Source organism: Saccostrea echinata, unplaced genomic scaffold, assembly GCF_033153115.1.
Source record: "Saccostrea echinata isolate AGI-Se365-2 ecotype Australia unplaced genomic scaffold, CSIRO_AGI_Sech_v1 ptg000022l, whole genome shotgun sequence".
Lineage (NCBI taxonomy): Eukaryota > Metazoa > Mollusca > Bivalvia > Ostreida > Ostreidae > Saccostrea > Saccostrea echinata.
Window position 1 is genome coordinate 11422118 of NW_026889771.1, and position 121460 is coordinate 11543577.

Sequence of the window (121460 nt, forward strand, 5' to 3'; positions counted from 1 at the left end):
CACTTGCATTTCATATCAAGTGAGAAGTTTAAATTAAAAAAAAAGAAGCTTGTTGCTTACCACTTCCGGCAAGGTTGGCTGCTGCATATAGCTGGGAAATGGACTATTCTTCATCAGTTGATCGGTCTTGGTCTTCCTTCCTTTTTTCCTCTTCTGAGCCCCTGAAAATATACAACTGACACAAGATTAGTAGAAGTTCAAAACAATGAAACAAATCACACAAATTCAAGTAAAAATTATCATTACAACAAAATTAGTTGAAAAATCAGTTAGCAAACAATGACAGTTAAGTCAGGGAGAGGAATGTGGGGTAAGGGCAGGATGCTGGTTAGTTATGTTAGTGTAGGGAGGGGGTAGGAGAAAGAAGAGAGAGAAGGAAAAAAAATAAAAAAATACTTCCATATAAGCTTCCATGACTGTTGATGTGGCTCCTGGTGATGTTCCTTCTGAACTGCCTCAGCATCTCTGCATCCTGTCAATTGAAGGTCAAGAGGTCAAAGAATGATACAACCAACATCAATTGGCATGCAAAAGCTCAGGAAAGGATGCAAAGCTCAGGAAAGGATGCAAGAAGTCCGAATCTTACCGTGCATTCTGCTTCATGTCTGCAGTTGAATGGGAGAGGGACTTTTCCTCACTTCAGGATGTTGGCTGGCCTTGATCCTACTTCCTTGTTCCTCTTCTGAGCCCCTGAAAATATACAACTGACACAAGATTAGTAGAAGTTCAAAACAATGAAACAAATCACACAAATTCAAGTAAAAATTATCATTACAACAAAATTAGTTGAAAAATCAGTTAGCAAACAATGACAGTTAGGCCAGGAACAGGAATGTGGGGTAAGGGCAGGATGCTGGTTAGTTATGTTAGTGTAGGGAGGGGGTAGGAGAAAGAAGAGAGAGAAGGAAAAAAAAAATCAAAAATACTTCCATATAAGCTTCCATGACTGTTGATGTGGCTCCTGGTGATGTTCCTTCTGAACTGCCTCAGCATCTCTGCATCCTGTCAATTGAAGGTCAAGAGGTCAAAGAATGATACAACCAACATCAATTGGCAAGCAAAATATCAGGAAAGGATGCAAGAAGTAAAATCGGAAACTAACCGTGCTTGCTACTCATGTCTGCAGTTGAATGGGAGAGGGACTACTCCTCACTTCAAGATCCTGGCGAGCCAACACATTCTTCTGCTAACAAAGAAAACACAGAGACATCAAAGAAGGAACACTTGCATTTCATATCAAGTGAGAAGTTTAAATTAAAAAAAAAGAAGCTTGTTGCTTACCACTTCCGGCAAGGTTGGCTGCTGCATATAGCTGGGAAATGGACTATTCTTCATCAGTTGATCGGTCTTGGTCTTCCTTCCTTTTTTCCTCTTCTGAGCCCCTGAAAATATACAACTGACACAAGATTAGTAGAAGTTCAAAACAATGAAACAAATCACACAAATTCAAGTAAAAATTATCATTACAACAAAATTAGTTGAAAAATCAGTTAGCAAACAATGACAGTTAGGTCAGGAACAGGAATGTGGGGTAAGGGCAGGATGCTGGTTAGTTATGTTAGTGTAGGGAGGGGGGTAGGAGAAAGAAGAGAGAGAAGGGAAAAAAAAATCAAAAATACTTCCATATAAGCTTCCATGGCTGTTGATGTGGCTCCTGGTGATGTTCCTTCTGAACTGCCTCAGCATCTCTGCATCCTGTCAATTGAAGGTCAAGAGGTCAAAGAATGATACAACCAACATCAATTGGCAAGCAAAATATCAGGAAAGGATGCAAGAAGTCCGAATCTTACCGTGCATTCTGCTTCATGTCTGCAGTTGAATGGGAGAGGGACTTTTCCTCACTTCAGGATGTTGGCTGGCCTTGATCCTACTTCCTTGTTCCTCTTCTGAGCCCCTGAAAATATACAACTGACACAAGATTAGTAGAAGTTCAAAACAATGAAACAAATCACACAAATTCAAGTAAAAATTATCATTACAACAAAATTAGTTGAAAAATCCGTTAGCAAACAATGACAGTTAGGTCAGGAACAGGAATGTGGGGTAAGGGCAGGATGCTGGTTAGTTATGTTAGTGTAGGGAGGGGGTAGGAGAAAGAAGAGAGAGAAGGAAAAAAAATCAAAAATACTTCCATATAAGCTTCCATGGCTGTTGATGTGGCTCCTGGTGATGTTCCTTCTGAACTGCCTCAGCATCTCTGCATCCTGTCAATTGAAGGTCAAGAGGTCAAGGCCTGATACAGCCAACATCAATTGGCATGCAAAAGCTCTGGAAAGGATGCAAGAAGTCCGAATCTTACCGTGCATTCTGCTTCATGTCTGCAGTTGAATGGGAGAGGGACTTTTCCTCACTTCAGGATGTTGGCTGGCCTTGATCCTACTTCCTTGTTCCTCTTCTGAGCCCCTGAAAATATACAACTGACACAAGATTAGTAGAAGTTCAAAACAATGAAACAAATCACACAAATTCAAGTAAAAATTATCATTACAACAAAATTAGTTGAAAAATCAGTTAGCAAACAATGACAGTTAAGTCAGGGAGAGGAATGTGGGGTAAGGGCAGGATGCTGGTTAGTTATGTTAGTGTAGGGAGGGGGTAGGAGAAAGAAGAGAGAGAAGGAAAAAAAAATAAAAAAATACTTCCATATAAGCTTCCATGACTGTTGATGTGGCTCCTGGTGATGTTCCTTCTGAACTGCCTCAGCATCTCTGCATCCTGTCAATTGAAGGTCAAGAGGTCAAAGAATGATACAACCAACATCAATTGGCATGCAAAAGCTCAGGAAAGGATGCAAAGCTCAGGAAAGGATGCAAGAAGTCCGAATCTTACCGTGCATTCTGCTTCATGTCTGCAGTTGAATGGGAGAGGGACTTTTCCTCACTTCAGGATGTTGGCTGGCCTTGATCCTACTTCCTTGTTCCTCTTCTGAGCCCCTGAAAATATACAACTGACACAAGATTAGTAGAAGTTCAAAACAATGAAACAAATCACACAAATTCAAGTAAAAATTATCATTACAACAAAATTAGTTGAAAAATCAGTTAGCAAACAATGACAGTTAGGTCAGGAACAGGAATGTGGGGTAAGGGCAGGATGCTGGTTAGTTATGTTAGTGTAGTGAGGGGGTAGGAGAAAGAAGAGAGAGAAGGAAAAAAAAAATCAAAAATACTTCCATATAAGCTTCCATGACTGTTGATGTGGCTCCTGGTGATGTTCCTTCTGAACTGCCTCAGCATCTCTGCATCCTGTCAATTGAAGGTCAAGAGGTCAAAGAATGATACAACCAACATCAATTGGCAAGCAAAATATCAGGAAAGGATGCAAGAAGTAAAATCGGAAACTAACCGTGCTTGCTACTCATGTCTGCAGTTGAATGGGAGAGGGACTACTCCTCACTTCAAGATCCTGGCGAGCCAACACATTCTTCTGCTAACAAAGAAAACACAGAGACATCAAAGAAGGAACACTTGCATTTCATATCAAGTGAGAAGTTTAAATTAAAAAAAAAGAAGCTTGTTGCTTACCACTTCCGGCAAGGTTGGCTGCTGCATATAGCTGGGAAATGGACTATTCTTCATCAGTTGATCGGTCTTGGTCTTCCTTCCTTTTTTCCTCTTCTGAGCCCCTGAAAATATACAACTGACACAAGATTAGTAGAAGTTCAAAACAATGAAACAAATCACACAAATTCAAGTAAAAATTATCATTACAACAAAATTAGTTGAAAAATCAGTTAGCAAACAATGACAGTTAGGTCAGGAACAGGAATGTGGGGTAAGGGCAGGATGCTGGTTAGTTATGTTAGTGTAGGGAGGGGGTAGGAGAAAGAAGAGAGAGAAGGAAAAAAAAATCAAAAATACTTCCATATAAGCTTCCATGACTGTTGATGTGGCTCCTGGTGATGTTCCTTCTGAACTGCCTCAGTATCTCTGCATCCTGTCAATTGAAGGTCAAGAGGTCAAAGAATGATACAACCAACATCAATTGGCAAGCAAAATATCAGGAAAGGATGCAAGAAGTAAAATCGGAAACTAACCGTGCTTGCTACTCATGTCTGCAGTTGAATGGGAGAGGGACTACTCCTCACTTCAAGATCCTGGCGAGCCAACACATTCTTCTGCTAACAAAGAAAACACAGAGACATCAAAGAAGGAACACTTGCATTTCATATCAAGTGAGAAGTTTAAATTAAAAAAAAAGAAGCTTGTTGCTTACCACTTCCGGCAAGGTTGGCTGCTGCATATAGCTGGGAAATGGACTATTCTTCATCAGTTGATCGGTCTTGGTCTTCCTTCCTTTTTTCCTCTTCTGAGCCCCTGAAAATATACAACTGACACAAGATTAGTAGAAATTCAAAACAATGAAACAAATCACACAAATTCAAGTAAAAATTATCATTACAACAAAATTAGTTGAAAAATCAGTTAGCAAACAATGACAGTTAGGTCAGGAACAGGAATGTGGGGTAAGGGCAGGATGCTGGTTAGTTATGTTAGTGTAGGGAGGGGGGTAGGAGAAAGAAGAGAGAGAAGGGAAAAAAAATCAAAAATACTTCCATATAAGCTTCCATGACTGTTGATGTGGCTCCTGGTGATGTTCCTTCTGAACTGCCTCAGCATCTCTGCATCCTGTCAATTGAAGGTCAAGAGGTCAAGGCCTGATACAGCCAACATCAATCGGCATGCAAAAGCTCAGGAAAGGATGCAAGAAGTCCGAATCTTACCGTGCATTCTGCTTCATGTCTGCAGTTGAATGGGAGAGGGACTTTTCCTCACTTCAGGATGTTGGCTGGCCTTGATCCTACTTCCTTGTTCCTCTTCTGAGCCCCTGAAAATATACAACTGACACAAGATTAGTAGAAGTTCAAAACAATGAAACAAATCACACAAATTCAAGTAAAAATTATCATTACAACAAAATTAGTTGAAAAATCCGTTAGCAAACAATGACAGTTAAGTCAGGGAGAGGAATGTGGGGTAAGGGCAGGATGCTGGTTAGTTATGTTAGTGTAGGGAGGGGGTAGGAGAAAGAAGAGAGAGAAGGAAAAAAAAATAAAAAAATACTTCCATATAAGCTTCCATGACTGTTGATGTGGCTCCTGGTGATGTTCCTTCTGAACTGCCTCAGCATCTCTGCATCCTGTCAATTGAAGGTCAAGAGGTCAAAGAATGATACAACCAACATCAATTGGCATGCAAAAGCTCAGGAAAGGATGCAAAGCTCAGGAAAGGATGCAAGAAGTCCGAATCTTACCGTGCATTCTGCTTCATGTCTGCAGTTGAATGGGAGAGGGACTTTTCCTCACTTCAGGATGTTGGCTGGCCTTGATCCTACTTCCTTGTTCCTCTTCTGAGCCCCTGAAAATATACAACTGACACAAGATTAGTAGAAGTTCAAAACAATGAAACAAATCACACAAATTCAAGTAAAAATTATCATTACAACAAAATTAGTTGAAAAATCAGTTAGCAAACAATGACAGTTAGGCCAGGAACAGGAATGTGGGGTAAGGGCAGGATGCTGGTTAGTTATGTTAGTGTAGGGAGGGGGTAGGAGAAAGAAGAGAGAGAAGGAAAAAAAAAATCAAAAATACTTCCATATAAGCTTCCATGACTGTTGATGTGGCTCCTGGTGATGTTCCTTCTGAACTGCCTCAGCATCTCTGCATCCTGTCAATTGAAGGTCAAGAGGTCAAAGAATGATACAACCAACATCAATTGGCAAGCAAAATATCAGGAAAGGATGCAAGAAGTAAAATCGGAAACTAACCGTGCTTGCTACTCATGTCTGCAGTTGAATGGGAGAGGGACTACTCCTCACTTCAAGATCCTGGCGAGCCAACACATTCTTCTGCTAACAAAGAAAACACAGAGACATCAAAGAAGGAACACTTGCATTTCATATCAAGTGAGAAGTTTAAATTAAAAAAAAAGAAGCTTGTTGCTTACCACTTCCGGCAAGGTTGGCTGCTGCATATAGCTGGGAAATGGACTATTCTTCATCAGTTGATCGGTCTTGGTCTTCCTTCCTTTTTTCCTCTTCTGAGCCCCTGAAAATATACAACTGACACAAGATTAGTAGAAGTTCAAAACAATGAAACAAATCACACAAATTCAAGTAAAAATTATCATTACAACAAAATTAGTTGAAAAATCAGTTAGCAAACAATGACAGTTAGGTCAGGAACAGGAATGTGGGGTAAGGGCAGGATGCTGGTTAGTTATGTTAGTGTAGGGAGGGGGTAGGAGAAAGAAGAGAGAGAAGGAAAAAAAATCAAAAATACTTCCATATAAGCTTCCATGGCTGTTGATGTGGCTCCTGGTGATGTTCCTTCTGAACTGCCTCAGCATCTCTGCATCCTGTCAATTGAAGGTCAAGAGGTCAAGGCCTGATACAACCAACATCAATTGGCAAGCAAAATATCAGGAAAGGATGCAAGAAGTCCGAATCTTACCGTGCATTCTGCTTCATGTCTGCAGTTGAATGGGAGAGGGACTTTTCCTCACTTCAGGATGTTGGCTGGCCTTGATCCTACTTCCTTGTTCCTCTTCTGAGCCCCTGAAAATATACAACTGACACAAGATTAGTAGAAGTTCAAAACAATGAAACAAATCACACAAATTCAAGTAAAAATTATCATTACAACAAAATTAGTTGAAAAATCAGTTAGCAAACAATGACAGTTAGGTCAGGAACAGGAATGTGGGGTAAGGGCAGGATGCTGGTTAGTTATGTTAGTGTAGGGAGGGGGTAGGAGAAAGAAGAGAGAGAAGGAAAAAAAAATAAAAAAATACTTCCATATAAGCTTCCATGACTGTTGATGTGGCTCCTGGTGATGTTCCTTCTGAACTGCCTCAGCATCTCTGCATCCTGTCAATTGAAGGTCAAGAGGTCAAAGAATGATACAACCAACATCAATTGGCATGCAAAAGCTCAGGAAAGGATGCAAAGCTCAGGAAAGGATGCAAGAAGTCCGAATCTTACCGTGCATTCTGCTTCATGTCTGCAGTTGAATGGGAGAGGGACTTTTCCTCACTTCAGGATGTTGGCTGGCCTTGATCCTACTTCCTTGTTCCTCTTCTGAGCCCCTGAAAATATACAACTGACACAAGATTAGTAGAAGTTCAAAACAATGAAACAAATCACACAAATTCAAGTAAAAATTATCATTACAACAAAATTAGTTGAAAAATCAGTTAGCAAACAATGACAGTTAGGTCAGGAACAGGAATGTGGGGTAAGGGCAGGATGCTGGTTAGTTATGTTAGTGTAGGGAGGGGGTAGGAGAAAGAAGAGAGAGAAGGAAAAAAAAATCAAAAATACTTCCATATAAGCTTCCATGACTGTTGATGTGGCTCCTGGTGATGTTCCTTCTGAACTGCCTCAGCATCTCTGCATCCTGTCAATTGAAGGTCAAGAGGTCAAAGAATGATACAACCAACATCAATTGGCAAGCAAAATATCAGGAAAGGATGCAAGAAGTAAAATCGGAAACTAACCGTGCTTGCTACTCATGTCTGCAGTTGAATGGGAGAGGGACTACTCCTCACTTCAAGATCCTGGCGAGCCAACACATTCTTCTGCTAACAAAGAAAACACAGAGACATCAAAGAAGGAACACTTGCATTTCATATCAAGTGAGAAGTTTAAATTAAAAAAAAAGAAGCTTGTTGCTTACCACTTCCGGCAAGGTTGGCTGCTGCATATAGCTGGGAAATGGACTATTCTTCATCAGTTGATCGGTCTTGGTCTTCCTTCCTTTTTTCCTCTTCTGAGCCCCTGAAAATATACAACTGACACAAGATTAGTAGAAGTTCAAAACAATAAAACAAATCACACAAATTCAAGTAAAAATTATCATTACAACAAAATTAGTTGAAAAATCAGTTAGCAAACAATGACAGTTAGGTCAGGAACAGGAATGTGGGGTAAGGGCAGGATGCTGGTTAGTTATGTTAGTGTAGGGAGGGGGGTAGGAGAAAGAAGAGAGAGAAGGAAAAAAAATCAAAAATACTTCCATATAAGCTTCCATGACTGTTGATGTGGCTCCTGGTGATGTTCCTTCTGAACTGCCTCAGCATCTCTGCATCCTGTCAATTGAAGGTCAAGAGGTCAAGGCCTGATACAGCCAACATCAATCGGCATGCAAAAGCTCAGGAAAGGATGCAAGAAGTCCGAATCTTACCGTGCATTCTGCTTCATGTCTGCAGTTGAATGGGAGAGGGACTTTTCCTCACTTCAGGATGTTGGCTGGCCTTGATCCTACTTCCTTGTTCCTCTTCTGAGCCCCTGAAAATATACAACTGACACAAGATTAGTAGAAGTTCAAAACAATGAAACAAATCACACAAATTCAAGTAAAAATTATCATTACAACAAAATTAGTTGAAAAATCAGTTAGCAAACAATGACAGTTAAGTCAGGGAGAGGAATGTGGGGTAAGGGCAGGATGCTGGTTAGTTATGTTAGTGTAGGGAGGGGGTAGGAGAAAGAAGAGAGAGAAGGAAAAAAAAATAAAAAAATACTTCCATATAAGCTTCCATGACTGTTGATGTGGCTCCTGGTGATGTTCCTTCTGAACTGCCTCAGCATCTCTGCATCCTGTCAATTGAAGGTCAAGAGGTCAAAGAATGATACAACCAACATCAATTGGCATGCAAAAGCTCAGGAAAGGATGCAAAGCTCAGGAAAGGATGCAAGAAGTCCGAATCTTACCGTGCATTCTGCTTCATGTCTGCAGTTGAATGGGAGAGGGACTTTTCCTCACTTCAGGATGTTGGCTGGCCTTGATCCTACTTCCTTGTTCCTCTTCTGAGCCCCTGAAAATATACAACTGACACAAGATTAGTAGAAGTTCAAAACAATGAAACAAATCACACAAATTCAAGTAAAAATTATCATTACAACAAAATTAGTTGAAAAATCAGTTAGCAAACAATGACAGTTAGGTCAGGAACAGGAATGTGGGGTAAGGGCAGGATGCTGGTTAGTTATGTTAGTGTAGGGAGGGGGGTAGGAGAAAGAAGAGAGAGAAGGGAAAAAAAATCAAAAATACTTCCATATAAGCTTCCATGACTGTTGATGTGGCTCCTGGTGATGTTCCTTCTGAACTGCCTCAGCATCTCTGCATCCTGTCAATTGAAGGTCAAGAGGTCAAGGCCTGATACAGCCAACATCAATTGGCATGCAAAAGCTCAGGAAAGGATGCAAGAAGTCCGAATCTTACCGTGCATTCTGCTTCATGTCTGCAGTTGAATGGGAGAGGGACTTTTCCTCACTTCAGGATGTTGGCTGGCCTTGATCCTACTTCCTTGTTTCTCTTCTGAGCCCCTGAAAATATACAACTGACACAAGATTAGTAGAAGTTCAAAACAATGAAACAAATCACACAAATTCAAGTAAAAATTATCATTACAACAAAATTAGTTGAAAAATCAGTTAGCAAACAATGACAGTTAAGTCAGGGAGAGGAATGTGGGGTAAGGGCAGGATGCTGGTTAGTTATGTTAGTGTAGGGAGGGGGTAGGAGAAAGAAGAGAGAGAAGGAAAAAAAATAAAAAAATACTTCCATATAAGCTTCCATGACTGTTGATGTGGCTCCTGGTGATGTTCCTTCTGAACTGCCTCAGCATCTCTGCATCCTGTCAATTGAAGGTCAAGAGGTCAAAGAATGATACAACCAACATCAATTGGCATGCAAAAGCTCAGGAAAGGATGCAAAGCTCAGGAAAGGATGCAAGAAGTCCGAATCTTACCGTGCATTCTGCTTCATGTCTGCAGTTGAATGGGAGAGGGACTTTTCCTCACTTCAGGATGTTGGCTGGCCTTGATCCTACTTCCTTGTTCCTCTTCTGAGCCCCTGAAAATATACAACTGACACAAGATTAGTAGAAGTTCAAAACAATGAAACAAATCACACAAATTCAAGTAAAAATTATCATTACAACAAAATTAGTTGAAAAATCAGTTAGCAAACAATGACAGTTAGGCCAGGAACAGGAATGTGGGGTAAGGGCAGGATGCTGGTTAGTTATGTTAGTGTAGGGAGGGGGTAGGAGAAAGAAGAGAGAGAAGGAAAAAAAAATCAAAAATACTTCCATATAAGCTTCCATGACTGTTGATGTGGCTCCTGGTGATGTTCCTTCTGAACTGCCTCAGCATCTCTGCATCCTGTCAATTGAAGGTCAAGAGGTCAAAGAATGATACAACCAACATCAATTGGCAAGCAAAATATCAGGAAAGGATGCAAGAAGTAAAATCGGAAACTAACCGTGCTTGCTACTCATGTCTGCAGTTGAATGGGAGAGGGACTACTCCTCACTTCAAGATCCTGGCGAGCCAACACATTCTTCTGCTAACAAAGAAAACACAGAGACATCAAAGAAGGAACACTTGCATTTCATATCAAGTGAGAAGTTTAAATTAAAAAAAAAGAAGCTTGTTGCTTACCACTTCCGGCAAGGTTGGCTGCTGCATATAGCTGGGAAATGGACTATTCTTCATCAGTTGATTGGTCTTGGTCTTCCTTCCTTTTTTCCTCTTCTGAGCCCCTGAAAATATACAACTGACACAAGATTAGTAGAAGTTCAAAACAATGAAACAAATCACACAAATTCAAGTAAAAATTATCATTACAACAAAATTAGTTGAAAAATCAGTTAGCAAACAATGACAGTTAGGTCAGGAACAGGAATGTGGGGTAAGGGCAGGATGCTGGTTAGTTATGTTAGTGTAGGGAGGGGGGTAGGAGAAAGAAGAGAGAGAAGGGAAAAAAAAATCAAAAATACTTCCATATAAGCTTCCATGGCTGTTGATGTGGCTCCTGGTGATGTTCCTTCTGAACTGCCTCAGCATCTCTGCATCCTGTCAATTGAAGGTCAAGAGGTCAAAGAATGATACAACCAACATCAATTGGCAAGCAAAATATCAGGAAAGGATGCAAGAAGTCCGAATCTTACCGTGCATTCTGCTTCATGTCTGCAGTTGAATGTGAGAGGGACTTTTCCTCACTTCAGGATGTTGGCTGGCCTTGATCCTACTTCCTTGTTTCTCTTCTGAGCCCCTGAAAATATACAACTGACACAAGATTAGTAGAAGTTCAAAACAATGAAACAAATCACACAAATTCAAGTAAAAATTATCATTACAACAAAATTAGTTGAAAAATCAGTTAGCAAACAATGACAGTTAAGTCAGGGAGAGGAATGTGGGGTAAGGGCAGGATGCTGGTTAGTTATGTTAGTGTAGGGAGGGGGTAGGAGAAAGAAGAGAGAGAAGGAAAAAAAAATAAAAAAATACTTCCATATAAGCTTCCATGACTGTTGATGTGGCTCCTGGTGATGTTCCTTCTGAACTGCCTCAGCATCTCTGCATCCTGTCAATTGAAGGTCAAGAGGTCAAAGAATGATACAACCAACATCAATTGGCAAGCAAAATATCAGGAAAGGATGCAAGAAGTCCGAATCTTACCGTGCATTCTGCTTCATGTCTGCAGTTGAATGGGAGAGGGACTTTTCCTCACTTCAGGATGTTGGCTGGCCTTGATCCTACTTCCTTGTTCCTCTTCTGAGCCCCTGAAAATATACAACTGACACAAGATTAGTAGAAGTTCAAAACAATGAAACAAATCACACAAATTCAAGTAAAAATTATCATTACAACAAAATTAGTTGAAAAATCCGTTAGCAAACAATGACAGTTAGGTCAGGAACAGGAATGTGGGGTAAGGGCAGGATGCTGGTTAGTTATGTTAGTGTAGGGAGGGGGTAGGAGAAAGAAGAGAGAGAAGGAAAAAAAATCAAAAATACTTCCATATAAGCTTCCATGGCTGTTGATGTGGCTACTGGTGATGTTCCTTCTGAACTGCCTCAGCATCTCTGCATCCTGTCAATTGAAGGTCAAGAGGTCAAGGCCTGATACAACCAACATCAATTGGCATGCAAAAGCTCTGGAAAGGATGCAAGAAGTCCAAATCTTACCGTGCATTCTGCTTCATGTCTGCAGTTGAATGGGAGAGGGACTTTTCCTCACTTCAGGATGTTGGCTGGCCTTGATCCTACTTCCTTGTTCCTCTTCTGAGCCCCTGAAAATATACAACTGACACAAGATTAGTAGAAGTTCAAAACAATGAAACAAATCACACAAATTCAAGTAAAAATTATCATTACAACAAAATTAGTTGAAAAATCAGTTAGCAAACAATGACAGTTAAGTCAGGGAGAGGAATGTGGGGTAAGGGCAGGATGCTGGTTAGTTATGTTAGTGTAGGGAGGGGGTAGGAGAAAGAAGAGAGAGAAGGAAAAAAAAATAAAAAAATACTTCCATATAAGCTTCCATGACTGTTGATGTGGCTCCTGGTGATGTTCCTTCTGAACTGCCTCAGCATCTCTGCATCCTGTCAATTGAAGGTCAAGAGGTCAAAGAATGATACAACCAACATCAATTGGCATGCAAAAGCTCAGGAAAGGATGCAAAGCTCAGGAAAGGATGCAAGAAGTCCGAATCTTACCGTGCATTCTGCTTCATGTCTGCAGTTGAATGGGAGAGGGACTTTTCCTCACTTCAGGATGTTGGCTGGCCTTGATCCTACTTCCTTGTTCCTCTTCTGAGCCCCTGAAAATATACAACTGACACAAGATTAGTAGAAGTTCAAAACAATGAAACAAATCACACAAATTCAAGTAAAAATTATCATTACAACAAAATTAGTTGAAAAATCAGTTAGCAAACAATGACAGTTAGGCCAGGAACAGGAATGTGGGGTAAGGGCAGGATGTTGGTTAGTTATGTTAGTGTAGGGAGGGGGTAGGAGAAAGAAGAGAGAGAAGGAAAAAAAAAATCAAAAATACTTCCATATAAGCTTCCATGACTGTTGATGTGGCTCCTGGTGATGTTCCTTCTGAACTGCCTCAGCATCTCTGCATCCTGTCAATTGAAGGTCAAGAGGTCAAAGAATGATACAACCAACATCAATTGGCAAGCAAAATATCAGGAAAGGATGCAAGAAGTAAAATCGGAAACTAACCGTGCTTGCTACTCATGTCTGCAGTTGAATGGGAGAGGGACTACTCCTCACTTCAAGATCCTGGCGAGCCAACACATTCTTCTGCTAACAAAGAAAACACAGAGACATCAAAGAAGGAACACTTGCATTTCATATCAAGTGAGAAGTTTAAATTAAAAAAAAAGAAGCTTGTTGCTTACCACTTCCGGCAAGGTTGGCTGCTGCATATAGCTGGGAAATGGACTATTCTTCATCAGTTGATCGGTCTTGGTCTTCCTTCCTTTTTTCCTCTTCTGAGCCCCTGAAAATATACAACTGACACAAGATTAGTAGAAGTTCAAAACAATGAAACAAATCACACAAATTCAAGTAAAAATTATCATTACAACAAAATTAGTTGAAAAATCAGTTAGCAAACAATGACAGTTAGGTCAGGAACAGGAATGTGGGGTAAGGGCAGGATGCTGGTTAGTTATGTTAGTGTAGGGAGGGGGGTAGGAGAAAGAAGAGAGAGAAGGGAAAAAAAAATCAAAAATACTTCCATATAAGCTTCCATGACTGTTGATGTGGCTCCTGGTGATGTTCCTTCTGAACTGCCTCAGTATCTCTGCATCCTGTCAATTGAAGGTCAAGAGGTCAAAGAATGATACAACCAACATCAATTGGCAAGCAAAATATCAGGAAAGGATGCAAGAAGTAAAATCAGAAACTAACCGTGCTTGCTACTCATGTCTGCAGTTGAATGGGAGAGGGACTACTCCTCACTTCAAGATCCTGGCGAGCCAACACATTCTTCTGCTAACAAAGAAAACACAGAGACATCAAAGAAGGAACACTTGCATTTCATATCAAGTGAGAAGTTTAAATTAAAAAAAAAGAAGCTTGTTGCTTACCACTTCCGGCAAGGTTGGCTGCTGCATATAGCTGGGAAATGGACTATTCTTCATCAGTTGATCGGTCTTGGTCTTCCTTCCTTTTTTCCTCTTCTGAGCCCCTGAAAATATACAACTGACACAAGATTAGTAGAAATTCAAAACAATGAAACAAATCACACAAATTCAAGTAAAAATTATCATTACAACAAAATTAGTTGAAAAATCAGTTAGCAAATAATAACAGTTAAGTCAGGAACAGGAATGCAGGGTAAGGGCAGGATGCTGGTTAGTTATGTTAGTGTAGGAAGGGGGTAGGAGAAAGAAGAGAGAGAAGGAAAAAAAAATAAAAAAATACTTCCATATAAGCTTCCATGGCTGTTGATGTGGCTCCTGGTGATGTTCCTTCTGAACTGCCTCAGCATCTCTGCATCCTGTCAATTGAAGGTCAAGAGGTCAAAGAATGATACAACCAACATCAATTGGCAAGCAAAATATCAGGAAAGGATGCAAGAAGTCCGAATCTTACCGTGCATTCTGCTTCATGTCTGCAGTTGAATGGGAGAGGGACTTTTCCTCACTTCAGGATGTTGGCTGGCCTTGATCCTACTTCCTTGTTCCTCTTCTGAGCCCCTGAAAATATACAACTGACACAAGATTAGTAGAAGTTCAAAACAATGAAACAAATCACACAAATTCAAGTAAAAATTATCATTACAACAAAATTAGTTGAAAAATCAGTTAGCAAACAATGACAGTTAAGTCAGGGAGAGGAATGTGGGGTAAGGGCAGGATGCTGGTTAGTTATGTTAGTGTAGGGAGGGGGTAGGAGAAAGAAGAGAGAGAAGGAAAAAAAAATAAAAAAATACTTCCATATAAGCTTCCATGACTGTTGATGTGGCTCCTGGTGATGTTCCTTCTGAACTGCCTCAGCATCTCTGCATCCTGTCAATTGAAGGTCAAGAGGTCAAAGAATGATACAACCAACATCAATTGGCATGCAAAAGCTCAGGAAAGGATGCAAAGCTCAGGAAAGGATGCAAGAAGTCCGAATCTTACTGTGCATTCTGCTTCATGTCTGCAGTTGAATGGGAGAGGGACTTTTCCTCACTTCAGGATGTTGGCTGGCCTTGATCCTACTTCCTTGTTCCTCTTCTGAGCCCCTGAAAATATACAACTGACACAAGATTAGTAGAAGTTCAAAACAATGTAACAAATCACACAAATTCAAGTAAAAATTATCATTACAACAAAATTAGTTGAAAAATCAGTTAGCAAACAATGACAGTTAGGCCAGGAACAGGAATGTGGGGTAAGGGCAGGATGCTGGTTAGTTATGTTAGTGTAGGGAGGGGGTAGGAGAAAGAAGAGAGAGAAGGAAAAAAAAAATCAAAAATACTTCCATATAAGCTTCCATGACTGTTGATGTGGCTCCTGGTGATGTTCCTTCTGAACTGCCTCAGCATCTCTGCATCCTGTCAATTGAAGGTCAAGAGGTCAAAGAATGATACAACCAACATCAATTGGCAAGCAAAATATCAGGAAAGGATGCAAGAAGTAAAATCGGAAACTAACCGTGCTTGCTACTCATGTCTGCAGTTGAATGGGAGAGGGACTACTCCTCACTTCAAGATCCTGGCGAGCCAACACATTCTTCTGCTAACAAAGAAAACACAGAGACATCAAAGAAGGAACACTTGCATTTCATATCAAGTGAGAAGTTTAAATTAAAAAAAAAGAAGCTTGTTGCTTACCACTTCCGGCAAGGTTGGCTGCTGCATATAGCTGGGAAATGGACTATTCTTCATCAGTTGATCGGTCTTGGTCTTCCTTCCTTTTTTCCTCTTCTGAGCCCCTGAAAATATACAACTGACACAAGATTAGTAGAAGTTCAAAACAATGAAACAAATCACACAAATTCAAGTAAAAATTATCATTACAACAAAATTAGTTGAAAAATCCGTTAGCAAACAATGACAGTTAGGTCAGGAACAGGAATGTGGGGTAAGGGCAGGATGCTGGTTAGTTATGTTAGTGTAGGGAGGGGGGTAGGAGAAAGAAGAGAGAGAAGGGAAAAAAAAATCAAAAATACTTCCATATAAGCTTCCATGACTGTTGATGTGGCTCCTGGTGATGTTCCTTCTGAACTGCCTCAGTATCTCTGCATCCTGTCAATTGAAGGTCAAGAGGTCAAAGAATGATACAACCAACATCAATTGGCAAGCAAAATATCAGGAAAGGATGCAAGAAGTAAAATCGGAAACTAACCGTGCTTGCTACTCATGTCTGCAGTTGAATGGGAGAGGGACTACTCCTCACTTCAAGATCCTGGCGAGCCAACACATTCTTCTGCTAACAAAGAAAACACAGAGACATCAAAGAAGGAACACTTGCATTTCATATCAAGTGAGAAGTTTAAATTAAAAAAAAAGAAGCTTGTTGCTTACCACTTCCGGCAAGGTTGGCTGCTGCATATAGCTGGGAAACGGACTATTCTTCATCAGTTGATCGGTCTTGGTCTTCCTTCCTTTTTTCCTCTTCTGAGCCCCTGAAAATATACAACTGACACAAGATTAGTAGAAATTCAAAACAATGAAACAAATCACACAAATTCAAGTAAAAATTATCATTACAACAAAATTAGTTGAAAAATCAGTTAGCAAATAATAACAGTTAAGTCAGGAACAGGAATGCAGGGTAAGGGCAGGATGCTGGTTAGTTATGTTAGTGTAGGAAGGGGGTAGGAGAAAGAAGAGAGAGAAGGAAAAAAAATCAAAAATACTTCCATATAAGCTTCCATGGCTGTTGATGTGGCTCCTGGTGATGTTCCTTCTGAACTGCCTCAGCATCTCTGCATCCTGTCAATTGAAGGTCAAGAGGTCAAAGAATGATACAACCAACGTCAATTGGCAAGCAAAATATCAGGAAAGGATGCAAGAAGTCCGAATCTTACCGTGCATTCTGCTTCATGTCTGCAGTTGAATGGGAGAGGGACTTTTCCTCACTTCAGGATGTTGGCTGGCCTTGATCCTACTTCCTTGTTCCTCTTCTGAGCCCCTGAAAATATACAACTGACACAAGATTAGTAGAAGTTCAAAACAATGAAACAAATCACACAAATTCAAGTAAAAATTATCATTACAACAAAATTAGTTGAAAAATCAGTTAGCAAACAATGACAGTTAGGTCAGGAACAGGAATGTGGGGTAAGGGCAGGATGCTGGTTAGTTATGTTAGTGTAGGGAGGGGGTAGGAGAAAGAAGAGAGAGAAGGAAAAAAAATCAAAAATACTTCCATATAAGCTTCCATGGCTGTTGATGTGGCTCCTGGTGATGTTCCTTCTGAACTGCCTCAGCATCTCTGCATCCTGTCAATTGAAGGTCAAGAGGTCAAGGCCTGATACAGCCAACATCAATTGGCATGCAAAAGCTCAGGAAAGGATGCAAGAAGTTCGAATCTTACCGTGCATTCTGCTTCATGTCTGCAGTTGAATGGGAGAGGGACTTTTCCTCACTTCAGGATGTTGGCTGGCCTTGATCCTACTTCCTTGTTCCTCTTCTGAGCCCCTGAAAATATACAACTGACACAAGATTAGTAGAAGTTCAAAACAATGAAACAAATCACACAAATTCAAGTAAAAATTATCATTACAACAAAATTAGTTGAAAAATCAGTTAGCAAACAATGACAGTTAAGTCAGGGAGAGGAATGTGGGGTAAGGGCAGGATGCTGGTTAGTTATGTTAGTGTAGGGAGGGGGTAGGAGAAAGAAGAGAGAGAAGGAAAAAAAAATAAAAAAATACTTCCATATAAGCTTCCATGACTGTTGATGTGGCTCCTGGTGATGTTCCTTCTGAACTGCCTCAGCATCTCTGCATCCTGTCAATTGAAGGTCAAGAGGTCAAAGAATGATACAACCAACATCAATTGGCATGCAAAAGCTCAGGAAAGGATGCAAAGCTCAGGAAAGGATGCAAGAAGTCCAAATCTTACCGTGCATTCTGCTTCATGTCTGCAGTTGAATGGGAGAGGGACTTTTCCTCACTTCAGGATGTTGGCTGGCCTTGATCCTACTTCCTTGTTCCTCTTCTGAGCCCCTGAAAATATACAACTGACACAAGATTAGTAGAAGTTCAAAACAATGAAACAAATCACACAAATTCAAGTAAAAATTATCATTACAACAAAATTAGTTGAAAAATCAGTTAGCAAACAATGACAGTTAGGCCAGGAACAGGAATGTGGGGTAAGGGCAGGATGCTGGTTAGTTATGTTAGTGTAGGGAGGGGGTAGGAGAAAGAAGAGAGAGAAGGAAAAAAAAAATCAAAAATACTTCCATATAAGCTTCCATGACTGTTGATGTGGCTCCTGGTGATGTTCCTTCTGAACTGCCTCAGCATCTCTGCATCCTGTCAATTGAAGGTCAAGAGGTCAAAGAATGATACAACCAACATCAATTGGCAAGCAAAATATCAGGAAAGGATGCAAGAAGTAAAATCGGAAACTAACCGTGCTTGCTACTCATGTCTGCAGTTGAATGGGAGAGGGACTACTCCTCACTTCAAGATCCTGGCGAGCCAACACATTCTTCTGCTAACAAAGAAAACACAGAGACATCAAAGAAGGAACACTTGCATTTCATATCAAGTGAGAAGTTTAAATTAAAAAAAAAGAAGCTTGTTGCTTACCACTTCCGGCAAGGTTGGCTGCTGCATATAGCTGGGAAATGGACTATTCTTCATCAGTTGATCGGTCTTGGTCTTCCTTCCTTTTTTCCTCTTCTGAGCCCCTGAAAATATACAACTGACACAAGATTAGTAGAAGTTCAAAACAATGAAACAAATCACACAAATTCAAGTAAAAATTATCATTACAACAAAATTAGTTGAAAAATCAGTTAGCAAACAATGACAGTTAGGTCAGGAACAGGAATGTGGGGTAAGGGCAGGATGCTGGTTAGTTATGTTAGTGTAGGGAGGGGGGTAGGAGAAAGAAGAGAGAGAAGGGAAAAAAAATCAAAAATACTTCCATATAAGCTTCCATGACTGTTGATGTGGCTCCTGGTGATGTTCCTTCTGAACTGCCTCAGCATCTCTGCATCCTGTCAATTGAAGGTCAAGAGGTCAAAGAATGATACAACCAACATCAATTGGCAAGCAAAATATCAGGAAAGGATGCAAGAAGTAAAATCGGAAACTAACCGTGCTTGCTACTCATGTCTGTAGTTGAATGGGAGAGGGACTACTCCTCACTTCAAGATCCTGGCGAGCCAACACATTCTTCTGCTAACAAAGAAAACACAGAGACATCAAAGAAGGAACACTTGCATTTCATATCAAGTGAGAAGTTTAAATTAAAAAAAAAGAAGCTTGTTGCTTACCACTTCCGGCAAGGTTGGCTGCTGCATATAGCTGGGAAATGGACTATTCTTCATCAGTTGATCGGTCTTGGTCTTCCTTCCTTTTTTCCTCTTCTGAGCCCCTGAAAATATACAACTGACACAAGATTAGTAGAAATTCAAAACAATGAAACAAATCACACAAATTCAAGTAAAAATTATCATTACAACAAAATTAGTTGAAAAATCAGTTAGCAAATAATAACAGTTAAGTCAGGAACAGGAATGCAGGGTAAGGGCAGGATGCTGGTTAGTTATGTTAGTGTAGGGAGGGGGTAGGAGAAAGAAGAGAGAGAAGGAAAAAAAATCAAAAATACTTCCATATAAGCTTCCATGGCTGTTGATGTGGCTCCTGGTGATGTTCCTTCTGAACTGCCTCAGCATCTCTGCATCCTGTCAATTGAAGGTCAAGAGGTCAAGGCCTGATACAGCCAACATCAAGTGGCATGCAAAAGCTCTGGAAAGGATGCAAGAAGTCCGAATCTTACCGTGCATTCTGCTTCATGTCTGCAGTTGAATGGGAGAGGGACTTTTCCTCACTTCAGGATGTTGGCTGGCCTTGATCCTACTTCCTTGTTCCTCTTCTGAGCCCCTGAAAATATACAACTGACACAAGATTAGTAGAAGTTCAAAACAATGAAACAAATCACACAAATTCAAGTAAAAATTATCATTACAACAAAATTAGTTGAAAAATCAGTTAGCAAACAATGACAGTTAAGTCAGGGAGAGGAATGTGGGGTAAGGGCAGGATGCTGGTTAGTTATGTTAGTGTAGGGAGGGGGTAGGAGAAAGAAGAGAGAGAAGGAAAAAAAAATAAAAAAATACTTCCATATAAGCTTCCATGACTGTTGATGTGGCTCCTGGTGATGTTCCTTCTGAACTGCCTCAGCATCTCTGCATCCTGTCAATTGAAGGTCAAGAGGTCAAAGAATGATACAACCAACATCAATTGGCATGCAAAAGCTCAGGAAAGGATGCAAAGCTCAGGAAAGGATGCAAGAAGTCCGAATCTTACCGTGCATTCTGCTTCATGTCTGCAGTTGAATGGGAGAGGGACTTTTCCTCACTTCAGGATGTTGGCTGGCCTTGATCCTACTTCCTTGTTCCTCTTCTGAGCCCCTGAAAATATACAACTGACACAAGATTAGTAGAAGTTCAAAACAATGAAACAAATCACACAAATTCAAGTAAAAATTATCATTACAACAAAATTAGTTGAAAAATCAGTTAGCAAACAATGACAGTTAGGTCAGGAACAGGAATGTGGGGTAAGGGCAGGATGCTGGTTAGTTATGTTAGTGTAGGGAGGGGGTAGGAGAAAGAAGAGAGAGAAGGAAAAAAAAAATCAAAAATACTTCCATATAAGCTTCCATGACTGTTGATGTGGCTCCTGGTGATGTTCCTTCTGAACTGCCTCAGCATCTCTGCATCCTGTCAATTGAAGGTCAAGAGGTCAAAGAATGATACAACCAACATCAATTGGCAAGCAAAATATCAGGAAAGGATGCAAGAAGTAAAATCGGAAACTAACCGTGCTTGCTACTCATGTCTGCAGTTGAATGGGAGAGGGACTACTCCTCACTTCAAGATCCTGGCGAGCCAACACATTCTTCTGCTAACAAAGAAAACACAGAGACATCAAAGAAGGAACACTTGCATTTCATATCAAGTGAGAAGTTTAAATTAAAAAAAAAGAAGCTTGTTGCTTACCACTTCCGGCAAGGTTGGCTGCTGCATATAGCTGGGAAATGGACTATTCTTCATCAGTTGATCGGTCTTGGTCTTCCTTCCTTTTTTCCTCTTCTGAGCCCCTGAAAATATACAACTGACACAAGATTAGTAGAAGTTCAAAACAATGAAACAAATCACACAAATTCAAGTAAAAATTATCATTACAACAAAATTAGTTGAAAAATCAGTTAGCAAACAATGACAGTTAGGTCAGGAACAGGAATGTGGGGTAAGGGCAGGATGCTGGTTAGTTATGTTAGTGTAGGGAGGGGGTAGGAGAAAGAAGAGAGAGAAGGAAAAAAAAATCAAAAATACTTCCATATAAGCTTCCATGACTGTTGATGTGGCTCCTGGTGATGTTCCTTCTGAACTGCCTCAGTATCTCTGCATCCTGTCAATTGAAGGTCAAGAGGTCAAAGAATGATACAACCAACATCAATTGGCAAGCAAAATATCAGGAAAGGATGCAAGAAGTAAAATCGGAAACTAACCGTGCTTGCTACTCATGTCTGCAGTTGAATGGGAGAGGGACTACTCCTCACTTCAAGATCCTGGCGAGCCAACACATTCTTCTGCTAACAAAGAAAACACAGAGACATCAAAGAAGGAACACTTGCATTTCATATCAAGTGAGAAGTTTAAATTAAAAAAAAAGAAGCTTGTTGCTTACCACTTCCGGCAAGGTTGGCTGCTGCATATAGCTGGGAAATGGACTATTCTTCATCAGTTGATCGGTCTTGGTCTTCCTTCCTTTTTTCCTCTTCTGAGCCCCTGAAAATATACAACTGACACAAGATTAGTAGAAATTCAAAACAATGAAACAAATCACACAAATTCAAGTAAAAATTATCATTACAACAAAATTAGTTGAAAAATCAGTTAGCAAATAATAACAGTTAAGTCAGGAACAGGAATGCAGGGTAAGGGCAGGATGCTGGTTAGTTATGTTAGTGTAGGGAGGGGGTAGGAGAAAGAAGAGAGAGAAGGAAAAAAAATCAAAAATACTTCCATATAAGCTTCCATGGCTGTTGATGTGGCTCCTGGTGATGTTCCTTCTGAACTGCCTCAGCATCTCTGCATCCTGTCAATTGAAGGTCAAGAGGTCAAGGCCTGATACAGCCAACATCAATTGGCATGCAAAAGCTCAGGAAAGGATGCAAGAAGTCCGAATCTTACCGTGCATTCTGCTTCATGTCTGCAGTTGAATGGGAGAGGGACTTTTCCTCACTTCAGGATGTTTGCTGGCCTTGATCCTACTTCCTTGTTCCTCTTCTGAGCCCCTGAAAATATACAACTGACACAAGATTAGTAGAAGTTCAAAACAATGAAACAAATCACACAAATTCAAGTAAAAATTATCATTACAACAAAATTAGTTGAAAAATCAGTTAGCAAACAATGACAGTTAAGTCAGGGAGAGGAATGTGGGGTAAGGGCAGGATGCTGGTTAGTTATGTTAGTGTAGGGAGGGGGTAGGAGAAAGAAGAGAGAGAAGGAAAAAAAAATAAAAAAATACTTCCATATAAGCTTCCATGACTGTTGATGTGGCTCCTGGTGATGTTCCTTCTGAACTGCCTCAGCATCTCTGCATCCTGTCAATTGAAGGTCAAGAGGTCAAAGAATGATACAACCAACATCAATTGGCATGCAAAAGCTCAGGAAAGGATGCAAAGCTCAGGAAAGGATGCAAGAAGTCCGAATCTTACCGTGCATTCTGCTTCATGTCTGCAGTTGAATGGGAGAGGGACTTTTCCTCACTTCAGGATGTTGGCTGGCCTTGATCCTACTTCCTTGTTCCTCTTCTGAGCCCCTGAAAATATACAACTGACACAAGATTAGTAGAAGTTCAAAACAATGAAACAAATCACACAAATTCAAGTAAAAATTATCATTACAACAAAATTAGTTGAAAAATCAGTTAGCAAACAATGACAGTTAGGTCAGGAACAGGAATGTGGGGTAAGGGCAGGATGCTGGTTAGTTATGTTAGTGTAGGGAGGGGGTAGGAGAGAGAAGAGAGAGAAGGAAAAAAAAATCAAAAATACTTCCATATAAGCTTCCATGACTGTTGATGTGGCTCCTGGTGATGTTCCTTCTGAACTGCCTCAGCATCTCTGCATCCTGTCAATTGAAGGTCAAGAGGTCAAAGAATGATACAACCAACATCAATTGGCAAGCAAAATATCAGGAAAGGATGCAAGAAGTAAAATCGGAAACTAACCGTGCTTGCTACTCATGTCTGCAGTTGAATGGGAGAGGGACTACTCCTCACTTCAAGATCCTGGCGAGCCAACACATTCTTCTGCTAACAAAGAAAACACAGAGACATCAAAGAAGGAACACTTGCATTTCATATCAAGTGAGAAGTTTAAATTAAAAAAAAAGAAGCTTGTTGCTTACCATTTCCGGCAAGGTTGGCTGCTGCATATAGCTGGGAAATGGGCTATTCTTCATCAGTTGATTGGTCTTGGTCTTCCTTCCTTTTTTCCTCTTCTGAGCCCCTGAAAATATACAACTGACACAAGATTAGTAGAAGTTCAAAACAATAAAACAAATCACACAAATTCAAGTAAAAATTATCATTACAACAAAATTAGTTGAAAAATCAGTTAGCAAACAATGACAGTTAGGTCAGGAACAGGAATGTGGGGTAAGGGCAGGATGCTGGTTAGTTATGTTAGTGTAGGGAGGGGGGTAGGAGAAAGAAGAGAGAGAAGGGAAAAAAAATCAAAAATACTTCCATATAAGCTTCCATGACTGTTGATGTGGCTCCTGGTGATGTTCCTTCTGAACTGCCTCAGCATCTCTGCATCCTGTCAATTGAAGGTCAAGAGGTCAAGGCCTGATACAGCCAACATCAATTGGCATGCAAAAGCTCAGGAAAGGATGCAAGAAGTCCAAATCTTACCGTGCATTCTGCTTCATGTCTGCAGTTGAATGGGAGAGGGACTTTTCCTCACTTCAGGATGTTGGCTGGCCTTGATCCTACTTCCTTGTTCCTCTTCTGAGCCCCTGAAAATATACAACTGACACAAGATTAGTAGAAGTTCAAAACAATGAAACAAATCACACAAATTCAAATAAAAATTATCATTACAACAAAATTAGTTGAAAAATCAGTTAGCAAACAATGACAGTTAAGTCAGGGAGAGGAATGTGGGGTAAGGGCAGGATGCTGGTTAGTTATGTTAGTGTAGGGAGGGGGTAGGAGAAAGAAGAGAGAGAAGGAAAAAAAAATTAAAAAATACTTCCATATAAGCTTCCATGACTGTTGATGTGGCTCCTGGTGATGTTCCTTCTGAACTGCCTCAGCATCTCTGCATCCTGTCAATTGAAGGTCAAGAGGTCAAAGAATGATACAACCAACATCAATTGGCATGCAAAAGCTCAGGAAAGGATGCAAAGCTCAGGAAAGGATGCAAGAAGTCCGAATCTTACCGTGCATTCTGCTTCATGTCTGCAGTTGAATGGGAGAGGGACTTTTCCTCACTTCAGGATGTTGGCTGGCCTTGATCCTACTTCCTTGTTCCTCTTCTGAGCCCCTGAAAATATACAACTGACACAAGATTAGTAGAAGTTCAAAACAATGAAACAAATCACACAAATTCAAGTAAAAATTATCATTACAACAAAATTAGTTGAAAAATCAGTTAGCAAACAATGACAGTTAGGTCAGGAACAGGAATGTGGGGTAAGGGCAGGATGCTGGTTAGTTATGTTAGTGTAGGGAGGGGGTAGGAGAAAGAAGAGAGAGAAGGAAAAAAAATCAAAAATACTTCCATATAAGCTTCCATGGCTGTTGATGTGGCTCCTGGTGATGTTCCTTCTGAACTGCCTCAGCATCTCTGCATCCTGTCAATTGAAGGTCAAGAGGTCAAGGCCTGATACAGCCAACATCAATTGGCATGCAAAAGCTCAGGAAAGGATGCAAGAAGTTCGAATCTTACCGTGCATTCTGCTTCATGTCTGCAGTTGAATGGGAGAGGGACTTTTCCTCACTTCAGGATGTTGGCTGGCCTTGATCCTACTTCCTTGTTCCTCTTCTGAGCCCCTGAAAATATACAACTGACACAAGATTGGTAGAAGTTCAAAACAATGAAACAAATCACACAAATTCAAGTAAAAATTATCATTACAACAAAATTAGTTGAAAAATCAGTTAGCAAACAATGACAGTTAAGTCAGGGAGAGGAATGTGGGGTAAGGGCAGGATGCTGATTAGTTATGTTAGTGTAGGGAGGGGGTAGGAGAAAGAAGAGAGAGAAGGAAAAAAAAAAAAAAAATATTTCCATATAAGCTTCCATGACTGTTGATGTGGCTCCTGGTGATGTTCCTTCTGAACTGCCTCAGCATCTCTGCATCCTGTCAATTGAAGGTCAAGAGGTCAAAGAATGATACAACCAACATCAATTGGCATGCAAAAGCTCAGGAAAGGATGCAAAGCTCAGGAAAGGATGCAAGAAGTCTGAATCTTACCGTGCATTCTGCTTCATGTCTGCAGTTGAATGGGAGAGGGACTTTTCCTCACTTCAGGATGTTGGCTGGCCTTGATCCTACTTCCTTGTTCCTCTTCTGAGCCCCTGAAAATATACAACTGACACAAGATTAGTAGAAGTTCAAAACAATGAAACAAATCACACAAATTCAAGTAAAAATTATCATTACAACAAAATTAGTTGAAAAATCAGTTAGCAAACAATGACAGTTAGGTCAGGAACAGGAATGTGGGGTAAGGGCAGGATGCTGGTTAGTTATGTTAGTGTAGGGAGGGGGTAGGAGAAAGAAGAGAGAGAAGGAAAAAAAAATCAAAAATACTTCCATATAAGCTTCCATGACTGTTGATGTGGCTCCTGGTGATGTTCCTTCTGAACTGCCTCAGCATCTCTGCATCCTGTCAATTGAAGGTCAAGAGGTCAAAGAATGATACAACCAACATCAATTGGCAAGCAAAATATCAGGAAAGGATGCAAGAAGTAAAATCGGAAACTAACCGTGCTTGCTACTCATGTCTGCAGTTGAATGGGAGAGGGACTACTCCTCACTTCAAGATCCTGGCGAGCCAACACATTCTTCTGCTAACAAAGAAAACACAGAGACATCAAAGAAGGAACACTTGCATTTCATATCAAGTGAGAAGTTTAAATTAAAAAAAAAGAAGCTTGTTGCTTACCACTTCCGGCAAGGTTGGCTGCTGCATATAGCTGGGAAATGGACTATTCTTCATCAGTTGATCGGTCTTGGTCTTCTTTCCTTTTTTCCTCTTCTGAGCCCCTGAAAATATACAACTGACACAAGATTAGTAGAAGTTCAAAACAATAAAACAAATCACACAAATTCAAGTAAAAATTATCATTACAACAAAATTAGTTGAAAAATCAGTTAGCAAACAATGACAGTTAGGTCAGGAACAGGAATGTGGGGTAAGGGCAGGATGCTGGTTAGTTATGTTAGTGTAGGGAGGGGGGTAGGAGAAAGAAGAGAGAGAAGGGAAAAAAAATCAAAAATACTTCCATATAAGCTTCCATGACTGTTGATGTGGCTCCTGGTGATGTTCCTTCTGAACTGCCTCAGCATCTCTGCATCCTGTCAATTGAAGGTCAAGAGGTCAAGGCCTGATACAGCCAACATCAATCGGCATGCAAAAGCTCAGGAAAGGATGCAAGAAGTCCGAATCTTACCGTGCATTCTGCTTCATGTCTGCAGTTGAATGGGAGAGGGACTTTTCCTCACTTCAGGATGTTGGCTGGCCTTGATCCTACTTCCTTGTTCCTCTTCTGAGCCCCTGAAAATATACAACTGACACAAGATTAGTAGAAGTTCAAAACAATGAAACAAATCACACAAATTCAAGTAAAAATTATCATTACAACAAAATTAGTTGAAAAATCAGTTAGCAAACAATGACAGTTAGGCCAGGAACAGGAATGTGGGGTAAGGGCAGGATGCTGGTTAGTTATGTTAGTGTAGGGAGGGGGTAGGAGAAAGAAGAGAGAGAAGGAAAAAAAAAATCAAAAATACTTCCATATAAGCTTCCATGACTGTTGATGTGGCTCCTGGTGATGTTCCTTCTGAACTGCCTCAGCATCTCTGCATCCTGTCAATTGAAGGTCAAGAGGTCAAAGAATGATACAACCAACATCAATTGGCAAGCAAATATCAGGAAAGGATGCAAGAAGTAAAATCGGAAACTAACCGTGCTTGCTACTCATGTCTGCAGTTGAATGGGAGAGGGACTACTCCTCACTTCAAGATCCTGGCGAGCCAACACATTCTTCTGCTAACAAAGAAAACACAGAGACATCAAAGAAGGAACACTTGCATTTCATATCAAGTGAGAAGTTTAAATTAAAAAAAAGAAGCTTGTTGCTTACCACTTCCGGCAAGGTTGGCTGCTGCATATAGCTGGGAAATGGACTATTCTTCATCAGTTGATTGGTCTTGGTCTTCCTTCCTTTTTTCCTCTTCTGAGCCCCTGAAAATATACAACTGACACAAGATTAGTAGAAGTTCAAAACAATGAAACAAATCACACAAATTCAAGTAAAAATTATCATTACAACAAAATTAGTTGAAAAATCAGTTAGCAAACAATGACAGTTAGGTCAGGAACAGGAATGTGGGGTAAGGGCAGGATGCTGGTTAGTTATGTTAGTGTAGGGAGGGGGGTAGGAGAAAGAAGAGAGAGAAGGGAAAAAAAATCAAAAATACTTCCATATAAGCTTCCATGACTGTTGATGTGGCTCCTGGTGATGTTCCTTCTGAACTGCCTCAGCATCTCTGCATCCTGTCAATTGAAGGTCAAGAGGTCAAGGCCTGATACAGCCAACATCAATTGGCATGCAAAAGCTCAGGAAAGGATGCAAGAAGTCCGAATCTTACCGTGCATTCTGCTTCATGTCTGCAGTTGAATGGGAGAGGGACTTTTCCTCACTTCAGGATGTTGGCTGGCCTTGATCCTACTTCCTTGTTCCTCTTCTGAGCCCCTGAAAATATACAACTGACACAAGATTAGTAGAAGTTCAAAACAATGAAACAAATCACACAAATTCAAGTAAAAATTATCATTACAACAAAATTAGTTGAAAAATCAGTTAGCAAACAATGACAGTTAAGTCAGGGAGAGGAATGTGGGGTAAGGGCAGGATGCTGGTTAGTTATGTTAGTGTAGGGAGGGGGTAGGAGAAAGAAGAGAGAGAAGGAAAAAAAAATTAAAAAATACTTCCATATAAGCTTCCATGACTGTTGATGTGGCTCCTGGTGATGTTCCTTCTGAACTGCCTCAGCATCTCTGCATCCTGTCAATTGAAGGTCAAGAGGTCAAAGAATGATACAACCAACATCAATTGGCATGCAAAAGCTCAGGAAAGGATGCAAAGCTCAGGAAAGGATGCAAGAAGTCCGAATCTTACCGTGCATTCTGCTTCATGTCTGCAGTTGAATGGGAGAGGGACTTTTCCTCACTTCAGGATGTTGGCTGGCCTTGATCCTACTTCCTTGTTCCTCTTCTGAGCCCCTGAAAATATACAACTGACACAAGATTAGTAGAAGTTCAAAACAATGAAACAAATCACACAAATTCAAGTAAAAATTATCATTACAACAAAATTAGTTGAAAAATCAGTTAGCAAACAATGACAGTTAGGTCAGGAACAGGAATGTGGGGTAAGGGCAGGATGCTGGTTAGTTATGTTAGTGTAGGGAGGGGGGTAGGAGAAAGAAGAGAGAGAAGGGAAAAAAAATCAAAAATACTTCCATATAAGCTTCCATGACTGTTGATGTGGCTCCTGGTGATGTTCCTTCTGAACTGCCTCAGCATCTCTGCATCCTGTCAATTGAAGGTCAAGAGGTCAAGGCCTGATACAGCCAACATCAATCGGCATGCAAAAGCTCAGGAAAGGATGCAAGAAGTCCGAATCTTACCGTGCATTCTGCTTCATGTCTGCAGTTGAATGGGAGAGGGACTTTTCCTCACTTCAGGATGTTGGCTGGCCTTGATCCTACTTCCTTGTTCCTCTTCTGAGCCCCTGAAAATATACAACTGACACAAGATTAGTAGAAGTTCAAAACAATGAAACAAATCACACAAATTCAAGTAAAAATTATCATTACAACAAAATTAGTTGAAAAATCAGTTAGCAAACAATGACAGTTAAGTCAGGGAGAGGAATGTGGGGTAAGGGCAGGATGCTGGTTAGTTATGTTAGTGTAGGGAGGGGGTAGGAGAAAGAAGAGAGAGAAGGAAAAAAAAATAAAAAAATACTTCCATATAAGCTTCCATGACTGTTGATGTGGCTCCTGGTGATGTTCCTTCTGAACTGCCTCAGCATCTCTGCATCCTGTCAATTGAAGGTCAAGAGGTCAAAGAATGATACAACCAACATCAATTGGCATGCAAAAGCTCAGGAAAGGATGCAAAGCTCAGGAAAGGATGCAAGAAGTCCGAATCTTACCGTGCATTCTGCTTCATGTCTGCAGTTGAATGGGAGAGGGACTTTTCCTCACTTCAGGATGTTGGCTGGCCTTGATCCTACTTCCTTGTTCCTCTTCTGAGCCCCTGAAAATATACAACTGACACAAGATTAGTAGAAGTTCAAAACAATGAAACAAATCACACAAATTCAAGTAAAAATTATCATTACAACAAAATTAGTTGAAAAATCAGTTAGCAAACAATGACAGTTAGGCCAGGAACAGGAATGTGGGGTAAGGGCAGGATGCTGGTTAGTTATGTTAGTGTAGGGAGGGGGTAGGAGAAAGAAGAGAGAGAAGGAAAAAAAAATCAAAAATACTTCCATATAAGCTTCCATGACTGTTGATGTGGCTCCTGGTGATGTTCCTTCTGAACTGCCTCAGCATCTCTGCATCCTGTCAATTGAAGGTCAAGAGGTCAAAGAATGATACAACCAACATCAATTGGCAAGCAAAATATCAGGAAAGGATGCAAGAAGTAAAATCGGAAACTAACCGTGCTTGCTACTCATGTCTGCAGTTGAATGGGAGAGGGACTACTCCTCACTTCAAGATCCTGGCGAGCCAACACATTCTTCTGCTAACAAAGAAAACACAGAGACATCAAAGAAGGAACACTTGCATTTCATATCAAGTGAGAAGTTTAAATTAAAAAAAAAGAAGCTTGTTGCTTACCACTTCCGGCAAGGTTGGCTGCTGCATATAGCTGGGAAATGGACTATTCTTCATCAGTTGATCGGTCTTGGTCTTCCTTCCTTTTTTCCTCTTCTGAGCCCCTGAAAATATACAACTGACACAAGATTAGTAGAAGTTCAAAACAATGAAACAAATCACACAAATTCAAGTAAAAATTATCATTACAACAAAATTAGTTGAAAAATCAGTTAGCAAACAATGACAGTTAGGTCAGGAACAGGAATGTGGGGTAAGGGCAGGATGCTGGTTAGTTATGTTAGTGTAGGGAGGGGGGTAGGAGAAAGAAGAGAGAGAAGGGAAAAAAAAATCAAAAATACTTCCATATAAGCTTCCATGACTGTTGATGTGGCTCCTGGTGATGTTCCTTCTGAACTGCCTCAGCATCTCTGCATCCTGTCAATTGAAGGTCAAGAGGTCAAAGAATGATACAACCAACATCAATTGGCAAGCAAAATATCAGGAAAGGATGCAAGAAGTAAAATCGGAAACTAACCGTGCTTGCTACTCATGTCTGCAGTTGAATGGGAGAGGGACTACTCCTCACTTCAAGATCCTGGCGAGCCAACACATTCTTCTGCTAACAAAGAAAACACAGAGACATCAAAGAAGGAACACTTGCATTTCATATCAAGTGAGAAGTTTAAATTAAAAAAAAAGAAGCTTGTTGCTTACCACTTCCGGCAAGGTTGGCTGCTGCATATAGCTGGGAAATGGACTATTCTTCATCAGTTGATTGGTCTTGGTCTTCCTTCCTTTTTTCCTCTTCTGAGCCCCTGAAAATATACAACTGACACAAGATTAGTAGAAGTTCAAAACAATGAAACAAATCACACAAATTCAAGTAAAAATTATCATTACAACAAAATTAGTTGAAAAATCAGTTAGCAAACAATGACAGTTAGGTCAGGAACAGGAATGTGGGGTAAGGGCAGGATGCTGGTTAGTTATGTTAGTGTAGGGAGGGGGGTAGGAGAAAGAAGAGAGAGAAGGGAAAAAAAATCAAAAATACTTCCATATAAGCTTCCATGACTGTTGATGTGGCTCCTGGTGATGTTCCTTCTGAACTGCCTCAGCATCTCTGCATCCTGTCAATTGAAGGTCAAGAGGTCAAAGAATGATACAACCAACATCAATTGGCAAGCAAAATATCAGGAAAGGATGCAAGAAGTAAAATCGGAAACTAACCGTGCTTGCTACTCATGTCTGTAGTTGAATGGGAGAGGGACTACTCCTCACTTCAAGATCCTGGCGAGCCAACACATTCTTCTGCTAACAAAGAAAACACAGAGACATCAAAGAAGGAACACTTGCATTTCATATCAAGTGAGAAGTTTAAATTAAAAAAAAAGAAGCTTGTTGCTTACCACTTCCGGCAAGGTTGGCTGCTGCATATAGCTGGGAAATGGACTATTCTTCATCAGTTGATCGGTCTTGGTCTTCCTTCCTTTTTTCCTCTTCTGAGCCCCTGAAAATATACAACTGACACAAGATTAGTAGAAATTCAAAACAATGAAACAAATCACACAAATTCAAGTAAAAATTATCATTACAACAAAATTAGTTGAAAAATCAGTTAGCAAATAATAACAGTTAAGTCAGGAACAGGAATGCAGGGTAAGGGCAGGATGCTGGTTAGTTATGTTAGTGTAGGGAGGGGGTAGGAGAAAGAAGAGAGAGAAGGAAAAAAAATCAAAAATACTTCCATATAAGCTTCCATGGCTGTTGATGTGGCTCCTGGTGATGTTCCTTCTGAACTGCCTCAGCATCTCTGCATCCTGTCAATTGAAGGTCAAGAGGTCAAGGCCTGATACAGCCAACATCAATTGGCATGCAAAAGCTCAGGAAAGGATGCAAGAAGTCCGAATCTTACCGTGCATTCTGCTTCATGTCTGCAGTTGAATGGGAGAGGGACTTTTCCTCACTTCAGGATGTTGGCTGGCCTTGATCCTACTTCCTTGTTCCTCTTCTGAGCCCCTGAAAATATACAACTGACACAAGATTAGTAGAAGTTCAAAACAATGAAACAAATCACACAAATTCAAGTAAAAATTATCATTACAACAAAATTAGTTGAAAAATCAGTTAGCAAACAATGACAGTTAGGCCAGGAACAGGAATGTGGGGTAAGGGCAGGATGCTGGTTAGTTATGTTAGTGTAGGGAGGGGGTAGGAGAAAGAAGAGAGAGAAGGAAAAAAAAATCAAAAATACTTCCATATAAGCTTCCATGACTGTTGATGTGGCTCCTGGTGATGTTCCTTCTGAACTGCCTCAGCATCTCTGCATCCTGTCAATTGAAGGTCAAGAGGTCAAAGAATGATACAACCAACATCAATTGGCATGCAAAAGCTCAGGAAAGGATGCAAAGCTCAGGAAAGGATGCAAGAAGTCCGAATCTTACCGTGCATTCTGCTTCATGTCTGCAGTTGAATGGGAGAGGGACTTTTCCTCACTTCAGGATGTTGGCTGGCCTTGATCCTACTTCCTTGTTCCTCTTCTGAGCCCCTGAAAATATACAACTGACACAAGATTAGTAGAAGTTCAAAACAATGAAACAAATCACACAAATTCAAGTAAAAATTATCATTACAACAAAATTAGTTGAAAAATCAGTTAGCAAACAATGACAGTTAGGCCAGGAACAGGAATGTGGGGTAAGGGCAGGATGCTGGTTAGTTATGTTAGTGTAGGGAGGGGGTAGGAGAAAGAAGAGAGAGAAGGAAAAAAAAATCAAAAATACTTCCATATAAGCTTCCATGACTGTTGATGTGGCTCCTGGTGATGTTCCTTCTGAACTGCCTCAGCATCTCTGCATCCTGTCAATTGAAGGTCAAGAGGTCAAAGAATGATACAACCAACATCAATTGGCAAGCAAAATATCAGGAAAGGATGCAAGAAGTAAAATCGGAAACTAACCGTGCTTGCTACTCATGTCTGCAGTTGAATGGGAGAGGGACTACTCCTCACTTCAAGATCCTGGCGAGCCAACACATTCTTCTGCTAACAAAGAAAACACAGAGACATCAAAGAAGGAACACTTGCATTTCATATCAAGTGAGAAGTTTAAATTAAAAAAAAAGAAGCTTGTTGCTTACCACTTCCGGCAAGGTTGGCTGCTGCATATAGCTGGGAAATGGACTATTCTTCATCAGTTGATCGGTCTTGGTCTTCCTTCCTTTTTTCCTCTTCTGAGCCCCTGAAAATATACAACTGACACAAGATTAGTAGAAGTTCAAAACAATGAAACAAATCACACAAATTCAAGTAAAAATTATCATTACAACAAAATTAGTTGAAAAATCAGTTAGCAAACAATGACAGTTAGGTCAGGAACAGGAATGTGGGGTAAGGGCAGGATGCTGGTTAGTTATGTTAGTGTAGGGAGGGGGGTAGGAGAAAGAAGAGAGAGAAGGGAAAAAAAAATCAAAAATACTTCCATATAAGCTTCCATGACTGTTGATGTGGCTCCTGGTGATGTTCCTTCTGAACTGCCTCAGCATCTCTGCATCCTGTCAATTGAAGGTCAAGAGGTCAAAGAATGATACAACCAACATCAATTGGCAAGCAAAATATCAGGAAAGGATGCAAGAAGTAAAATCGGAAACTAACCGTGCTTGCTACTCATGTCTGCAGTTGAATGGGAGAGGGACTACTCCTCACTTCAAGATCCTGGCGAGCCAACACATTCTTCTGCTAACAAAGAAAACACAGAGACATCAAAGAAGGAACACTTGCATTTCATATCAAGTGAGAAGTTTAAATTAAAAAAAAAGAAGCTTGTTGCTTACCACTTCCGGCAAGGTTGGCTGCTGCATATAGCTGGGAAATGGACTATTCTTCATCAGTTGATTGGTCTTGGTCTTCCTTCCTTTTTTCCTCTTCTGAGCCCCTGAAAATATACAACTGACACAAGATTAGTAGAAGTTCAAAACAATGAAACAAATCACACAAATTCAAGTAAAAATTATCATTACAACAAAATTAGTTGAAAAATCAGTTAGCAAACAATGACAGTTAGGTCAGGAACAGGAATGTGGGGTAAGGGCAGGATGCTGGTTAGTTATGTTAGTGTAGGGAGGGGGGTAGGAGAAAGAAGAGAGAGAAGGGAAAAAAAATCAAAAATACTTCCATATAAGCTTCCATGACTGTTGATGTGGCTCCTGGTGATGTTCCTTCTGAACTGCCTCAGCATCTCTGCATCCTGTCAATTGAAGGTCAAGAGGTCAAAGAATGATACAACCAACATCAATTGGCAAGCAAAATATCAGGAAAGGATGCAAGAAGTAAAATCGGAAACTAACCGTGCTTGCTACTCATGTCTGTAGTTGAATGGGAGAGGGACTACTCCTCACTTCAAGATCCTGGCGAGCCAACACATTCTTCTGCTAACAAAGAAAACACAGAGACATCAAAGAAGGAACACTTGCATTTCATATCAAGTGAGAAGTTTAAATTAAAAAAAAAGAAGCTTGTTGCTTACCACTTCCGGCAAGGTTGGCTGCTGCATATAGCTGGGAAATGGACTATTCTTCATCAGTTGATCGGTCTTGGTCTTCCTTCCTTTTTTCCTCTTCTGAGCCCCTGAAAATATACAACTGACACAAGATTAGTAGAAATTCAAAACAATGAAACAAATCACACAAATTCAAGTAAAAATTATCATTACAACAAAATTAGTTGAAAAATCAGTTAGCAAATAATAACAGTTAAGTCAGGAACAGGAATGCAGGGTAAGGGCAGGATGCTGGTTAGTTATGTTAGTGTAGGGAGGGGGTAGGAGAAAGAAGAGAGAGAAGGAAAAAAAATCAAAAATACTTCCATATAAGCTTCCATGGCTGTTGATGTGGCTCCTGGTGATGTTCCTTCTGAACTGCCTCAGCATCTCTGCATCCTGTCAATTGAAGGTCAAGAGGTCAAGGCCTGATACAGCCAACATCAATTGGCATGCAAAAGCTCAGGAAAGGATGCAAGAAGTCCGAATCTTACCGTGCATTCTGCTTCATGTCTGCAGTTGAATGGGAGAGGGACTTTTCCTCACTTCAGGATGTTGGCTGGCCTTGATCCTACTTCCTTGTTCCTCTTCTGAGCCCCTGAAAATATACAACTGACACAAGATTAGTAGAAGTTCAAAACAATGAAACAAATCACACAAATTCAAGTAAAAATTATCATTACAACAAAATTAGTTGAAAAATCAGTTAGCAAACAATGACAGTTAGGCCAGGAACAGGAATGTGGGGTAAGGGCAGGATGCTGGTTAGTTATGTTAGTGTAGGGAGGGGGTAGGAGAAAGAAGAGAGAGAAGGAAAAAAAAATCAAAAATACTTCCATATAAGCTTCCATGACTGTTGATGTGGCTCCTGGTGATGTTCCTTCTGAACTGCCTCAGCATCTCTGCATCCTGTCAATTGAAGGTCAAGAGGTCAAAGAATGATACAACCAACATCAATTGGCAAGCAAAATATCAGGAAAGGATGCAAGAAGTAAAATCGGAAACTAACCGTGCTTGCTACTCATGTCTGCAGTTGAATGGGAGAGGGACTACTCCTCACTTCAAGATCCTGGCGAGCCAACACATTCTTCTGCTAACAAAGAAAACACAGAGACATCAAAGAAGGAACACTTGCATTTCATATCAAGTGAGAAGTTTAAATTAAAAAAAAAGAAGCTTGTTGCTTACCACTTCCGGCAAGGTTGGCTGCTGCATATAGCTGGGAAATGGACTATTCTTCATCAGTTGATCGGTCTTGGTCTTCCTTCCTTTTTTCCTCTTCTGAGCCCCTGAAAATATACAACTGACACAAGATTAGTAGAAGTTCAAAACAATGAAACAAATCACACAAATTCAAGTAAAAATTATCATTACAACAAAATTAGTTGAAAAATCAGTTAGCAAACAATGACAGTTAAGTCAGGGAGAGGAATGTGGGGTAAGGGCAGGATGCTGGTTAGTTATGTTAGTGTAGGGAGGGGGTAGGAGAAAGAAGAGAGAGAAGGAAAAAAATATCAAAAATACTTCCATATAAGCTTCCATGACTGTTGATGTGGCTCCTGGTGATGTTCCTTCTGAACTGCCTCAGCATCTCTGCATCCTGTCAATTGAAGGTCAAGAGGTCAAAGAATGATACAACCAACATCAATTGGCAAGCAAAATATCAGGAAATATAAAAAAAAATAGAAAAAAAAAAGTTATTTGTATATTCCATCGGCATCGAAAGCAAGTTTTTTGACTTGCCTAGATGGCCGAGCGGTCTAGAGAGCTGTTCGTGTACTGCTAGGAGAAAGTTTCCGTAGGTCGAGAGTTCAACCCCAGGTTGTTGCTTAAGTGCATATCCTTATAAAAGTGAAATGCTTTGTGCTTTCTATATTACTATTTCTTCATTTAGGGCAGATATGTTAGTTTAAGTGTATTTTTGTTTTTGTAAAATGTACTTTATAATAAAATTAATTCATTAAAATGTGTATCAGTAACGATCCTCTTATAAAACTTATGTCAAAATATCTGTATCTCACTCCCATTCTCACTGACTGTGTAGTGTAGGATAGCGCCGTGAGGATTTCATCAGCATCGAAAGCAAGTTTTTTTACTTGCCTAGATGGCTGAGCATTCTAGCACACTGTTCCTGTACTGCTAGGAGACAGATTCCGTAGGTCGAGAGTTCAACCCTGGGTTGGGGCCGAAGTGGGCATCCTTATAAAAGTAATTTCTCTGTGCTTTCTATATTACTATTTCTTCACTAAGGGCAGTTATGTTAGTTTAAGAGTTGTTGTAAAATGTGTTATATATATATATGAATGAATATATAAATGTATATATATATCTATCTATCTATCTATCTATCTATCTATCTATATATATATATATATGTTTGTGTATTTGTCCAACAGGTATGAGAGTGGGAGAGAGAGGTTTTGCAATTATATAAATAAAAAAAAATGTTGGGAAAGTTGAATAGCTCTCATCAGTATGTATCAGAATATATTGGTTTGATAAAAATATCTTTAATGGGTTTTTTTTTCTGAAACTGAGCTAACATACATTTTATATGTGAGGTCAAGGTCAAAGGAAAGGTCAAGGTCAAAAAATGTTGATGCAGTTGAATAACTCTCATCTATATGTATCAGCATATGAATTTGATAAAAATAACTTGAAATGTTTCTTTGAAATTGAGCTAATTGCGAAGTGTGATGGAAGGACAGAAGTTGGATATGACAAGTACTATCTGGGCCATATTCATGGTGAGGCATAAAAATATTAATGATACAGACACAGCTGTGTGTTTAACTTGTTCAAAAACTCAGTTTCTTGTTCAAGGGAAATGTATAAACAAAGCATGATCTGTCAATTTTTTTTCACTGCATCATTTTATTTTACCTGTGTCTTGGTAAATTTCTCTGCAACTGTAATTGCTTCTGTTTCCAGTGATTCTGTGTCTAAAAGAAATGGTTAAAATGCATACTGCATATCAGTGCTGATTTATCATAACTTACATAAATTTATGCAAGTTAAATGCCTAGCTATACAATTTTCTTTTACAGAAAAACATGTTTCCGCCCTTGAAAAGAATATCCATGGCCAATATTTTGTGACGATTACAACCTGTCCTTAAATCAGTACAAGAGGCCAAGGGTGTCTGTCACAGAGTATCAAGAGTTTCTCATAATTTGACTAACTAATCCCACCCTGGAACTCATCAGGACAGCTGAGCTTCAGTTAACCCTGGGGTCTGAAGAGTTTTACAACTTTGGTAGAGGATTAGCTCCTCATTATAATTATACAATTTATTTGTTTATCTTCTAAGTTTCCATAATGAAGATGGGCCTGAACCCTGAACCCAGAGGCAGTGAATTTTAGAGTACAGTATTGGTAAAGGATAGGTATATTTATGCAAACAATTTAAACAGGTCTAGGGGGCTCCATTTTTAGAGGATAGCCAAAATTCAAAATAGCAGACAAATTATCTCCATGTATGGAAAATTGAAATGCATTGTGGTATAGCTTATCCTATGATTTTATAGTATAACGAAGGTAATTTTCAAACTTCTTGGATTACCTTTAGTGGAAAAGTGCATGCACCCTAATAATAAACCCTATCCTCAAAATACGAAGGTGCCTTGACCTGTCAAATGCTTCATGTCAAAGTGAACAAAATATTTTTTAAAAGGCCTACCCCCCATCCCCCCCCCTCCCCCCAGTAATACACGCTTTCCATACTGGTGAATGACCACCTTAAGCCCACGCTGAAGCCAAAAGCATTGGCTTTGTCATTTTGGTAGCAGAACTAAGGCCAAACAAAAAAATATGCATGGTTCCGGTTACACTTCCAAAAAAATTAGGGTAGGTAGGTAGGGAATTTTTTTTAATTTAATTTTTTTTTTTTTTTTAACAAAATGATTTTCTTAATTTTTCTAAATAATACCTATCACTGCTTTGCAAATGGCATTTAGATGTGGTGTGATAATATACTAGTCAATATTGGTAGGGGACATCTCAGGCTAGCTTGCTTTGGATTTAACACTATTAAACACTTGCACAATGTTTTGCAACGAGCCCGTCATTGCTGAAACTAAAACTTAAACTTAAACCATTGATGGAAATCGGGGAAAATTCCAGAAAAAATATGAAAATTGCCAAAAAAAAAGTTTAGGGTCGGGGGTATAAAATACGGAAGGTCGGGTAACCGGAACCACACATATTTTTTTATTTGGCCTAAGCGCAATTATAATCATGCCAACAGTTTGACTGCTTGGTTTCCAGCAGAAAAAATACTTTGCATTTCGTTAGCCTCACCATGGACCTGGTTTCTCTACCCTTGTGTCGTTAAATTAACAATTTCTGCATGGCCGTAGGAACCGGGGGCACGGGGGGGGCCGTGCCCCCCCCCCCAATAATTTTGCCGATATATAGTTTACTATAGAAAATAATTTTGCCGATATATAGTTTACTATAGAAAACATAGATATTATATGATTGTGCCCCCTCAATATAAATGTCTGATGACCTTTTTTTTTTTTTTTTTGCTTGTCAAGGAAATTTTGGTAGTTGATAGTGCCCCCTCAACTGCTGTGCCCCCCCCCTCCCCCCCCAAACTGAAATTGCTTCCTACGGGCCTGTTCTGTAAACACTGGTAAAGGATTCACTGCATAATATAACCATACCAACAAATTTCCATTTTGAAGTCAAGCGGTAAAGAAGATTATTGAATATTTTCGATATATAACATTATATGCATTTTCACTACATGTACAATAGACTAATCTATTTTTGTTACCCGATTCACCAGTTGGCGCTAAGCAGTCTTTTCCACGGCTTAAAAATACTTTGTCTAAAACACTATCAATTCATGCACCTGATTCCAAAATATTTTTTCATAGAAGGCTTTTTCAGGAAATTCAACAAGCTCCTCCGATCGAATTTGCTGTTCGCGCCACATGCCAGAATTTTAAACTCATAATTTCGATCCCGATGCAAATTAGACGGAATATAAACAAATAAAAATATTAATTCCTTTGCCCCTCCAATTATAGACAATTTCTGCAATTAACCTAGAATATGTTCTGCCTCTAAACAGGATCCAAAAATCCATGCCTCAAGTCCATCTTGCAATATAAGGGCCGTCACTAAGTTTCTCTGTTTCTGAGAGGGGTGCGGGGAGTATTAGAGCTAGACTTTTTTTTTTAATGGGTACCATTTTGATGGATTCTGGTGCATTTTTAGCCATTTTTTTCGCATTTCAAATTAATGAAATCAAGCAGCATACATTAAAACAGAAAATTGATTAGTTTGTTTAGTCTCAAAAATCGATTTTTTTCCCCTAAAAGGATCAGATTGTTAACTTAACTAATTCGCAAGTATTATTTAAACGTTTACCTTAATGTTTGTTTATCTGGAGGCTCCCGTAAAGCATTTTCCATATAAAATTGTAGATAAATTATTCTGCAGCGTTAAGTTGCTTGGTATTATTTGTTAAGTGCTGCTTTGTGAATTCAGTAGTGAATAATGGTCATAGACCAAACTCACGTGATTTAAGTACTATTCATTATCTACTGTGGTCATTAGAGTGTAAAATAGTAAAATAAAGAGTACACAAACAAATCTTTTGTTTTATAGTGAATTTCAACTGAGATTCAGGATTACTTTCGTATTATTATGTTTAATTTTTCGGCATTTACACGGTAGTACTATACGTAAACGAATCTCGCAGGTATTTTAATAAATTACTTTAAAATACACTAAAAAATTACAAAATTATGGAATTCCATATACGACAGCTAGATACATATACGACAAAAACTTGTTTCAATGCAAAGAAAAGTTCATTAGTATTAAGTACTAATTTTAAAAACCAGTGACAAAAAGTTAATTGCTCTTATTTACAACTCCTTTCATAAGGGGGTACAAAATGTCATCTTTTGAAGACAGGCTGAAAACATCACCATTTTCAAATACTCATGAAAATGAAATGGATAAATGACTCTTAAATCTCACCGTATGTTTTAACTTATGTAAAATTTAACATATGAGATTGATAAAGTGGTAAAGTACATTTTTTTAATTTTTGATCTCATTTAAAATTGGTAATAAAATGACTATTTTCATGTTTTTAATCTTTAAACACGTGCCCCGTCCCCCCCCCCCCCCCCCCGTGAGACAACAAAACCTTTGGAATGAATAAAAACTGAAAAAAAGGATCTGTTGTTTCGCGGGGGAAGATGTTTTGAAAATAAAGTTCCATTTTCCGTTAATTTCTATAGTGAAATATTTTCTCAAATTAAAGATCTATATCTCTTTATTTTCCCAAATAAGTTATGTTTTACATACATGGATCTAGAGGGGGGGGGGGGTCGTTGGGAGGGGGGGTCCGGACCACGCCCTGGAATTTGTAGAGTTATTTAATGTATAGACCTATACTAAACCAACTAAAAGTGACCTTGGACCCCCGCCCCCCCCCCCCCCTAGAAAACGCGGATCCGTGTTAAGTTGATATGAAAAGTCATAGATAATATGAAGCATAAGATGTTAACAACCCCCCCCCCCCCCCGCCGAAATAGGTTTTTCACGTATAGGAAAGGAGTTTACGTTTTTGTTTTTGTTGTTTTGTTGTTTTTTTTTTTTGGTCAAGAAATTTCTGGGTTGGATTTTTTTTTACTGGGGTGGGCCCCTCCTGTAAAAAAATCCTAGATCCGCGCCTGGTTTTATGAAAATTCACATAAATATCAATATAAATGTGAAAATTTATTCAAATATGTGTGGCAGTTGGCAGTAAGCAGTGAGCAGTTGGCAGTAAGCAGTTGGCAGTAAGCAGTGAGCAGTTGGCAGTAAGCAGTTGGCTGTCGTATATGGAATTCCATACAAAATTTTTAAAGTTATTAAATTTTAAATTTTGAATTTGTAAAATTTCACGCTCACCCTTGGAAACATATTCACATTTTGGAATATTATTTCAAATGTCCTCTACATGTGCAATTAGTTTTTGGAATTTTCATTTTTCACCCGGGAAGTGGGCGGGTGGTTTGCGGATCAAAATACGACATTTTTTCCCCTGAACTCCTCTTACATTTTTCGCAGTAGCCCATTCATTTTTTGGAATATGTGGTGTCTGTGGATGTGCACTAAGGATTAAACATTTTCATTTTGACACTTGGGGGGGGGGGAGGGAGGGGGTAAAACAAATTGCGATTTTTTTCTACAAAAACCTTGATCCCTATACTCCTCCTCTTTCGTAGTAGCCCATTCATAATTTGAAATAAGTATTGATGACAAGTTCGAAGCGAGGTAAAATTAACAAATTTTAGGACTCTTGAACATTTATCATCAGAGATTCCACCCAACCCTCGATTGTTCAAATATATACAACCATTACTTTCTCTTAACATAAAAAATGATCATATGGAGCAGGACAAAATGATTTCCATTTCTAATTCTAGAAGGATGGGTTCTTCCCGTGGAGTAATCAATGTAGCGACAAGTATATTGATACCTTTTTGAGGCAGGTCATATTGTGATCAATTCAAGTTTCGGGGGGGTTGGGGGGGGGGGGGTTGATTGACCTCCAGGGATTATGACCTACATACCATTTAATTAAGATGGATCGACCCTCTGATAAGAGAGATAATTTTCCAAGTAAAAAAAAGTACTAATAGTGCTCATGGTTTACTTTATCAGAGTTTAATCATCGAGACCTTTGAGTATTCATTTCGAGTAAACCCAACATAATATCATAACATCATATTATGATGGAAACATCCTTTGCCTATATTTTTTTCAAATTCTTTTATATTTGACAAAAACATTTAAATCCAGTTTTAAAACCTTTAAAATTGAATAAGTTCTATCTTTTTTTTTTAAATATAACTCTTGCTAAAAGATGTATTGTTTTCTCACAACCACATATAAAATTGTGATATTCTGACGTATAGGATGCAGTGCTTTATTATGTTTTCTAATATGAATTTAGTAGGTATGACACTTAATTTTATTTTCATATATTTGACATATTTTTAATTTTATTTTGTGATAATAAATTATTACTCTTCCTACTGTCTGTGTTAAAATTTCTTCATATTGTGATCTGACATAAGGGCAAGGATCAGCTATTTGTAAATAATAACGACCGTCACTTTTGGAATTGAAATTAAGAACAATATATATTTGTTGCAATTCAGAAAGTTGTATTTACACTTCTGTAATATAACAGAAAAAGAATAAACAATTTAATCTTTTTATCTTAAGAAATATAATTAATATTACCGATTTTGTGTAAAATTGTCCAACTTTTGCGCATGCTTATAAGAGATTTTCCAACCTGTGTGCCAAAAATGCAATTAAAAAAAAATTAAATACTTTTTTATATACATGTAAAACTAAGGGAAATATGTACAAAGTCGAGGCGCTTCGTCCGTTAGACGCTCGCGAAGCTGACTGGTCAGTCGGATTTATGCCTTTTCTCATTTATTTTTATTTTTTTCAAATGAAAAAATTGCCTACTCCTGTGAACACAGGTGAACTACACCACCCTCCCCTACGGAATTCATATAGTTTTTGGAGTTTGAGCGAAGGCATGAAAATAAATAATCTGATTAGACCAATACCCCCTCCCCAATTTGTTTTCTGAATGTAAATTTTTACTTTTGTATTAGTATCATTGAAAGCCCGACTGGTTCCCCCTCCCGTCTTTTTTTTTTTTTTGGATCCAGTATCCTATGCTCATGGACCATAACCCCCCCCCCCCCCTCCCCCCTCTTCCGTCCACCCCCTAAAAGGAGTTTGAAGTTTTGCAGAATTCTCATCTTTTTTGGCTTGTCAAAGTTTTTTTTCAAGTTAATTGTCATTTTTCCCCCTTCCTGCCCTACTCCCTCACTTCGATGCAACATGCTAGACATTTAATTTTTTCCCTTAAAATAGATTTAGAAATTCCAAATTAAAATAACCGGCTATGCTTATTTTATACGTGCTTTTCTAGTGACTTCGACAAATGTCAACAATCAACAACAGTTAACAGTCAAGAACACTTCATGGCATATGCTTTGCTTGACGAGTTTGTGTCATTTATATGTAATAATTAAAATCATATAAAAAATCAATTAATGCCGTTTTTTCAGTCAATAGGATGATTTAGTCACCCTTAGAGTGCGATATTCACTTCGCCCCAGGTGAATATTGTTATCCTCGGTTGGCTAAATTATCGTATGAAAAAAAGAGCAATAATTGTATAATATATAGTACAATTTATGAATTTCAGGGACATTGATATAAATCTCATGTAGAGTAAAATCAGTAAAGCCCCCGATTAAAAAACCTGTGCTTTAATCCCATTTGAGAGACTTTTATTTCAGCTGAGCGACATATTGAGACTTATCCATTGATTATACTTATGTATTGGCAAAATTATTGGAAGGGGGAGACACGCCCCCGTGTCTTCTTGGTACCTACGCACAACACTGATTAGAAGTCAGCGTCAAAGATTTTCCTGCGAATAATACAGAGTTAACGTTCATACTTTAACCTAGGTGACGCATCACAATGGAATGACGTCATAATAGACTTCTTGTCTCTTGCTTCACAAGACATAATTTGTGGTAGGTAGAAAATAAAATAATGAAATGCTTTAGATGTTAGAATCATTATAGCAAGAATATTTATTTAAATGTGGAACTCATTAACATTGTTGTTGTTTTCCAGAAATAGAGAGGCTGTATAAGAAATCTATCATTCGGAATCACGAATTCCAGTTGACATAAAAAGTGTCAAGAATTGAATCAGAATTGGATCAATCGTACATTGTGAACCCAAATACTTGTAAGTATACGCACATGGTTATCAATAGTCATTAACTTTCACTTATGAAATTTAAAAAGTATAAAATCAGATCAAGTTTTCCTTTTGCTCTCTCTCTCTCAAATATGTCATACTTTTATTTAAGTCGAGCGAAAGCTAGAAGTAAACATAATGGACGATAATCCAGGAAAGTCGCCACAGGAGAATGGAGAGGTAAAGTATTGAACTATAAGATATTTTCAATGTGTGCAAATAAATAAATAGACCAATAACTTCTAGGAAAATGTATGCAAACGAATGTTGAACGAAAAACTTATAGCAGAAATTTTGAACAAGTACGAAAGAGATATTTACAAATTTGCAGAATAGAAAGATCTTCATAGATCATATTAGTGAAAGATATAGATAATTAAAAAAATCATTTGTTTTTTTTTTTTTTAAACTTATTAGATCAGCACTCTTTGGAAAGGGGGGGGGGTAGATATTCAGATTTCGGACCGTGTCTTCATTTTTTATTTTATTTAACAGGACCTCTTCCTTTGGAATGTTGTTTATAGGTCTTTCGAAATTATTGCAAACTTTTCTCGCTTTACTCATTATACATTGTATATATATATATAATTATAATACATGTACATGTATAATCTTTAAGAAAACAGTGGAAGTCGCTGCTGAAAAAGAAATGGTGAGTTTGAATTTCTAGTATTACCATAAATTACATGCGTGTATATTTCATAAATAAAATTCATGAATCCAGATTCTGAATGTTTAATAAATTGAAAGTTAAAGTCTACAATTATAAAATTATGATGAAATCCGCACGAATTAGTTTTTTATCTATGGAATGAGGTAATAGTGTACCGTTTTCTAGGCTTCCACGAGCGGATCCAGCGTTTTTAGAGATGCTCTAGAGGTGTTGACAGACGAAGAGAGCGGTACTGATTACCAGGAGTGTCAGCAGGGGGTACAAAATTAAGTTATTTGTTTCCGTAGTTTTTGTTTTGTATTGTCATTTAATTTGTGCGAAATTAAACAAAAATGTACCTTTAATAATGGAGTAAAAAACTAAAATACATGAACAATATACAGTTTATATTTATTTAACCACAGTAAGTCCATGGCCCAAATTTCGGAATGGAGAGACCAAACTACGTCACGAGTATCTTTGAATAATAATTTCATTTTCACCAACAACATACGTTTATTTTCTGTTTCAGTCAAGCACGGCTGTTCTTGACCCCGTTCAGGACCAGAGCCAGGACATGGTGTTAGCAGAGGTAAGACACAAAAATAAGGATTTAAATTTAAGACATGAATTTAATTCTTAAAAATACATGAAATGCAACGCTTCACGCCATATTAACGCACTTCATGAAATATGCCGGCGTGAAGCACAGGCGCTAGGGGACGGGACCCCCCCTTCATTCCTTACCCCTAGGGTTCTCCGACTTCTTTATACTATATATTTTTCTACGACACATTCACAAAGTATTACAATTGAACATCCAAAATATGACCTAAAACTAACCTTTTATCAAAATTCACACTCTGATACAAAAAGAGAACTCTTTTATATCATTTATACAAAATAGTCGGAGTACCCTTGAGGCATGGAACGGGGGGGGGGGGGGGGGCAAGCACCTGTGGTTTGAAGCGTCGTGGTTCATGCACGAATTTTCGAAAACTTAATTCATTTTCTAAATATATGTTCAAAAATATACTAGGGGCAGAATTCTTTGTTCTTTTGGCTGTTTTTGTGTGTGTTTTTTTCCTTTTAAAAAAGGCATGCTCTCAGCACACCATTTGTTGCATTTATACTTCAGACACGAAGGATGTCCTACATTTGTATTGAAAATACTTGGGATGAGAAACTGGATTTGCAGGTACATGTACATGTATATACCTCCTCGCCCAAAAAATACTGGTAATTGCACATTTAAAAAAAGAAAGTTAACATTGTTACACCGTGTATCTACCAGATTTCTTTAGAATTATTCTCTGTCCGTCATAGATTTGAAAGTTTATTTTAATTTTTGCCATTGTCTAAGGCCAAAAAGATGAGCCTGACAGCCATACAGAATGCCTTCTCGTCAGCTGCCGAGATGAGCAGAAGTGATGGAGAAATGGCCCAGGTAAAAAAGAGCAGAACATTTTTTTTTCAATCGTATATCCACTTTTATTACTCTACTGATTTTTTAAGAATTTCACTTTTACATGATAGATGCATTAATTTCATGTTTTCTATTGTAGTCAGTCAGTGCGTTGAAGAAACGGGAGCTAACATATGTTTCCGAAAGTAACAAAACAAAACAAATCAAATCAAAAGCGACGAAAAAAGAAAACAAAATATTTTTTGTCCCCGTAATCGAAGATTCGAAGGCATATAGTTTTTGTTCTGTCCGTCAGTCTGTCTCTTTATCCACAAAAACTTTTAACTTTGCCCAAATTAACTTCTGATTGGTTGGAGCTAGGGCTTTCATATTTGACATATGTATTCCTTGTGACAAGATCTTTCTTTAGGTATCAACATATCTGACCTCTTGACCCTGACCTTAGAGTGTGACTTACTTTTTCAAAATCTTACTAAACAGTAACCTTCGGCATAACTTTCGAACGGTTGATGCTAGGGCTTTTATACTTCACATGTGTATTCCTTGTGGTAAGACCTTCCCTTGGTCAAATATGTTTGACTTTTTGACCTTGACCTTGGATTTTGACCTACTTTTGAAAAACTTTAAACTTGGCCATAACTTTTGAATGGTTGATGCAAGGCTTTCGTAGTTCAAATCAGTATGTATTCCTTGTGACAAGACCAACAATTTTGACCTTGGAGTTTGACCTACTTTTGTAAAAACTTCAACCTTGGCCATAACTTTTGAACCCTTGGTGCTGGGGATTTCACATTATTATATTTCACATTTGTATTCTTTGTGACACTACTCTTTTTTTTAAAGAACCAATATTGTTGACCCCATGGCCTTGAGCTTGGAGTTTTACCTACTTTTGAAGAACTTTAACCTTGACCATAATTTCTGAATGGTTGTTGCAGTAGATTTCACTTCTCACAGGTGTTTCCTTTTGACAAGACCTTTCTTTGGGCACTAACATTTGTGATCTCATGACCTTGACCTTAGAGTTTGATTTGCATTTGACTTTTTTACTTTTGTAAAAACTTCAACCTTGGCCATAACTTTTGAACCCTTGGTACTGGGGATTTCACATTATTATATTTCACATTTGTATTCTTTGTGACACTACTCTTCTTTTTAAAGAACCAATGTTGTTGACCCCATGGCCTTGAGCTTGGAGTTTTACCTACTTTTGAAGAACTTTAACCTTGACCATAATTTCTGAATGGTTGTTGCAGTAGATTTCACTTTTCACAGGTGTTTCCTTTTGACAAGACCTTTCTTTGGGCACTAACATTTGTGATCTCATGACCTTGACCTTAGAGTTTGATTTGCATTTGAAAAACTTTAACCATTGACCATGAGATATCACACAGGGCATCAGTGTTTCACAGACACATCTTGGTTTTTTAACTTGTTTGCATATTTTGCATTGAAAAAATAAAAAAAAAAGCAAGAATATTCATTGGATTATTTCAAAGCTATTGCTTTTATGATCTGATTGCACTTCTTTAGATACTCTTTGTTGTATAGAACCTGTATAAAATTTACTGTAATTTTTTTGTATTTAATACCGGTATCGTAGTGAATTCAAAAGTTACAATTTGACAACACTAATTAGTCTTACATGATTTTACTGATATGTTAACATATTTTTATGATACTGTTTTAGACAAGCAGCAGTGCTAGCCCTGCTGTACATATTGCCTTATCCAAGACAATGGAGATGGAGGTATGTAATAAACAATCAATATTCTACTTGAAATATTTATTTCAGAATTCATTTTATTTTTTTTTTATCTTTCCTTATTTGTTTGTCACAGGCCAGGAAGATGTCTACGACTGCCCTGCAGAAGGCTTTTTCGGCGGCTGCCAGTGATAACCAGAAGAAAATTGTTGAGGTGAGAATTTCTCATGATGTTTGGTCAGACTCACATGGAAAATATGTACCATGTTTTCTTTTCATCAGATAAAAAACAAACAAACAAACAATTATCTGTAAGGTGTTTGTTTCAATCAGATTGGACTTCAAACACGTATTTTCTTTTTTTTCAGCCCAGACAGGGTGTTTTCAGGAGGATTATTTCCAGTTTAACTTCTTGCTGTGGGAGGAGGAATCGTTGAATTTAAATGACTTGTTAATTTTTAATTAAATGTACATACTGTATATTGTTTAATTAATAATTAAAAAAAATACAAAATCTTATTTCTTGTTACATGATAATATCAGTACTTCCTTTCCTAGGCACTTCCTTCTTTATGTGATAAAAGCAAGAAATTTAAAACAAGACATTGTGGGTCATTAAGGGCTATAAAGGTTGTCGTAATTAGTATCTATACATTGGAGACTGAAGGTCCCTTTTCTAAAAATTAAAATCAGCAGCAAGATATACAAGAAACATAAATTGTTCAATGAATTACTAGTAGCTTTAATGGCATCCTCTGAGCTAGTCTGAATATTGGGTTTCATCCAATGCATCATCTGACAAAGACTTGATGATCCTTGACTGAGCACAGTGTGAAGACAAACTGATGGACAGGACATGTCACACAATAATGATCCATCAAAAGACAAACTATAAAATGTACAGGGACAAACTCGGATATCAACAATATACATGAGCTTTCTTTGAAAAATGTGCACATGGCTACATAATTTTTTTTTTGAGCTCACATTATAGATCTCTATAATGGCTCCTAGCTTTGACAACCTCAGCTTGCACACCTACAAACATTCATCAAAGAGGCCAACTTGTGCAAGAGATAGCCATATAGTATTTTGGCTCTAAATTTCATGTCTTAGAAGATCTGCACTTCCTCAAAATCAAGAGACTTTTCATGTCTCAAAAAAAAGAAAGAATCAATTTCAACACTTTATTAAGATATTTCACAATACACAGTTAAACTGGTCTACAAATCTGTGATATTTGGCACACATTTTGATGTGGCACCTTGCAAGCAAAACAGGAATTCTGAATTCTGCAAAGATTGCAACAGTTCTACATTTTAAGAAAATACAACTAATAAAGAAGTTAATTTTCTATTGGACTGGCACTATTTGAACACTAGTGGATGTCCTGAACATGTATTTTCTCAAAACCTATTTATTCTTTTTTTTACCCAATTTTTTCTAAATTCATTCATTTTCAGCCAGCTGAATCAATCAATAAACAGTCACCATATTACACTGCTTAACATCTCACGTACACAAATTTCCTCAATTCCCTGATAAGAAATCATATATTCAAATCAGTACCCTAAAAATTTTTGCATGAAAAATCTTAATACTGATTTACAGTAAGCATTTGCCTGAAATAAAATTTTAAAATATGCGGCCTCCTTTCCAATGACTTGCTGCTCCAAAATTAATGAATGCTAGATTACAAGTAGTACACTAAATTAAATCCTGCATAAAAACAGAATGATCTAAATGGTAAACTGACTTAATTCATTCCATGAATCAAGATTTCCAATTAATGTTGTTTTCATCTAGACAATGAGTATTTCTCTTGCATAAGCAAGAGAGCATGTTCAAAATAAATTTTAACATAATGGACACCTGAAATTCGTAATCAATACAACATCTTGGTTACATGAATGCTTTCTTAGCCATTAAAGTACTACATATAAGTACTTCATTTTCCACATTATAACAGAAAGTCATGGATCCACCGTATTTTTAGTAAGCCTGTGTAAACCTTGAATGTGAGAAAGAAACACCTCCCCCCCTCCCTCTCAACTGACTGGTACTTAATATTACCAAAATGAATCCATACGTAACAGTTCTCAAACTGTCAAAATTGCATCTAAAAATTATAACAAACATGACACACGTGCCACAATGCTTCTCTCCATGTGACTTGCACAAACTTGTAAACTAGTACTTGAAGATGTTCGAGAAATAATCCTTTACATTTAAGCCTTGTAGTTTCCAAGAAAAAAAATTCAGAATACTCCGATTTTAGCACCAAAAGCCTTGATTTTACATTTAAAAATTTGTTTCTATACTGCATGTTGAACTTGTGAATTCAGCTTCTTATGGTCCTGTTGTTCTATAATAGCTAGGTTAAGATTTAAAATTCTGGGCTTTATATATCCCCATGTACAAATTTTAACCCCTGTTGCATCTCCACTGATGCGCTGAAGGCCAAAATTTAAAAAAAAAAAAAAAAAAAAAAAAAAAAAAAAAAAAAAAAAAAAAAAACTTAAATCTATACAAAGTAAGTAAACTTTTTACTTTTTGTTTGTTTGTTTTTTTAATTTTGTTATTTACATCACCTGGTAAAGGGCATAGCTGACAAGTCCGAAATGTCCGAAATGTGAATGTTCAGAGAAGAATGGTGGACAATTAAATTCTGATCAAAACAGTTTATGTGAATTATTGGTTCCTCTGCAGCTGGCATTATCAGAAAACTTAAGATTCTAATTTTAAATGTAATAGAGATTTCATAATTCTAGACTTAACTTTGCTATATTAAATACCTCTTAGGAAATTCCATACAAGAATGATGTAGGGGGAGGTGGTTGAGGGAAAAAAATTTGATCATACAAGGTTAGGAATTACGTGTTCGTTGTTCACATCACATACATGTACTAAATGAACATTATATCACAGCAAAGATAGGATCAAAAAACATCACCTGAAAAAAAGGTCCCTGCTTTAAACACACACAAAAGTTCAAGCATTCTGCCTTACATATAAATCAAAGTATACAAAATACAAACTCTTCAGCTCATTAAACAAAGAAAATCAGCTTGAAACTTAACTAAGGCATCTATGTGAAAACAAATGTGATATGACTGAATAAACCATGTAATGCTCCCCTGTTTAGCACAAATAAGTGAGGTAGCGCAGGTTTTTTCCCCTCTAAAAAGCAGTGTGCGTTCTTGAATCATTATCACAGAATAGTTCGAATATCATTAATTCCACGATTTCTAATTATGCACTCACTAATAATTATAATTCATTCACCTCGGGGTCTCAAAAGCAAAACAACAGTACATTACAAGAATTTCTTAAAAAGTGGAATTTTTTCGATACATTAAAAACACCTGGTTATTTTTGCCTCTATCCACCAATAATTTTTAAATAGATTCCACTGCTAATCATAAAAAAAACATGATTTACAGGGGAAGCAATATATATCTAACGACATGATGTATGTGATAAGCACAGGGACGGATCCAAGATTTTTTTTAACAGGATCAAGAGTGTCCATTATTAATGTTAGAATTGAGCCATCTTAGTGTAGTTTTTTAAAATACCACAAATAATTCAAAATCACCTGGGGTGTAAATCTGTACCTTAAACTGGATCCACCAATGAGGCATGTTTTTGATACAAGTGTCCCAAATCTAACAGAAAATTTTGTTGGGGAAAAGAATTATACAAAATGTAAAACTAGAACTAAAACAAGTCAGATATTCTAGGATGCATGAAACCATTCATGTTTCCAACATTATTTTACTTACTCCAACATTATTAAACTAATCTATGAAGATGTTATTTTTGTTTACTTTATACAAGATGCATGCATCTCTTCTATAACATCATACCTGAACACTGTTCTTAAATTTAAAGACTAGCTTGTGTGATAATACATAATCCCACATAAAAATACACCTATATTCCTAGGAATTCCAACATCCAGTCTAGTACAAATATTACATCTGGGAGATATTCTAGCAGTGGTGGTTTAAATTTTTTGGAGAAAACAGAAAATAAAGATTATATATAAACTCAACGAAAAAAAAAAAGAAAAAAAAAAAAAGAAGAAAGAAAATTCAATAATTAACAAACTGATCTGGAAAAAATGTCTGTAGTCATAATTTCTATTCATGACAATCTCCTCAATAAATAAATACATTAGTAATATATTACAATCACTCTATACACAAATTCCTATTCACATTAATACATTGAAGGATTCCAATTCATATCACAAAACACTCATATTTTGAATACACATTTACAGCAATCAATGCTTTTTGCAGCACTTTCAAAATGGAGAAAAAAAAGGTTGTCAAAAATCATTTACAATGAAGATCAAAAAGGCTCAAGATTTGGAATATATTTTTGGCAAGAAAAAAAAAACAAAGCAAAACACACCTTTCTGTACAAAAATACATGTAAAAACATGTATTTTCTTCCACTGACTCATGCATTCACATTCATTCAATTTTCCACTTTATAACACTTTGACTACACTCAATCACATACCACTGGGAAAACATTATATACACATGCAATGAATGCACATCACTATGTACACAACATTAAAGTACCAACTTGAATTTTTTTTCTGTAGAACACTTTTATCTGCACCATATTTTTTCTCTATAAATTGTTACACAAATGGACAACATTATTCTGGTCAAGGAAATCAGTACAAAATGACATCTATCAAAATATATTTCCACTATTAAGGAATTAGTGAAATGCTGAATCCAAGTGGGCCAAAAAACAGAGACAAAAACATTAGTGCATTTTTGTGCCTATATGCTTGCTTGATGGTTTAAAGAAAATGTTTTGTATAACAGAAATTGTTGATATCAAGAATTTCAAACAGAGAAGTTGTTTTTATGATGCTTCTACAATCTTGGAAATTTTTTTTCCTAACAAGATTTGACAACAAACATGAAAAATAAATACTGTAAGATGCTTATTTCATGCAACTATGTACATGTATCTGTGAACTGAGGGCACAAATGAATGTTCAACATATCAAGCACTATGAAAAAAAAAGTTGGTGAAATCTTGTCCTGTCTCTGTCAGTGAGATCAAATATAAACTGAGCAAAAACTGATTGAGGCATAACAATTAACCTATATAAATCCAAAATATCACCCAAGTCATGCCAAGCACAACCGTACAATTATTCCAGATCTGTTGTCAAATTATTATGTCTAATTCAATAATCAGCTGTTCATGTCTATTTCATTGAACTATATATGACTAGCAACTGAACTGCTATAGAACATTAGTAGATACATGTATAAATGTACTAAAATATAAAGACTAATCTATTAATACTTTGAATCCTACAAGAAAGACAAGTTGTGGAAACCCTCAGATAATAACAGCTTCCCATGATCCTCTTCCATCACTGGTATTCCAAAATCTGCTTGTGATAAAACAGTAGGTACCTGCAAAACATACTGAATAGATGCAAATTTTGTACTTTATAGTGCTCTCATCTGAGCTTTCTTGGGAAAATATTTCAATTTTTCAAAAGAGTGATAATGGATCTACTTAGGTACTTCTGTTCAAATGTATTATAAGTAAACATGGCGTTTTCATGAGATGGCGTGCTATATATTAACAAGACTCTAAATTACATGTACTGGGACATGTATTTAACAGCTTCTGCATCAAACTTAAACACTTTATTAATAAGTATCCAATACTATGCTATATTAGAAAGTGTTCAATCTTTTTTTAAAATTTTGATCCCTAAAACAACCATGTCAATTAATGAAATAAATTTGATTAATTAATCAAATTTATTTCAATTAATAATTTGATGTTCCTATAAAAAATCCACCTCACCCTTCACTTTTAAGCACGTCATTAAGTGTTGCTTTAGTGATGAGGTGGTCATCACACTTGAACCACTGGTCCTTGTGTTGTCGGATAAAACAGGTGTAGTGTCCGCATTCTATCGTACCCATATGGTTCACAACAGCAAACAATGAATATCTACATAAATAAAACATCACCACCTTATATGGTAAAACTGCCTAGATTTTTATCTGAAGATACGACAATTTTTTTATACCAATTTCCTTAGATTTGGATTAGTTTAGAGACTTACTTGTTATCACATGAAAGACCTTTGGCAGATTCCTGTACAATTTGATTCCTGTAGCCATTGTTGTTATTGCGGGAGGAGGACATAAACGGAGTCATGTCCAACTCCTCTGGGAATGATACAAAAGTTGAGATCTTCTTGTGGAGGCCTGTTAAGTGCTCAAATCTCTGTAATGTATTAACAAACTATGTACTTGTATGTGCATTGTGGGGAAAACAAATAATATCAAAATGTGGCATATGACAACCGTAAATTACATACAATAGGGACCCACATCTCTTCTCAACATTTCTCGAGTTTCATTGTACAATATATTGCATATTCTCTATGAAAATTTTGTTACATTCCATGTACATGTACATTACAACTAGGCAGCATAAAAATGACATGTACATTAAAAGATACGCACAAAAAAAGCGTAAAAGTGCTCTTGTATTTTACTGAACTTTTGTCTCAAGAACCAATAAATAACTGAACTACAGAGATATTCTTAAGACTAGAAAATTGTACATAGGGCATGAATGTCCTGTCCCAGGTTCATTTAGCAACATGAAAAAAAATGCACCTTGCTTCCTTGTTAAAGATTAGGGTAAATGAGGAATAGTGAGGTCGATGTCACAGGGAAGGTTAAGGTCAGAAAATTAATTATTATGATACGATTCAATAGCTCTCACAAATTTAAATTGGTGTATGATGTATGATGAAAATATTTCTTTGAAATTGAGTTTTAAACACAACAAATAGCAAATTCAAAGGTCACAGAAAAGATCAACGTAAAAATTATTGGATGCATTTGATAAGTTCTCACCAATATGTGTCAGTATACGTGTTAGATAAAAATATCTTGAATAGTTTCTTTGAAATTCAGCTAACACAAATTTTGGACTAGTAAGGTCAAGGTCATAGAGAAGATTAAGGTCCAAAACTGTTGATGCAGTTGAATACCTATCACTACTATGTATCTGCATATGAAGTTTGATAAATATATCTTGAATAGTTTCTTTGAAACTAAGCTAAATGCAAATTTAAGAAAAATGAAAACAAGGTCAAAGGAAAGGTCAAGACCAAAAACTTTTTGATGCAGTTGAATAGCTCCTACTTATATGTATCAGCATATGAAATTTTATAAAAACATCTTTGATAGATTCGTTGAAATTAAGCTAAACACAAATTTAAGAAAAGTGTGGTGAAGGTCAAAGGAAAGGTCAACGTCCAAAAATGTTGATGTAGTTGAATAGCTCTTATCAATATGTATCAGCATATGAAGTTTGATAAAAATATCTTGAACAGTTTCTTTGAAACTGAGCTAAACTCAAATTTAAGAAAAGTGAGGTCAATGGATGGACAGACAGATGGATGGAAGGATGGATGGAAGGACAGAAGATGGACATGACAAACACAATATGCCCTGGCCATATTCATGGTGGGGCATACAAAGGTCATGTACATGTAAATATGTCATGCTTCCTCAAAGGCTTGAACAAACCTTGAGATGAAAACAGGCCACTATTGGTAGCTTCTTCATGGTCAGCTGTTTGGTGGACTCCTGGTAACTGTGACAAGTACTGCACTTGATTTTAGCTGAACTGCCTAAGTGCTCAGGCTTTGTAAATCTGCAGGTATTGAGAAACTTGAATAGTTTATCTATAGATACATCAACTTGTTTCATTTTCTAATGATCTGAGAGATGTATTTTAATCAATCCATTTCACTGAAATTAGAATTACATGTATTCCCTCCTGCTACTTACCGTTTTAAGCAGTCTAATAATGAGGTAGGTTCATAAGTTCCTGGACTATTTGTAAAACCTGTCAAATTAAAAATAATCACCTTAATTACTATTTATCAAATAAAATTGGCTTCAAGAATGAACACTGAAAATTTTTTACACTACAGAGAACTGGTTGAAACTGTTCAAACATGGTCAAATTCCTAAAGGTGTAATTTTTTTTGGTCTTGATCTGAAGTCATTTTTGTTTGTTGTACAGTGTTGCACAACATGACAGATCTAGGTATAATTGTCATTTGCAGGAAATCAATGATTTAAATCATTTCTGACAAAAGAATAAAGTAGCACAGTTGCAAATACATATAACTACAATATGTAAATCTATCCAATAAAATCAAACAATCCTCTATTTATTTAACATCTTCTGACAGCAGCACTCACCTGAACTTGGTGAGGAGCTGGAGTTATTAACATTTAAGAGAGCATTTGGTATGGCACCTGGTCCCAGGTCAAGAGAAATGTCCCATATTGGATCTATTGTGGTTGACACATTACTACAACAGAATATTTTCCTTTACTGAAAAAAGTCAGATGTGATTACTATGATATAAACCTGTTTTAAATAACACAGTAATATGTTTTTAATTTTTTTTTGTTTTTTCCCCCTAAACAAGTAAAATAACTAAAGAGCATTAGATTAAGGCTAACCTTATAAAAGGTTGGCATTAGAAAAAAAAGAATTCTTTAGATTCTCCCTGCATGCTCCTCTCAAGGTGACCAGCCAAGAGAAAATTATCAAATCTCAAATACATTTTTAGAAAACATGAATAAAGCACCAATTATGCATTTTCTAAACAAAGATTTATCAACGAGTACATTTTAATTAGGATAAAAAAAAATCAAATGCATCCAGGCATCTGATAAAAAATTGCATGCTTTTTTTTATAATCAGCATTTTCAATGTATGTGATATAATTGCCAAATATGAAAGATATCACTTAAAAAAAAAATTATTTCATGCTAATAAGCATCCAAGGTGAGTCTTTAAAAATTGATTTCTTTTCAAATTTAATTAAAAAAAAAAAAATCTTTTTATGGGGTGCATATATCATCTTTTTATAAAACAGTTTCAAAGACTTCACAAAACCTTAGATCTTATCAAGATGCATGATCTATCAGGCAATGCAAAAACTACAGAACAAAATTTCAACTCTGATTACTTTCATAATAACGGGAAAATTAAAATAACCTCAACAGATAACATATTTCTGTCAATGTGTCCAACATCTGACACTGTGGACATAAACTCTTTAGCATTATTTCCATAAAGGACTAAAGTCTTATGAGAAAATTTTCTGCACAGACAGATGGAAAAATGCGGTCAGACACTTGACAAAAAGTGATCCCTCTGTAGTCAGATTTGTAGTGACATACTTGCACTGCTGACATGTAACATCCGACTGTAAACCACCAGTAAAGATTTGGTCGATGATGCAGTTACAGTGATGTGGATTCCCTGAAGCCATTCCGTTTCTCCCTATAGAATTATAACAAAGAGTCTACAATTACATTCTATGTAACACACAGCATATACATGTATGTGCATGATGTATTATGCTTGAAAACGTATTTTTTTCAAAAATGAATTTAATATTCTATATTTATACAGTTAACTTGTTGTATTATTGGATATGAACAAAGATTGCATTATTTCAAAATATTATATTGAAGTAATTTTCAGAAAGAAAAATAAATATGCTTAGAGTATTTGTGATCAAAACAGTTTGCAATTTGACAATCGTTACTGGGAACAAAAAAAGCACTTGTACTCAAGAACATGACAAAACAGTTGTTCATGCATCAAAAACTTTTGCCTTTATATATAGCATGTTTTATTGGTAACAAACAGTTAAAAATACAGACAGAATTTTGAACATTACAAGAAAGTCAGACTTTGATGTATGGATAAAAGGTAGATTGAGGAACACAGAGTGATTACCACCTCATGCAAACAGATTAAATCTATAAGAATCACTGATTACTAAATACACAAGCAAAGGTGACTACATATATATATACAGGTAAACTTCGGTATCTTGACATCAGATGTGTCGTCAATCTGGGATATGTCAACATCCTACAGCTGTATTTATTATATACAGTCAAACCTCATTATCTCGAACTCAATGGAACTGAGAAAAAACCTTCGAGATACCCGAGGATTTGAGATATCCAGGGTAAAATACTCAAAGAATAAGGGGTTGGGACTTCCAAATCACTTGGACATATCCATGGTATTTATTGGACATATCCATGGTATTTGAGATATCAGTGTTTGAGATACCAAAGTTCGACAGTAAATGAATTCAAAAACTTGGGTACATGTATGTCGACCTCAGTTGTAGAGTACCCCTCCTTCTTTGATGTATATTCACAATCCAAAAAGTAAAATTTCCCTTGTATGTGTCAACAATGGGGCAATTTTCTGCTCTACTAAACCTAAGTGTTTATCAGATGGTCACTCGTCATGCACAGACGACTCTGTGTATCTCCACATCATAAGAAATTCACACCTTTCAAACCCATATTTTGACTGCATATAGACTTTGTTTGTAAATGAATCTCAAGAATTCTTAGTTGTTAATTTCTTAACAGCTCATGATCAGGTAATATCATTGATAAATCCACAAGATTCTGTGTAAATGTACACACAATTATTTATATGGAAACCTATCATAAATTTAATCTGAAAAAGGCAACTGAATTACAATGAATAACAAATACATTGAATTCAGTTCAAATATATCTTGTAAGAAATGATACAATTTTTCATGATATTTTGCGGTAAAAATGCATTCAACAGGAAATAATTCAATGTCACGAATAACTGATTCAGCCGTGACTCATCCATATTTAACATCAGTATAAAAAATTTCTTTTATATATTTTGTTCTTTAATTACTTTTTTTTGAAATAAAATAAGAAAAAATATGCATGCATTTTATTTGCAATGTACAAAGTTTATACAGCGCATTTCATATCCTGTTCTAATAAAATGCAAACATCACAAGCAGAATGCCGGATGGAAAACTCTCAATAAATTTAGAAAGAAATCATTTAATCAATAAGACATTTTTTAAATAACTTCTTAGATTTTGTGATAAACAAATGGAGGAAATGCTGAAAATAAGACAAATAACTAACTACTGAATTCGTGTACATAATAAACTATTCTTGGTTTTGCTATGCAGTGAAATCTTGGACGTTGAGTCTCAACTCCCATATCTAGAGACCCCAGATATCTCGACATTTTCCGATAGTCCTGCCTATGTCAAGATACTGAAATTTACCTGTATACAGTATATATAGGAATAAAAATATTTTATAAGTGAACAACACAAAGTCAGAAATCCAACTGCTTATTTTTGTATACCTACACACCGCATTACAGACAGAACCTTTATTCATGCAATTACAACCCAAAGTTGACCGAAAAGTATTCACATACAAGTACTATGCTACGTCAATGATACATACAAGATATAAAGGTATGTGTATGAATGTTCATACAATCTTGTATTCCCCCTTTGATTTTTCTGCAGATCATCTATCAATGTACTGAAGTTCATTTCAGAAATAGTAAAAAGAGAAGAAGTCTATTTGATAGGAAGACAAAGAGAAATTCTCTCCACTGAAAGAAGCTAAAAAAGGCTTTTGAAATGCAATCGAGAACTGTAGACCTCTGAGAAAAGCTTGTTTGAATGAACAGGGAATATACAAGCCTGTACAAACCTGTGAAGAACTTGTTGATGGATAAACACTTATTATCTGAGTAACCTTTACAGTGACGATGCAGCACATCAAGCGCTGCGATCAGAAACTCATGAGCATCCTGTTGTTCATAACCAGCCAGGTGTCGAGCGTTGGTCCAGACCAAATGTAATAGACGATATGGAATATGAGGAGTTCTATTGCCAGAATAAAACTGTAATAACAAAATACATATAAAAAACTATGTAACCTTCAATGTCTTGTTCAAATAGTAATTATACTTCAAAATTTTATGTTTTTATTGCAATTTTAAGTGAAAATCATTTAACTCTTTTCAATAATAAATAATCATGACAAAATACCTCTTGGAAAAGCCTTGCCATCTCACAAACAAGGCACTGTTGAGCTTCTACTGAGGTCATTTGACAATTGTGCTTATCAGCAAGGAAAAAGTCACGTAGCACCGGGGTGTGAATCAATGATTGCACAATGCAGTTCATAAAACAGGTATTTCCTAAATTAATTAGCCCTCTCAATCCTGTGCAGAAAGAAAGAAATCTATACATTATCACAAATTAAAACAAAATTTCTATACAAATCTGCTAAACCAACTTCTAAACATGCTTAGTCAGAAAGTCTATCTGCCATTTGCATGAGAAATAGAGTAATGTTCCTTTATAAGGTTTAAAGATGAACAGGTTTGGTAAAAAAAAAATTCAGGAATGTTAAGTAACTTTCTTTGTTAAAAATTTCAACTGAATGATGATTTTTCAAGAGAAGATACCGACAGACAGACATACGACAGGTCATCAGAAAAGTGTGATGAACTTTGGTTCGTGCAAAAAGAAACAAGAGGCCAATGGGCCACAACACTCACTTTGGCCCTCTGTTCTTCATCAGATTTTCCCCTTTGTATTCCTATGTAAAATTTTGATTCACCTTTTGTGGCCTCATCCTATATAAAGGGGCCATGATTTGAATAAAATTGAACCTACACTACCAGAGGATGCATCTTTACAACTTATCATGGCTCTACTGTTTTTTCTATGTAAAACTATGATCGTCCATTGTAGTCCCCACCCTACCCTTTGGGGATCAAGATTTCAACACAACTTGAATCTACACTACTTAAAGTTGCTTCTATATTAATACAACTAATTATGGCTTTTCTATGCTTGAGATGCTTTTAAAATGTTTTTTTAAAAATATATTTCTTTATCAAACTTTGATTTCCTATTGTGGCCCCACCTTACCCCAAGGGACCATGGTCTGAACAATTTACAATCTACATACCTCAGGAAACTTTCATCTAAGTTTCATCTTTTTTGGTGGTTCTTGATTTTTCCTACATATTTCAATGCAAAACTTTGATTCCCTTTTGTGGCCCCACCCTACCCCCTGGTGCCATGATTTGAAAAAATTACATTTTACACTACCTCAGGAAGATATCAAATAAGTTTCACCTTTTCTGCCCTGGTGGTTCTAGAGCAGAAGATTTTCTAATGGCCCCAAACTATTTTTGTCTTTTCCTGATTATCTCCCCTTGGAAGGGGATTTCATCCTTCATTTTAAACTTCACTTTATCCAAGGATGCTTTGTACCAACTTTTGCTAAATTTGACCCAGTGGTTCTTGAGAAAAGTTGAAAATGTTTACAGACGGATGGACAATGGACAGTGGGTGATCAGAAAAGCTCACTTAAGCTTTCAGCTCAGGTGAGCTAATAACAATAGAGGCCATATTCCATATTGCATATGAACATTTTACCTATAGTTGACTTATTTTCTACTTTTCTCCTCTTTGGATTTTGTCTAAGAATTTCAACCTCTACATCTGTTGGTTCCCATGCTATGAAATTGTATGTTTTCAACCCTGCTATGATAGAAAATGCAATGAAAAAAAGATATATATAAAACAGGCAATCAAAAATGACAATGCTTATCTCATTGAATTTATCTATAAGAAAGGCAAAGTCTCGACATACTGAATGTTTAGAAAGATTCATTACTTACATGTAAATTCATCATGACATGCCTTTCAGAAAGACAATTACATGTAGCATTTATTTGTAGATGCATCATCGAAGCAAGTTTGATCAAGGTAGGACAGATATTTACTTGAGAATGGACATTAATCTGGCCACTTATAATACATACACAGATTGAATTATCCAAAGCAAGCTAGTCTGGGTGTCTTTCTTCCTTTGATGCCAAATTCATTCAAGTTTGATCAAAATAGGGCTTATAATTACTAAGGAATGAACCTGCTCCCCAAAAATATAACTGGAAAATATAGGTCAGATACAGCATCCAAAGGAAGTTTGGTAGCATGTTTAAAGCAAATTTTGAAGTGTGTATCTGTAAATGCAACATTCATACAAGTTATTTCAGCCCATGTTTGGCTTATAGGTAATATGGAATACATACTGTAACAGGAAAGGAGAAAATGTATGGCTGGACTGGGAACTGAACCAGGGACCCCTGCATCACTATTAACTAGTCAGGTGCTCTACCAATTAAACTATCCAGGCCTATCCATGGCCCAAAGCATTACATTCCTCCTTCTTTAAATTGTCTTCACCCTCGAAGACACAAGTTCTTATTTGCCCTGGCAGGACCTTCACCTGCAATTCCAGGGGTGGTCAACTGCTCTATGAGAAAATGTATGTTTGGACCGGGAATCAAACCATGACCCACTGGGCAGGCATCACTAGTCAAGTGCTCTACCAACTGAGGTACCCCGTCCAATCCTTATGGCCCAAACCATTACAACACCAACCTAAAATAACTTGTATGAATTTTAAAAAATAAGAAATAAACCTAAAGATTTGGCAGCTTTCTCATTTTGGAGATGAGCAATGCTTTCCAGTTCTTTGTCATAAACATAATCTCCACATTCAAAGCAATAAATTGTCCCATATGTCATGTCAGCAGCTGTGAACAAAAAATGGAAGTGATTTGATACATGAACATATTTAATGAAGTATAGCTCTACTTTCCTAATTTATTACAGAATGAAGACAAATTGCAGACTGATTATACAGTTGAAAATATTTGATAGGTTACCTAAATTGTGATTCTTGGAGAATGCATGCTCATGGATGTGTTTGGTTGTGTAACAGCCAAAAAATACACAGTACAGACAAGCATGTAGTCTGAAGGATGGGAAGCGGCAGGTGTGACATACCCCAGACTTTCCCTAAATTAATGGAAAATTATTTAATCATGTTTAACCATCAATAATATGTTTCAACATTTCCTTGTTCACATTTCTCAACATAAAACTTTACCAGACAATTGAGGAATACATTTTTAATCTTATCTTAACTCTCTGTCTTCTTTCATATATATATTTTTTTCAAGCCATTAAATTAGTAAGGATTATAATGTTATTTGGCATTGTCAAAACAAACAAAACACCTTTCTTTGCCTTGCACTGTCCGATGAAGCAGCGATAAAATATGCATGAATTATTCGAAATTGGTTGGTTCCATATTTAGACTTGTACTCAGTTATGTGTTGACAACTTGTCATAGTCATAATAACGTGCCCTTTTGATTGCAAATCCTCTGTTTCATTTTTTTGAAATAACAGATTTCTTGCGACAAAAACCTGACAAAGATTATGCGCAGTCGTGACTCATTTAGAGCTTCTTCACGCATGGTGCAAATTCCGGTTCCGCTAAGTTTCTACTTGCTAAAGTTGCTTAACCAGAAGTTTATTACGGTTTCATAAGTACTTATGATGTTACTTTTGCTGAATTTAATTTTAAGGTACCTAGAAAATTGATACGCAAGCTGCAAACTATCGAAGTGACAAAGAGAGGACCACGGCATTGCAGTTCTTTGGATACTGTCTGTACTTTCACTTTTGTTGTCTAATGTACTTTCTGTTTGATTCAAGTACACATGATGGCAAAAAAGCGATCTGAAAGTCTCCTTAGTGACATTGTAACATTAGATTCCATTTTTTAACGTATAAGAAAAAAAAGAAGAAATTTTTCCTTTTACGGTATATAATGATTGAATTAGGTGGCCAATAAACTATTTCTAGATTCTATTATTTAAATTTTCAAGTAAAAATAAAAAAAAAAGTCTGATCAGGGACGTATATACGTCACGTTCCTGGTCTTATAAATAACCCAATGTAATATTTTTGATATGCCATGTAACACAGATGTTGATTTAGAATTTATGGGATTAACAGTATTTCTAAAACAATCTCTATATTTTTTGCTGCATTTTTTTTATTCAAATGCTAACGAGTTTGAAATGCTTAAAAATTAAATTAAAGGATTTGTTTGTAATATTTTGATAGTGTCATCATTTAATAGATATTAATCCTGTGAAATATTCAAATGTCAATGTGTGAATGAATTATGTTGACATGCATTAAGGGAAAAAAATCATTAGAATTTATATAAACTTGAAAATGTTCATATTATGACCCCTGGTGCTAGGATTAGGCATCATTTTTTTGTTTTGTGAATTCATGTATGTTCAAATTATGTCCACGAGGCAAAAGTGAATGCAAAGTTTTAAATAATACATAGAAACAATTTTTTTTCTTGAGAACAACAGGGCAACAGCTAGTCATATTAATATCCAAAGTAGTATGGATTAAGATTTGGTAAAGAAATGCGCCAGGGGGCCATCAAGTGGGGGGTCAATTTTTTTTTAGGGAGTTTACATGTTTAAGAATGAAAATCTAAAGAACAGCAGGGCTAAAATGAGCATCATTGTTGTCCATGGGCCTATTGTTAAGGATGGGGTAGGGGCATGTTTGTATTTTGTACATTTTTTTTTAAGTTTTGAATTTGATTAAGATGTGATTACTCTGTTATACATGAGAGATGCAAAGAATTGTACTTAAAATGAAATTTATAAAAAATGAAATGGACATTTTTTTATTTCAGGTTTTATTTCTGATTAAAGCAGCATAAATGATGACTTGGAGTCAAATATGTAGCATTATTGGCTGTCCACTAGGACTACTTTATATTTTAAAAATCTTCTTGACTCACAAGAAAAGGAAAAATATGAAGGGGAAAGTTGTTCTAATAACAGGCGCCAATTCAGGATTAGGAAAAGGTTTGTTTTTACAATCTTATTGAATTTAATGTATATCTATTTCCCCAAGGAATTCTATATTGTAGTAAATTGAAAAAAAAAATATAATTTCAATTTTGATTTCAATTTTCTTTTTCAAATTATTTCAATGAAAATTTTTCTATACTTTCAGCATGTGTTTTTGCATTTCATCAAGCTGGGTGTAAGGTTATCATGGCAGGGAGGAATCAGGAGCAGTTAAATAAAGTGAGAGAGGAAGTTATTCAAAAGCAGGTACATTCTTGTCTTCTCTGTTCAAAGATGGAGAAAAATTGATTTGGGCAGTCTATGTTCACTAAGACAAAACTTACGCAAAATATTTGTCTAATAAAAAAAAATTGAATGAAAATCAATTATAATGATTTTGCTTACAGTTCTCAGACACATTTTCACCAGAAATTCTCATCATGGATTTGATGGAGTATAAGAATATGCAAGAAGATATTTCCAGGGGATTGAAAATATTTGGACAGATAGACATTCTCATAAACAATGCAGGGGTCAGCTATAGAGGGGAGATAAGCACCCATATCGAAAATGAATACAAAAATAATACAAGAAAAAAATACTAAAATAATACAAAAAAAGTATATTTTTAATGACCAAATTTGGAACCCTCTAAATCTTGGTTCCAATTTAGGTCAAAAATAATAGACTTTTTAAAAGCCAAACAGAAAAATATATTTTTAATATACTTTATTTTTTCGAAATAATACAGAAATGATACACATGACCTGTAAAAACGTATTGTTTTTGTACTTTTGTATTATTTCTCTATTTTCTCTCCAAAGTATAAAAATAATACAGTCCATAGAAAAGTATAGAAAAAATACAGAATGTATTAATTTTGTATTAGCATATATTATTTTTGTATTTTTTCACCTTTAAGAATTAAAATACAAAAAAATATAGAATATATTAATTTTGTATCACATATATTATTTTTGTATTTTTTCATCTGGAACAATTAAAAGTACAAAAAAGAAATAAAATATGAAAATAATACAGTACACAAAAAAGTATGAAAAAAATATAGAATGTATTAATTTTGTATTAATATGTATTGTTTTTTGTATTTTTATCAGCATGAAGGATTGTATTTCAAAAATATCAAAAAAGTACAAGAATGAAAGACAAAAAATACATTTAAATGCTTAAAATAATACAAAACAGCGTTTTAAAAACTACAAAAATGATCATGGGCAAAAGTTGTCATTTGAAGAAAAGGGGTTGGAGATTGAGGTTCTTAAAAGCATCTGTTGATTGTTATTCAAAAATCTTTTATTTATTTGAAATATTTGTTAAATAACAATTTTAGTAACTCAGTCAGATTACCTTAAATGTACAAATACCTAATTAAAAAGTAATTAATGTGGCCAGGCTACTGATTCAGCTACCAATTGTAGTCTTGATCTTTCTTTTTACATATAATCTGCTCTTCAATAGTCTTGATATTTTTCACAAGTTTAACTAATCCTGTTTTCTTTGTACTTTTACCAAATGTTTCGATCTCTCTGCTTTGCTGTTTCTTTTGTATGGAAAAGGTAGAGGAGTGTTTACTTTGTTGCAGAAGTCCATCTTCAGATCACACAACCTGTCATCTCATCTGACTTCATCACTGTGAAATATAGAACAGAATGATATAATAATAAAATTTAATGAACCATTACCTCAACAAAACACACATTTTCACATCCAAAATAATTCTATATAGATTTTGTTTGGCTCACACACCTGCAATACTTTCTTGAGAGGGATCTTCTTCCTCCATGACTAATCAGCTTTTCTTCAATGTTCTGCTGGCTAAAATTAACAATAATTATAAATTGAAATTCCAAAAGATCCAGTGGAGTTCACCAAATTCCATACAATTGTACCATTGAAATTACCTTTCTTTAATCTGGGGTTTCTTAGGGGACAACCATTTGATTTGAAATCTGGAGAAGAAAAAGGGGGGGTGGGGGTGGGGACTGATTTATAAAATATTTTTAAAAAAATATTTGTAATTAACAATCTGTCCTTGAAAATGTTGAAAGAGTAAACAAAATGTGTGCCCCAGTGTTATTTAAATAAACTGCCCCCCCCCCCGAACCCAACCTACCCCCCCCCCCCTTGAAAAAATTTGAGTTTATACAAATTACAGAGTTGTTTTTGAAGGGAAAATAAATAATTCGTCTCTGGTAAACTTGAAAAAATTGGAATGAATTAGAACTAGGAAGCCAAAGGCTTGAAAATTACCCCCATCTTCCACCCCTCCCTCCCCAATAAGAATTTATCACAAAAACCCTTGTTCCCCACATGGCCAATAACCGTACTATTTTATCTTTCTACAATACTACAAAAGGGGTAAAAAGGCATTCTTTGTTCCTCTATCTTTGTACTTAGTTATTATTTAAAAAACTGAAACTTTAATGTGCTTAAATTATACATAATCTTACCGCAACTGTCGTTGTTTACACTAGAAAAGTCCGGATATGATACCTAAAAAAACGTCAGTCTCCTTATGTATTTGCTTTCCTTGGTTCATATATATGATCCTGTGTACCATGATTATGCTGAACTTCTGTTTTTCGATCCATTTTACTCGCGAGCAAATGAGAGTTTATTCAAAATCACCTCCAGCTTTCTCAACACGTCCCGGGAAGAATTTTCAAAATGGCGTGGGTGAAATATTGTTGACCAATCAGAGAACAGTACGGAAGAGTTTTAAAATCTGACCAATCATATTGTGTCATATATACGAAAATTACCGATGTTGAGATCGGAACAGTTAGAGAAAACATATTTACATGGTTTTAAATATCTTTAATCAATTGAAAAAACCTAAAATTATGTTAGAAAAAAACGATGTTCAATTTAATCGTCAGAATCATTTTTTTATTCCTTACGGAATTTACCGATTACGAAACATCGTTATTTCCGGTCATCTTTTCCACTGAAAGCAGCCATTTTTATATTCAAGTTGACCTGTGAAGTAGACCATAAAGTTCAAATATAATGATCAAAACGAGCGGGAGATACATAATATATAGCCTTTTTGACGGACAACTTAACTCATACATACGGTACCAGAGATTGAAATAATGTTTAACAACTATCCTTTACACCAATTTCACAACATTTTCTATATTATTTTATGATATTCTTTCGTAATAATTTCTTATTTATTTATTTTTTTAAAAGCGGATAATTAAATAGTTCTATTCCATGTAATTGTAATACGTACTGAATTAAATATAATGTATACTAAATTGAGTTGTATAGTCAAGAAAACATCGTAGGTACTGTAATTAGTGGAACTCTCCATGTTGTTTGTTTTTGTTTTGGTTGGGATGTGTTTTCACAGGTAAATCATGTTATTTCTTTGAGTAGTATAACATGTACTCGTCTATTGTTAGCCTGCAGGTGGCCACCTGTGCTGTTGGCGATAGTTGTAAACACTCGGTTGTAAACACGCTGTAAAATTTTCAACACAAAAAGAAAGTCTGAAACTCTGAAACTTCAAAATTTACTGCGTGTTTACAAGTATCATGTACAGCACAGGTGTCCCCTTAGACGTATCTATCTCTTTCCAAATGACAATTTCACACCTAGTAAAGACATGTTTTAAAAATGAAATTGTTTAGTTAACAAATTTAAACTACTGAAGTTTTCTGTTCTAAATAGAGATTGTTCTATCTGACGTATCCGTATAAGTATCCGTATCCGTATACGTATCGAGGTGAGAGAGGCATCTCGATCCCAATGTCTAAATTATTTACTATTATTTCCATCGTTATTTGTTTGGTTTTAAAGCAGCCCCATTCATTAAAGAATAGCATATGGTATTTTTTCTAATAAAAATGTATTAAGCTGCTGTAAAAGTTTGTTATTTTGCTGGAAAATAAAAAAAAAAATAGATTATGAAATCCAATAAATATGTATTTGTTTTCATTATATTGTTTAAAACTTTAATTGCAATTTTGTTTAAAAACATTTATCGGGATCCCCCTCTCTCCCTCTTAACATCAGGACATTTAATGGATTGATTCTGTAATTTACATTAGATGACATAAACTTTAACCCCCTAACTCACACACTAAATGCAAAAGACGTTGATATCCACACAATCAATAAAACCGTGTAGCAGTTTTCTAAAGAGAATTTGCTTCCAGACCCTTACCAGTATATGCTTAAAAATGCCAGTCCCCCCCCCTCCCCCCCCCCCCCACACACACACACACAAACTTTCATAGCGTCTGTTGACTTTCTTCATTCTTTTTTTTTTTCTTCAATGAACTATTTGACAAATACCTGTATGTCTCCCCTTCCCCTCCCCAGTTGAAATTGCTACTTTCGGGCCTATTCTCATACGGCTTGATTTTGTTTTATATTTTGTCCTTTCAGCAGTAATAACTTGAAAAGACTTCATGGCGACAAAAATAGGTAATGAAATGAAAATTCAATTGTTAAATTTGATTTTTCCTTTTAGTTCTCTTGTTGTCGTACATGTGTATTATAATTCATGGTTTGATATAGAACTGTTTCAAAATAGGGTATTCATTATCTTAACTCTCTTTTTATAAAAAAGAAAAGAACATTAGACTAAAAAATGACAAAACAATAGATTTATCTATTTCTTCTATGCTACCTTGTCCATCCAGCTGATTTTTATTTATTTATATTTTTATTTTTATTTATTTATGCATTTTGGTCCAGATTGGGACAAGTGTGAGTCAATTCAACACGCAGTTCATAGAATTGAATAGAAGAGGCTGCTTCAACGTAGCAGAGAAATAAAAAAAACACAGAATAAAGGATAAAACTTATACAAAACATTTAATAGATAATATATCAGCATTTTTTCAGAGTTTTGATCCCGCTTGTACACAAAGAATTACAGTCATCTTAATTTCAATAAATAAATCATTTAAGTAAACATGTATATAAAGTAATGTATAAGACATAAAAAATTTCCTCCGTTTATCTCCTTTTATCGACAATTGTTAATTCATCCTCGACAAAAACTGCGTGTAATTGCATCACTTTCGGAAAATGTAGTCCTTTCTCAAGCTCTCTGGAATTTCGGATACGGCTATCACCTAACAATTTAGGGAATTTAGAGTCTTCAAACCACCCCAGAATACGTTCTATTTCCACTATGGAAGAGTTATACTTCTTAGTGCGCTCTTTTGTGAAAAAGTCGGAAAATGTACAAATCTCGCGGGATTTCTGGGACAAACGTAACATAAACATGTAAACAATACGTTGAATGTCGATGAACAATTCCTAAGAAAATGCAAATGAAATATTTTATTGTTGTGGACTTTATAAACATCAAGAGTAGGAATGACAACGATATCAATTTATATCTATTGTTGATCGTATGTATCTATTTATCGTATGGTACATCTAAATACAATGCACATGCCTCTGAAATGTCGTATTTTTTATTAATGGGTGAGAAATTTAGGGTTCTCGCTCTCTTACATAATTATGTCTTTTAGTTCTTCTAGTCTTTAATTGGAATGACAAATACATTTAACATTTAAAATTGGATTGAGATTGGCATATTTTGTATTATCCGCAACGCCATGCTGTCCCAGTCAGACGACCAAACGCGCCTCTAATTTTGAAGAGTTCACTAATGGAAATATAACGTATTGCCAGTTTTCCAAAGCTTTTCTGGAGAACTATGTCCATCAAATATAATCAAATGATATACAGAATGTTGATAATGGTAAAAAAGAAAATGAGGATGGAAATTTTCAGTGACCCCCCCCCCCCCACACACACACACACACACAGAGTATTCAGTATGGTCACCGTTTTGATAAGGTGACTTGTCATTTTTAAGTTTAGTTTAGTTTCTCCCTGCCTCGGCCCAGCTTCCCCCTTCTCCACTTTGTTAATCAATTTTTAGTGTCTGCTTGATGTAGTCAAACTTATACTCATCTAGAATGTTTGATCTCTGACACCTCGTACAGTTAAACTTTGTTAATTCAAACCCTTCGATATATCGAAGTTTTAATTGGTCCAATCAAGTTTGAGATAACGAGCGTTGACTGCATGCATTATGGGGAATATGTCTTGTATTGGTAAAGGTTACTTCTAGAATGAAACAATAATATATCCTGATATTGTGAGAGAGAGAGAAAGAGAGAGAGAGAGAGAGAGAGAGAGAGAGAGAGAGAGAGAGAGAAAAGTCCCTTTTTGAACCCCCCTTTTTTTTAACAATTTAATAAAAATATACCTATTTTTTTTTACTAATTTTATTTTTTTAAAATCCTTCCATAAAATGATTGGTGAGAACAGCAACTTGATACGTTTCATTAGAAATATTACTATATATCTTATTTTCCAATGAATGAGGTTAAAATCAAACAAGAAACGATGGAAATGTTACCCAACGGTTAAATCATCGGGATCGAGATGCCTCTCATAGTTCGATACGTATACGGATACGGATACGTATACGGATACGTCAGATAGAACAATCTCTAATAGCAATTAAATGTAAATAGTATAAAAGCAACCTTTATAGCAGTGGTCTTAATTAATAAAATCTGAGAAAAAATATTAATTCCAACAGACTTATTGCAAGGACATTCTGTAAATTTTCCTAAGTTCAAAGAAATACAAATTTCAGTAAAAGAAAACACTAAGTCCAAAATAAATATTAAAAAAATACATACTGACTGTATAGTATTTTTTGAAAAATTATTAAGTCCAAATTTAATACAAAAATAATACAGACTAACTGTATGTAATTTTCTGTAAATTTACTAAGTTCAATTTTAATACAAAAATAATACAGATTAACTGTATGTAATTTTCTGTAAAATTACTAAGTTCAATTTTAATACAGAAAAAATACACTTGAAAAAAACTAAGTCCACAAAAATACAAAAATGATATACTGAAAATAATCTAAGTCCCAAAAAATACAAAAATAATACCCTGTAAAAAATCAAAGTCAGATTTTAATACAAAAACAATCTACCTATTTGTTGGTGATACAAAAATAATATATTTTTTCTGTATTAATTTTAAACAATACGAAAATGATTGTATTAAAAATATATTAAAAATATACTTTTATGTATTATTTTTTGATATGGGCAGTACTCAGATACAAGTGGATGAAAGAGTGATGGCTGTTAATTATTTTGGTCAAATTGCTTTAATTAAAGGTATAACTAACTTGAAGACAATTTAGAAGATGGTATTTATGTGGAGTACCTTGTATAATGTGTTCAGTGCTACAAAATACCAACACATACATGTAATATACGTATGTCACCTGGTTAACAGATGAATCTGGTCTCAATAGCTCAGTGGTTAGAGTGTGTTGGTATGGTATATGGTTTCTGAGAGGCAGTCCCAGTTGTAACTTGATTTCTTCACCATCTGTTACACTTACGGTGGTGCCAAATCAAGCTTAAAACCAATAATATGGACCCTTAGCTTTTTAGTCTGGAGTTGAATTTTATTATACCCCCTCAAACAAAGTTAAAGGGGGTTTATTGGAATCACCATGTCCATCTGCTCATCTGTCTGTACCGGTAGACACTTTTTTGTCCAGAGATTGATCTCTGAAACTACTCAATATTTTTTCATCAAACTTTCGTAGAATTAATATATACCATTTGAACTTGCACACATGGTATTTTCAGATTGATTTATCAAAATTTTAAAAAGTTATAATTTTTGAAAAAAATATTTCATTTTACTGTTCATAACTTCTTTGACAAGAATAAGAGGAGTGAAATTCTTGTCTGGACATATTAAACTTTGTTACCAAGAAACTTCAGAGGATCAATAAAAAGGTAGCTTGTGACCAGAAATATGTGCCTTAACTTTGAACCAAGGTCATTTAAGTCAAGGTCACAGGGTACCAAAGTATTATATTATTGATTTAGCCACAACTTAGAAGTGGAAAAATAGTAAAAGCTTATACCTGAGTCAAAGGATACTTGTGATTCAAGGGTTTGTTCTGACCCTGACTCAGAGTAATTTAGACAAGGTCAAAGTCTCTGGGTTTGCATGAAGTGTGAAATTCTTGTCCATAACTATACTTCATAATGATAAAACTTCCACAGGTCATATTGTCCTTAGGGTTGATTATGATTATATGGTATGACCCTGATCAAATGTCATTAAGACAAAAGTCAAGGTTACAGAGTTCAGAAAAGTAAAATGTAAATTTCTGAAAGACAAAACTTTTTATTGGAGGAGTAGCATAAAGCCATGGTGAGGCAACTGAGAAGTTAAATGTTCTTTGGGCCATTTTGATGTTGATAATTTCACTGCGGATAAATTTTCGTACTCAACACAACATTTATTGCTTTTGACCAGAGGAGTTACAATCTTCATCCTTTTATTACATTTCCACAAAATTCAGGCCTTCAGAATTTGCTATATAATTTTTTGACAAGATGACAGAATTCTTTTTTTAAGCTCTTTTAAAATGGCCCCTTTTTCTGGTTGCCCTATGAGGGTATTAGTCCTATTGGGACAACTTTAGATTTGCCACTGTGCTCAGTTCCAATGAAAAATAAAAGGTGACACAAAGAAATTTACTTTTCAGAGGTTTTACCTCACATGAAACAACAAGGAGGTGGATCTATTGTTGGTGTGAGCAGTGTTCAAGGAAGGATTGCCATTCCTTTCAGATCAGCATGTAAGTTGGAACTTTTTAGCATTTTCATATAAAGTGATTGAAAATTGCGTCATCAGCATGCTCTTGGGCGATGGTTGGAGATATGTTATTTTTCAAGCTTGTCTCTGAATGCCCTTTATAGTATTTGTGAACACATACTAATAGCTGTGTATTATACATGTATATATATAAAACAGTTGCTGTTTTTAGATGCAGCCTCCAAGCATGCTTTCCAGGCTTTTTTGGACACTCTGCGAGCTGAGGTGAGCAGTGACAATATCCAAGTGTGCGTTGTCAGTCCTGGGTACATCCAGACCAATCTATCCCAGAACGCAGTTTGCGGTGATGGATCATCATACAACAGTAAGAACTTAAAAATTACATACAGTCAAACCTCATTATCTCGAACTCGATGGGACCAAGAAAAAACTTTGAGATATCCGAGGATTCAAGATATTGAGGGTAAAATACTCAAAGGATATGTGATTGGGACTTCCAAATCACTTTGACATAACTATGGTATTCGAGATATCAGTGTTCGAGATACCGAAGTTCAGCTGTATATTAAATCTATTACTGCTTGTATACAGGGTTATTTTTGCCCTTTCACATTTGCAAACAATTTTGCTCCATTTTAAATTCACCAAGATTCAGTTGCATTTAATTGTTAGTGGTGTCTTCTTTGAATTCCCCTGTTTTAAATCTGCCCACTTGGGACGAGGGCAAAAATAAAATGGGTTCAAAGTATAAAATCTGTTGGAAAAGGTGAAACTCAAGTAAAAGCTTTCTTATACAGTGTAAATTCAAGATTGTTTAAATACGCAGCTATGTTAAGGCTTCCCGAAGCTTTAAAATGCGCTCAAAACATAATATGTCATTGCGATGTGGGTTTTGGTTTTAATTTATAGGTATTGAACTTAAGTACTTCCAATTTATATAGAGGGTTTCCTCGGCTCTATATTAACATATTTGTTATGATATCACATGACTTTGTTGATCACGTGACGGTCATTTATAATTTTTTGAAGTGTTTCATATAAATCGCTTCGGCGCAGCTGATTAACACAATAATTATTAACATTTTGTTATATAAATAAACTCATCGTATCCTTGTGGATCCGAAATGTGCTTGGGAAAAGTCATAGTATTACTTAGATACAAAATATTTCCTGAGAAATTCAAGTTACCTACAAATTTGAGGGTAATTTCCACACAATATCATAATCTGTATTAAAACAAATCCAACACAAATTTTTCCCAAGCAAGATTCGGTTAGAGAACAACCTCTTCTTACAGATTTCAACAAAAATTCTTAGATTAATCCTCATTAATCACCTGCGCCAGACTCTTTTATACACACAAAATAAATTCTACCTCCAACCACGAGTATAAAACAGAGTACATTTCAAAAGTATATTTTTCATAAGCATTTTGAACAGGCTGAATTTCAATCAAGGGTAGGTAGGCGGTGTATTTTCAAATATTCGGACATATAAGACTTAAAAAACCTTTAACGACCCGTGAATTTTGCAATAGCTATCTAGCATTTTACATGCGGCTTGATATAAAGTGTAAAGTTCATGACACTCTCCCCGTCATAACACCTCAAGTTTGCAGTGACTTGACGTCATTTTCCATTATGACGTCATATTTTGGTAGTTCAGAGATGTGAAGGCACAGAGTGCACTGTGATATTCTACGGGAAGCCTTAACCTACCTGCGTAATGAACCCAAAGTCTTGGTTGGGGCCACAATAGTGGTTTACTTTTAAACTAGAGGTACTGTGAGCACTGAGCTCACAAAATGATACTCCCCACTCCCATGAGAATAATGGCAAAGTCAATTTTTTGCTAACAGAAACCCCACATACATGTAACTGTCCGATCAGAACATAAAATAGGAGGTGCACAATGGCACTAAGTAATAAAGATTCTGTGAAAGTATCATTAAATTTTATTCAGTGGTATAGGAGAAGTTGTAGATAAGAGAAGGATACCCCTAAATGTTATAGAAAGAATGGCTGTGTGCATCTTTTGCTATGGTAAACCCAAAATATCTGTCTGATTAAAACCTAAAATAGGAGGTGCACAATGGGACCGTGTAATGAAGATTCTGTAAGAGTCTCCCCCTGCTTGTATAAAAATAGTACATGTATGATCATCATTTACTAATATGGCAGTCAAGCAGGTGTGATTCCCAGTGACCAGATAGCTCAGTTGGAAGAGCACCTGAAAAGTGACTGACTGATTGTATGTTTTATGTCCCGGTCGAGAATTTTTCACTCATATAGAGACGTCACCATATACCAGTGAAGGACTTCAAATTTAGACCTTTACTCGGCACTCAGGGCCATTGAGTAGTGAGGGTTTTTTATTGTGCCAACACCTACCATGACATGGGGTCTCGGTTTTTAAGGTCTCATCCGAAAGACCAGCAACTTTCATTTCAAAGTGTTGAGTGCTTGGGGAAGGAACAGTTGCGACCTATTGTTTTATCGACTTGGGTCAGTCGCGGCTGTGATTCGAACATATGACCTGCTGATCACAGAGCGAGCGCTGTACCGACTGAGCTACCATGACCGTACACCTAAATAATGATTTAAGTGGCACAGGTTCAAATCCTGGTCTGGTCTGTCACATTTTTCTCCTCAATGGTGCTGTGTTATGCACTGGAAGTGATGTGAAAGACCTGCCATGGAAGAGCCTGGACTACTGTCTTCAAGGGAGGAATGTGGCGGTTGGCAGGTTTGATTGCTGGTGGCCAGAAAGGATAGCACCTGATTACAATCTAATTAGATTGCACCTGAATTAGGGATACAGGGGGGCCTGGTTTGAATTCTGGCGTTGGTCCATTGCATTTTTCTCCTCACTGGTCACACTAGTAACTTGAATCACTTTTGCAAGTCATGTTTTCAATGGCACTTTCAAAATTGGCTCCAACTTAATTAAGACTTTGAGTTGGATGATGTGGACTAAAATATCTAAGATACTTAGTATACGGGGGGGGGGGGGGGGGGGGGGGGGGATATTCTAGTGATTAAGAAATACCATGGAAAGCTTGTTACTTCCCATATCAAAAAATAATACATTAAAGTATATTTTTAATATATTTTTAATACAATCATTTTCGTATTGTTTAAAATTAATACAGAAAAAATATATTATTTTTGTATCACCAACAAATAGGTAGATTATTTTTGTATTAAAATCTGACTTTGATTTTTTACAGGGTATTATTTTTGTATTTTTTGGGACTTAGATTATTTTCAGTATATCATTTTTGTATTTTTGTGGACTTAGTTTTTTTCAAGTGTATTTTTTCTGTATTAAAATTGAACTTAGTAATTTTACAGAAAATTACATACAGTTAATCTGTATTATTTTTGTATTAAAATTGAACTTAGTAATTTTACAGAAAATTACATACAGTTAGTTTGTATTATTTTTGTATTAAATTTGGACTTAATAATTTTTCAAAAAATACTATACAGTCAGTATGTATTTTTTTTATATTTATTTTGGACTTTAAGTGTTTTCTTTTACTGAAATTTGTATTTCTTTGAACTTAGGAAAATTTACAGAATGTCCTTGCAATAAGTCTGTTGGAATTAATATTTATAAAGGTTGCTTTTATACTATTTACATTTTTAATTGCTATTTAGAACAGAAAACTTCAGTAGTTTAAATTTGTTAACTAAACAATTTCATTTTTAAAACATGTCTTTACTAGGTGTGAAATTGTCATTTGGAAAGAGATAGATACGTCTGAGGGGACACCTGTGCTGTACATGATACTTGTAAACACGCGGTAAATTTTGAAGTTTCAGAGTTTCAGACTTTCTTTTTGTGTTGAAAAATTTACAGCGTGTTTACAACCGAGTGTTTACAACTATCGCCAACAGCACAGGTGGCCACCTGCAGGCTAACAATAGACGAGTACATGTTATACTACTCAAAGAAATAACATGATTTACCCGTGAAAACACATCCCAACCAAAACAAAAACAAACAACATGGAGAGTTCCACTAATTACAGTACCTACGATGTTTTCTTGACTATACAACTCAATTTAGTATACATTATATTTAATTCATTACGTATTACAATTACATGGAATAGAACTATTTAATTATCCGCTTTTAAAAAAAAATTAAATAAGAAATTATTACGAAAGAATTTCGTAAAATAATATAGAAAATGTTGTGAAATTGGTGTAAAGGATAGTTGTTAAACATTATTTCAATCTCTGGTACCGTATGTATGAGTTAAGTTGTCCGTCAAAAAGGCTATATATTATGTATCTCCCGCTCGTTTTGATCATTATATTTGAACTTTATGGTCTACTTCACAGGTCAACTTGAATATAAAAATGGCTGCTCTCAGCGGAAATGATGACCGGAAATAACGATGTTTCGTAATCGGTAAATTTCGTAAGGAATAAAAAATGATTCTGATGATTAAATTGAACATCGTTTTTTCTAACATAATTTTAGGTTTATTCAATTGATTCAAGATATTTAAAACCATGTAAATATGTTTTCTCTAACTGTTCCGATCTCAACATCGGTAATTTTCGTATATATGACACAATATGATTGGTCAGATTTTAAAACTCTTCCGTGCTGTTCTCTGATTGGTCAACAATATTTCACCCACTCCATTTTGAAAATTCTTCCCGGGACGTGTTGAGAAAGCTGGAGGTGATTTTGAATAAACTCTCATTTGCTCGCGAGTAAAATGGATCGAAAAACAGAAGTTCAGCATAATCATGGTACACAGGATCATATATATGAACCAAGGAAAGCAAATACATAAGGAGACTGACGTTTTTAAGGCATCATATCCGGACTTTTCTGGTGTAAACAATGACAGTTGCGGTAAGATTATGTATATTTTAGCACATTAAAGTTTCAGTTTTTTAAATAATAACTTAGTACAAAGATAGAGGAACAAAGACTGACTTTTTTACCCATTTTGTAGTATTGTAGAAAGATAAAATAGTACGGTTATTGGCCATGTGGGGAACAAGGGTTTTTGTGATAAATTCTGATTGGGGAGGGAGGGGTGGAAGATGGGGGTAATTTTCAAGCCTTTGGCTTCCTAGTTCTAATTCATTCCAATTTTTTCAAGTTTACCAGAGACAAATTATTTATTTTCCCTTCAAAAACTATTCTGTAATTTGTATAAACTCAAATTTTTTCGGGGGGGGGGGGGTGGGGGGGGGGTAGGTTGGGTTCGGGGGGGGGGGGCAGTTTATTTAAATAACATTGGGGCACACATTTTGTTTACTCTTTCAACATTTTCAAGGACAGATTGTTTATTACAAATATTTTTTTAAAAATATTTTATAAATCAGCCCCCCCCCCCTTTTCTCCAGATTGTCAAATCAATCGGTTGTCCCCTAAGAAACCCCAGATTAAAGAAAAGTAATTTCAATGGTACAATTGTATGGAATTTGATGAACTCCGCTGGATCTTTTGGAATTTCAATTTATAATTATTGTTAATTTCAGTCAGCCGAACATTGAAGAAAAGCTGACAAGTCATGGAGGAAGAAGATCCCTCTCAAGAAAGTATTGCAGGTGTGTGAACTAAACAAAATCTATATAGAATTATTTTGAATGTTAAAATGTGTGTTTTGTTGAGGTAATGGTTCATTAAATTTTATTATTATATCATTCTGTTCTATATTTAAAAGTGATGAAGTCAGATGAGATGACAGGTTGTGTGATTTGAAGATGGACTTCTGCAACAAAGTAAACACTCCTCTACCTTTTCCATACAAAAGAAACAGCAAAGCAGAGAGATCGAAACATTTGGTAAAAGTACAAAGAAAACAGGATTAGTTAAACTTGTGAAAAATATCAAGACTATTGAAGAGCAGATTATATGTAAAAAGAAAGATCAAGACTACAATTGGTAGCTGAATCAGTAGCCTAGCCACATTAATTACTTTTTAATTAGCTATTTGTACATTTAAGGTAATCTGACTGAGTTACTAAAATTGTTATTTAACAAATATTTCAAATAAATAAAAGATTTTTGAATAACAATCAGTAGATGCTATTAAGAACCTCAATCTCCAACCCCTTTTCTTCAAATAACAATTTTTGCCCATGATCATTTTAGTAGTTTTTAAAACTCTGTTTTGTATTATTTTAAGCATTTAAATGTATTTTTTGTCTATCATTCTTGTACTTTTTTGATATTTTTGAAATACAATCCTTCATGCTGATAAAAATACAAAAACAATACATATTAATACAAAATTAATACATTCTATATTTTTTTCATACTTTTTCGTGTACTGTATTATTTTCATATTTTATATCTTTTTTGTATTTTTAATTGTTCCAGATGAAAAAATACAAAAATAATATATATGATACAAAATTAATATATTCTATATTTTTTTTGTATTTTAATTCTTAAAGGTGAAAAAATACAAAAATAATATATGCTAATACAAAATTAATACATTCTGTATTTTTTCTATACTTTTCTATGGACTGTATTATTTTTATACTTTGGAGAGGAAAATAGAGAAATAATACAAAAGTACAAAAACAATACGTTTTTACAGGTCAAGTGTATCATTTCTGTATTATTTCGAAAAAATAAAGTATATTAAAAATATATTTTTCTGTGTTTGGCTTTTAAAAAGTCTATTATTTTTGACCTAAATTGGAACCAAGATTTAGAGGGTTCCAAATTTGGTCATTAAAAATATACTTTTTTTGTATTATTTTAGTATTTTTTTCTTGTATTATTTTTGTATTCATTTTCGATATGGGTTGGTATGTTGTTGAATTATTGTTTGGTTTTTTTTTCAGAAATGGACAATACTACAGCCAGTGGAATGGACCCAGACATAGTTGCCCATAGGATACGTCAAGCAGTGGAATTTGGAGAAAATGACATTGTTCTAGCTCCTTTGCTTCATAAAATAGTGATAATCATTAGGACATTATTTCCCTCTTTATTCTTTTTGATAATGAGTCAAAGAGCTAAGTCAGGTAGAAAAGAATGTTCAAAGATGAAAACGTCTTGAATTCAGTCAGTGTGGTATATTGTATCTGTTCTTATATGTATTTAAAAGAGTAGAAACATGTCATACCATGTACTTATTTATTAATCCGTGTTATTGTGTACATTGCATGTACTTCATGGGGGAGTATCATTCCTTTGATAATTGATACTCATTTCCTCCTTAAATATGGTTAAACTTGATTGATTGCAAGTTGAGTATATTGTATAACCACCAGAGTAAATGGTAAGAAAAAAAAGTTGAAAGAATCATACTCCAGGTCATTTTAAAAGATTGCATTGAAATACAGTTACCTACATGTATAGGGGAGTAAATGTTTCACTCCAAATGAACCATAAAAGTGTGGGAAAAGGATATTTCGCAAAACTGGAGGACATTTGCATGAAAGGAAAGTGAACATTTGCATGACATGTATGAAAATTAAATATGGCAAAATGGAAATTGTGAAAAACTAAAATAGAAATGTTAATTATGAATAATTGAGTTTTCCCGCATTTTGGAGAATAGCTGGAAAACATTGTATGATAGCAACGTGTTTGAATGGTTATGTATAGTAATGCAATGCGGGTCATAGGAAGGCCAGTGTAAAGGGTCAGTATCATGAAGTTAAGGTCATTCCAAGCCAGTCTCACACAGTGCAGGGAGCAAAAAACTGTATGCCCCTGAATCTTTGATAACAGGGGCATAAAAATGCAGGTCATTTACTACAGCATTAGACATTGTTAGAAGCAAACTGATCATTTCTGAACAAATTATCTTTGCGAGGTTGATCAAAGTTAACCTGAGTGTATAAACACTGTTTTTGAAATGTAGCAAATGACAAGACAGTAGCAAGCATTCTAGTCTTCCTATGATACCAGTATATGAACCATGAACTTGTCCTCCTAGTCTTTTTTTTTTTTTTTTGAAACAGATTCCTGAGATTATTATGCCCATACATTGATACTTTGGACTGTCATCAATGGTGCATTATAAATTGAATGAGGTTCAAATTTTTATACAAACATTTTAATTCTGAAATATTATAATGATCATAAAACAAGACATGTATTGTTGTCATAAAATTGTGAAAAATTAAAATATAAATGTTAATTATGAAAATAACTACAAGAAGTTTTGGTTTATTGCAAAGGTCCATTTCCCATTTTCCCTTTGCAAAGTTCCCATTTTGCTTTAGTCCTTTTTTTTTTTTCCAGAAATACTTGGCTAAAGCAAAATGGTATGTTACAGAGGTAAACAAAAGCCTGTGTGGCACAGTGTGCTTCCTTCAACTTTAGAATCATCTATACGGCAAGAAAGAAAAGTAGTGATGGCTTTGTTGTACATTGTGTTCAGGGGACAGAGAGCCAACAGACCATCATTTACCATAGCTATGCTGGGAAGGGCAAAGATGTGACATATGCTGAAAGGTAGACTGGCTGAGAACAGTTCTTATAGGTCGTGTGAGGAAGGCACCATTTAGTAACTACAAATAAAAATTAAAAACAAATCCATACCATTATTTTAATGACAATTTGTTTCTAATGAAGTAATTTACTTAATAGAAACAGTCAACCAGTCTCTTGACCATGATTATGAATAATAATTATAAAGATGTTAAGAGAAGTAACTCATAAATAAAGAACGGTGCCAGTATGTCTGTGTCTTGTTTCTATATATACATTTTCCGCCAAAATATCTAGATGCCATAGGTAAAGAGGCAACAATAATATATAATACATAAATGATATGAATTAATTCTCCTATGGTGAAAAATTATGTAGGTCCCTTTTATCAACATTATGCATAGGAAATGCATCGAGAATTGTAAAACCATTGATTTGACGAAATCTAAAAAAGAAGGTCGGCATGGTGTGTTAAACTAAGCAGAATGTAACCATTAAACCTATACTTGAAAAATTCTATACAATATCCAGGAACCCTGCCAATGTCCTTAAAGTCTTTTAGTTTAAAAGTTAACATAGTCAAACTCCAAGGTCAAGGTCATGATCGAGGTAAAAATATTAATAGCCAAAGAAAGGTCTTGTAAGAAGGAATACAAGTGAAATAAGAAAGCCTTAGCACCAACCATAAAAAAATACAGGTCATTTACTACATCATTTGACAGCAAAGTGATCATTTCTTAACAAATTATCTTTGTGAGGTTGATCAAAGTTAAACTGAGTGTATAAACACTGTTTTTGAAATGTAGCAAATGACAAAAGACTGTAGCACGCATTCTAATATTCCTATGATATATGAACCATGAACTTGTTCTCCTTTTTGGAAAAAGATTCCTGAGATTATTATGACCATACATTTGTAATGGTTTGGGCTGTGAATATCAGCCTGGGTAGCTCAGTTGGTAGAGCACCTGACTAGTGATGCAGGGGTCCCGGGTTCCATTCCTGGTCCATCCATACATTTTCTCCTTTCCTGTTACAGATTTGGTGCCATTGACCACCCCTGGTTTGCAGGTGGAAGTCCTGCCAGCGGCAAATAAGAACTTGGGTTGTGTCTTCGAGGGCGAAGACAATTTAAGGAGGGAGGAATGTAATGGTTTGGACAGTGGATATTGGCCTGGGTAGCTCAGTCGGTAGAGCACCTGACTAGTGATGCAGGGGTCCCGGGTTCGATTCCTGGTCCATCCATACATTTTCTCCTTTCCCGTTACAGATTTGGTGCCATTGACCACCCCTGGACTTGCAGGTGAAAGTCCTGCCAGCAGCAAATAAGAACTTGGGTTGTGTCTTTGAGGTCAAAGACAATTTAATGAGGGAGAAATGTAATGGTCTGGGCTGTGGATATCGGCCTAGGTAGCTCAGTCAGTAGAGCATATGACTAGTGATGCAGGGGTCCCGGGTTCGATTCCTGGTCCATCCATACATTTTCTCCTTTCTTGTTACAGATTGACACTTTTGACTGTTCATCAATCATGATGCATTATATAAATTGAATGAGGTTCAAATTTTTATACATGTAACATTTTAATTCTGAAATATTATAATGATCATAAAACAAGACATGTGTTGTTGTCATAAATAGTACATTTTATAAACTTTGTACGCACTGAGAAATACAGCTGAGAGGGACACAATGTTCTGTAGGTATTTTCTTCGAGCATCATCCCTTCTAACAAGTACCACTACTGATGTTGACGATAATTCATGTAATGGTAGGTCTTGAATTCTCCTCTTGTTTTTCTCAATCTGATATTTACAACAAGGATCACTGGCCCAAGACAATGCATAGATTCCTGCTGTCAGAAAGCTGACTCCAGCCAAGGTATATGAAATCATATCTTTGTTACAATACCCTGTGATCAAAGAAATGACACCACTAACAACACTTGATTTGTGAAGAAAATTTCCCATTTTAATCCATCTTGCAGTGTCTTTTCCAAGTGTGAATGGTTCAATTATTATGTGTGCCACCTGTCTTTCAAAGGCTACCTCCAACTCTGTTTCTACTTTTTCTTGTTCATCAGGGTTGTCAGGGTCTGTTGTGTCATAAATAATTACAAAATCTGGGAATGATTCATTTGAGTTCCTGCAATAAGAAAATGTCCACTTTATAACAAAATAATGAGAAATTCATCTACTTTTGAAATAAAGAATTTCCATTTTTTGTTACTGTCAATAACTGCTTAATTGGTAAATAGAGATACAGTATCTAATATACTATTAGGGCTTTATCAATATATCGATACGTAACGATATTTAAGAATGTATCGTATCGAAAAATAACTTCCAATACGTATCGGACAGGCAGATTTTCTTATATAACTCTGTGAAAAAGTTTGGAATTTCAATCACCAAAGGTTATATTTTCACTGTTGTGAATTAAAATTGATCAATAATGATACTCATTAAAGAGATGGCACATCTAAGATAAATATTACAAAATACATAGGCAATTTTATTTTAACATGGATTTCACAGTCGTTAAAAGTTTGAATTTCAAGTGTAATTTGTAATGACAATGAAACAAGAACTTCAAAATGAGTTATAAAACAATTAGTTTTTATAAAATTCATGCCTTAAATGATTAATGAAACTTTTGATAGACTTGTTAAAGAATCCAATATATCGGATATCGCATTATAAAATATTGTATTGTATCGTATCGAATTTTTTTGTTCAATACACAGCCCTATATGTACTATAACTAATATAGCACAGAAGATGTATTTTTATAAAATTTACCAATTAATAGTGCCAATGGCTAATTATATGATCTATAGTTTGCTTTTTAAGGAACAAATAGTAAATTTTAGTCTTCAATATTTTTTTACAATAATATGATTATAAGTCTTATATAATATAAGATTTTTTTGTGTCCTACTACAGCATAGATACTTGTAAGGAATGGGAATTTTTCTGTCTTAGTCGTAAGATTTTTTTGTGAAAAGGGTCACTGATGATGATCTATAAGATGGTCCACTTGACTCGACGTTTGCAGAACCTGACAATACGATCATTAGATCAACAACATTGATTAAGCAAGCATAGGGGCTTGCTCCAGGTATGTAAAAAAAAATGTTTATTAAAGAAAACTATACACCAGCTAGACCCACTGTGTTCAGTAGTTGATATATGATTTTTTAAAAATATTTTCTTTTTTAAACCCAAACTGGCAAAAGGGAACAAGCAAGAAAATATGGATGAATGTACAGAGAATCGGGATCTTTTTGTTACTAAATTAGCACTTAAAATCATTTATAATTAATTATACAGTCCTTTATACCTTAATCAAAATTAAAAAGAATTTTTACCGGCGTAAATTTGAAATGAGAGTCATTTTCCTGCTTCTTCTTTTACGAAAGAGTTGCAATCAAGGGAGCGAACTTGTCTTCGCATAAAAATCCAAGTACCAAAAGTACTGTTAATTCAAACAATACATGTATGGGTTTGTGAGCACAAATGCGTCATTTACAGACAGTATTAAACATGACACGAATACCTTGCCAACAGGCAAGTTAAAAAACTATTACATTTCTATAAGTAAGACGTAAAGATGAGCAATATTTACCCCACCTCTTTTGATTTTTCGATGAAATCCTGGCTTACGATTTGTTGAAGTTTGTCACGTGAAGGGGGTGTATTACTTATACCTAGTCGCTTGAGAATCAATACATGGTCGATACGGAGTTATCGTTCTTTTGTAACGTTCGAACAACTCGAGTTCACGCGATTTGCCGAGTATCTGTTGACAATGTTACAGTTAACTAATGTAAGTAACGAAGATGGAACCTTTTTCTCCTTTTACTGAAATTCTTCAAAACTGTCAGTACGTTATTACAGCACGAAACACTTGCAAATCAACATTACGTCACACAACGTGACGTCATAATAGGCATTGTATGAGTGATGAAACATATATATAGTGAGAAAAACAATTTTACAAACCACAGACAATGCATAAATATTTTATCGGTGGGGTAAATTCGTTACATAGTTTTGTAGTGACAGGGTACGGGATGATACCTGGTTAGTAAATTCCATATCTGGCTCGGCTTCGCCTCGCCAGGTAAGAAATTTACTAACCAGGTATCATCCCGTACCCTGTCACTAAAAAACTATGTAACTAATAATACATGTGACAGACCATCCTCGCAAGCCAGGGGTCTTGAGTCAACACGTTGCCGTTGGACCCTTGGCATACTAGTATTTCATTCAATATTTGTGGGCTGACTGTAGCGAGGTCTTTCGGAAAAATTACAAATCTTGATTGTTTTTCTTATCTCTCAACCAATCACATTAAGCCATTCTATGATAAACAACTTGTAACACGTGCATTTGATGTGTCAACTGAATCCTTGTCTAAGTATTTACGAAAGCTTTAATTTGATTGGTGCTTCTCAATGAGAGAAGCAAGCCCACGATTATTGAAGGAAATATGCCAGGGGTCCAACGGCAATGTGTTGACTCAGGACCCCTGGCTTGCGAGGATGGTGACAGACATGGAAGGAAGATAAGAAAATATCCAAGGGCAATAACTCTGCTACTTCAGATCAATTTTCTTACATTCTAACCACATTTGTTACCAGTAAGGGATCCAGCGGAGGGGGGTGGGTAGGGTTAGGAGCCCCCCCCCCGATTTTCAGAGTTCTAAATTTAACTCCCACACCCTCTTAGGAATAAAGAATTTCATGTAAAGTTGGTAAGAATATATGTAGACAAAAGGTACTGTGAAGTGTCCCCCCTTCCCCACCAAGAAATAAGTTTTACATCTTTGATCTGGATCTCCCTGGGATTATGTAAATAAAACAACTTGAAATATATAATAAAATAGATGCTGTTATAAGACAGTAATACCCGCACTTAAGTGTTTGCTCCTAAATGTACCCTAGCTACCTTGTACCTGGGTAGTGAAGAAGCCACAAAAGTTATTCTATAATTTACATAAAATATGTATACATGTACATGTATCAAATTGAGCATAAAATGCACAGGTGAGGATATGACCATTGGCCTCTTATGTTAGTATTTCTATAATAAATTCATTACCAGTCTGAAAATAGATTTAAACGAAGTAAATTCTGATTTTGAAAAGGAGTTTCAGAAGATATTTTTCTGCGAAAAATAAAAACTTGTAAAAAAAAAAAAAAAAAAAAAAAAACAGCGCAAATTCGAACTTGACAACATCATTTTCCGACCCCATCTGGCCCCCAGGATGAAAATGTAAGAGGAGCTCTAGGAAACAGGTTTTTGTAAAATAAAAAAAAATACTCCCATTTGGCCCCCCGAGTGAAAATGAAAATTCCGAAACCTTATTGCACATATAAAAGACACCACCAATTACCTTCCAAAAGATGATTTGGCTACTGGGGAAAATGTGAAAGAAGTTCTGGAACCAGGTTTCTGCAACTCGTTTTGCGACCCCATGTGACCCCCTGGATAAAAATGAAAATCCCAAAACCTTGTTGCTCATCTACGGGACACCCACCCTCAATTATTCCTAAAGATCATTTGGCTGCTACGTAAATTGTTAGAGGAGTTCTGGGAACAAGTTTTTTTTTTTTTTTGTTTGTTTTTTTTTTAAGAAAAAACATCGATTTCGACCCCCATTCGACCTCTGGAGTGAAAATGAAAATCTTTCAAAAGATGATAATTTTCTATTGCATAAAATGTAAGAGGAGTTTTGGGAACAAGGCGTTTTTTTCTTTGAAGGAAAAAACGACATTTTTCACCCCCAAATCCCCCCCCCCCCCCAATGAAAATTGTGAAACCTTACTGTGCATTTGCAAATACCGCCAATCAACGTCCAAAAGATCATATGGCTACTGTGTAAATTATAGGAGAAGTTCTAGGAACCAGGTTTTTTCTTTCTTCTTTTTTTTTAAAGAAAAAAGGTGTTTTCGACCCCCAATTGGCTCCTAGGGTGAAAATGAAAATTTCGAAACCTTATTGCACATCTACAGGAGTCCAGCAAGTATTCCAAAAGATGATATTGCTATTGTGTAAAATGTACGAGGAGTTCTGGGAACCATTTTTTTGGTAGGAAAACCCCCCCGTCATTTTTGCCCCCGTTTGGTCCCAAGGGTTTAAAATTGAAAATCCCAAAACCTTATTGCACATCTACAGGACACTGCCTTTCATATTTTAAAAGATGAATTGGTTACTGCTTTAAATAAAAGAGAAGTTGGAGGAAGAAGAAAGTGTAATTGACGGTCAGACGGACAAGGATAACGACAATTTACCCGAACTTTCTTTACAAAATGATCGCCCGCGTGGCGCAGTAGTTAGAGCGTCTGCATTAGAGTCGCGGAGTAAGGAGTTTATCCTTACGTCGCGGGTTCGAATCCCACTGCGGGACGTGGAGACCGGTCCTTCGGATGAGACCGTATAAACCGAGGTCCCGTGTCGCAGTAGGTGTTGGCACGAAAAAGATCCCTCACTGCTCAATGGTCCTGAGTGCCGAGTATAGGTCAAAATTTGTAACCCTCCACCGGCAAGTGGTGGCGTCTCCATATATGAGTGAAAAATTCTCGAGAGGGACGTTAAACAACAAACAATCAATCAATCTTTACAAAATACGGGTATAAAAAATAAACATCGCACGGAAGACAACTATAGTTAAGCTTTTGCACTATTTCACAGAGTTTATATTCATGGCGATCGAGTAGTAAAAACATGAATGTTTTGCATAATCTAGGAATTGTATTCGGGGTTCAAACAGTTGTTCACTTCAGCGAAGGAAAAGTTACCTCTTAGACAGCTTTTAACTTTATCAGTCAACGGTATACGATATACAGCGTATATGAGGCATAAAAGTAAATTAATTTTCTTAACTATTTCTTGTTATCTTCTTGCAAGTGAAAACTGTGTGATAAAGACTGTGGCAAACCCTTTTACTATTTATTCAAAAAAGAGACGTCTCTTTAATATATATAGAGAGATATCTCTTTAACTCGGAACGAGGTAAAAGAGATATCTCTCTAAGTGAAAGAGATATCATTTTAACGTTAAGAGATATCTGTATTAGCGAAAGAGATATCTTTCAAAGAGAAAGAGATATCTCTCTAAGTGAAAGATATCTATCTAAGTGAAAGAGATATATCTGTTTTACATATATGTCTTTGTAAAGAGATTTCTCTTTTTTTAAAGAAATATCTCTATTTTTAAGAGACATCTCTTTGAAATAAGAGATATCTTCTGTAATTTGAAGAGATATCTTATTTTATCTTAGTAAAAGAGCTTGCCGTAGAAGCCACTACATATACATGTATATGTATTTTGTTTCTAGTACTTGTATTTTATTCAACAGAAATTGTTGAAACTCAACAGCTATAGCCTACATGTACATCTTATGTAAGTTTAGAATATTTATAACACTGCTTAGTTTACTTTCTACATCTTGAGTATCTATGACATTTTATCAATCTACATGTATAGTTGTTTTATATCAGAGGTTCTGACCAAATTTTTTTTTCAACCTTATACCTGAACTCCAGACCCAGGGACCGTAAAATTTACAAGTTAGATAGAGGCACCCTTGCCAGTCATAATCATGCACTAAGTTTGTCTGCTAAAAGCCTTTTATGAACAAGAGGCCCATGGGCCACAAAGCTCACCTGAGTAACTTTGGCCCTGCTGTTCTTCACCAGATTTCCTCCCTTGTAATAATTATTGTGGCCCCACCCTACCCTCGGGGGGTTATAATTTGAATAATTTAGAATATTACTACATCAGGATGCTTCCATATAAATTTCAAATTTTCTGGCCGCGTGGTTATTAAGAAGAAGATTTTTAAAGATTGTTTTTTTATATTTCAATGTAAAATGTATCCCAACCCTCCCCCTGGGGGCCATGATATAATCAAGAATCTACACTACCCCAGGAAACTTCCACATAATTTTAACTTTTCTGGCCCAGTGGTACATGAGAAGATTTTTAAATATTTTCCCTATACATTTCAATGTAAAACTTAGATTCCCTATTGTAGCCCCACCCTACCCGAGGGGGGGGGGGCATGATTTAAATAATTTAGAATCTACACTACCTCAGGAGACATCCACATAAGTTTTAGGTTTTCTGGCTCAGTGTTTCTTGAAAAGAAGATTTTTAAATATTTTACCTATATATTTCCATGTAAAATTTTGATTCCCTATTGTGGCCCCATCCAAGCCCTGGGGGCCATGATTTGAACTATACATTACCTCAGGAAGCTTTCACCTAAGTTTCAGCTTTTCTGGCCCAGTGGTTCTTGAGAACAAGATTTTTAATGAACCAACCCTATTTTTGTCTTTTTTTATCATCTCCCCTTGGAAGGGGGCTTGGCCCTCAGTTTTAACAATTTAAACTCCCCTTCACCCAAGGGTGGTTTGTACGAACTTTGTTTAAAATTGGCCCAGTTGTTCTTGAGAAGAAATTGAAAATGTGAAAAGTTTACAGAAGGACGAGTGACAATGAGTGATAACGAAAGCTCACTTGAGCTTTCAGCTCAGGTGAGCTAAAACGCTATTTTTGGTAAAGTGCTAAATGCTCTTCCTTACCATGAATTCAGTTTTACTTCAAGGTCTGATGTGTAGAATAAGATAATTTTTTTAATATTTGAGTATTTTTAGAAAATGTTACCCCACCCCTAAGGTCCCAGGGACCAAGCACTTGTTTTGGTAATAATTTTTTTAACCCATATAGCATAATAATTATTATACTATGGGTTAAAAAATTTATTACCGAAACAAGTGCCTGTGTCCCAGAGGTATAATGATAACAAAAATCACAATTTTTGTTTAACTTGTCCCTATAAACCTTCACGAAAAAATTAGATTGACCAAATAATATTTAAGAAAAAGTTAAAAATATTCAATTGTTAACAACATGAACGATGCAAGACCAATCGTGACTCAGGTGGCCTTAAAGGGGCATAAGGAAATTACGTCAAAAGTTTCTAACTTACATGTAAGTCCACATTTTTTACTTTATTACTTTACATGGTAATGTATAAACAATGTAAAGAAAAAAAACTGTGTCGGCACGTATTGTCGTCGGTGATACATGTATTACCAAACCCCGAGCCCATTATATCATCTGCGCCAAATGCCTTTTGTAGAAATTTCACTGCAGTAAAATTAATTGTGAGTTAGATGGCCACAAAGTATTTTACTTCAGTAAGGAAGTAAATGATTTTTACTAGATTAAAAATAATTTTAGTAAAAATAATTGTGAGTAGCAATAGCCAGTTTTATTTTTACTGCAGTAAAGGAATTGTGAGTAGCATGTCCAACCATACCCAGCAAGTACCTGGTAACCCCATAAAATCATGACTGGGTTGTCTTTCATTGGCAGTTTGTGTAAATCCTTTTATTCCCATTGCAAGTGCATGTTTTGAAATATTCTAAATATGTAAACCCACATCAACCTTTCCCCACAGAAAATTTTCCCCATCTTGGAAAGTTTTCTGTATAGGATAGAATGGTTAGGAACTGTATATTTCTCTGCAGTCGGTTTATGTATATAATTAAACGTTATATATTACATACTCGTTCTCAGCTTGATTTGAAGGTAAGGGGGTTCATTTTACATGTGTCAAACAAAGCTTTCACTCCATTCAAGAAAAAGATTGCTACTGTTACATGTTCGTTACATATTTTCATGTATGAATACATAATTATACATCATGCATACAAATGTGTAAATAGTAATTAAGCGGACTATTAAATTTTTTACTGCTTTTTACATATTAATTTATTTTTTGGATCTATAATTAGCAATTTTACAGTATATCATCAGCATGACTTTTTTTTTTTTTACATACCTTTGAGGATTTAATGAAAACGTATATGCTTGTATTGTTATAAAACCACAGTTGTTTATAACCCCAAAACTAGTTGGCAAAATATATCGGTTTTTGTTTTTAAAAAATTGAGAAAGTGATATATTAAGGTGCTCCGTTCCTCGGGTTCTGAAAATCTACAGTGTTAAGTAATTGAAAATACTCACAAGTGTTACTGAATTCACAAAGTAATGTGAATACATGTATACCCATGTTATTTCATCCAATTTAAGTTCATCATTATAGTTAATCTTATTATATAGGGGAAATTCTCAAATCTCGAAGAAAAGATTTTCAGGAAACGTGAATAAAAGCACCAATTTTGCAATTTTTAATTGACGGCTGATCAACAAGAATAATTAAGGATTTAAAAAAAAAGTATCCAGGCATTCGAAAAAAACTGTTTTATGCAGCATTTCAGTTCTTCATCAACTGTTACATAGTGTAAAAAGTTTGTGTTATCATTGCAGGATATCACAGATCACTTCCGCGATTTTATTTCATGTTAATAAACATTGGTATTTAATTAAGGCAGGACTGATGGAAATTCGATTTCTCTAAAATGAAAAAAAAATTAATGGGGTAAAAATGTCTTCTTTAAACTAGATCACATCTAAGACTTCAAGAAATCTTGAAACATATTAAGATGCATGAAAGGAAAGGTTTTGCACAAAAAGTAAAATTTCATGCTTCATTTTGAGACTTATTCAATTAAATAATAATTTTAAGAGTTATTTTTCCTGGCTGAGGAGAGGATATCCTTAAGGTTTGGTGCCAGCCAATTACATGATTTTTTTCGCAATTTTTTTTTTCACATGGAGTTCCGAAAATACCCTCACTTTTTTGCTTAGTTGAGTGGACTTATGACATTGTGTTAGTGAACGGTATTCTATACTAAAATCAAGATCAGGAAACAGGATTAAAACTTTTTATTTATTAAATTTGTTTATTGTATAAACACAAGCATGATACAGTTACTATCAGCATGACGGTTGAAAGAAAATAAACGAATAAATAAGCAAGTGAAATATATTCATTAAGCAAAAATTTCCATCCTAAACACATGGTCATACCTCATTACCATTTTTTAATCGAAATATGTTCTCCGACAGTATGTACCATCTGCTCAGAGTATTAATAAAAACTTCTTAATCATAATATATATGATTATTATATATACCTGGTGCTTTAATTAAGAATCTGTGGCTGATAAGAGGGCTGTGATATACACATAGTAATACAGCATCTGGAACCTTATGTAATAGTTTATATGCCTTTCCGCAAGAGCTTTCGTGTTTCGCGTAATATCCCCTTGGTATAATCAGATGTGAATTTTGTTAATGCGTATAATTACAGCAAGAGTGCAACTGGGAGTTATATAAAAAGAAAACGCTTTTTCATTCAGACTAGATGTGTTGCTTTTATGTGATGGTTGGGTAACAGGGTTACGAAAAGGGGTCAAGAAGAGCGGTTAGTAAAGTAATCAAGAGGATTCTAAAATTAAAAAGGAAATTGGATACAAGAAAGCAATGCTTTCTTTTTTTAATTAAGTAAAAGTAAAACATATGTGTAAAGACTGCAATGTATCTGACATTGAAAAAACAGATTGTAATATATTTATATTAACGAATATATTTTAAAATGAAGATTAGCATTACACAGACTGCGTTTAACATGTTGAAATGAAAAATATTTTGATTAACTTAATTTAAGAAATTATCTTTTGCTACTGATTAAATTGAAATTGATCTTACCTCAAATAAATAACCCCCTTTTCCCCTTTGAAAATGATTGTTTTAGGAGCATAAATTAACATTTGCTTCAACACGGAGCTAGTGATATTCATGCAATTAATGTATTGAAATATAATATATTCTCCAGTTCATTATGCATGTACATAATTAGAATAATTACAAAAGGCATAAGATGTGGCATGTTTATCCCCTAGAATATACATATTATACTGCTTAATGCATAATTCATGTATAATGGCTAAAACGTATTGGATTCGGTTTCTTTTGCTCCTCAAAATCGATATATTGTTCTGACTAATCAAGTGTGAGAAGCGCGTTTTCCCATGTTTCTGCTCAGCCCGATTGAGGCTGTTTGTTTTTGACATATTTCGCTATCATTGCGTAGAAATCTGATGACAGAGTAGTGGGTGTTATTCCGAGAGAAAAATTAGAATATTCATCAGCAATCATACATCCAAGCAATTGAGTACTTATTCCATAAATTTACACTCGGTGTGGCCGAATGCTGCTTACATAAAGAGGAAATGGATTATAGAAGGAAACGTACTCTGCGAGTGGCATTTGAAGACAATGTGATTCAAACTTTGAACAGTTGAATGCTTGTGCTCTCACGACAAAGGAGATGAATTGATGAATTCGTATCGATTGGCATATTTTACATCCATGGCACAAGAATTTCAGTCGCTCATGACGGTGATACGGTGTCTCCAGTCAAAACATTCGAAATAATACCAATTGAATTTTACTCTAGCGTGTATCAGCTTGAAAACTTGAATCAATAAATTTCAGGGATGTTAAGAATGGGATGCAATTGCTACTTTGTGTGTTTTGAAATGTTCCTTTAAAATCTTGATAAAAGCATGTTTTCAAAGACGGTATTAACTGAGATACTGCGACTTGAATTACGATTAGAAAGGAACTCTCCAGATAATTAGTGTACTAATTTTATGTGTGTTCTATATTAGCCAAATGTCGGATTCTTAAAGAAAGCTTTAAATAATTATATCGGAATTCATTTAATGGAATATGTCGACAATAAAAAGGGCCTACATGGAAATATCAAACGGAATTCGTGGTTTGCGATTCAGGAGCGACCAGCAATCACAACAGACCAGCAACCAAAGTCCCCAGGGTGCCCGAGAGGGCCAATTGACCCAGAGGTTTAATGTGAACGGCAGCGGGGCCATGAATGTGCGAATCGTACGGTCCCCCAAGCCGCTTATCGCAAGAAAAATTCGGAGCTTATTCAGCAAGAGCCAGCCGGACACTATCTTGGAACTATTCACAGACGAGCGTTTTCTGGCGAAGTTCTTTAGCTATTTTTCTCCCGAAGAACGAGGGACGTTGTGTCAGGTATGCAGACTGTGGAAAAACGTGTTGTATCATCCCAAATTCTGGGTAGATGTAACCCCCATTATTGTTTGCCGTGAGCTTAGCCAGAAGGATGACCAGAGAAGCAAGTTTTATGAGAGTCTTCAACAAAGGGGATTTGACACCGTGTGTCTCTTTGGCGCCACTGACAACGATGTTTCAGATTTTGTTGCTCATTTTCAAACGTACAAGAAACAAATAAAAGCCATAAGTTTACGCTGTTCAAATGTGACTGATACGGGTATAGAGATTTTATTTAAGAAACTGCCTTGTTTGTACAAAGTTGAACTTTCAGGTTGTAACGAAATCACAGAGACTGGTTTATGGTCATGCTTGAACCCTAAAATTGTGTCTTTGACAATAAGTGATTGCATCAATGTTGCAGACGATACAGTGGGGGCCATTGCACAGCTACTTCCGTCTCTTTTTGAACTAAATCTGCAGGCCTATCACGTGACTGATGCCTCTTTGGCCTTCTTTAGCGCCAAACAGGGATATATTTTGTCAATTTTAAGACTACATTCCTGCTGGGAGATCACGAATCATGGCATTGTCAATATTGTACATTCCTTGCCCAACCTGACTGTGCTGAGCATGTCGGGTTGTAGCAAAATAACTGACGATGGAGTCGAACTCATCGCTGAAAATCTCAGAAAACTCCGATCCCTAGACCTCTCATGGTGTCCACGTATCACTGATGCTTCGTTAGAGTACATTGCTTGTGATCTGAGCCAACTGGAAGAACTCATTCTTGACAGGTATACATTCTAAATCATTCAAAGATTGAATACCTGCACCTGTAAATATATATGTTGAAGGGTGTTACTCCTCAAGTACTTGCATCTCTTGACATCTACAAAAATAAAGTACTTCTGACCCAATTTATTTACTTTTTGCAAGGACCTTAGGTATCTTCATATAAATGTGGGATAAAACTTAAAATCAGACTTATTTTCTATTGTATATTTATTAGACAATTAGATTAGTAAGATTTTTGAAATTTAAAATTTAAAAACACGAAAAAAGAAACCTTAATTCTTAGAAATACTATAAAACAGCAGTCAATTTAAACTTTGTATCTATTGTCAATAATGATAATTAAAAGTAAGATTGAAAATAGACACGTTTTCATCCGAAAAAAAAACCTAACGGTAAAAATTCCATTATCAGTGCAGTGTTTTAAAGACGAACCCAAATTTCTGTGGAATTAAGCATATGCATAAAACATTGGTTTATACAATTTTTTAAGGCTTCTGATTTATCTAAAATAATTCACAGGAAGTGTGTTTCTCAGAACAAAATTTATGGGAGAATCCTTAGTTTATAATCGGAAGTGCAAACAAAAATAACTTGTCAATACGTCAAATAAATGTCAGAAAATCAATAAGCTACAGATAATCATATTTTTCATCTGTTCAGCGCTTCTTAAAATATATTTATTGACTCTAAATCAAATATTTATTAGAGGATGGTGCTGAAATCGATTAGATTTTGTTTTATTATTAAAATCCCTATAACTAAATGAAGATGAAAGAGGAAATTCATCGACTAAAATACAACTTCTGCTGGTAAAAAGGCAAGATCAATACCATATATGATATTTTATGTTTGCAAATCATGCGTTATTGATGTTCGTCTGACCAAAAATAGACAGATGTCGGTTTTATCAATGAGAGGTCCCTTTCCCTCTAATCAAAGTGTTTCGACCTCGTTATGTATTGACTATTGGGTATGACTCATGGCTAGCTTTAAACTTGGCCTCAACTTTAATAATGAACCTTATCGATTTTTTTTCTTCGTACTTAAGAGCAAGAAATATAAAATCTCGAAAAAATGTGGAAAAATTTTTTTTTAAGTGTTGAAATGAAAAAGAGATAAAGTACCTCTGGTTTATTCCACAAATCTCTTATCTGAATAGTGCATACGCCGGAGTTGAGATGCAATGACCCCATTCAAAGAAAACAGGTGATACCGAGATGTTACACAAACTATGTATATTTTCAACCGTATGTAAACGATGAATATAGGTACAGGGTTCTTAAAATACCCACAGAAGGTGTAAATATGATAACACAGGTATGACAAGCTTCTAGCAGGGGTGCGTACAGGCATAAACAAACTGGAATGCATGCTTATGGATACAAGTGAGTGAGAGACGTTCAAAATATGCATAAAAATTATTTTCTTTAGTCTAAGCGTTGGCGAGCTATCATGTCTCGTTTTTTTTGATAGGAATTAGGAAGTAAAAAAAAGAGCACTTTTCCTCCACAGCAAAATGCAGAAAATAAAGTGTTTTGGGGCATTTTTGTCATGGTTAATTATAACAAGTTCAACGTTTGACGCACATGAAAAACTAAAAGCTGAAAAAAAACGTAAAGTTAAGCAATCCTACTGAGAGGATGGAAATGCATGTATATGCTCAGTCAAAGAAATATATTTAAATTGCCCTGTTTAAATGAAGTAGTTATTTGACTTTAAAACAGCTTTTTAACAAGAGACAAATAGAAAAAAGGAATCTTATATCATTACGACAAAAGACAAATATTTCCTTAAAATACCAGAGGCAAATGCAACACATATGTTTGTAAGTTTTACAGTTTCTGGAATGATCGACAGGGATTTGATTTCATTCTAATTTATGATAGGAGAAAAAATAAATAATCAGCACTTGAAATATAAAATCTGAACATGAATCAGGTGGAACTAAAAGATATTTGGTGCTTTCGCGATGAATCAAGCAAATATAAATAACATGAAAAAACTAGAAGAATAACTGAATGAAGACGCTTTTGTATACATGCACTGCGCAGATCAATCGATGGTATCTATCTGTTAATTCTATGTGAAATGAAAAAATACTGCTTCGATTTTTTTAAGCCTAAAAAATTCAGTGATGGTTTCATTCGACTTTTAGGAGAATCCCTTGTTTTGATCAGATACGGTAGTAATAGGCTCGAGGTAGCAAGTTGCTTGAGTATGATAGTGTGCAATTCAATTAAGATCCCGAACTTTTGAATTTGGTACTGTATGAATTATAAATGAAGTAACGAGTTTTAATTTACATCAACCTGTATGTTTTTTTTAAATTCCGGAGAAATTTAGTGTACACATGTAGTGTGTACTATGATCCCTTTATCGCCAGTTCGATAGCTCCTGTATTTTACAAATAACTATTTATAAAATTTAGCCATGCAAATTAAATATTCATGAATCATAATTATTTAGATTAAAAAAGAAGCATATTTTTAGGGATATTAAAAGTATACCCCAACAGAAACCAGGGGGTTGTGCCCCCCTCCCCGAATAATTTTGCCTATATATAGTATACTATAGAAAACATCGCTTCTTTATACTTGTGCCTCCTCAATAATAATGTCTGATGACCTTCTTTGCTTGGTAGTGCCCTCCCCCAACTGAAAATGTTAGGTTGTGCCCCCCTCCCCCCAAACAGAAGTTGCTTCGTATGGGCCTGCAAGTTGAATTCGAAACTGCTTAATAACAGCAATATTATACCACGTCTCAATATCTCATTCTATCTTCTAATCATTTACATAGGTATTGATTACACATGTATCTAATGAATTTAATATACCGATCTTTGCCCTTAGAAACATCACCATTTTTTCAATCGTCTGTTTTGTCAGACCACGGATGTCAAGTTACTTCCCTTTTTTGACAGTATGGTGTTTTGATGTAAAATGTGTTTCTGAAAATAACAATTTAATTTTATTTGATTAATAGGTGCTCTCGAATTACGGATATTGGTGTCGGGTACCTGTCCACAATGACGTCATTACGTCGCTTATTCTTACGTTGGTGTACACAGATTCGAGATTTCAGCCTAAAGCACATTTATTCCATGAGAAATCTTCGCGTGCTGTCTCTTGCAGGTAAATAAGAATCATTAACACATCTTACGTTGGTGGGAAAAACAACGCTTTAATCAAGATAAAGTTGCCTTACCATTCTGTTTTATCACTTGGTTATTTATCACACGTTTTAGCCATTATCCAGTGGAAATCAGTCATTAAAATATTTTTAATATACTCTTTTGACCCAGAAAGTTCCTTTTCTTCAAGACAACTATCATATTAAACAGTTAAATGAGGGTATAATATATTTTACTTGATTAACACTTAGAATCTGAAGTAAAGTGAATGTACATGAAAATGTATTTCGAGAACACACCTAATTTACATTATAGTCTCATGGCGCACCTTTTGTCTGTTATTTTGAAATGTGAAAATGGTCTGACACAAAGTTCATGCACATGTAGTTTAACGAACTGTGTATAATCTATTAAGTAAGCGACAATTTTAAGAAATAAAATTTTTAGAGACTTAAGAAATGACTCTTGTATTGAATTGAATTTTTGATATTGCATTGTGTTACAAAACATTCAAATTGAATAACGCGTCTTAGCATTTGTTTTCTCGACTCATGAAATGCAAATTTTGAAAGAAAGAAACTACCGTGGAGTGTATACATTCCAAATTATAACACTTGCTCATCTTTTCGTAAAGAAAACAACCACGGTAATGTACCCCCTACTGATCCTCAGGCATGTATCGTATACCTTAACAAATCTGTTACGTATTATATTATAAACTATAGATTACATAGTTCCGACATACCGTGCATATTACTGTCTGACTCCTAGCACTCGAAAGCCTAGGAAATGATATCACCATTACAGTCCCACATACCGGGTAACGTGAGCCATTTTGCAAAAAAGCTTAAATTGCTGTGGAAGAAAGTCGGAATTATTAATATTGCTTGTGACAATAACACTTAGGTGTTGCAATGGATCCACACGTGTTCGAAATTCCACAATCTAAACAATCATTCTAAAACAGTTCCTTGTTTAGTTATAAAGTGTCTAATACGCGTTTAAATAAAATACAATCATGTACGACTGATGTCTTCAGTGTTGTAATTAAAGCACAAGTTTCTTTAATTTGTTAAACAATATCTAGTTCTATATTTTATTCCGAGATGAAAAAAAAAGTTTCATTCTCAGTACATGCATGTAATATATTGCATTTTTTTCTATTAAGGATGTACTCTGGTGTCTGGACAAGGATTGTGTGGGTTGACACAGTTACATAACTTAGATGAATTAGAGTTGACCAACTGTCCAAGTGCATCTCGAGAAGTTTGCCTTTACCTTCGAGAAAACATGACACACTGTCTTGTGGTGGACTAAGTGATATCCCTTGCTCCCGAAAATCACATCGTTGCAGGTTTAAAACGCCGATGGGTAAACTGCTCCAGGATACTCACTCACCTAGCTTGAATTTAATGGAATTGTGAATGATGAAGACCCATAAAAACGTCTCAAAGGGTCACCTGACTATCATCTTCAGAAATCACGTGATCACAGTATGGGTTTCCGGATTACAGATTCTGAGATTACATATCTTTGTTTTTCCTCTTTTGTAACTAAAACATCGACAACACTGTTTTTTTATGCTAAAATTCCGTATTTGAATTTTTAAACTTTCTTATTTCATATTTATTTTAAGAATATTTCCAGTTTAATTCAGCTTTATTCCCTTTTGACAGACCAATTTGTACAGAATGCTTGTTATCACTGAAAATAAATGATGAAAAAAAAATTTTGAATGTTGTTTCTCTGCGGGGGAAGATGATAATTTGTTTAGAGATAAGGGGGATCGTTCACGTTCTTTACTAGTTCACACCGTGCGGTATGCCGACCCTACTGAGAGGAATCACTGGTGTGACCCTCTAACACTTTATTGTTATTTATATTATCACAAGTATATCGCGCCTTCAGAAAACAGATGAATTCTTGGATTGATAATCGCAAGAGATAGAAAGAAATATTTACAAAAAATGAATCACGGTGTTTTGATTAAAGGCACTTCTGTAAAGTCTGTTCTGCGGAAAGATGGTGAATGTTTGACTGTAAATGATTTACCAATTACAATTTTTAATCGCGATTGTATATCCTCTATGTAGATACTGTGGTAACATAACAAGGATATTCTTGGTTTTTCTTGTAGGATGTGAAGAAGAGATGTCGTAAAATTTGTAAATGTCAAAAACTGTTTTGTCACTTTAAGGTTCATTGACCTCTGATAAGAGAGATAACTCTCACTGGGATAAGTTTTGCCTGGCAAGTTATGCTGAAATTATGTTCATTTAAATCATATATTAGATTTCTTTTGGAAAATTATTAGCATTAAAGCAAAATTTTTCATGAGTGATGAGGGTGTGATGAACCTTAAAATATCTATATTGGAAGAGACCCCCCAAAAAAGCCAAACAAATCAAACCATGCATTTATCTTTATGATTTAGGCCATTCCAAGTTTTTTCTATGTTTAGCGTCCGCGTGCGCCTTGGTTTTTGACACCCCATGACAGAAAACAAAAACAGAATCAGGAGCCAATTTTTTTTTTATTTTGGTCAATTTTTTAAATTTCTGCCGATCTCTCTAAATTATTTGTATATAATATGACATAATTGGAAATTTTATGTATGTAATACCTCGATTTTGCTGAAGAAAATAAGTTTCTACATGAAAAATAGATTAATGAAATCAAATCCATTGAATTACGTCATTTTTATGACTATAAAGTCTGTGTTTTATTTTTTGGCTTGTGTGTTTTTTGCGAATAGGTAGCTAGGTTTTTGAAAGATGGGTGGAAGCTAAACAGAGAAAAAACTTGGAATGGCCTTATTTAGAGAAAGTGAATGATGAAGCCAGGTTAAATGGTATAGTTTTGTTGCAGAACGGTGTTTTTGTTTTTTGTTTTTGTGTGTTTGTGTCTTTTTTTTTTTTTTTAAATATAAAATTTGTTTTCTATTTTGTATGCGTGAATTTTAGCTATTCAAAGACGGCCAAAAAATTCTCGGACAAACAAAAGTGAATTCGAATAAACTTCTTTGAAACTCTGAATCTTGCGTACTGCATGCGTCAAATTGGTTAGTACTTATTACACTTACAAAAGGCCTGTATTTGACATATTTCTTAACAGATCACCACCAGCCTACGCATAAGTAAAATGTTCAAGGGGAATAAACAATCTATCCGACAATTGCATTATAACAACCATTGTCCCTGAAGAAGGAAACAAACCAAGTGCTCCGGGGTGTAATTTCCTTTTCAGATACTGCCTTAATTCATATGCTGGAGAATGGGCGTCCAAGGATAATAGAGATCAATTTCCATTCATTGATATTGATAGCACTTTTCGTGTTTGTATTTATCTATTTAACTTCATCAGAATGAGTGCGTTGTGACTTGTTTCATTAAACTGATCACAATTTATAGTTTGGGCATGCCTGACACCTAGAAGATACCGTATTTTTTTTTAAAGCAAGTTCAAAAAAATTTAGATTCTGTAGATCATCGACCATTTTGCATCCCCTTGAAATAGGGCAGTGGGTTTAGTCGGCTGCTGGAGGGGATGGTCTATCTGTGATTGTGTTAGAAAGTGCACATGGGGAAAATGATTTTTTTGTTTGTTGATTCGCTACAATAATTCTTTAATAATAACATATATAAAGTTAAGAAGAAATAGTCTAAAAATTTCTTAAACTAAGTGTTAATTGTTGTTATTATATATCAATTTTATTTTCATTTCTCCCCAGATATTTGTTTATTATGATTTTATAAAAAGGGGTTTCTAAAAATACTCCCCAACATGGGAGTGTGTAAGATATGACGCTAATCGTTAGGAGTTTCCGAATATAATTTTTTTTGTTTTGTTTTGTTTTGTTTATTTTTGTTTTTGTTGTTATTGATGTCAATTGCATATGCATATTTATAGATATGACATACAAAAATATATCGTTTATGAATATAATAAACAATACAAAAATTCTATAAAAGTGACGAGAGAGAGAGAGAGAGAGAGAGAGAGAGAGAGAGAGATGAGAGAGGAATATCTAGTTAGTTATAGAGCTGGTAAGACTATGTCCAAGAATTGCAAGATGCCTTTAAATGCCTAGGGTCATACAAGTAAAACCCAATCTTTCCATTTATTTTTAAACTCATTAACTTAATTACTTTTTTGTTGCACTATATTTCCTTGTAGATAACAATAATTTTTGTTATGATTATGCTTCAGATGTGAATAACACAGCGATAACCCCCTCCCCTTACATTTCGCATTTATTGCGAAGTCCATCAACACAGTCTTCAGTTTCACGATTATACATTCCTTTATCTCTGATTTTTCCTATCAGTGAATTAATTTATTTTGATTAACAAATTTATTGAAAATTAAAGTAGTGCCATTTTTGGTTATCCGATTAAATGTTTAGATATTTTTAAACTTTGAAATAAAAAATTTTCATATTAAAAATTCATGAGTGTTTAACTTGGACTTTCTTTTTTCTTGCGGAAATAACTTCAAAAATGTTAAATAAAAAATGCGATCGATCAATTTTAACTTGTATATAAATGATGTCTTGTTTGTTTGTGAATTAGCGCACGATAGGCATGCAGCGTGAAAGACGCTGAAATATATTTACATTTGCAAATGCTTTCTTTTATATAACACTACTGAAAGCAACGCGTATCTATATCCGTATAAACACGGGTTCCTCGCGTCATAAACGTTCGACGTAATTTCTCAGTGACGTCATAAAGGGTTGACGCGCAATCAGAGGATCAAACACGTGGCGTTGAGTTTGAAAAAATAAAACATTTCACGAGTTAAAGATTATAATCAGGCTAATATATAATATGAATAAGTCACAAATGTAAATATAAGTAATAAGGTATCATTTTAAAACATCTATCGGAATATAAATACGGGTTGGTACGGTACAGTATTGAAATATCGTTTACTGTAAACTTTTTTGAATCGCGTGCGCTATATTTCCTCGAGTTTGGCTCCTTCTTATAATCGCGAATATTTCTCGCCGCGAATCAGTTTCCTAATAGTGTATTAATATATATAGAACCTTTCGGTTAATAATCGTCTTGGATGAATTTTAAACCGTAATAAAATGTTATCAATAATAGAAGGTGTACAGTATTTTCAAATATATTACCAGTAATATTCAGTAGTTCTTTTTGGGCATGGTTAATAGATAATCATTAATTCTTTCTATGTGTTTCAGTAGTCAAGCTTCTGTTTTTCGAGTTATCAACAGTCAGTTTAAAACATCACATATCTGATCATTACAAAATTTCAAACAAGTCGAGACTAGAACAAAAAATTAAAAAGGCTTCTTGAAAAACCCACATGACGAATTGGAGGTAAAAAATACCCCTATAATCCTTATTGAGCAATCTAATAAGAGCCAAAGACTAAAAAAATCGATAGATGTAATAAACACTTCTCCGAATTGAGAATGGTTACTATTTTTTCTTGCAATTAATAGTGCTAAAAGATAACATTTTGTTAAAGATATTATGACCAGCAATGTTCTTTAAGCGTAGAGAGATTCTTAAAACATATTTACCATGCCGAGCGAAGAAAATCAGCAATGATTAGAGAACACTTTTAATCATATACCATTGAAGATGGCGTTTCTCAATTTCTGTTGAATACAACTTAAATCTGGAGAAAAGGTCCTTCCTATTGTGAGGTATGGATTTTATAGCTCGTTACATAAAATAGGGGTATACATGTATGCACGAAAACCTTAAATTTAGCGTACCATCGAAATATTTTTTCAACGCAAAAATAAAGTTCTTGTGAATAATAATGGGGAATTAATTTCTTACTTTTCGTAGATATATGAAAACTGTATCTCGCAAATAAATATCTCTCACTGTCTCGCCAAACTAAGTGATTACGGGTTATAATGAGATTCCCTTTCTCCCTGTGTCATTTTTTTTTTCATTATTTCATGTGCACAAGTTCTTCTAGTCTGTTAATCAAAATATATTAAACCAACGCACTTTACAAACCATAAAGTACGATAGACATTTCTTTTCCCAAGGTTATAAAATATTAGTGATGATGAAGAAAAAGGTATCATTTTACATCACCTACTGAGTATTCGATTACGAGCTATTCATCAGACTTTTATTTATATTTTATACCAATGGGTGTTCGCTACTGGGTTTACAACTTTACCTTTAGGGTTAAACAAATAACAATAGATATTTGCTCTCTATCATTTTCACCTTCATTTTATTGAATTATACAAAAGTATTTTTTCCTGCGCAGTAATGTAAAGTTTTAAAAATAGTTAATTTTAACTTACTCACCAGCAAGACAAAAAACCGACATGGATTACTTGTCTTTGTATTTTCACAGTGAAATATTTAGGGAGTTCATCCTTCTTTGTCTATTTCACTCAATGTAAAAGTTCAGAGAATAAAAAAAAATGGTGCCGGATATATGTCCTTTTGCCCCCTTTAAAAAAAATGATATGAAGTGCTGTGGTATCTTTCCCAGCCAGGGGTGTTCGGTCCGATCTATTCGCCGACCTAAAACTCTTGGCTATCGAGGAATGATCATGCTGTTGCTGGGGTCAACTAAGGTGATTTATTTGTGAAATATGAAGATAACGAGAAGTAATCAAGCTTAAAAGTCCACTGAAACAATACAAATTTGGAGCAGAACAAACATGGGCCTCCAAAAACATCAGAGGTGGGATCAGGTGCCATGAAGGAGTAAGCCCCCCCTGTCGACCGGCCACACCCTTGTGCTCCTTGTCATGGTCGGGCAAGCGGGAAAAATCCGTAGACAACAATGACTTAAAAAATTGTATGAAAAATGTCAGTCAACATTTAATGATAGATTGTATTTGCTGACAAGGTCATTAGAATTTACGATATTCTTGTTTCATCAACTTATTTGTCAATAGTTTGACTCGTTTTACAAAAATTGTTCGTAATTAGAGCATGCTCTTGCATATGGAATCAACTAGGAGATAAAACCTCCATATGCAGGTGGTAAGGGTATATTGCTACATAAATAAGGGAAGTTGACGATAGAAAAGTTTAAGTCATCACGTTTATCATAAAGTTTTGTTGTTAGGTTACCATTAACATCTTTTTCTAGTAAAATACCCAAATATGAAACGGATGTGTCATACTCTGTGGTATCTTTTATTTCGAGTTCAAAGGGATATATCGAATTAACGTAGGAATGAAGATGAATATTGTTATTTGATAAAACTTCGTCAATATGTCTAAGTGTTGAAGTGAAGGCCACAGCAAGAGACTTCTTCTTTTGACGTAGAAGTTTTTGAATAAATTCTGCTTCATATGAATACACGTTGTTAGAAAACTTGACATGTCCTTTTATTTCGTCTCGTTTCATAAGGGTACTTTTAAAGAAATCTTTGAAAACCCCTCTTTAGAATTATTGAATATGTTTACAGAGATGTATTTACAAATCAACATTTCCCGTAAAGTGGAAAATACAGTAGTTTCAGCAGAGGTGCTTGTTTTTTTTTTGTTTTTTTTTATAAAATGTGGATATTTAAATAAAAAAAAATGTCATCTTCAGTATTTAAACTTTTTTGGCTCTAATTAAAAACGAATAACACTTACACAGTAAAAAATTATATGAGGTATCAAACATTCTCATCCTCCGGAGATTTATCTTCGCTAACCAAGGGTTTTCTGTCACTCTGCTTCCCATAAACAGAGCTGACCGAAAACCCTTGGCTAGCGAAGATGCCAGAGATTAAAGTTTTTTTTTTAATTTGTTGTTTTTTTTTGTCTTTCTGAAAATCATCAAGAGATATTGGATATCGACCTACTCTGCAAAAAGCGCACCTTAAAAGCTTCAAACAATCATAATTCTCTTATTAGATTTTTGTGGACCTTTGACGTGATCTCCACTGAGGTTTGACACTTCATCAAATCATAGAGAAAACGCGTTTAAAATGCGCCGTTAGAATTTTCTATTGGAACTGACCCAAAAGAAAGAAAAAAAAAACTAAATGGAATCTTAGACATTGACCAATCCTTGCATCGAACGGTGGAAATTTGCTTGTTCAGCATTTTACATTATATAAATAGTGCACGTTTTTGAGGGTAACAGTTGAAATTGACACCCTAAGGAAAACCATTGTCAACCGACGCGTCAGCGCAGGTTGACAATGGTTTTCCGAGGGGTGTCAATTTCAACTGTTACCCTCAAAAACGTGCACTATTTATTTTATTATACTGAATGTCCTTGATTTCGGATGTTACAAAAAAAATTCGGAGATCGTCGTTAAGTTCACGCTAAGAAACTTTCAAACTCCCCGCTCCTATTTTTCTCAATAAGAAAGCTTCGGAAAAGATTTACCAACCTCTTTATTGTTTGTTTGCTACTCAAAAAGTCCTTTATCATCTAAAGTTTGCACTCGCAAGGATGTTTCGTCTGTCGTTTGTTGGTTTCAAGTAAGCTACATCGGACGCTAGCTTTTATTGACGTCGTTTATTCGGCTTCTTTCAAACGCACAACTGACGTTTTGAGAATTCTACGGTGAACCGTACGCGCACGATTTGAACGCATGTGATATTTTCGTAATGTTACCCGTTGTCAAGTGTGTTGCTTACGCTGAGGGTAATATTATATAAATATTGCATGTAGTTGAGTGTAAAATTGAAAATTTTCACCCCAAGAAAACCATTGTCAACCTCGGCTGCGCCTCGGTTGACAATGGTTTTCTAGGGGTGAAAATTTTCAATGTTACACTTAACTACATGCAATATTTATTATATTATACTGAATGTTTTATACAAATACAAGTTACAGTGAACATTGCGCGCATGATTTCTGCGCAGTCAATATTTTTTGGAATATCACCCGTCGTTAAGCAATGTTGACTGTTGCTACGCTGGAGGGCATGGCTTCATCATTCAGCGGGTAATAGTGTTTTTTAACAAATGTTTCTCGACGAATCAGATTCAACTAATTTACATGAAAGTATAATATTACGGATTGTTAAATGCTTCTAAACCAATCAGATTTTAGTATTTAACATGAAAGTATAATAACATAATTATATCCAACGTACATGTATGGGGTTAAAAAAAAGACATTAATAATACTAGTATTCAGATCACAAAATAATGTTCATATGCAGTCTTAGTGGGCAGATTTTCCCGTCCCTTATATCTCTTACCCTCAAAGGTGACCCAAGGGGAGGATTTTTTCTGATTGCGGAGGCAACGCTGAGGAACGACCCTCAAAACCCTCTTGAACAAGTGCGAATAAGATTTCCTCATTGTGAGTATTCGTTCCTTGGTTCTTTTACGAATCCCCCGCTCTGTAGATGGATAATGTCACCTTCCGTGCACCATTGTCATTACTTAAAGCACAATTAAATGTCGATTGGGATTTCATAAAAGATAGAGAATTCGCCAAAATAATCATTAATAAGAAAAAACAAGAACAACATGGTCATAACAAGTACGTAAAACGCATATTCCAAATAAAGAGATTCAACCTTAAACATACTGCGCAAATTCTACTTAATGGCTTCCCGAGGACAAATGTTTATAATTGCCGTTAGTTCTTAATGGGTAATTTAGGTAAAATGTATTTTACTCTATGCAACTCCAATTTCCTCTCCTGGGGATATACTGTTTCTAGGATAGTATAAAAAAATGTGATTGACACTTGAATCACAAGTTTATGTATGTGAATTACATGTTTCCAAAATATAAACTTTTCGCATATAAATCACAGGATACAAGATTACAGAATCTGAATAACAATATTCTAATATACATGTATTTCACAAGATTTACAGTATGAATCACAACTTTACGAATATGAATAACAAGTTTTTCGAATATGAATAACAAGATTTTGCATATTAATCACATATTTCATCAAATACAACACACGATTTGTATGATAATGCAACGTATTAGTTGTCACACCCCTGCTTAAGACAGAAGCTTATTTGATACCAATACCGGTCGTGTATAGAGTAGGCTTTCCCAGTCTAATTAAAATTATATGTTTCGAATCCGCTACCGTTTGAGAAGAGGTAGCGGATTCGGAACATCGAATTTTAAATAAATTGTGCTTTCCCCTCTAAAATCTTTCCCCCAGAAAACTGGCTTTAGAGAAGGATCCCCCCCCCCGGAAAATATGTTCTACAGTAAAATCTCCCCCATGGAAAAATGACACTAGAGTAGGATTTCCCCTATGAAAATCCCACACCAGATTCAATTTTCCGGGGGAAATCCTACGCTCCAACTCTGTGTGATAGTTATCGAGTGCTATTTCCGTCAGAGCCACCCCCCCCCCTCCCAATATATTATCATGCCTGTATTCTAGAAGTGTAATTGCTCTCTGCTTTCAAATCCAATATTGCACCACTGGGGTCGAGGAGACATACTTATGCTACGGCTTCCAAGTGCAGAGATTCTTGTATTGTTTCGTTTTTGGCTTTTAGCGGTCCCCCCTTTTTCCCTTTTGAAGAACTACTTGATTAAAATACTCAAAAAATGGTATGTGAAACCTATGAATAATAAAATTTTTAGAATTTTCTCACACTCTTTTTAAAAAGCACAGACCCATAGATAAAATAACGGGCCGATAGAGGGCAAAGCAAATTAGAAAATCTCTAAAGATGACCCGATACACATTTTAAAATTCATGAACAAACAGGCACCGCTGCGTCAAGACAGTTGTTGAGACATCGAGTTTTAGGATTTTTTTTTTGAGTGGCTAATTTACAATTTCCTACGAGTTAAAATTTTGAGTTGAGACTCAATGATTTAAGCTACATGTATATATATATTTAGATTTGTGGGATTCCCTCTGGGAAGAAGTCCTACAGCACAGATTCCGGGAATAAAGCTGGTTATGAGGAAAATCCTACTCTACAACACTGTTAAATTTGTTACTTTGACCTTTGCCCCTTTTGTTACTTTGACCTTTGCCCCTTTCAGCTCAAAATCATAGTCATGTTTTGGTTATAGATATTTCATACCGTATATGAGTTTGTGACCCTGACCTTACATCTTTTGGCCTCAAAATCGATAGACGTCTTTCTGAAGCTAGACTCACCACCTTATGAAGTTACGTTGCAAAAGTTCAAAGAGAACTAAAGTTATCATCTGGAAACCGTCAACTTTATACAATATATGAATTTTTAACCTTAAATAGCCCCTTGGACCTCAAAATCAATAGGAATCTCTTGTAAGGCAAAGTGAAAATTTCATTGCAAAAGCTATAAAGCACTATTTATTAGAGATATCATTCGTAAACTCAATTGTTACATATAGACAGAATGACGAATAGACAGCTACACGGACAGACACAAATTAATATCCCCAGCTTTTAGCGAAAGCAGGGAACAGAAACTTATACAGATTCAATATATTGTAAAAATCTGACAAATTTCCTAGCATTAGCCCTACTTCTTTCATGAAATATATATTTTCTTAAAAACAAATCATAGAGCAATACCACATTAAATGTGAATTGACATCCTATCGGTTATGGCCTGGGATCAATAAGATACTAGCTGTATACGTGATAACTGAAGTAGCTCCAGAACGCACGTTCTATAATATCGTACTCCTCGTGGGATCACAAAAGAGCGTAATTCGTGCTCTTGGGCGGGAAAACCTGAGGCATTCTATGTTGATATTGTAAATAATTACTAATCTTAATGTATCTTTTAGTTTATCTAATTAGCCTTCAACATAGACACATCTTGCTTTAAAAATAGTGTTATCATTTAAACTGATGCAAAGTCTATACGTACTCTACAGTGCAACCCGATAATGGCACCTCATTGTAACGATGTAATTTAGAATAAGATGAAACGTTTATATTTTGTTTTCTATTCCAGTAAACACTTTCGAATTAAAACAAAAAGTAATTAAGAATTCCACTGACGAAGAAATGTAAGGCATCTGTATTTCTTTTTTATGGAAATGGGAGCCTTCTCACGAAACTCTTACTTCTAGAGATATTACAAGCGTACAAATCAAACTGAAAGCGATATCCGACAGTTGCTGAAAACGTCATACAACACTACGGGGACAACCATTTGGTTCTGAGATGTGGGGATGGCAGATTTTTGAAATAAATATTCTGTCCCTGAAAATTTTGAAAATAAATACCGGTGTTGTAGAGTAGGATTTCCCCAATAACCTATGGAACGCCTAATTAACATATATTCAAATATTTGAACCTATCTTTAATTAATTGTACCTATCTTCAAATCAATTGTACCTATCTTCAAATAAATTAAAGATAGGTTTAATTCAATTTTACCTATCTTTAATTCATTTGAAGATAGGTACAATTGATTTGAAGATAGGTACAAATGCCATGAATTAAAGATAGGTATAATGGATTTAAAGATAGGTGCAATTGAATTGAACCTATTTTTAATTATAAAGACACTGACAATAACAACTACTCCCTATAAAATGCTTTGTGCAGTTCCCTCCATGTTCAAGTCCCTGTTAGAGGGAGCTTTCATTATTTTCAATAACAGAAAAAGAATTCAACCTAGGTATAATTGAATTGTACCTATCTTCAAATCCTTTGTGGATATGTTTCAATTGTACCTATCTTCAAATCAATTATACCTATCTTCAAATCAATTGTACCTATCTTCAAATGAATTGAAGATAGGTATAATTCAATTGAACCTTTCTTTAATTGAATTGAAGATAGGTATAATTCAATTGAACCTATCTTTAATTGAATTGAAGATAGGTATAATTATTTACACCTATCTTTAATTCATTTAGACCTATCTTTAATTCAATTGTACCTATCTTCAATTCAATTGTACCTATCTTCAATTCATTTAGAGATAGGTTCAATTATTTGAAGATAGGTACAATTATTTGAAGATAGGTTCAAATATTTGAATACATGTTAATTCGGCGTTCCATATTAACCAGCTTTCCTCCTGGAATCTGTACTCTAGAGTAAGACTTCCCCCCCGAGGGGAAATCTCACAATCTCAGAGCCAAATTTAACCCTCTCTCTTTCTCAGAGTAGGATTTCCCATTATATTATCAATGCTAAATTAAAGCATATCGACAGTATTTTGGCTACAAGTTTATATGAAAGTCAACTAATTTTTTCATGGCAATATGAGTGTTTTCGACTCAAGAATTGTTCAAATTTAGTATGAACTCTTAAACTGTATAGTTCAAATCACTGAGTTTCAATCCATAATTTTAACTCGTATAAAACTGTAAAATTAGTCACTAGAAAAAAAAAAGAAATCGTAGAACTCGATGTCTCAACAACCCTCTTGGCGCAGCGTACCTGTTTGTTAATGAATTTCAAAATGTGTATACAGGCCCAGCAGTTTGTTATGGTTCGATGCTTTTTACAAAGAGTGTGTGAGAAAATTCTAAGATTTATATTATTGATAGGTACATACCATTTTGTGAGTTTTGAATCAAGTCTTCAAAGGGAAAATAAAAAAAGCCAAAACCAATATAAAGCATTCAATACAAGAAATACTGCTCTTGCAAGCCGTGGCATAAGTATGCCACCTCGACCAAGCGGTGTAATATTGGGATACACACATCAATATTATGTGCATACAAATTGGGAAAAAATCCATTTAAAATACAATTCCTCCTTTTTGCTTCCATTGTTACATTTAAAAATTTGAACAACAGATAACATTGTACTTTTTTTTTGGCCAGAAACCAGTTGACTAGAAAAATAAGACGTTAATGTTTCAAAAGAATTGGTAGAATAGTTACTGAGAAAAAATAAGATTTAAAATTTTCAATTTTCATAATTCGTACGTTTTAATGGAATTGGTCATCATTTTGAAAAATTTAAATGTTGAGTGCACAACTAAACCTTTTGGTTATGATTTTTGTGAAGCTTGTGTCTACTGTGAAAGCACGTGTGAGAAAATTAAAGAAGGTGCGTTCCTCTCCCCCTAATACATAAGTTTATTGGCGGAAAATTGGCACTGGGGGAAATCGAATTTATATACGTTAATTAAGATATTGTATTCGTATGTGCATGGTTTAATTTTTCAAAGTACTTTGAAACCGAAAAATTATACCATGCACATACAAATACAATTATGATTTCCTTACTCATCATATCTTAATTAACGTATATAAATTCCAGAATCGAGATGCTACAAAGTTTTTTTTTCTTAGGTAAAAGATTCCATTTCTTTTTTACCATTCACTTATGTCATATTTTGTAATCGATATCAATCGTTATCTGACCGTGAAATTAGCATCCGGAGTCTTTTTTGTGATAGGATGTAGACATCCATTCTGCGGCTATATGATCGTAACCAGAAAGAAAAACAAAAGGCTCTTTGGTCACATCGCTCACCCTCATCCAGTTATTCTTCCAAAAAAAGGAACAACTGTCTACAGAAGTTTAATTGACAAAATTATATTTGTTTGTTGTTTAACGTCACTGTCGAGAATTTTTTACTCATATATGCAAAGTTTTGACCTATACTCGGCACTCTGGGTCATTGAGCAGTGAGGGATCTTTTTCGTGTCAGCACCTACTGCGACACGGGACCTCGGTTTATACGGTCTCATCCGAAGGACCGGTCTCCACGTCCCACAGTGGGATTCGAACCCGCGACGTAAGGATCAACTCTTTACTCCGCGACTCTATACAGACGCTCTAACCACTGCGCCACGCGGGCGACGACAAATTCTAAATAACTTCTTAAGGAATAAGACAAATTATAACTGATTCTTCAAGAAGTAGTTCCTACTACATGTACACCTCTGTGAAACTTGCTACTCTGTGTCCTTTTCCCTACTTTATCCTGGGTGATCGCATACAAGTCAGACAACTGTGGCTTTAAATTTGACTGGTAAAAAATCTGAGCATTTCTCTTTCACTTCTTAGACACCTGAACAGATTTCTCTCATTGTTTTCATTAAAACTGTGGTTTTTGAGAGATCAAAAGCTTGAATAGACAAAAAAATATGTCATGAGATGTGTAAAACAATGGAAAGAAAGTCTCGCCGTTGACTCGGGTGAACTAAACTGAGAGCACTGATGTGGTTCTTGATTTAAGATGTCGACAGCGAATAAAATATCTACAATGGTTATCAGGATTACGTTTATATGACCCCCTTTCCAGTTTCAATTTGAAACAAGTCTAGAGATGAGTTAAGAGGAAAACTTTGTTTTTAAATTATATTTAAAGCTAAATTCATGATTACAGTATTTTAAAGTGTTCTTCCCCTCTCACTAAAGACGCCTCTTCTAAGTTGATAAGAGGACGTATTGAATTTGGAGAAAAACAAAGGTATCTCGATATTGTTTGTGTACTTACTTTAGATACAAGTAAAGGAATCACGTTTTAGCGCCTAAAGGGCTTAACTCATGATCACCGGAGTAGCATAATTGTACATTTTTAGCATGATGTTTAGCATATGTTTAGTATGATGTTTAACATACATTAAGTATGATGTTTAACATATATTTATTATGAAGTTAAACATATGTAAAGTATAATGTTAAACATATGTTTAATATGGCAATAATATATGGATGTACAAATTTTTGAATTCATTCCATGAATCGAAGTTTTTGCGAATTCATCAAAAACCGGAAGAATACGGTCTTGGAAATGTTGACAGAGATTTGATGTTTCATTTCTAAGTATGTTCAAAAAATAAAAAAGGGGAACCCTTTCAGTACATGTTCTACTTTTGATAAAATATCACTCAGCATCACTTTTACACTTTGATGTCAAATACTGAACCTCTAGATTAACAGCTTTCAGAAGTTTCCCCCAATATTGTATTTTGCTGGCAATTAACCCATTTTTTATCAAAATATCTACCCAGTGAGAAAAGCGTGACCTGCAAATTACGGGAATGCAGTTAACCGCAGCACAAACGTTTCACCATCTTAAAAAACGGTTTTGCAATGGTTGTCACTGAATAATTAAGTTTTAATGTGTTGAGTCATTACGTGGCTATCTTCCGTCAAACGCACTATCTGTCTGCTCCATACTACTCGAAGACCGGTTGTTCCAAGACTCTGACGCATATCTCCGCCTGTAGTACGTTATTAAATATTCGAGTGGGTGATACATGATTAACAATCTGAGAAGATTTCTCAGCAATACCGGGGATATCTCTTCAAAGGTATAATTTTTCGTAAATTCTGCAAGACTTCAAACAAACATGTTCCGATTATAAGAATATTACAGATCGACTATAGCTGGACCTGGTGATTACAAAAGGATCACCGTTTCAATCCTTTTAACTTTTGAACTAATTTTAAAATAAATATTTAACGAGGTTCGCACCTGAGTTTTTGAGCAGAATTTTGTCTTAACCTATATTTAAAAAAAAAATTCTGCATAATGTTTTATTTCTTACAATAAATTTGGATTCTACAATGCCAATTAAACAATATTCAATTAAAACTCCATGATTAAAGTCCATACCAAAAGCATGAAGTGAGGAACTATATTTTGTGGCGGAAGGTTTTTTTTAGAAGAAAATGGTCATTTTTTTTCTCTTTCGAAGTATTTAAAGTATGTTAAGTTTGGATTCCTATTTTTCCATGCAGCCTGCATACAAGAGGTATTCTGTGGCATGAACTGTTTTATGCTGGTCCTAAATTATATATTAAAAACTATCATGAATTCTATCATCACATTTAATAAATATAGAAAAGATATTATGAAAATCCAGAAAAAAATATAGCCCTAATTTAAGCTTAAAATTAGCACTATTTTAGTAATATCTAAAAATTAACATCACAGACCCCTACTTTTAATTTTCTTTTCTGAATACATAAGATATTTTTTAACCATTCTTCTTGAATTCAGAAAAATGTCATTACTTTCAAATGATTTTATTGCTTGTTAAATTTTTAATGCCAGAAAAATGAATTTTTTTGAGTGCAAAAAGGTCAAATAATTGAACATGCGAAGTAATTTGAAAATTTTTTGTTGTCACAAATTTTAATGTGTCCATTCAAGATGAAATAAGACTGTGTTTGTTCTCATAATTTATTTGAATAAAAAATATTGGAGGAAAAACTTAAAAACTGATTTATGTGCAAGAAGTATTTACAGTGCAAATAGGTCAAACTAAATGCTCTGTAGCGCCAAAAGAAACACATTGACCCCCATTTTTTGTTTCGATTTTTTAATTAAGCTATGTGTGTAGATTCTAAAAATATACTTGATAAAAAATTCTCATTACTTTTGATGGCAGGATCCAACCTCCTTAATGATTTACTATGGAACGCCATAGCTGCCTGAAGGTCATTTTCATATTATATGAGGTGGGATAACCTTTATGTGAAGTGGTGAAGTCATTATATATAGTGGTAAAATCATTATATTCAATGAAAACTTTATTATGTGCAGTGGTTTTATCATTATATACAGTGATAAAATCATTATATTCATTGAAAACTTTATTATATGCAGTGGTTTTATCATTATATACAGTGATAAAATCATTATTTTCATTGATAACTTTATTGTATGCAGTGGTTTTATCATTATATTCAGTGGCAATGTCATTATATGTAGTGGTTACATAATGTAATGAAGTGATAATATCGATATATTATGTTGTAAAATCATTATATGCAGTGGTTTTTCCATTATATACATTACTGAAATCTTTCTGTGATGTGATGAATTCAATATATACAGTACAAACATAATTTATGTGATAAAGCAATCATTACATTGTATGAAACCCGCTGCATGTGGAGTGCCAAATTAATTTCATTCAGTGCAACACCTTTACATGAAGTGAAAAATCTATTATGTGCAGTACTAATATCATTATATTATATAGTAAAATTATTATATATATTCCTAAAATCATGCTTTGCAGTGGTAACATCTTTATATGAGGTGGTTAATTAATTATATGATGTTGTTAATTTGTTATATGATGTGGTCAAATCTTTATATGCATTAGTCGTTTCATGTTATGCAGTGGTAACTTCTTTATCATCATCTAAACTGGTCCTTTTATTTAAAAAAATGCGCGGAGTTCCAGTTTAAAGAGTGTTTGAAAATAGGAAACCCGGGCCGTGGCAAATTAGAAGCCGGGGTATTCGAGATTTTTCTAATTTCTGATTCTATTATACAGCTTCCTGATTTTATCAACTGTGCTGAAATTTTAAGACTCATTTTTATAGGTTAATGTGTATTCGCTGTAAAAATTGCATTTAATTTTAAAATACTTAGTAATTTAGATTTTCTTGGCGATTGTTGATTTCCAAGTTCAGTGGTGGATCCAGGAATCTTGAAAAGGGGGGCCCGACAAGTTTTTGGTCGGGGTAGGTAGCCCACAGCCAAACCAAAAAACAATTGATTTATTAAATCTTATGTATATTTTGGACACAAGGGGGGAGGGGGGGCGGGTCCCATAGGCCCTCTCTGAATCCGCCCGTGAGGTTGGTAAATCGGGAAGGCAATCAAGTAGACATTTTACGTGTTTTGTTTGTTTGTTGTTTGTTGTTTTTTGGGTTTTTTATTTTTTTATTTTTTAATTTTTTTTTTTATTTTTTATTTTTTTTTGCCATATTTGACAGAAAGCTAATAAAATTTTAAATTATTCTGATGTTAAAAATTATTCATTCTTTGAAAGGCATTTTTTGAGTGAAATGACGCGTTTAAGAAAGACCGGTTCACATAGGCGTCGGAACCGGGGAGGGGCTATTGCCCCCCCCCCTTTTTTTTTTTTACAAAGGTAGACATAATATAGGCATTGAAAATTCGGGCGTAGGTCTAGCCCCGCCCCCCTCCCCACTTTCTACAGGCACGATTCATTGTAGTAAAAGAAGGGTAATTGGTAGTGTTTAAAAGAATTTGGTACTGAAAGATGTTCGACCAACCCCCCCCCCCCCTCCACCCCCACCCACCCACACCCCCGCAATAGGATTTTCGGGTTTGGAGAAAGAACAATTTTCCTTTTTTTTTTTTTTTTTTTGCTTGTCAAGTTTTTTTTTCAGGTTTGATTTTTTTTCTATTTCAACTTGATTAGCCACCCCACTATCAATTTCCTTCCGACGCCAATGGTTCATTAAAATCGGATTTGATCTCCCGGAAGTCAAACATAAAAAATCCGAAATACTTGTTCATTATCTTCATGTCATTTGATAAAATATAAATTAATTAAAGTATTATCACATATACATGTAATTATAGGACTATTAATGCAAAGCCTTGTGTCAAACTTTAATCACGCGTAAGTTGCTTGGTTTAAGGATATCCGATCCTCAGCCTTGAAGGATAACTCTTAATTTTATCATTTTATTCAAAAAGGCTAAAATGATTTTAATTTGGTTGTTTGTTTGCTGTTTAACGTCCCTCTCGAGAATTTTTCACTCATATGGAGACGCCACAATTCGCCAGTGGAGAGCTGCAAATTTTGTCCTATACTTGGCACTTACGGCCATTGAGCAGTGAGGGATTTTTTTCGTTCCAACACCTACTGTGGCACGGGACCTCGGTTTATGGCTTTATGCGGTCTCTTACGAAGGATCGGTCTCAACGTCCCACTGTCGGAATCGAATCCGTGACGTAAGGATTGACTCCTTATTCCGCGTCTCTTAGAGCAGACACTCTGATCACCGTGCCACGTTGGCGACGGCAAAGATGAAACTTGAAAATGAAATGTTTTCATGCAGCAATTTTTATTTTAAGCATTTCAATGTGATTTAAGGTTTTCTGAAGTCTTAGAAACAGTCTTATAAATAGTTGATATTAGTAATTTAACATCCCCCCCCCCCGAAAAAAGTATTAAACAAATTACATATTTAACGTAATCCAGTTTCTTTCCATCTACTAACAAATAGATACATGTACCAGTGCACATTTGCATATTATGAAATTAGAAATGATTTATGGTGTTTTGCACCAGGTTCTTCCCGGATGATCGGATCTGGTTTAATAATCCTTTTTTAATGAAAATGTGTATTTTGCATAAAAATAGCATTTTCAAATAAAGAAATAACTATAAAAAAATAAATAGTTTTTTTTAGTTAAAATACAGTGTTTAACATCGGAATAATTTTTAAGTTTATTAGATTTTTATCAAATATGTCAAAAAAAAAACACACACACATAAATATCGCCAACCGAGTCTACCCATTTTACCAACATGGAAATCAACAATCGCCAAAAAAAAAAAAAAAAAAAAAAAAAAAAAAAAAAAAAAATCTAAAATACTAAGTACTTATAGCACAATATATAAAATATTAAATCAGAAAATTGAAACTGCCTACCAGTTTTACTTGAAACCAAAAATCGTCAAGAAAATCTAAAATACCAAGTATTTAAATACAATTTTTACAGCGAAAACACATTAGCCTTAAAAAAAAGAGTCTGAAAATTTTAAATCAGAAATTTGAAAAATCGAATAGTCCCGGCTTTTAATTTGCCACGGCCCGGGTTTCCTATTTTCAAACACTCTTTAAACTGGAACTCCGCGCATTTTTTAAAAATGTTTTTGCAAGAGGACCAGTTTAGATGATGATAAAGAAGTTACCACTGCATAACATGAAACGACTAATGCATATAAAGAATTGACCACATCATATAACAAATTAACATCATATAATTAATTAACCACCTCATATAAAGATGTTACCACTGCAAAGTATGATTTTAGGAATATATATAATAATTTTACTATATAATATAATGATGTTAGTACTGCACATAATAGATTTTTCACTTCATGTAAAGGTGTCGCACTGAATGAAATTAATTTGGCACTCCACATGCAGCGGGTTTCATACAATGTAATGATTGCTTTATCACACAAATTATGTTTGTACTGTATATATTGAATTCATCACATCACAGAAAGATTTCAGTAATGTATATAATGGAAAAACCACTGCATATAATGATTTTACAACATAATATATCGATATTATCACTTCATTACATTATTTAACCACTACAAATAATGACATTGCCACTGAATATAATGATAAAACCACTGCATATAATAAAGTTATCAATGAATATAATGATTTTATCACTGTATATAATGATTTTATCACTGTATATAAAGATAAAACCACTGCATATAATAAAGTTTTCATTGAATATAATGATTTTACCACTATATATAATGACTTAACCACTTCACATAAAGGTTATACCACCTCATATAAAATGAAAATGACCTTCAGGCAGCTATGGCGTTCCATAATTTACTGTAGTTGCAAAACAGGTTACCAGCTTGGTTTTAATTACAATAGGAAAGTATTTATTGGGGGGGGGGGGGGTCCGCGAGATGGCGTTTAAGATTTAAAAAAACTTTGAGAAAAAAATAGGGTGTGATAAAATAATGCCGTAAAAATACATGTATAAGCTCCATTTTTCATGAAGGTCAGAACAGATTCACAAAAGTACTGGATTCAGTAAATTATTATTTTTTGTTAAAATTTTGATCAAGGAAGCAATTTTAAATGTTCAATCCCTGAACCTGTTGAAAGATAAGATTGTGATGCTGACGAGGGATTCAATAACTAACGACAGAGAAAACGGATATGTATTCTTTACCACGTTAAGAAAAACTACTGGGGTACTAATGCCCAGAAGGCGTAGAATGCTTATTTCTTTCTTTTTTTACTGTAGTACAAACATCTTTATCCTGAATCAATGTTTAAGTAAACCAGGAAGTGGGGAAGGGGTGAATTTTAAAAGTCAGATTCACGGAAAATCAAGTCTGAGACACTTTCATTCATTCGTAATACTAGTATTTCAAGATTACTTGGTGTGTGTGTGTGTATGTGTGGTGGTGGTTGGGGGGGGGGGGGTGTACAAAAATCATGCATTTTTGAGAATTTTTTGAAGAAATGAATGGAAAATTAAATCTATAGCAATAAATATTAATCTTTTCACGAGAATACTACAATTTTAGCATAAGTTTATTTTAATTTTGACAAGAAGATCGAGTTCATTTGTAAATTTATATTCAAAATGAACTCTTGTTAACATTTCATCTATAACATTTATTAATACAAAATAGACTTTTCATTCTGCTTAGGGGATGGGGCTTCCATCTTCTTAGAGAAATGAAACTGTCTAATCTTAAAACCCTGGTTTATTTTCTATGTCATAAATAACCAGTTAATTAATTGGACTATCTGTAATTTCCAACCATTTTGCCAGTTATTGGTGAAGAAAAAAAGACCATGTGTCGCAATCATTTTTTCATGTTGAAGCAACGTATGCCTATTCAGTTGCAACCTCTACCTTGCGATAAAATGCACACTCTAAGAACGTGTTCCATAAGTTACCAAACCTAATGATTCACAGGAATTAAATGATGGAGGAATGATATTAAATGGTAATTATACAGCTTCCCGCATTCTACCTACACGTTCTTAACCTAATTTACGATTCGTTCTTCCTGTATATTAATTAAGAGGACTAAATATTAAATGAAATATACTGATGTTGTGATTAGTAGGGGCAGTAACCTTTATGTTAAAGCCTCCTACAACCTGATCAAC

At 35.4% G+C, this 121460-nt stretch overlaps 5 protein-coding genes across 6 annotated transcripts; 3 read left to right on the forward strand and 2 right to left on the reverse strand.

Annotated features, from left to right (window-relative positions):
* The first annotated feature begins 44369 nt into the window (after positions 1 to 44369).
* Positions 44370 to 48782, forward strand: LOC133190914 (uncharacterized). The gene is made up of 10 exons (XM_061326598.1): positions 44370 to 44468; positions 44593 to 44660; positions 45100 to 45132; positions 45319 to 45411; positions 45665 to 45724; positions 46271 to 46330; positions 46496 to 46579; positions 48249 to 48308; positions 48400 to 48477; positions 48632 to 48782. Exons 2-10 carry the CDS (start codon positions 44619 to 44621, stop codon positions 48698 to 48700), a joined length of 579 nt encoding a protein of 192 aa, XP_061182582.1. The 5' UTR covers positions 44370 to 44468; positions 44593 to 44618; the 3' UTR covers positions 48701 to 48782.
* Positions 48783 to 52384: 3602 nt separating this feature from the next.
* Positions 52385 to 63524, reverse strand: LOC133190406 (ubiquitin carboxyl-terminal hydrolase 22-like). 2 transcript variants are annotated; one of them, XM_061326024.1, is made up of 13 exons: positions 63306 to 63524; positions 62952 to 63084; positions 62706 to 62819; positions 61654 to 61758; positions 60250 to 60425; positions 59954 to 60101; positions 57551 to 57653; positions 56558 to 56670; positions 56138 to 56195; positions 55874 to 56000; positions 54391 to 54554; positions 54126 to 54275; positions 52385 to 53722 (listed from the first exon to the last, which is right to left on the reverse strand). In XM_061326024.1, exons 1-13 carry the CDS (start codon positions 63423 to 63425, stop codon positions 53680 to 53682), a joined length of 1554 nt encoding a protein of 517 aa, XP_061182008.1. In that variant the 5' UTR covers positions 63426 to 63524; the 3' UTR covers positions 52385 to 53679. The 2 variants fall into 2 exon arrangements, with proteins under 2 accessions (XP_061182008.1, XP_061182007.1); XM_061326023.1 differs by having other exon boundaries at positions 59909 to 60101.
* Positions 63525 to 63589: 65 nt separating this feature from the next.
* LOC133190407 (dehydrogenase/reductase SDR family protein 7-like) lies at positions 63590 to 80747 on the forward strand. Its single transcript, XM_061326025.1, has 8 exons — positions 63590 to 63743; positions 64801 to 64975; positions 65127 to 65227; positions 65368 to 65515; positions 72094 to 72165; positions 73563 to 73655; positions 73845 to 73997; positions 80467 to 80747. Exons 2-8 carry the CDS (start codon positions 64828 to 64830, stop codon positions 80682 to 80684), a joined length of 933 nt encoding a protein of 310 aa, XP_061182009.1. The 5' UTR covers positions 63590 to 63743; positions 64801 to 64827; the 3' UTR covers positions 80685 to 80747.
* A 2875-nt stretch (positions 80748 to 83622) lies between these two features.
* Positions 83623 to 85484, reverse strand: LOC133190915 (transmembrane protein 11, mitochondrial-like). Its single transcript, XM_061326599.1, has 2 exons — positions 85435 to 85484; positions 83623 to 84209 (listed from the first exon to the last, which is right to left on the reverse strand). Exons 1-2 carry the CDS (start codon positions 85458 to 85460, stop codon positions 83696 to 83698), a joined length of 540 nt encoding a protein of 179 aa, XP_061182583.1. The 5' UTR covers positions 85461 to 85484; the 3' UTR covers positions 83623 to 83695.
* An 8613-nt stretch (positions 85485 to 94097) lies between these two features.
* Positions 94098 to 100684, forward strand: LOC133190408 (F-box/LRR-repeat protein 16-like). The gene is made up of 3 exons (XM_061326027.1): positions 94098 to 95823; positions 98807 to 98955; positions 100123 to 100684. Exons 1-3 carry the CDS (start codon positions 94721 to 94723, stop codon positions 100269 to 100271), a joined length of 1401 nt encoding a protein of 466 aa, XP_061182011.1. The 5' UTR covers positions 94098 to 94720; the 3' UTR covers positions 100272 to 100684.
* Positions 100685 to 121460: the final 20776 nt, after the last annotated feature.

Excerpts from the sequence above, each read along its gene's own strand:
- LOC133190914 (XM_061326598.1), top strand. The coding sequence starts at position 44,619 with ATGGACGATAATCCAGGAAAGTCGCCACAGGAGAATGGAGAG. Across the intron at positions 44,661-45,099 it reads CGCCACAGGAGAATGGAGAG|AAAACAGTGGAAGTCGCTGC; the intron begins GTAAAGTATTGA and ends ATAATCTTTAAG. Across the intron at positions 45,725-46,270 it reads AGGACATGGTGTTAGCAGAG|ACACGAAGGATGTCCTACAT; the intron begins GTAAGACACAAA and ends TTTATACTTCAG.
- LOC133190406 (XM_061326023.1), bottom strand. The coding sequence starts at position 63,425 with ATGACTATGACAAGTTGTCAACACATAACTGAGTACAAGTCTAAATAT. Across the intron at positions 62,820-62,951 it reads CTCCAAGAATCACAATTTAG|CTGCTGACATGACATATGGG; the intron begins GTAACCTATCAA and ends TTTTGTTCACAG. Across the intron at positions 56,671-57,550 it reads GTTACATGTCAGCAGTGCAA|TAATGTGTCAACCACAATAG; the intron begins GTATGTCACTAC and ends ATTCTGTTGTAG.
- LOC133190407 (XM_061326025.1), top strand. The coding sequence starts at position 64,828 with ATGATGACTTGGAGTCAAATATGTAGCATTATTGGCTGTCCACTAGGA. Across the intron at positions 64,976-65,126 it reads CAATTCAGGATTAGGAAAAG|CATGTGTTTTTGCATTTCAT; the intron begins GTTTGTTTTTAC and ends CTATACTTTCAG. Across the intron at positions 73,998-80,466 it reads TGATGGATCATCATACAACA|AAATGGACAATACTACAGCC; the intron begins GTAAGAACTTAA and ends TTTTTTTTTCAG.
- LOC133190915 (XM_061326599.1), bottom strand. The coding sequence starts at position 85,460 with ATGACTCTCATTTCAAATTTACGCCG. Across the intron at positions 84,210-85,434 it reads CTCATTTCAAATTTACGCCG|GAACTCAAATGAATCATTCC; the intron begins GTAAAAATTCTT and ends TTCTTATTGCAG.
- LOC133190408 (XM_061326027.1), top strand. The coding sequence starts at position 94,721 with ATGTCGACAATAAAAAGGGCCTACATGGAAATATCAAACGGAATTCGT. Across the intron at positions 95,824-98,806 it reads GAAGAACTCATTCTTGACAG|GTGCTCTCGAATTACGGATA; the intron begins GTATACATTCTA and ends TTTGATTAATAG. Across the intron at positions 98,956-100,122 it reads TCGCGTGCTGTCTCTTGCAG|GATGTACTCTGGTGTCTGGA; the intron begins GTAAATAAGAAT and ends TTTTCTATTAAG.